The sequence below is a fragment of the Macaca nemestrina genome, unplaced genomic scaffold, assembly GCF_043159975.1.
Source record: "Macaca nemestrina isolate mMacNem1 unplaced genomic scaffold, mMacNem.hap1 Scaffold_139, whole genome shotgun sequence".
NCBI classification, from domain to species: Eukaryota; Metazoa; Chordata; class Mammalia; order Primates; family Cercopithecidae; genus Macaca; species Macaca nemestrina.
The window spans coordinates 1-144,179 of record NW_027257622.1 but is presented as its reverse complement, the minus strand read 5'-3'; the positions used below and the strand labels follow the sequence as shown (position 1 = coordinate 144,179).

General features: G+C 38.8%; 1 long non-coding RNA gene and 1 pseudogene across 1 annotated transcript; both read left to right on the top strand.

Annotated features, from left to right (window-relative positions):
- The first annotated feature begins 4,318 nt into the window (after positions 1-4,318).
- LOC139361293 (uncharacterized) lies at positions 4,319-16,441 on the top strand. Its single transcript, XR_011618837.1, has 3 exons — positions 4,319-5,964; positions 6,464-6,552; positions 14,814-16,441. It is a non-coding gene; the product is annotated as an uncharacterized lncRNA (long non-coding RNA).
- Positions 16,442-90,538: 74,097 nt separating this feature from the next.
- Positions 90,539-137,076, top strand: LOC139361292 (uncharacterized; annotated as a pseudogene).
- Positions 137,077-144,179: the final 7,103 nt, after the last annotated feature.

Sequence of the window (144,179 nt, the reverse complement as noted above, 5' to 3'; positions counted from 1 at the left end):
GACCAACTGTGTCAGTAGAGGAGAATATCACGGGTCGGCATCAGCCCTCCCTGGCACTGACCTGCCCTGGAGGCTCACTTGTATCCTACCTCCCGCAGCTCTCACTCTTGAATTTATGGGGATTTAAAGGGATTGACAACTTCTCCAAAGTTGTTGGCTCTGGGAGGTTTAACTGGTGGCTTTATTAGTTTGAGGATAAGGCATGTAGCTCAAAAAATTTACCTCCTTCCTTCCCTCCATTGTACTAAGTAGAATGGGTTGACAAGCACCTCTTTTAAAATGGGAATATCTCTCGAGGGTAATTGTTAAACTTAGAAATAAGTTACCCTTTATTATGAATTACTATAACCAAGTAATTTCCTATCTGCCATCAACAACATTAAGGGAAGAGCAATAATGTTGGATGGGGGTGGATGCCAGAAAGAACAACAGGATGATTTTGTAGAGTAAGGAACTTACTGCACGCTTAGGGGGAGAGTGGGGGGTCCTGAATGGAGCCAAGAAGTCAAAGGGCTTTATGCAGAGGGGAAGAATGTTAAAGAGAAGGCAGCAGGAGGAGGGATACAGGTCACAAAGTGAAACAGAATGGTCCCAGTTGAAGTCTTCTTGACTATGGAACTAAGCCAATAGCGGATAGAAAAAACTACCTGAACGTAATTGCAAATAATCTCCTGGGATGCTTTAGCATTTATGGCATAAACAGATAATGCTTTGTTTGCTGAATAAACTCAAGGTATCTCATTGGAGACCCATAGCCCTCCCCAGTTGAGTGGAGCCAAACTTTATGCTTACCCTCCCTCCTTCACTTCCCTGAATGAGCTTTCCGCTCCAGTCAGAATGTTCTACCTCCACCCTGTGGGCAGGAGTGCTCTACTCCTTCCTCTTTGCCCAGTTACACCTGCTTACTTCAAGCCCAGCAAAAGTTCTGTCTCCCATAAAGTCATTCCTAATGCTCGGCCACAGTGAACTTCCTTCCAATATTCTTGCTTATTTATTGGAACTGGGTGGTTTTTTTGTTTTGTTTTGTTTTGTTTGTCATTTACTGCCTTACTCATTTACATTTATGTTTTGAAAGAGAGTGCTCTTTTACATTAAAAATTAATATATGCTCTGCTAATCGCAGAAAATTTGGAAAATACAAAAAGCCAGAAAGCAGAAATTAAATCACTCAGGAACCATTAAATTCTAGTATTCTTCCTTCCATCTATTTTTCTCTTTATGCATTTCTTCTTCACTTAGTTAATATTATGGACATATATAATATGCTCTGGTTTTTGTATAAATAACATTTATTTTTAATGATTATAAAAGATGGTCTTTTGAAAACACAGAAAAGTGGGGGGAAAAAAACCTCAAATCTCCCAGATTTCCAATATCTAGAAATAATTGCTTCATACATTTTGATATATTTCTTTGTAGTCTTTTTCTCATGTATTTTTACATACTTAAGGTCATATTGTGGAGATCATACTGCATGTATTTTAAATTCTACTTAACCCAAAAGTGTTAACAGATCCCGATGCTATGAAGAAAGATCTAGTGAAAGGTAATATTTGTCCCTGGATGGTTTACTAAATTTTCCAAATTGAAAGACTCTGTGATGATTTAAAATAAGTTTTGAAGATGCAAAATATCATTATTCAAGTTGCTCAGCCATAAAAGTGTCCATTATGTTGTTCTGTGTAATTCTGCTTTTATAAAGGGAAAAAAAGACTTTTTGTTAAGTATTTCTTCTGGCATAGTGTTCCAATCAAGTGAAAACTTAGCCATTGTTAGCAAGTCCTGGAAGAACAACAGTAGTTATTGTTTTAAACAGCCATCAAACAAGTCAAGACATTCCATCTGATTTGTTGGGTGGAGACTGGTTCAAGAAACATGTACCCTTATACCGAGAAAGGGAGAAAGGAATATGACTAGTTAATTAAAATGACACAAGGTCAAACTTTGTCCCGAGACCTCAGGATCTATCTGGAAATACATAATTCAAAGAGATTCCTGAAGTTGGGGTGCAAACTGAGTAAGAATAGATCTTATCCTTTTGAACTACAATTTTCCCTTTCTTGCTATACCAACTTTCATTAATCTTTGATTTGGTTAGAGTATCTTCAAATAATTTTTTTCCCAAAAAATCTACAGTAGAGGTTTCTCTTATGAGTAGTTGAGCATCCATTCATTCAAAATATTTATTGAAGTCACTGTATGGTGACCTTATCTTTACTCCTTCAACCTGAGAATACTTAAAGGGTGCAATACTACTTTTAGGCAATATATGCTCCAACTTAACATGGAATGTGGAAGCAAGAGGCCTCAAAATAACCCAATTATTTTTCTTTTTGAGAAAGGTCTCACTCTGTCACCCAGGCTGGAGTGCAGTGGCACAATCATGGTTCACTGCAGCCTCAAACTCCCAGGCTTGGGTGATCCTCCCACCGCAGCCTTTTGAGTAGCTGGAACTACAGGCATGTGCCACCAAGCCCGGCTAATTTTTTGGTATTTTTTGTAGAGATGAGATTTTGCCATGGTCTCCAGACTGACTTCTAACTCCTGGGCTCAAGCAATCTGCCCGCCTTGGCCTCCCAAAGTGCTGAGATTATAGGCGTGAGCCACTGTGCCCAGCCCCAATCTTTTTATTTTATTAATATTATTTTTAATCCATAACAGTAAAAACAGAGACATAAAGAGCTTGTATTAGTCAAGGTTTTTCAGAGAAACAGAAGCCCCCCTCTCTCTCTCTGTCTCTCTCTCTATATATATACACACACACACACACGCACACACACACACTATATAGTATATATATACACTATATATATACTATATACTATATATATACTATATATATAGAATATTAACAGATCCTGATGTTATGAAGAAAGATTTAGAGAAAAGTAATATTTGTCACTGGATGGTATACTAAATTTTCCCAATTTAAGGACTCTATGATCATTTAATGTATGTTTTGAAGATGCAAAATATCATTATTCAGAGAGAGAGAGAGAGTGCGCGATTGTTATGAAAGATTGGCTCCTGAGATAATGGAGGCTATGAAGCCCAATAATCTGCCATCTACAAACTGGAGGCCCAAGAAAGTCAGTGGTGTCATTTGTAGTTTGAGTCAAAACCTGAAAGGATAAGGATCAGGTGAGCAAATAGTATAAATCTTGGTTCAAGTCTGAAGGCCTGAGAACCAGGAGCACCAACGTCCGAGAGCAGGAGAAGATGGATATCCCAGCTCGAGCAGAGAGCGAAGTTACCTTTCTGTCATACTTGGGTCCTCAATGGATGGGATGATGCCCACTTGTGTTGGTAAGGGAGATCTTCTTTATTCAGTCTAAAGATCCAAATGCCAGTCTTTTCTGGAAACACCCTCACAGATATGCCCAGAAATGTTCTACCAGCTATCTGGGCATCCCTAGCCCACTCAAATGAACACACACAATTAACCATCCCAGATATATTCTGCACCAGCCTTTGTTGCTGTCTTCTGGGGCCGAGTTCAAGCTCCAAAGTGTCTCTCTAGACAGATTTTGTCTCATTCAAACTTAAGGAGGACTAGGGCTAGAGCCTGGTTCCCAACTGCCTCAAAAAGCTTTTTAGGCTTACGCCATGGTAAATGAATCCCTCTGTCAGGATTCAGGACTAATATTACTTTCAGTTGAGAGCCCTGGGTCACAATTTGTACGGATGTTTGCCTATTTGATTGGACTACACTTGTGGATTTCTTTGTCAGACTATATGGATTGGACTTTTTTTTTTTTTTTTTTTTTTGAGACAGGATCTCATTCTGTTGCCCAGGCTGGAGTGCAGTAACACTGTCTTGGCTCACTACAGCCTCAACCTCCCGGACTCAAGCGATGCGCCCACCTCAGCCTCCAGATTAGCTGGGACTACAGGTGTATACGATAACGTCTGGCTAATTTTTGTATTATTATTTTGTAGAGATGGGGTCTTTTCATGTTGCCCAGGCTAGCCTTGAACTCCTGAACTCAAGCCATCTGCCCACCTTAGCCTTCTAAAGTGCCAACATTACAGGCGTGCGTCACTGAGCCTGATTGGACATTGTAAAATATCAGCCCAGTGAAGGGGCACAGATGCCAAATGAACACCCAGATTTTTTTTGCTACTGCAAAAGCTATAACGTTACACTCCTAGGAGTTACCTGGTTTTACTGTGCTAGAAAAGATTTTTCTGTTGAAGTAGAATTACATACCTGGAGAGGTTAAATGTAGGCAGAGATTAAATGCCCATTATCTACCAATTCAACAGTCCAGTTTGGCTGGTCAAAAAAGCTGGAGGTAGGGACTGGGCTTGATGCCTGACTGTGGATAACAATGACTAATAAAGAGGTGGTTGTATAATAGTTACTGTACTGATTGAAGCTACTATTTACACTTGGTATGTTACTCTAGGTCTGCTATTGCCTCTTCTTCCTTATTCTTTAAGAAGTAGATAAAGAGCTCTTTGCTTTTACTTAATATGACATGTAGTACCTCTTTTATTCTGTTGCAGGGATATTTGAGCTCACTAGAAATAGGGTCTTGATCCCTAGCACAATGAGAACAGCTCATTGAGATTCAAGTATTTTATTAAATTTATGACATCTTAATCATGGCTCCAACTAAGAAAGTGACTTTTACTGTCCTGAATAGCATACAGAAAATGCTATTCACAGTCAGCTGGACCTTGAATCAGAAGACAGTCAACAGCCCCACTTCCCAAATGTCTTTCTTGAAGGGTACTTGGGCAGCAGTCCAAAGAGCTACTTTACAACAGCCAAAGACACGTTGCTAACCTTATAGCTATAAGCTACAAAGAAAGAGCCCTAACGCCTAGTTTGCCTCTTTGGATACAGTGAATCACACATACACATTTTATTAAAGCACTTGTGATACTTCATTGGACAACCAGGCCGATTTAAACACCTCCTCCACCCCACCCTGTAGTAAAATGCCTTGAAAGCTGCCTAGGGTGCATTAACACAATCTCTGGCCTTAAGCCCCTTATCCCCTTCAGACCCTGAGAAGTTACATGTGTTCATGACTGATTGCCTTGGTTCATTCTGTCCTGCTGCAACAGAATACTTAAGACTGGGTAATTTATAAAGAAAGGAAATGTATTGGCTTACAGTTGTGGAGGTTGGAAAGTCCAAGATTGAGGGGCTAACATCTAGTGAGGGCTTTCTTGCTGCATCATCACACAGAGGAAGGTGAGAGGGCGAGAGGGGTCAAGAGATCGAGAGAGAGAAGAGAACTGAACTCTTTCTTTTGTAACAAGCCTAGTCCTTCAATAACAAACTCACTTCCATGATAACAGCATTAATCCATCCATGAGGGCAGAGCCCTCATGGCCTACTAACCCCTCATTAGGCTTCAACTCCTAAAAATATTGCATAAGGGTTAAGTTTGCAACACATGCTTTTTGGAAAACATATTTAAACCACAGCACTGATCTTATAGATTATTGAAATTTTTGGCAATGAGATTCTGCTAGTATTTTTTTATCTTTAAGTTTTTGCACTTTGAGACTTCCTTCCATTGCTAAATATTTCAACCCTGTTTCTGAGCTCTAACAGGGAGAGACTGTCTCGCTAAAGAAAAAATGTGACACTCTAACCTGATAACCCATCTCATTCTCTCTGAACCAAAGACCTTTGAGGTGGGAAAATGTCAAGAAAACTCCTATGAAATGGAAATGGTACATCCAATTGCAGGCCAAATCTGGCTTTCAAGTCCTGAGCAAAATTCATGAGCAAGTGGCTGTTCACATCTGGTGGCTTGTAGGAAGAATCCATTGAGTGTGTTAGGACCCTTGTGTCTCTATCCCTAACCACTTTCCTTCTTTTTTCATCCCCACCTTGACTCCAGTAGGTGGCTGGGAAGGTTAACCTGGGTTGGGAACAACTTCATGGACATAAATTTGGATGATTTCTGCCCTGTGAAGTCATTTCATGGTAATTGCCACAAGGTAGGTGACTGACATTTGTGTGTGTGTTGACTTTTCTATGCTTCCTGCATGTTCTTCTATGATGGGGACGTGGTTGTGGCATTAGGCCTATGTAGCAGGTTCCCTCTTCTCTATAGTAGGTCCTCCTTGATCTGTGAAGGTAGCCTGGTGGCCTTTGGTGGTAGAATGATGACTTCCTCTCTGTACATAGCTTTTGCTGAGGGAAAAGGTGGGATGGTCTGGATCAACCCAGAGTTGTATTGGGTGTGGGTGGAGCTGAAGGTATGAATTACCTTTCTTCCATTCCATTCCAGATATAGGTAGAGAATAAAGAACAGCTTTCTTTGGGTGACTCAGGCAATGGCCTGTTATGTGAACTTAGAGTCACCCTTAACTTGAACTGGAGGGGTTTTATTAATATTCTGCTCTCTTAGACAATGGTACAGGAGTAGCTGTCGTCTAGCAATGGTACAACTACTTCCCTTGGTTCCATACAACCATATTCCTATCTTCTGCCCAGATGATGCCACTGGCAACTTGATACAGAAAGTCACCTTAAACCAGACTCAGACTGGCACCATGTGACCCCAGGACTGATTTTTCTGCGAGGTAAGCAGGCCCTCCCTTGCTTTTTCCTTGGACCTAAAACTGCCTGTTCCCTGGGAGTTATACATGACCTTTGACAATGACCCAAGCCCTGATAGCAGCAGCAACATCTTAGCCTCTAGTGCCAATCCCTGTATTCCCCAGTCCCTGAAAATATTCATATAATAAATTCCCCTAACTATTCAACTCTACGATTCAGAAAAATCTTGTTCCAAAAGCACATGGAATATCTGTGCCCCGGAGTGAAAGAATTATGGCATGTCCATATTAATTCACTGTGACTCAATTGAATATCATGTAGGATTATGTTCTGTTTAGGCAGCTCATTTAAACTTGTTCAACTTTTAGAGAGCTGGCTTAACTTCTGTTCCTCAGTCAGGAGTAGTTCTAAGTTCTATTTCAATGCTGGTTATTCCAGAGCTGTCAGAAAATTAGACGTTTTATGGTCTAAAAATAAATATAATAAGTTTCCTTCTTCAAAAATGGCAGAACAGATTTTATACAACTGTTCCACCAAATTTACTGCATGACACTGGGTTTGGAAAGTCTCAGAAACCAGAATAAAACCATGGAAACTTTGGGGTTGGAAAACAAGGGCAAGAATGGAAAGTACTTCATTTCCTTCCTTGTGCGAAGAAAGATAACATTAGCTCGGTGTGCTGGCCAAGAGGTGTGCAAATGTATGGAGTGTTTCTGGAATCCACATTGGACCACCACCACCACCACCACCACCACCACCATAAACAACAAAACCCCAAAACAAAAACAAAAAAACCCCACAACCCTCAGGAATGCAAAGACAATTTGTTTGCAAAGTTTTCCTTGGCGTTTCCCCAAATTTATCAAGAATGACCTCTATTAGCAGCCAGACTCTATTACTTATTATCACCATCTAAATCATTAGACTGGTGTTTCCTAAAGGACATTCCAGGAATTACTAGCTCTTAAAGATAGGTATTACTGGCCAGGCACAGTGGCTCACGCCTGTAATCCCAACACTTTGGGAGGTCACGGCGGGTAGATCATTTGAAGCCAGGAGATGGAGAGCAGCCGAACTAATATGGCAAAACCGTGTCTCTACTAAAATTACAAAAAGTAGCTGGGCATGGTCACATGCGCCTGTAGTCCCAGCTACTTGGGAGGCTGAGGCGGGAAAATCACTTGAACCTGGGAGGCAGAGGTTGCAGTAAGCTGAGATTGCGCCACTGCACTCCAGCCTGGGCAATAGAGCTAGACTCTGTCACACACGCACGCAAAAAAGATAGATATTATTTAAAGAAACGCTTTCAAGGTAAAAGAAGTTCAAGAAATACTGTCTTAAACATGACTTTACAGGTTTGTTGATTTCAGGACCTCCCAATGTGCTGCTATGCAATGCAAATATCTAAGTGTGAGATATGGAATGTAGTCTGGGGACTCCTTTTTCCAGCAACACAGTGAACCAGCATCCTAAAAAGAAAATTATCTTCACAAAACACCTCAGAAACTCTGGACAAAATACAGAATTGTATATACGTGCTTGAGCAAAAGTAGAGGAATCTTCATGGGAAAAAACAAAGAAGAAAAAAACTGGACCAGTAAGCTAGTTATGTGTCTGCCTGTCTAGTGGCAGGCAGGGTAAATAGGTCTAATCTCTCTGATTTGCAAGCCCACATTTTTCAAGAAGAAGGTTATAATACTAAACTATATATGTGTAGTGCTTTTTAAATTTACAAAGTACTTATCACTAACATTAGGAAAGTGGCAATCGGGACATGACTTAACCTGGAATGCAGATGTCCTGCCCCCAGTCCCTCACACGATGTTATTTATGTATGCAAAACATACAGAAATGTAAGTGGCACAGGAGAAGAATAAATATCTACTGGTTTTGCCAGGCCAGCATTTGTTTTTTCTTCCTTCTGTTAAAACCTCCCGGTTTTGCTCTGGGGAGCTGTCCTTTTGAATATAGTGTTGTTGGAATGGTCAATCATAGTGCTGAGGGGCAGTCATAGGAGCCAAGTAGAGCCTCTTACCATGGGTTTGAATCTTGGGAGCAGGATCTCAAAGTGGGGTAAGGCAACATCTTTAAGCTGTTGCATCCTTGATTCTTATGGACACCTTGGTTCTTATCTTTTCTGAGGCTACTGCATTTCATTGAATTCTGTGATCCAATCCATATGCTTTCATTAGTTTTATTTCCTCAACTTAGCCAGAGTTTGTTTCTGTTGCTTGCAATCAAAGATCTCTAACAGGTTAAAGTTATATCTATACAAATGTAGAGGATGATTATTATTATACATTCATGTGAACCACTGAATTTTTTCCTAATTGTCCTACATTTTGCAGAATGGTAGTATGTGAAAAACTTCTCCCAGGGTCAGGATTAGGGTGAGTCAGGGTGGTGTCTAGGGTGCAAAACTGAAGGAGGTGGGTACTCTCGGATTCTTGCAAGAGTGGAAGAGGTACTTAGGGGCAGTTATTTCTTAAGGGCCCGAGAGAAGCACTTACCTCTGCATTAAAGTGAGCCAACCCTACAATGTACGCATCATAAGCAAATAAAAGGTTTGGAAATCCCCCATGAAGTACATGAAGTATCCTTACCTCCATTGCCTGTTCAGAGATTGCCCCTTGGAGAGGGAGGAGCAGACATTATTCCAAAGAGATTTTTGATATGAGGGTCTTGCGAATTTCTTTTTAAAGTTTCATACATTTATTGAGAATTATTTTAAGGGGAGTGGTTCTCAACTCTGGCCACCCAGTAGAGTCATCCAAAGAAATCTTACAAAACATCCAAAGCTTTGGTCCCACCCTCCAGAAAATTGAATCCGTGTGATCTGGGGAGGACCCGGTGGATCAGCTCCCCAGGTGATGATCTCACGTCCAGATGGAGTTGAGAACCAGTGCTGTGAGTACACTGCATCATCTACATTCCCTGGAAGCTCTGAACTAGGCCCATAGCAGAAGCCTGGAGCCATAGGGACGGGGCAGCTGAAGAGTTACTTCCATATCATAGGATAGAATTAAAAATCTAATTCCTCTCTTACTAGATGTATGACTTGAGCCAATTACTTAGATTCCTTTTCTGTACAATAAGGATAATGATGTTTCCAAAACTAACAGTATTGGCTGGGCATGGTGGATCACGCCTATAATCCCAATACTTTCAGAGGCCAAGGTGGGAGGACAGCTTGAGGCCATGAGTTTGAGAACTGCCTGGAAAACATAGTGAGACCCCATCTCTATAAAAAAGTTAGCCATGTGTGGTGGCACATGTCTGTAGTCCCAGCTACTTGGGAGGCTAATGTGGGAGGATCACTTGAGCTTCGAAGGTACAGGGTGCAGTGAGCCACTCCATTCTAACCTGAGTGACAGAGCGAGGCCCTGCCTCAACAAACTAAACAAAACAAAACCAAAACCAGAAACCTTACAGATACGCTGTCCCAAAAAACAAACAAACAAAAAACCCAAAAACATACAGTATTGTTGTAGGGATTAAGTGAAGTGACATGTGTGAAGCACTTAGTGCAGTGTCCAGCATGTTAAAAAATGCTAGCCTTCAATTTCATCCCAGGTACCCCAGGATTAAGTTAGGCTAGGTACCCACTCCCTGACAAGGCACAGAGGTTCTCATGTGTTTCTGGGCACTTATGAAGTAAAGGGTGTTCCTTTAACCGGGTACCACTGAGATGTGCAGCACTCTGTGGCTGCAGACCCTGAGTGTCAGTGTGCATCATTTCCTGATAGGTACGAAGGCTTTTCCTGGGGTAGCAGTCCCAAAAGCACAGTAGCTTCTGACCTGGGAGTCTGGCACAGTTCCAGCCAAGCAGCTCTGTAGAGCTGAGGAAGCGAGGGCCAGTGGGACTACTTACGTTTCTTTCTAGCTGCTCCCTGGGCTGTAGGGCAGCCTTCCTCCCTTGGTTTCACTTTCTTAATTTCAGTCTCTAAGGCTCAGCCTTGAAACTCCAAAGCTGATGCAGGTCGCCCTCTCTAACCCCTGTCGGAAATTTTGCACAGGGGAAGGGAACTGAGGAAGTCACAGAAATTCATGGGGGTGCCAGGCCCACACATACCTGCCTGTGGGCTGAGTGGATTGGCAATGACAATGGTGACAGCTGACATTTACTGATGCTGTGTTCCAGATGCTACGTCTCCATTTCTCAGATGAAGAATCTAAGTCTCAGGGCCTCATCCAAAACCATACAGCTGATAAGCAGTAGAGTTGGGATCTAAGCTGAGGGAATTTTACTCTAGAACTCACAGTATTAACCACAGTCCTCTCTTGGCTTATATTTCTAAGGCGCATGCTGTAACCTTTTTTTTTTTTTTTTTTTTTTTTGAGATGGGGTCTCACTCTGACACCCAGGCTGGAGTGCAGTGGGGCGATCTTGGCTTACTGCATCCTCTGCCTCAGAGATTCAAAGGATTCTTCTGCCTCAACCTCCCGAGTAGCTGGGATTACAGACACATGCCACCATGCCCGGATAATTTTTTGTATTTTTAGTAGAGACGGGGTTTCACCATGTTGCCCAGGCTGATCTGGAACTCCTGACCTTAGGTGATCTGCCTGCCTTGGCCTCCCAAAGTGCTGGAATTACAGGTGTGAGCCACCGTGCTCTATCTATAACCATTCTTTTTTAGGGAGGTGTGGTATATGGCACTACACTGGATCCGTAGTCAGGATTTGAAGAGGGGAGAACAGACCAGTATAATTCTTCAGTATTTGCTTGTGAAGGCACCATGCATTGTGCTCAGTAGTGGTGACTGGAGAGAGAGCTGGGAGGGGCACAGGCAGCAAGGTCCCTGCTTAAAGACAGTTATCTAGTTTGGAGAAACTTAGCTGGATAGTCAATTCTTACATGCATTTGGCAAGCACTTACATACACTGTAAAGACGTAATGCGTCTAGCTCGTTAGAGGATGGGCTCTGGAGTCAGACTCCTGGCTTTGAACCCCAACTTTCTTGCCATTTTCAAATGACACTGGAGAAGTCGCAAAACCTATTTCTGTCTCAGATTCCTCCCCAGTAAAAGTTGGATATTAATAGTACCTCCTTTGGCTTGATATGAAAATTCAATGAGTTGATACATGCAGAACATCTTAGAACAGTGACTAGCTTAGAGTAAATCTTCAGTAATTGTAAACTATGATTATACTATGTTTTTGGCACTGAAGCCACGTCGTGGTGAGTAAGACAGTGCCTGACCTCAAGAAGCTCAGAGTCTAGTAATGGAGACAGGTAAACAAATACTTGCAAAGTGTGTGGTGCAAGAGAGGTGTGATAGGTGGGCAGGAGCCTGCAGCAGGCACATCTGACCCATCCTAGGTGTGTATGGTGCAGAGAAGTTAGCTTAGGCTTTCTAGGGGCACTGATGTCTGGGCTGACTCTTGCAGGGCAGGGAGCTATCAGGGGGAGCTGCAGCGATCCAGCTGGGGGCTGAGCAGGAGCTGAAAGTGAGCAGCTCACATCTGTAGGATTGCCAGATTTAGCAACGGAAAGTACAGGATGCCCTATTAAATGTGAATTTCAGATAAAATAATGAATAACTTTTAAGAATAAGTATGTGTCATGCAATATTTTTAGTATAAGTATGTCCCAAGTATTATATAACCACACAAATTATTCGTTGTTTATCTGAAATTCAAATTTCACTGGGCATCCTATGAAAAGCCTGGCAATTTTCTCTGTCCACATTTAGGAAGGTGCAGTGTGTTTCAGAGTAGCTGGAGTGACACAAGGAGGAAAGGCAGAGTGGGCCGGATGGGACTGAGAGGCACGCAGGAGGCACTTCATAAAAGACCTATGCTATGTTAAGGGATTTGGATTTTATCCTGAAATTAGTGATGAGCCCTTAGAGAGCTTTAACCACAGGGACGTGAAACCACGGAGACAGCAGTGTCAGGCATGATGAAATGAGTGTCAGTTTCTATGGCTGAATAGCAAATTACTCCAAATTTAGAGTCTTAAACAGTAAACATTTATTATCTCCCAGTTTCTGTGGCTCAGGAAATCAGAGGCAACTTGGCTGGGTGGTTCTGGCTGAGGTTTCTCATGAGGTTGTAGACAAGATGGTGACCAGAGTGGCAGTTATCTAAAGGATGCACTGGAGCTGGAGAATGTGCTTCTAAGGTGACTCACTCTAATGGTTGGGAAGACACTGCTGGCTGTCAGCAGGAGAGCTCAGTTCCTTGCCACAGGGACCCACCACAGGACAACTTGAGCCTCCTCACAACATGACAACTGGCTTAGTGATCCGAGACAGCAAAGTGACCTTAACTTTGGAAGTCACATGCCGCCTTGTCATTCCCATATATCCCAGTGCGAACACAGTTCAGCCCTGCTCAATGCAGGAGGGTCCTACACAAGGATGTACATACAAGGAGGCGGGGATAATGAGGTCATCTTGGAGGCTGGTTATCTGGGATAGGAGGCTTACATGGTGATGCCTGTGATCTTGGAGTTGGAGGAAAATGATGGGTGTACAGAGGAGTGAAGAAAGGCTAGGAGGAATAGAGATGTGGGAGAGGAGGGGAGGCAAAGGAAAAAGAAAGGAGGAAGGGATGTTGGAGCTGATTGTCATCTGTCCGCAGCAAAGGACATCACCAAAGTCACTCCAGGAGGAACTAGATCCACCTCCTTCTCTCCTGGGCATGCTCCAAAGATGGTTGTGGCCTCCAGAGAGGACCCCAAAAGAAAGCACAAAAACTAGACAGTGGGAGGGCAGTACCCAAAAGCCCTGAGTTTCTGAGCAAAATGTTGAAAGTTTCTATGGTGAAATAGGACATTAACACGCTTAAGGAGAAAACAGTGGTAATGATTCAAGGAAACATAATCACACACGATTTCAGTTTTAATGGACATGGGAGGAGCCATAAAAGTAACCTGTCATCTATCAATTATCTATCTATCTATCTATATCAACTGCCTATCATCTATGTATCTATCCATCTATCAATCTTCTATCATCTATCAATTACCTATCTATATCAACTATCTATCATCAATATATCTACCTATCAATCATCGATTATCTATCCATTATCTATCTGTATCAACTATCATCTATATATCTATCCATCTATCATCTATCATCTATCAATTATCTATATCAACTATCATCTATCTATCCATCTATCAACCATCTAATTATCTAATTATCTATCATCTATTAATTATCTATCTATATCAACTGTCATCTATATATCTATCCATATATCAATCATCTAATTATCTATTATCTATCAATTATCTATCTATGTCAACGATCATCTATCATCTCTCATCTATCATATCTATCATCTATCTGTATCATCTCTCATCTATCTATCAATCAATCAATCATCTATCTAATCTGTCATCTATTTTTTGAAACGGTCGTAAACTTGTTAACATATATATATACTGGCATTTTAACAAGTGTTTTCCTTGGAGAAGTGAGGATAGAAACTAACCTGTAGGAAGAGTGCCCTCTGCTGCCACTTGTTCAAAATAGCTCTTCTGCCTGGCCATACCAAGGAAAACCTCCTAAAAGGTTCTTAGCCTACTGGCTGCTGTCCATAACAAAAAATAAATAAGTAGCATCTTTGCCTCTTAAAATATCTTTAAGATTTCTTTTCTGTTTTGTAGAGAGCCATGTTGCTACATTTTTCCATTTGGTTTTATTCTCTCCATGGTAACTGTAAAGCAAACATAATTAAGAAACACAATTGGATACTTATGCAGTACACAGAAAGCATTTCTTCCAAACTCTTAACTAAATAAACTCAATCCTTTCTAGGTGCACAAATCCATAGGTCAGAGTCAAGATTACCCCACCAGGAATAGCTCATCATTGTAGGCAGGAGGAAATGGCTTTATTTACTCCAGAGCACCCAGGAAAAGGTTCTGACCTTTACGACCAGCTCTGCTTGCTATTCCAGGGGAAAGCGGGAAGGGAGGGGCGGAAGGACAGACCCATAAATGTTCTATGACAATTACTTGGCAGCACTGTTTCAAAGAAACAAGGGAAGTCTTTACTCGGCATTCTGTACTAAGCAGTGCATTGAAATGGGTTGGTTCCAGCTCTGGACTGCCCACCCACACCTGGCCCCTCTGGGCATACTAAACACACACAGGAGTGACACCACTACCCCAGGTGTTAGCCTGGAAACTTCCCTCCCTTCCATGCATCATCCCTGCTTTCATCTCCGTAGTTGACAGATTCTCACGGTCTGTTGTGTGGATTCTGGGATCAGCTTCTGAGCTCTTGCCTTTCTCTGAAACATCACTGTTGGCTCTTAACTCAGGACTCTGCAGGGCTCTTGATTCTGAAATACTTGCAACTTCAGGGAGAAGACACTCCCTTGGCCAGCTTCATCCCAGCGTCTAGTTGAGGAAAGAAGATTGGACATGCTACATTTTTGGGCAAGATATTTATCGTTTCCAAACCTATTTCCTGATCTATAAAATGGGAATGATAAAAGAACTCACATCGTCAAGCTTTTGTGAGAATTGCAACTGATAAATGATAAATGTTATTATGACATAGCAATAAATGTCGATTGTTATAAAATAGTAATAAAATAGGTATTATGGAATATTATTAAAGTTTTATTTTATTTTATTTATTTATTTTTTTGAGACAGAGTTTCGCTCTTGTTGCTCAGGCTATAGTGCAATGGCGTGATCTCAGCTCCCTGCAACCTCCGCCTCCCAGGTTCAAGCCATTCTCCTGCCTCGGCCTCCCAAGTAGCTGGAATTACAGGCGGCTGCCACCACACCCAGCTGAGATTTTGTATTTTTAGTATGGATGGGGTTTCACCATGTTGGCCAGGCTGGTCTTGAGCTCCTGACTTCAGGTGATCTGCCCACCTTGGCCTCCCAAATTGCTGGGGTTACAGGCGTGAGCCACTGTGCCCGGCCCTGGACAGAGGACAAATATTAATATATACATATCTAGTGGCTGCGACCAGGCCAGAGAAAGGAAGGTTAAAAAAATCAAGGGAAGGAGTTTTGTCCTAAAGTTAAGTTTAAAAATACAGAATGTTAACTCTGGAGATAAATAGATCAAATACTAACAATGGTTATCTTTGGCTTTTTTGTTTTATTTTCAGCTTTAAGTTTTTCTTTTTATTTTTTGTGGATACATAACAAGTGAATATATTTATGGGCTACATGAGATATTTTCATACAGGCATGCAGTGTGTAATAATCACATCAAGGTAAATAGGACATCCATCACCTAAAGTGTTTATCCTTTGTCTTACAAACAGTTCAATTATACCCTTTTATTTTAAAATGTACAATTAAATTATTTTTTACTATAGCCACCCTGTTGTGCTATCAAATATTAGGTCTTATTCATTATCACTTTTTTTTTTTTTTGAGATAGCCTCACTCTCTCACCCAGGCTGGAGTGCAATGGTTTGATCTCGGTTCACTGCAACCTCCGCCTCTGGGGCTCAGATGATTTTCCTGCCTTAGTATCCCAAGTAGCTGGGATTACAGGCACATGCCGGCATTCCCGGCTAATTTTTGTATTTTTAGTAGAGACGGGGTTTCACCACGTTGGTCAGGCTGGTCTCGAACTCCTGGCTTCAAGTGATCCTCCTGCCTCGGCCTCCCAAAGTGCTGGGATTACAGGTGTGAGCCACGGCAGCTGGCACTATTTTTTGTACCCATTAACCATACCCACTTCCCCCAATCCCCAACTACCCTTGCCAGCCTGTGGTAACCACCATTCTACTCTCTGTCTCTGTGAGTTCAGTTGTTTTAATTTTTAGCTCCCACAAAAAAATGAGAACACACAGTTTTTCTTTCTGTGCTTGGCTTATTTCACTTAACATAATAAACTCCAATTCCACGACAATGGTTATCTTTGAGTGGGGAATTTATAGGTGATTACTTTTTTTTCTTTTCCTGTTTTTCAAATTTTCTGTAATGAGTACTTTTTAAATAGTTTTTAAATAAAAAATATGAAATTTTGTTGTTAAAAAGCCATCATTTGTTCTTTCTTTTCACTAACTTATACAATTAATACACGATTGTATTCTCAATCTAAAGCTTACAAGCCAGAGGTGAGGCTCAAACCCCTCATGGACACACACACAAACATGACCGCTGCCACACCAAACGCAGTCACTTCCCAGAGGTAGTCATGATATTAATTTTGTGAGGATCCTTCTACATATTTTTCTGTCCACTTATGTGTTACTGGCTAATTGATCAAGGACAATTTGCGGCATGATTAAACACGCTTTATTTTTCTTCCCATCATCTCTTCAGAACTTGTCGAGTGGGGGGTAATCATCTCTTGCCACTAGATGAACAATAGGGCCATTCTAGAGGCTCTCTGGCCAGTCATAGGTGATGGACACTTCCACGTTTTCTTCCTTGTAAGACAGAGGGTCCATCTGGAAATTTTGAATATCCAGTGTAAGGTACACAACAAACCATCCTATGCCAGAGGGGAAAAAACTGAGCCTAAATATGATCAAAACAATCAGTGGTTTTCAATGTTGGTTGCATACTGGGATGATCTGAGGTAGTTTAACAAATTCCTGTGTCTCAGTTTCCCCCCCGAGTCTCTGATGTAATTGCTCTTGGATTTGCCTGGGCTTCAGGGATTTTTAATGTATGTATTTATTTATTTTATTTTTTTGAGACCCAGTCTCACTCTGTTGCCCAGGCTGGAGTACAGAGGCGTGATCTCAGCTCACTGCAACCTCTGCCTTCCGAGTTCAAATGATTCTCTTGACTCAGCCTCCTGAGTAGCTGGGACTACAGGCACCCACCAACACACCTGGCTAATTTTTGTGTTTTTAGTAGAGTCAGGGTTTCACCATGTTGGCCAGGCTGGTCTCAAACTCCTGACCTCAGGTGATCCGCCAGCCTCGGCCTCCCGAAGTGCTGGGATTACAGGTGTGAGCCACCGTGCCTGGCCAGCTACAGGGTTTTTAAGAGCTCCCCAGATAATTGTAGTGAGCTACCTTTGAGAATCACTGCTCTGGATTTAACATCCAATTTATAGAAAATACAGGGGAAAGGATAGAACAGCATGGAGTGCAATAAGCAATAGCCACACTGGAACACGCTATAGGACAAAAACACGCAGTTTCTTTCCTTTCTTTCTTTTTTTTTTTTTTTTTTTTTTTTTTTTGAGACAGAGTCTCGCTCTGCTCTGTCACCCAGGCTGGAGTGCAGTGGCGCTACCTTCGCTCACTGCAAGCTCCGCCTCCTGGGTTCAGGCCATTCTCCTGCCTCAGCCTCCAGAGTAGCTGGGACTACAGGTGCCCGCCACCATGCCAGGCTAATTTTTTGCATTTTTAGTAGAGACTGGGTTTCACCTTGTTAGCCAGCATGGTCTCAATCTCCTGACCTCGTGATCCGCCCACCTCTGCCTCCCAAAGTGCTGGGATTACAGGTTTGAGCCACCGCACCTAGCAACACTCAGTTTCTTTACAAAAAGTTGTAAGAATAAAAGGTGAGGAGGAGAGAGGAACCTACAGGTTAAAAGCGACTAAATTGCTAATTGCAATGTGTAAAGAGATCTTTTTGGATCTTCAGGTGAACAAAGAAAACATATGAAAAGTTTTACACATCAAACAGGAATATTCGAACATTCAGTAGATATTTGATATTAACGGATTGTTTTTAATTTTGAGGTTATAATAACGTGGGGTTTTTTTATTTTTATTTTTTAAACTTTTATTTTAGGTTCATGGGTACATGTGCAGGTTTGTTACACAGGTAAACTCATATTATGGAGGTTTGTTGTACAGACTGTTTTATCACCCAGGTACTAACCTAGTACTCAATAGTTATTTTTTTCTGCTCCTCTCTCTCCTCCCTACCAAAGGCTTTGGGTAGGCCTCAGTGTCTGTTGTTTTATTTTTAAAACAGTTTCTATGTTTCAGAGACATGTTGAAATAACTGAATGAAGTATCTCCAGATTATATATCTGAGATTTACGTGAAAAGAAGCCTATGAGAGGGAGGAGTGGGTGAGGGTGTAGATTAAAAAAATGATTGGCCATGAGTTGATAATTGTTGAAGCTGGGCAATGGGTACACAGGGAACTTGTTATTCTGTTTCCTCTCTTTTTGTATGCTTAAACATTTCCAAAATAAGAAGTTTTTTTTTGAATGCTTAGTCCAAGATATTAACAATTTAGTGCTTATTTAAGGATAGAACATTTTTTTCCCATTACAGCGTGCAGTTCTTGGCTTCTTTTTTTCCCACTACACTGTGCAGTTCTTCTTTTGGGGAGACAGGTGTGACCAACTGTCCTGTTCCTTGCCCACCCCCACCGCCTCTCTCTTGCTGACCGTTGCTTCCCAAGGCCAAGGCCAGAGGGCGGAGTAGACATGAGGGCATTAAACCATTAGACAGCTCTCATTTACCGAGTGGTCTTGGGCTCCCACCCTGACTGGTTTTACAGCTGGCTTTTCCTGGGTTTGGTCACTTTGCTTGTGTTATGGATCAATTTTGTTCTCCCAAAAAACTTTTTTTTTTTTTTTTTTGAGAGTCTCGCTCTGTCGCCCAGGCTGGAGTGCAGTAGCATGATCTCAGCTCACTGCAGCTTCTGTCTCCCAGGTTCAAGCAATTGTTCTGCCTCAGCCTCCTGAGTAGCTGGAATTACAGGCGCCCGCCACCATGCCTGGATAATTTTTTGTATTTTTATTAGAGACGCGGTTCACCATGTCGGCCAGGCTGGTCTCGAAACTCCTGACCTCAGGTGATCCACCCGCCTTGGCCTCTCAAATGCTGGGATTATAGGCGTGAGCCACTGTGCGCAGCCCCAAAAGACATGTTGAACTCCTAACCCCAGTACCTGTGAATGTGCCTTTATTTAGAGACGAGGTCTTTGCAGATGTAATCAAATTAAGATGAGGTCAGACTGGGTGCTGTGGCTCATACCTGTAATCTCATCACTTTGGGAGGCCAAGGTGGGCAGATCATTTGAGGTCAGGAGTTTGAGACCAGCCAGACCAACATGGTGAAACTCCATCTCTACTAAAAATTCAAAAATTACCTGGTGTGATGGTGCAAGCCTGTAATCCCGGCTACTCGGGAGGCTGAGGCAGGAGAATCGCTTGAACCTGAGAGGTGGAGGTTGCAGTGAGCCGAGATGGTGCCACTGCACTCGAATGAGGTCATACTGGATTACGATGGGCCCTAAATCCTATGACTGGTGTCCTTACAAGGAAAGAAATTTGAAAACACAGAGGAGGCACAGGTGAAATAAGGCCATGTGAAGACAGAGGCAGGGCTTGCATAAGCCAAGGAATGCCAAGGTTGGCAACCAAAGGAGTTAGAAGCAAGGAAAGATTATTCCCTAGAGACTTTAAAGGGAGCATGGCTCTGCTGATACCTTGATTTTAAACTTTGAGTCTGTAGAACTGTGAGACAAGTTTCTGTTGTTTTAAACCACCCAGTTTGTGGTACTTTCTTACAGTAGCCCTAAGAAACGAATACACCCGATCCAGACCTTCCCAGCTCTGGGGATGCCTCTTCTGCTGCATGCTGTGTATTTGGTCCCCGGGGATGCCAGCTCCAACTCTGGCTCCCAGGAGCCCAAGCAACACATACTCCTGCAATTGGGGTCCCTCACCTTTGCCGCTGGGTCCACTTGGGCAGGACTTGCATTCTTCTGCCCTAAGTGGTTCAAAGAGCTTGAGTGGGTACACTCTGGTACTAGAGAAAATCTGAAGCAATTCACCAAGTTGGATGAAAAAGGACTTACGTACCCTTGATTTATTAAAATTCATTGTTTTATGTACATTTCTCTTTAATAAAACTCTGAAATGAACATTTGTTTATGCAGTATGATATGATTTAACAATTTATATGACAAGCTTAATAAGGCTGACATTCAATGAACAGAAAAGTAATTTATCGTTTAGTAATCAGAAAAACTTTCAATCCATTTTTATTTTATTTTTAAGTGTCTGTTATTAAAGCTTGTGATTTTTTTATTAATGTAAACAAGCCAAAGGGTGATTGTTTTTGACACACGGCATTGTACCATAGTGTAATGGGTAGTTTCCTTCTCAGTTAACCTTCAATACTCTGTACACACTATTCTGAAATACTGTGGTGAAGTAAGGCCTCGCATCTTTGAGCAGGACGCTACATAAGGGAGGGTTGGCTGCATTGGAAGGGTCTTCCACATCCCAGATTTCAAGCATACTGCAACCAGGCCTGAGAAAAGATAGACATATATATCCATATCAGAAATGTATTCCTGTCTAGAGAAAATAGATACATAACACAACATCTAGATTTTCAAAGACAAATTTATTAAATATTTTAAAGCGTCATTTCAAAAAACATAATTTCAGTGTTTAGAAATTTAAAAAATAGAATGAAATTAAGTATGTTGCATTTTCACATCTCATTTAACCGAATGAAAGACATATCCTACAATAAAGCTTCAATATACATTCATAAATATATATTTAAAAGCTCACTTTCAAGATGAAACAAACACAAATGTACTTTCCCAGTACCATCACCATCTAAACATAAGGCCCATTTGTAGTAAAATAAGACAACTTAAAACCTAATTGAATTCCTGATGAATTTCATATTTTTTAGCATAAACTATCTTGGATTAGCATGAAATCATCCAAGGCAGGGACAGGAGACTCTCATGGCAGTTTGTTTTCTTCAGTGCTTTCCCGTTTTGGGCGGCTGTATGACTGGGCTACACGAGACACTGTTCCTCCCCGGAGAGTAACCCTGCATGGCAGTCATTAAAGGGAAGGAGTCAGGCAAAATTGATGTCTAATTTTTTAACATCTATATTGAAGTATAAGTTACACACAATAAAATTCACCTACTTTATGGGTAAAGTTTGGCAAGTATGGGCAAATGTGTATAGATGTGCGAGCACTACCACAATCATAATACAGAAAATTTCCATCACCCCGACAAGTTCCCTGTGCCCTTTTGCAATCTACCTCCTTCCCCAAACATGGCCTCAGGCAACTACTGTGCTTTCTGCACTATAGTTTTGCTTTTTCTAGGATTTCATATAAATATATTATTAGTCTTTTCACTTTTGGCTTCTTTACCATAGCATGTTTTTGATATTCATATCTGAGCTGTAGTTCCTACAACTTCTGTTGAGGTTCAGTAGTTCCTTCCTTTTTGTTGCTAAATAATATTTCATTGTATACAGAGAGCACAATTTGTTTATCCATTTGCAAGTTAATGAACATTTGAGATGTTTTGAGTTTTTGGTGACCATGAACAATGCCGCTATAAACATTCATGGACAAGGTTTTTTGTGGACGTGTGTTATCATTTCTCTTAGGGAAACACCTAGAAGTGGAATTGCTGGGTTGCATGGTTATGTTTGATTAAGTGTGGATTTATCTTTATAAGCAAGTTCAAAACTGTTTTCCAGAGTAGATGCACCATTTTCCATTTCCACCATCAATGCATGAGAGTTTGAGTTGTATCAGTTTTTGTAATTTTAATCATTATAGTATGGTTATGGATGATTCAGAATATCTTCTTTGGTGGAATGTCTATTTAAATATTTTGCCAAATTTTGTGTTCTTATTGAGGTGTGAGAGCTCCTTGTATATTCTGGGTAAACGTCTGCCAGATTTTTTAGCAGATGTATTAAGGCATAATTGCTCAATAATTACTCAATAAGCTGCACATATTTAGTATCCACTTTGATACATATTAACATGTGTATACAACTGTAAAACAGCAGCCACAATAAAAGTCATGAACATATCCATCTCTCCCAAAAGTTTACTTCCGCCCTTTTGTAATCCTAATTATTGCATGCTTTCTTTTTTGACTGGATTCTTGTCCTCAGTAGAATTATTTTGAGATCCATCCATATTGCTGTATCAATAGTTCGTTCATTTTTATTAGTATTTACATTGTCTGGATATTCTAATAGTGTGTTTATATATTCATCTGTTGATAAATAAGCAGGTCGTTTCCAGTTTGGGGCTATTACAGAAAATAAGGTGCTATGAACATTTGTGTACAATTACTGGGATGGATATATGCTTTCTTTTATGTTAATAAATATAGTAGTTATATGTTTAACTTTTAATATAATTGCTACACTGTCTTGCAGAGTGGTTGTACCCTATTACTTTAGCACCACTGGTGTATGAGAGTTCTAAGTCCTCCATAGTGTCAGCAACACTTGGCATCATCAGGTTTTCTTTTTTTTTTTTTTTTCAATTATAGCTATTTAGCTATTTTATTGTTTAGTGATATCTCACTGTAATTTGCATTTGCATTTCACAAATCACGAGTAACATCAAGCATCTTTGTGTGTGATTATTTGCTATCTGTCCTTTTGTCCTTTTTTTAAAAAATTTTTTTATTTTTGAAACAAGGTCTTGCTCTGTCACCCAGTGGAGTGCAGTGGCACAATCTCGGCTCACTGCAACCTCCGCCTCCTGGGTTTAAGCGATTATCCAGCTTCAGCCTCCCGAGTAGCTGGGATTATATGCGCCCACCATCACGCCTGGCTAACTTTTTGTATTTTTCCAGGCTGATCTCCAACTCCTGACCTCAGGTGATCCACCCACCTCTGCCTCCCAAAATCCTGGAATTACAGGTGTGAGCCACCCACTGTGCCCAGCCTCTTTTGTCCATTTTTAATTGGATTGTTTTCTTACTATTGGGTTTTGAGAGTTCTTTATACATCTAGAGAAAGTCCTTTATCAGACATAAGCTTTGAAAATATTTCCTCCCAGACTGTGGTTTATCTTTTAATTCTTCCTAATACTGTTTATGAAAAAGCAGAGGTTTACAGTTTTAATGAAGTCCTATTTATCAATGTGTTCTTTTGTGAATCATGATGATGTTACTGTATCTGAGAAATCTTAGCCTAATCCAAGGTTACAATAATTTTCTTCCATATTTTCTTCTAGAAATTTTATATTCTTAGATTCTTAGTAGCAAGTTACCTTCTACTCCTAGTTTGCTGAGAGTTTTTAATCAGTTGTGGATACTGAATTATGTCAAATACTTTTTCCTGAATGTACTGAGAGGATGATGGGGTCTTTCTTTTTCAGTTTGTTACTATGGTGAATTCACCTAATTGGTTTTCAAATAGTGAGATAACTTTGCATTCCTGGGATAAACTCCACTGGTACATTGTGTATTGTCTTTCTTTAATATATTGCTGATTCATTTGTTGCAATTTTACTTAAAAATTTCACATATGTGTTCATGATACATTTTGATTGGTTGTTTCCTTTTATTGTAATGTTTCTCTCATGTTGGTTTCAGGATAATGCTGACCTCATAGAACCAGCTGGGAAGTAATCCTTCCTTTTGAATTTTCTGGAATAGTTTGTAGAATTGGAATTATTTCCAGTGAAGATATCTGTCTTAATGTTTTCTTTGTGACAATTCTTTTTACTACAAATATAATTTTATTAATAGATATAAGGTCATTCATAATAAGGTAATAGATACAAGATTTTCTATGTCTTAAGTGAGCTTTGGTTTTGCATCTTTCAGGGAACTTCTCCATTTTATCTATTTTGTCCTACTTAGTGGAGTAAAGTTGTTCCTAAAACTCCCTCATTATCCTTTTCATTCTTCAGATCTTGTAGTGATAAAATCTTTCTTATTCATGATATTAGTAATTTCTGTCTTCAATCTTTTAGTTTGGGTAGAAGTTAATCAGTTTTATTAATCTTCTCAAGAATCAGTGTTTGGTTTTATTGACTTTTCCCCGTTTTGAGGGGAAATTCACACTGATTTTGATTCTAATTTTTATGCTTTCTTTTCTTCTCCTTAATTTGGAGTTTACTTGTTCTTTTCTTCTAGTTCCTTAAGGTGAAGCCGAGTGACTGATATGAGGCCTTTCTTCTTTTTCTATTATAGGCATTCAACATAAAAACAAATCTCTCTACTGCTGTATCTGCATCCCACAAATAGTGGGATGGTGTTCTCATTTTCCCTTAAGTCAAAATACATTGAAACTAACCCTCCTTTTGTTTCTTCTTGACCATGGATTATCTGGAAGTGTATTACTTAGTTTCTAAACATTTGAGGGAATTTCCACATAGAATTCTGTTACTGATTTCTTACTTAATTTCATTGTAGTCAGAGATTGTACTTTACATGATCTAAAGTATTTTAAATGTGTCAATACTTGTTTTGTGGCCTAGAAACTGGTTTTTTTTGATAAATAGTCTGTGTGTGCTTGAATGTCTATTTTGCTGTTCTAGGGTGGTGTGTACTATAAATGTCAATTAGGTCATATTGGTTGATGGCGTTATTCAAATCTTCTGTATTCTTGCTAAATTTCTTTTTATTCTACAAATTATTTAGAGAAGACTATTAAAATTTCTAACTATTCTGTAGATTAGTCTATTTTTTCCTAAAGTTCTATCAGTTGTGCTTCATATATTTGAAGCTCTGTTATCTGAGTGCATAAATGTTCAGGGTTGCTACATTCTCTTGAAATATAAATCCCTTCATTTAAAAATCCTTGTTTAATCTTGATAATATTCTTAGCATTCAAATGTACTTTGATGTTATTACAGCCACACCAGTTTTCACTGACTAGTAGTAGCATCGCATGTCCTCTTCCTATCTGTTAACTTTTAACCTCTTCGTTTCTTTATATTTAAATAAATTTCTTGAAAGTAGCCTATAGTAGGGTCTTGCTTTGCTATGCAATCTGACAATTCTTGCTTTTCATTTGTGGTGTTTAGAACTATATTAGTTTCCTATTGCTGCTATAACAAATTACCACAAACAGTTGCTTAAAGCAACATGTATTTATTCTCTTTCAAATTTTGGAGCTCATAAGTCTAAAATCACGGTATTGGCAGGACTCCAATCCTTCAGGAGGTTCGAGAAGAAAATCCACTTCCTTGCTTTTCCAGCTCCTAGAAGCTGGCCTCATTCCTTGGCTTGTGGTCTTATATCACTCCAACTTCTGCTTCTACCATCATATCACCTTTTTGATCTCTTACTCTTTTACCTCCTCCTTATACTTTGTGATTACATTTGTCCTACCTGGATAATAAGGATAATCTCCACATCTCATGAGCATTAATTTAATCACATTTGCAAATTTCCTTTTTCCATGTAACGTAATTCACAATTTCTGGGAATTAGGACATGGCCATCGTGGGGGGCTCATTATTCAGCCTACCACAAGTCCATTTACACTTAATGTGATAATTGATATGGTTAGATTTAAGTTTATACTCTCAGTGCTTTCTCTTTGTTCCGTCTGATCTTTGTCTCCCTTTCCCACTTCTTCTGCCTTATTTTGGATTGAGTGATTTTTATAATTCCATTTTAATCTTGTTTGTTGCCTTTTGGGTTCTGTCAATTTTTGCTCTACATATTTTGAAATTCTCTTTTAAGTTCATATGCACTCAAATTATTACATCTTTCTCCTGTACTGAACTATTTTGCATTATAAAACATAGTCGTTTCTAGTAATATTCTTTGTCTTAACATCTATCTTATCTGATATTTATATATTTTTCACTTCAGCTTTCTAATGTTTACTCACGTGGTATCTTTTCCATTCTTTTTCCTTCAGCCAATATACATATTTGTATTTAAAGTGCACCTCTGCAGGCAGCCCATAGATAGGTTTTGCTCTTGTATTCAGTTTGCCAATCTCCGCCTTTTATTTGGAAGAATTTAGTTCTCCTTCACTTTGAAATTACTGATATGGTTTGATATAGGCTTGCTATTGTGCTCTTTTGTTTTTTTAAAAAAACTTTATTTCAAGACATTTGGAGATCCACATTAAGTGAGAGATAATACAAGTAGTTCTTGTATAGACTTTAAACAGCGTCCCCGGCCATGGTAACATCTTGCATATTTGCATAATATCACAGCCAGATAATTCACATTGATAGAATGGCGATAGAGAGCATTTCCATCACCACGGAGATCCCTTGTATGGCCACACATACTATACTTTCCTCACATTCCCACCCCACCCTAGCCCCTCGCAACCACAAATCATTATCTACATCTATAATTTTGTCATTTGAAGACAGTTACATAAACGGAATTATACAGTAGGTAACCTATGGGGATTGTCTTTTCTTCATTCAAACAATTCTCTGGAGATTCATCCAGGATTTTGAGTGTATCAATAGTTTGATCCTATTGCTGAGCGGTATTCCATGGTATGAATAGATCACTATTATTTAACCATTCATCTTGTGAAAAACACCTGGGTTGTTTCAGGTTTAGGCTATTACAAATAAAGCTGCTATAGACATTTTTCTATAGAATTTTGTGTGAACACAACTTTTCATCTGTCTGCGAAAAAATGCCCAGTACAATTGCTGGGTCTTAAGCTGGTTGTATGTTTAGGCTTTTTCCCCTTTTATTTTTAGTTGACAAGTAATACTTGTACATATTTATGGAGTATAGAGTGATATTTCAATGCATAATTACGAAGTGTAATGATAAATCAGGGTAAGGATATCAATCAGTTCAAATGTTTACCATTTGTTTGTGCTGGGAACATTCAGAATCCTGTTCTTTCTTGACATATACGATAAGTTACTGTTAACTAATATTCACTCTAAAGTGGCAGAGAACACTAGAACTTATTCCTTCTATTTACCTCTAATTTTGTATCTCTTAACCAACCTCTCCTTATTTTCTTCTCCTCCTTACCCTTCCCACTCAGACTCTAACTACCACAATTCTACTCTACTTCTATGAGCTACTTCTTTTAGCTTCCACATGAGTGACAACATGCACTATTCATCTTACTGTGGCTGACTGATTTCACTTAATGTATCCAGGTTCATCCATGTCTAGGCTTGCCATTATGCTCTTTTTTCCCCTACTGTTTTATTTTTTGAGTGGTTTTGCTAGGGATGACAACAAGCATCTTTAACATATCATGATTTACTTACCATTTAAATTGGGTTATTTCTAGTAAATCATACATTTCCATTTACTCAATTTTTGTGCTACCGTCATGTATATTTAATTTCTGTCATGAAGTAAAAAATATAATGGTATCACCTTTGCCTTAAATAAAGTCTTCTAAAGATTTTCAGAGAAGAAAATGTGTAGTGATTAATATCCACATATTTACCATTTCCAGCGCATTTCGGTATTTCTTGTATATCTGAGTTACCATCTGGCACCATTTCTCATCAGCTGATAGAACTTCTTGTCCATCTTGAAGTATAAATCTGTTATCAACAAATTATATTAGATTTTTTGATCTGAAAAATGTATTTTTGGCCTCCATTTTTAAAAGATAATTTCATTAAATATAGAATTCTTGATTTTTCTTCTTCAGCACTTTGAATTACCATTCCAGTGTCTGATAATTTCCACTATTTATGTTGAGACGTCAGATGTTTATATAGCATATCATTTTTTCTCTTATTTTCAAGATTTTCTCTTTATCTTTGATTTTACCATTTTGACTATAATGTGCCTTGCTTTGGTTTTCTTTGGGCTTAACCCAGTTGGATTTGTTGAGCTTAGCAGATCTCTAAGCTAGTAGCTCTTATCAAACTTGAGAAATTTTTGGCCAACATTTCTTCAATATTTTTTCTGTCATGTTCTTTTTTTCATTACACCTAATATTAAAATTATGCATGTGTTGAACTACTTAATGTTACACAGGTCTGTGACGTTGGTTATTTTTCAATCTTTTTGGTTCCTGTTCTTTTGATTAACTATTCTCTCTTATCTTCAAATTCACTGAATTTTCTGTTCAAATATTCTGTTTTCATCTCAAAACTGTTGAGTACATTTAAATAACTTTCATTTCATTTACTATACTTTTCAGTTCTAGAATTCCCATGGGGGCTGGAGTATTTCTATTTCTCTGCTGAGATTCCATATCTCTTCACTCATGGATACCATGTTTTCTTTTAATTTATTGAATATATTTTTCTTAAGCCTTTGAATGTGTTTGTAATAGTGGCTTTGCAGTCTTTGGCTGCTAAATCCAACATCTGGACCTACTTGAATTGGTTTCTATTAACTTATTTTTTTTTTCAGGGTGTTGATCATACTTTCTCATTTTAGTTGGCATCTCTGAAACCTTTTGAACATTGTAAATGATATATTGAAGTGACTGTAGAACCTGTTTTGTTCTTCTGATTGCCAATGTGTTGTTCTAGGAGACAATTAATGTGCCTGAATTTCCTGTCATGTGCAGGAGCTAATATCTCTGCTTAGGAGCCTAAACAAAGGCCTCAAAAGATCCATTACACATCTTAGAATTTTATGATTTTTAGAGATTCAAAATTCAGAAATTAAAAAATTTTAATTTTTTTTATTATGTTTTTCTTAGGATGTTTTTCTTATTATGGCATTTTGGGTTTTATCACTTTTCTTTTAAGTCTTACAAATCCAACTCAGCTATGGTACTGGGTGCTAATATCTCACTGTGTTTTAAATTCAAATCCATATTTCAGATATCTAATAAAAATTTTCATATTTCAAAAATTATGAAAAAAGCTAAGTAGAAGATGTTAAATTGAAAAATCAGGATGTTAAAATATACTATAATGTTTGGAATTAAATTCTACTTCATTGATAGTATAATTTTACTTCTCTAGATGAAATAATTTAAACTAAGATACCAGGATAATATTTTAATGAATTTAAACTAAAATCTCTTAAAAAATCAGGACTATTGTAATAAAGTGAAACATTTGTTGCTTAAAAATATACCATATCAGAGAGCATAGGGTTAATACTCACTTAGTTCTCACAACACACCATGCCTCTTCTAAAACATAGTAATTCACATGTAACTCCAACAATTTATCTCTTACTTCTTTGGCAGATTTTCGACTATATGTAGAATAAACTATTTTTGTCTGGGCCCTTTAAATTTAAACAATAGTTTAAAAGATTTTAAAATGAATGATAATAGAGTAGACTAAAAAAATTGAAATCTCAATACTCACTGGGTGGAACACTGATATACATGACTCAGAACAGCATCAACTATTTTGGGGATGGCAGTTTCCACATTCCTACTTATATTTTGAATGTAATAAAACTTATAGCAATTTTAATTCTGCATATACTGCTTATTAGTGTTTAAAATAGTCTAAAGTTGTACTGGGTAGCAGAGAGCAGCTTAGGATATGACATTTTCTTCTCATAATTCACAAAGTTTTCAGAGAATATATTCTGACAGAGACTGAATGTAGTGAAAACATATCTTTAAATGCTTAATTTCATCTAAAGAAGCTCTGACAAACACATGAATTGAAACTGAGTGTATCAAGTAGAACACTTAGACAATGGGCATCCAGGGTGTCAGAACAGGTAGGAAAAGCACCTTCACAGAATCTTGAGAAATGGGGATGGTCACCAAAATATGGTACAATAGGTGATTTGACCATAGTGGAAGTTCTTACAATATCCTGACAGACTATCACTTATGCATTGGATGTTGCTTAGAATTTCAAGCATATGGGATGCTCAGTCACCACAGTGGTTTCCATGTCAGTTCACCACAGTAGAATAGAGACAGCATCAGGTACATTTCTAAGGTGTCTGACTCCAAGCCCTGGCTCCTAGACAGCAGACCTAAAACTTTTAAATAATTTAAACAATTGCCTCTAACAACAGGCCAAAAATCCACTTTTAAAAAAGATTATACTGACAACTACTAGAATAACCAAAATAATTTTTTAAACCAGCCATTTAAGGAAAGCAAAACTTTTAGACATCAATGGAAACTAGAGTTCTCATAATCAGCTAGCAAAAATTTTCATGAAAGCATGTAATATATAATAGCAACTTTCATGTACTTTTTCAACCTGTCACAAAAGGCTAGTCATTGGCCACCACTAAGATCTAGAAGTCATTTCTTAAATCAGAGTGAGGCTTGTGATGTAGAGCAGGGGTTGGCAAACCATGGCTGTGAGTAAAATCCATCCTATCTCCTGTTCCAACTACCTAGGAGTTTTACTGGAATACACACACACATCATAAATATGTGACACATTTGTCACTTTGGGAAAAACTGGCTTTTGCATTTTTCAGTTTTCAGAGGTCTGCTTGCTCCAGAGGCGACAGGTATATATTGTCATTTCTGGATGGTTATTGTCATTTTTTTTTTAACTTCCAGCATGAAAATGCGGATGAGTTTGTGTGTGTGTGTGTAAAAATTTTCCCAATTCCTAAGAATTGGGAGTCACCAAGTGAGTCTTGATGAAATATTCATCGGTCTGCCATCTTTGTAATGTGGATGATCCACAATGGGATGAAGTGTAGACAGCTTGACGCCATTGTAGGCATGGCACCTGCGAAGATGGCATCTGAAAAAAAAAAAAAGGCTATATTCTTCAATAAAATGTTTTAAAGAAAATCAGAAGTTAAACTTACCTCTAATATGTGAACCCAGATTAAGAAGGATGATGCCTATTTACATGACGGTGGACCTCATTCTTTTTATTGACTCAATAGCTACTCACTGTCTACTATAATAATAGCTGACTTTTGTTAAATGCTATCTTGGTGCTAGAAACTGTGCTCTATATTTTAGTAAGAATTAAATAACTTAATTTGCACATTCTAAGAGGTGGGTCCTCTGTTCTTACTTTGTAGAATCTACAAACTGAGCATGTGTGGGGTCTGGGTTGCACACTCATTAGAATCTAATGCCTGATGATCTGAGGTGGAACAATTTCATCCAGAAACCACCCCATATCCCCCAGTTCTGTGGGAAAAAATGGTCTTCCATGAAACCAGTCCCTGGTGCCAAAAAGCTGGGGACTGCTGTTGTAGATGATGAAGAGACAGAGCCAAGTTAAGTGACTTGCCCAAGACTGCACAGCCAGGAAGTTCCAGAGCCTGCCCTCTTAGCTGCTTCACTAAAGCTTCCTGCCATGCTAGACCACCATGCGAACAGCAGGACTACAGACACACATGAAACAAAAAGAATGTAAAATGTCACATCTGTTCCAATAATGTGAAATGCCAGGAACTGAGAGACTGCTGTGAAGGGCAAGGCTCATGGGACATTTTTTCAAATGACTTTTGTGGCTTGTGAACTATGGTCCTGTGGATGTGCCATAAAAAGAGAAAAGCATTGTTTTCTTCCCTCAGATAATCTTTAATTAAGTTCTCAGAGTTACCATTTGACTTGACACCATTTATACATGCCATGAAATCATTTCATTATTTGCTGCTAGTACTTTTTGGAGTAATGACATGTATAAATTTGGTCATAACAAGAGATACATCAAAATCTACTATCTGGCTTCCATTTCATCTCTTGAAGCACCAGAAGACCAAATGCTTACTTCCCGATACTTTGGTATAAAAAACAATTATATACTTGTGAAGGTTATAATTTTTAATCAGTACAATAAAATCGGTAATAAAGACAGGACATATTATTCAGATCTACTGTAAAAAAAACTATGTTGGAGAGGAGGTGGAGCATGATGACCAAGTAGAAGCCTCCACCGTTCATCTTCCCCTCAGGAACACCAAATGTGATAACGATCTACACAAAAAGCACCTTCATAAGAACCAAAAATCGCTTAGGTACCAGGTTGGCCACAGTGGGGAGGAGCATCAAGCAGGCTCTTGTGGTCCCCGATTCCAGGTCTTGGCTCTTGGGTGGCATTTCTGGACCTGCCCTGGGCTGGAAGAGAGCCCGCTGCCCTGAAGGGTGAGTCCCAGGCCTGGCAGCACTTACCACAAGCTGACTGAAGAGCCCTTGGGCTTTAAGTGAATGCTGGCAGTAGCCAGGGTGTACCTCCCATGGGCCTGTGGTAGTGGTGGAAATGGAGAGAGACCCCTCTGCCTGGGGAAAGGGGAAGGAAGGGTGGGAAGGACTTTGTCTGGTGGTTTCAGCACCAGCTCAGCTGCGGTAGAATAGAGCATCAAGTAGATTTCTAAGGTGTCTGACTCCAGGCCCTGGCTCCTGGACAGCAGCATCTCTGGACCTGACTCTGACCTGGGGGATCTTGCCACCCTGAAGGGAAGGTCACCAGCCTGGTTTGCTTTGATACTTGCTGACTGTAGAGCCCTACACCTTGGGCAAACATAGGTGGTAGCCAGGCAGTAGTTACAATGAGCTTTGGGCAAGACCCAGTGCTGTGCTAGCTTCAGGTCTGACCCAACACATTCCCAGTAGTGGTGGCCACAGAGGTGCTTATGTCACCCCATCCCCAGCTCCAGGCAGCTTAGCACATAGAAAGAGAGACAGAGACTCCATATGGGAGACAGTAAGGGAAGAGAAACAAGAACTTCTGCCTGCTAATCCTGAGAATTCTGGATTTTATCCAAGACCACCAAGGTAGTACCTCTAAGAGTCTGTAATAGCTTCAGCATTACTGGGCATGGGGTGCCTCCTAGTGCAGATACAGCTGCAGCGACCAGAAACTTAGATCACAACACCAAAGTCCCTTTGAATACTTGGAAAGCCTTTCCAACAAGGATGGGTACAAACAAGCCCAGACTGCAAAAACTACAATAAATACCTAACTCTTCAATGCCCAGACACTGACAAACATCCACAAGCATCAAGACCATCCAGGAAAACATGACCTCACCAAACAAACTAAATAAGGCACTAGGGGCCCAATCCTGGAGAGACAGAGATATGCAGCCTTTCAGACAGAGAATTCAAAATAGCTGTGCTGAGGAAACTCAAATAAATTCAAGATAACACAGAGAAGGAATTGGTAATCCTATCAGATAAAGTCAACAAATACATTGAAATAATTAAAAAGAATCAAGCAGAAATTCTGGAGCTGAAAAATGCAACTGACATATTGAAGAATGTACAAGTCTCTTAATAAGCAGAACTGATCAAGCAGAAGAAAGAAATAGTGAGCTTGAAGACAAGGAGTTAGAAAGAGAGACAGCAGTAGGAAGTTTATTCAAAAGTATAACAGAGAACTTCTCAAAGCTAGAGAAAATATCGATATTCAAGCACAAGAAGGTTCTAGAACACCAAGCAGATTTAACCCAAAGGCTAACTCAAGTCATTTAATATCAAACTCCCAAAGTTCAAGGATAAAGAAGGGATCCTAAAAGCAGCAAGAGAAAAGAAACAAATAACATACAATGGAGCTCTAATACATATCTGGCAGCAGACTCTTCAGTGGAAACCTTACAGGCCAGGACAGCATGTCATGACATATTTAAAGTGAAGGAAAAAAACCTTTTACCTGAGAGTAGTGTATCCAGAGAAAATGTCCTTCAAACCTAAAGGAGAAGACTTTCTCAGTCAAACAAAAGCTGTGAAATTTCATTAACACCAGACCTATCCTATAAGAAATGCTAAAGGAAGTTCTTCAATCTGAAAGAAAAGGACATTAATGAGGAAGAAATAATCAGAAGGTACAAAACTCACTGGTAATAGTAAGTACACAGAGAAACACAGAATATTATAGCAGTGTAATTATGGTATATAAACAACTTATGTAAGTAGAAAGACAAAAAGATGAACCAATAAAAAATAACTACAATAATTTTTCAAGAGACAGTGCAATAAGATATAAATAGAAACAACAAAAAGGTAAAAAGTGGGGAGATGAAGTTATAGTTTAGAATTTTTATTAGCTTTCCTTTGGCTTGTTTGTTTATGCAATCAGGGCTGTCATCAGTTTAAAATAATGGGTTATATTATTTGCAAGGCTCATGGTAACCTCAAGTTTAAAAACATACAATGGATATACAAAAAATAAAAAGCAGTAAGTTAAAACACACCACCAGAGAAAAATCACCTTCAATGAAAGAAAGAGAGGAAGGAAGAGAAGACCACAAAACAATGAGAAAACAAGTAACGAAATGGCAGGGTAAGTCCATATCAATAATAACACTGAATGTAAATTGATTAAACTCTCCAATCAAAAGACAAAGAGTGGCTGAATAAGAAAACAAAACCCTAAGAATCTGTTACCTACATGAAACACACTTTACTTGTAAAGGCAAATATAGACTGAAAACAAAGGGATGGAAAATTATATTCCATGCTGATGGAAACCATAAAAGAACAGGAATAGCCATACTTATATCAGACACAATAGAGTACAAGACAAAAACTATAAAAAGAGACAAAGAAGGTCATTATATAATGATAAAAGGGTTAATTCAGCAAGAGTATACAACAATTATAAATATATATACACCCAATACTGGAGCACCCAGATACATAAAGCAAATATTATCAGAGCTAAAGAGAGAGACAGAGAAAGACAGATCCCAATACAATAATAGCCTGAGACTTCAACACCCCACCTTCAGCAGTGGACAGATCATCTAGACAGAAAATCAACAAAGAAACACTGAACTTAATCTGCACTATAGATCAAAAGGACCTAATAGATACTTACAGAACATTTCGTCCAACAGCTACAAAATACACATCCTTCTCAGCATCTGGATCATTCCTTGAGGACAGACCACAAAACAAGGATAGGCCACAAAACAAGTCTTAAAACATTTTTTAAAAATTGAAACAATATCATGTATCTTCTCTGACCACAATGGAAAAAAACTAGAAATCAGTAGTAAAAGGAATTTTGGAAACTCTACAAACATAGAAATTAAAGAATATGCTCCTGAATGACCAGTGGGTTAACAAAGAAATTAAGAAGGAAATTGAAAATTTTCTTGAACCAAATGATAATGAAAACACAACATATCAAAATCTATGGGATACAGCGAAAGCAGTATTAAGAGGGAAGTCTATAGCTATAAATGCCTACATCAAAATAGAAGAAAACCCTCAAATCGACAACTCAATGATGCATCTTAAAAAACTGGAAAAGGGCAAACAAAACCCAAAGTTAGTAGGAGAAATGAAATAATAAAGATCGGAGCAGAAATAAATGAAATTGCAATGAAGAAAACAATATAAAAGATCAACTGGTTTTGTGAAAAGATAAAATAAACAAATCTTTAGCCAGACTAAGAAAGAGAGAAGGTCCAAATAAATAAAATTAGAGATTAAAAAAAGGAGACATTACAACCAATATTGCAGAAATTAAAGGATCATTAGAGACTACCATGAGCAACTATATGCCGATCAATTAGAAAACCTAGAAATGGGTAAATCCCTAGATATGTAAAACCTACCAAGACTGAACTACATAGAAATCCAAAACCTGAACAGATCAATCACAAGTAATGAGATCAAATCTCTAATGAAAAGTCTCCCAGCAAAGAAAAGCCCAGGACCTGATGGTTTCACTGCTGAATTTTATCAAACATTTAAAGAAGAACTAATATCAATCCTACTCTAATGATTCTAGGAAACAGAGGAGGAGGGAACACTTCCAAACCTGTTGTATGAAATCAATATCACTTTAATACCAAAACCATACGAAGACCCATCAAAAAAAAAAACAACTACGGGCCAGTATCTCTGATTAATGTTAATGCAAAAATCCTCAACAAAAAACTAGCAAACTGAATTCAATAACACATTAAAAAGATTATTCATCATGACCAAATAGGATTTATCTCAGGGACACAAAGATGGTTCAACACAGCAAATCAATGTGATACGTAATATCAACACAATGAAGGGGGAAAAAATCATATGATCATCTCATCTCCATAGATGCAGAAAAATCATTTGATAAAATTCAACATCCTTTCAGGATAAAAACCTTCCAAAAAAACTTGGGTATAGAAGGAACATTAATCAACATAATAGAAGCTATATGCGGCAAACGCACAGCTAGTATCATACTGAGTGAGGAAACACTGAAAACCTTTCTTCTAAGATCTGGGACATGACAAGGATGCTCACTTTTTACCACATTATTCAACATAGTAATGGAAATCCTAGCTAGAGCAATCAGACAAGAGAAAGAAATAAAGGGCATCCAAATTTGAAAGGAAGAGGTCAAATTATCATTTTTTTGCAGATGACATGATCTTATATTTAGAAAAACCTAAAATCTCCACCAAAAAAAACTATTAGAACTGATAAATTCAGTAATGTTGTAGGATACAATATCATACAAAAATCATTAACATTTCTATATGCCAACAGAGAACAACCTGAAAAAGAAAATTTAAAAAGTAATTCCATTTACAGTAGCTGCACATAAAATTAAATACCTAGAAATTAACCAAAGAAATGAAAGATCTCTAGAATGAAAGCGATGCAAAACTGGAGAAAGAAATTGAAGAAGACACAAAAAAATGGAAAGCTATTCCATGTTCAAGCATTGCAAGAATCAGTATTGCTAAAATGTCCATACTATTCAAAGCAATCTACAGATTCAATGCAGTTTCCATCAAACAACTAATGATATTCCTCACAGAAACAGAAAACAAAAATCTTTATTTATATATAAAAACAGAAAAGACCTAGAATAACCAAAGCTATCCTGAGCAAGAAAAAAACTGAAGGAATCACAATATCTGACTTCAAATTATACTACAGAAGTATAGTAATCAAAACATCATGGTACTGCCATAAAAACAGACACACAAACCAGTGAAACAGAAGGAGAACCCAGAAAGAAATCCATACATCTACTGTAAAGTTATTTTTTACAGCAATCCCAAAAATATACACTGGGGAAAGGGTAAATCTCTTCAATAAATGGTGCTGGGAAAACTGGATATCCATATGCGGAAGAATGAATCTACACGCCTATCTCTTGCCACATACAAAAATCAAATCCAAATGGATTAAAGACTTAAATCTAAGACCTCAAACTCTGAAATTACTACAAGAAAACTTTGGGGACACTCTCCAGAACTCTGGATTGAGCAAAGATTTCTTGAGTAAATACCCGGGAAGCACAGGCAACCAAAGCAAAAAAGAACAAATGGGATCACATCAAGTGTAAAAGCTTCAGCACAGCAAAGGAAACAATCAGCAAAGTGAAGAGACAACAGAAAGAATGGGCGAAAATATTTGCAAACTACCAATCTGACAAGGAATTAATAACCAGAATATATAAGGGACTCAAACAACTCTGTGGGGAAATATATATATATATATATCTACTTTAAAAATGGGCAAAAGATCTGAATAGACACTTCTCAAAAGAAAACATACAAGTGGCAAACAGGTACATGAAAAGGTGCTCAACATTACTGATCATCAGAGAAATGCAAATCAAAACTACAGGGAAATAGAATCTCACTCCAGTTAAAATGGCTATTATTCAAAAGACAGGCAATAACAAATGGCGGTTATCCATAAAACAGGAAAAGATGTGGAGAAAAGGGAACTCTCGTACACTTTTGGTGAAAATGTAAATTAGTACAACCACTATATAGAAGAGTTTGGAGGTTCCTCAAAAAACTAAAAATAGAGTTACCAAATGATCCAGCAATCCTACTCTTAGATATATACCCCAAAGAAAGGAAATAAATGTTCAGAAGAGGTATCTGCACTCCCATGTTTATTGCAGCACTTCTCACAATAGCCTAGATTTGGAAGCAACCTAAGTGTCCATCAACAGGTGAATGGATAAAGAAAATGTGGTACACTGACACAACACAATGCTACTCAGCCATAAAAAAGAATGAGATCCTGTCATAAAAAAAAGAATGAGATGCTATCCATAACATGGATGGAACTGGAGTCCTTTACATTAATTGAAATAAGCCAGGTACAGAAAGACAAACTTTGCATGTTCTTACTTACTTGTGGGAGCCAAAAATTAAAAGAGCTGAACTCATGGAGATCAAGAATAGAATGATGGTTACCAGAGGCTGGGAAGGATAGCGAGGGGGTGGAGGGGAAGTGGGGATGGTTAATGTGCACAAACAAAATAGAAAGAAAGGATAAGATGTAGTGTTTGGTAACACTATAGTCAACAAAATTTAATTGTACATTTAAAAACAACTGAGAGAGTATTACTGGATTGTTTGTAACACAAAGGATCAATGCTTCAGGTGATGGATACTCCATTTACCCTGATGTGATTATTATACATTGTATGCCTGTATCAAAATATCCCATCTACCCCATAAATATACACACCTGCTATGTACCCACATAAATTAAAAACTTTGAGAACCCTGAGTGTTTCCTTTCCAATATAACTAAGCATTCTAAATGCAACTCTGAATGAAAATTTCTTTATATGCCTCAAACTTGAAAATATGTAAACCAGTCAAAGAATGTGTATTTATTATTGGAGACTCAATAATTAATGATGACAAGCTGTTAAGCTAGAGAAGTGGTTCTCAAGCAGGTATGATTTTGCTCCCTAGGAGCACTGTCAACTCTGGAGACATTTTTGGATGTCACGCTATGGGGAGGAGGGAGGAGATGCTGTTGGCATCTTGTAGATAGAGGCCAAGGATTTCTTGTAATTCATAGGACAGCCTCAATGTCAACAGTGCTAAGGTTGGGAAATGCTGGGCAAGAAGAACTGAAAGCCCAGGGCCAGGGTCTTCCAGAAAAAACTAGGCACACCTGTCCAGCAAGAGCTGGACCCACTGAGTTGTCGTCTATGGCAGACAGAGAGGAAGAAATACCCTCCCCCTCCACCTTCTGTTTTTTTGGCTGTGAAGTAAATGAGCATAACAAGGAAAAATCAGGTATTTTCCTATCACTGTATGGAAGTCTCCATTTAGCCTACACACAGATTAGAAAAAGGTATTCCCCTGACTTGACAGAGCCCCATTTGTACATGGCTTGCTGAGTGGACCACAAGCTGGATTTAAGCTTTCACTTATCCTCTCAATTGGTCACCTTTGTGCAGTGCACAAACTATACAGCCTTACATGGCAGGCCTCAATATAAGCACGAGTCCCACTAATACTACAAAACTTCATACAGCTTTTAATATGTGGTAGCCATGAGAAAACTCATAATAAGAGTAATTAAAAGGAGAGTAAGACAGATTGAAAAGAAGATCAAAGAAGAGGCATCTAAAAGTGAGACAGGGGTTTGTAGCAGTTATCTTAGAAGGATAAGTTGCCAAACGTAGGCTCTCTGTCAGGAATGTAATACAAACACCAGAACAAAGAAAGACACAAGAAAATATTAAAAGGGCAGCTACCTTTAAAAGCTTGGGAAAAATAGCTATAACTGGGGAGGGGTAAGGGAGAGTAAAGAAAGGGAGTGACTATCTTGATCTCCTATGTGGAAAAAGTCAGTTGGGGATTACTTTTAAAATTCGAATTAAACTAGCTAGGCAGTTTAATGAGGCGCTGTCACCTACACCCTTTGAAAACTATAGACCAAATATCTTAGTTAATGTCTATAAAGATTTACCTTAATGATGGTTAATTAGTAAAAAAGTGGCTATCAAATAAGAAATAAGAGGAAACAAGCTCAGGAGTCATAAGAAAATTTAAATAAACCACAGTGAAGACCTCGTACCAGAGAAAGTTTCTAAATATCAAAAATAATCTTAGATTTACAAATTTAGTTACAGAAAATGTTATAGGATATACTTATTCTCTGGAAAGGTATTTAAAAATATCTATCTGCTTGAGGTAGTTCTGAATAAAGACAGGAAGAAAAGAAGGTAAGCTAAAAAGAAAATTTTGGAGTATTTAAAAGTAGGGTGTATACTATCTCTGTGAGATGATTTCGTGAAGAAAATAGAATATCCAAGACTTTAACTCTTCTGCCGATGACCTGTTTACAGAATTAGAGGAGATGGCACTGATTGGAGTGACAGAAGCGGTGCCAGTTCTCCCCACCATCAAGAGTATCTTCTGCTGCGCCTGGCACAAGGTGTGAAATTTCATTTTTAAAGATTTACTTCTTTGATTTGTCATTGTTATGGTTAAAATGCTATAGTGCTCTCTGAGAGTTAAAGGACATAACTTGTGAAAAATCATTAATTTCCTGGTGCTAATTTAAATTATTTGATAATTATCTGGGAGGGGCTTAAAGGGGGCACAAAATTGCCTTTTGAAAGGGTTTAATTGATTGACATTACAATAGTCTGCTCAAAGTCTGTGAGAGTATGAATGCCTATGTAAATCTGTCATACACACACGAAAACATATATCAGAAATGACAATTATATAGCACACACAAATGTGTTTGTATGTTTGTGTAAAACTATGCATATAACCAAATACTTATACACCTGGTGTGGTATTGTATTTGATCCACTGTAAAAGTTCTTCCTGAGGCAAATTATTAAATTATCCTATTATGCTCCATTGATTATGGAGGTTTGCATAACCTTGTATTGACATCACTGTTAGAATGCCAAAGATAACATTCTCAAAACGAACTCTGCAAAAAAGCCAGCCAAAGAGCTGACGACATAAACCATTTATTTATAGTTCTTATATGAAGAGTACTGCAGGGTCAACAATAAATTCTCACCTTGTTACTCAAACCAATGTGAATTACCCTTTGATATCAGCACATATATATACAGAATTACCATCTCTGGTTGTTTCCAAAGCAACGAATATGTTGGCATTACAGGGCCCAGGTGAAAACGGAACTTTCTCTCCCCTGGGAAGAATTAAGGAAGCAATGCCTGATCCTTCTAGTACTAATTTACTACCAAGGATTAAAATAAACAAATCACAACTGTGAAACATCTTAGAACTAAATCCTTTCATCCTTGGCTGCCTTTTGTGGACATCGTTAGTAGACAGGGAAGTCCTATTAGCTTGACATATATAGATTCTTCTCAGGAAAACAGGCATTATGGTATTTTAAGTCTATACACTCATAATCAAAACTAAGTAAGGTGTTTGTAGAAGTACCTGAGGCCTAATATTCTAGCTAATTTATCTACTTCTTTTGTATGTTAGATACAGTGATAGAACCCCAGAATTTCTTATAGATTCTTTGAGCCAAATGGGACCATACTAGAGCAATTACTCTGCATCTGCTCTGGTATTGGATGAGCACTTCAGGGTACTTTTTTTTTTTTTTTTGAGACAGAGTGTCACTCTGTCTCCCAGGCTGGAGTGCAGTGGTGCGACCTCAGCTCACTTCGACCTCTGCTTCCCGGGTTTAAGCAATTTTCCTGCCCCAGCGTCCTGAGTAGCTGGGATTACAGGCACACACCACCATGCCCGGCTAATTTTTGTATTTTAGTAGAGACGGGGTTTCACCATGTTGGCCGGGTAGGTCTCGAACTCTTGACCTCAAGTGATCTGCCCACCTCGGCCTTCCAAAGTGCTGGGATTTCAGGTGTGAGGCATCATGCCCGGCCACCAGGAAACTTTTTTTTTTCTTTCTTTTTTTTTGAGACAGAGTCTCACTCTGTCACCCTGGTTAGAGTGATGTGGTGCGATCTTGGCTGACTGTAGCCTCTGCCTCCCAGGTTCAAGTGATTCGCCTGCCTCAGCCTCCCAAGTAGCTGGAATTACAGGCACGTGCCACCATGCCTGACTAATTTTTGTATTTTTAGTAGAGATGGGGTTTTACCATGTCAGCCAAGCTGGTCTCGGAACTCCTGGCCTCAAGTGATCTGCTCGCCTTGGCCTCCCAAAGTGTTGTGATTACAGGTGTGAGCCACTGTGCCAGGCACTCTTACACAGACCTGAACTCCGAAAGGTTATGTTCATAGACAGGATATTAACAGGGGAAATATTTGCCTAATCACTTGTTATAGAAATATCAATTTAAAATCTAGAAATACTTTTCAAAGCCACTTGAAATTGCTTTTCTTGCTTATAGTGAATCATGAAGTAATATTTTAAATCATTTAAATTAGTTAAAAACACTTAGTGTGTTTGTATTTTGAATTAGTCAGCAAAGCTGCGGTAACTTTAAGTGTAGTTACTATAGTTTTTATGGTATTGTTATACAAGAATGAATCCCTTACCTGTCGAGAGCATATCAAGGAAGCCATAACACACACGTGTGGTGTCAAAAACAGCTTTAGCCTCATAATTAAAATGCCAAGGGCAGTAAACACTAACAACTGCAATGTGTGAAAAGTCAGCTACAAAAACACAAATAAGACAAAATCACATTTTTGCTTTTCATATTTTTAAATTAATGAAGTATATTAAAACTATATTATTCATTAAGACAAGGATCTTCTAACTTAGTAATGAGCCTATTAGTATTCATTCATTCAGCAACAATTTATCGAATGCTGACTATGTTCCAGGTCCTCTTCTGGGTGCTTCAGATACAACAGTGAGCAATTTCTGCCCTTGTATTGTATTTAAGTACATTTAGTAACGAAAGACAGACAATACATAGACATAGCAAATAAATAAATCCATTACATAGTCTACTGTAAAGCAATAAGTGCAGCCGGCAAGAAAATGGAGCAGGCAGAGGAGCCAGGGAGAGCAGGAGGTGGTGCGAGGAGGCGGAGGACCAACACAGCGGGCCTCACTGTAGAGTGACAAAGTTACCAATGCATCCCTGATGCAAACATCTGAAATCTACAATGCTCCGAAATCTGAAACTTTTGAGTACCAATATGATGTTCAAAGGTTATGCTAAAACAAATGCTCATTGAAGCATTTTGGATTTTGGATTTTCAGATTAGGGATCTCAACTAGTAACTACAGTGTAAATATTCCAAAATTCAATAAAATCTGAAATCTGAAACACCTCTAGTCCTAAGCATTTTGGATAAGGGATACTCAACATGTGTCATAAACTATCCCTATTAAGTTCAAATTCAGTTACCCACTCCTGTAAATTTGACATTTACCTCAATACCCACTTAAAGTTCTATCAAATAGGAAATATCTCTAGTCCATATTGATCTTTTCCTTTTTATGCTACAAAATGATTTTGCACCATATAAAATGTTGTCTTGTTTCCTTTGTAAACTTACACATACTGAAGAGCAGGAACATTACTTTAGTATCTTTTGTGTCCTTCAACATTTCTGAGCTTGTCACTGACTGACCAGCAAATCTACGTGGTGGCAGATGGCCACCAGTCACAGGGCCAAGGGCGCCTGCCCTAATGGACTGTAGCTGATTAGCTCAGCAGGTTAGAAACCAAATGCTTGTTATTGTTAAATGAATGCAATTTAATTTAATTCTGTACTATAGTAATAAATCAGCCTTCTAGCTTTTAAATCCTTATTACTATTCAAAAGTGAGAGCAGATGAAAGAGCGAGAAGGATCAGCAGAAATGTATCACCAATGCTGACAACTCACGACTGATGGTGCGTCAGCAGCAGGTTATACCTTTGTCAATTATCCTCAAACTAGAATGTAATACACAAGTCTACTAGAGATTAAAATGAAAGCTTTACCTCACCGTGTTCAAGGAGCTTTTTTATAGAATAAAACAAAAATATTATCTATTTACTGAATGTCTTTTATACTATAAAGGTATAAAAATAAGCTTCGTTTGTTTGATCTTAAAAATCTGAGTATCTCTAAACTACTTAGGAACATACATAAAAATAAAAATATCAGATAATACTACAAAAATTACAACAATTTAAAAGTCATAATTTATAGTCATCATATTCAAGATATGTCAAAAATTTGTTCTTTGGTTAAGACAAAATAGATCTTACAGATCCCTGGAGATTGTACCTCTCATGAATAAATGAATAGGATGACCTTCTATTAAACCTATATATACAGTGTATACAATACTTTAGATGACCACTGTTAAACTTTTGAGTTGTTTTCATTTTTCACAATTACAAATAACATAGACACTCGTGCATAAAACTTTGTAAGCATCTCTGAATATTTCCTTAGCATAAATTTCCAGAAGAAAAATTACTGGGCAAAACATAAATATTTTTAGTTTCAGAAAAGTTGTCCCTTTATAAAATACTTATAGTACACCTACTGTATTCTAGGCAGTATGCAATGAAATGAATACCACAGTCCCTGCTTATCCTCCGATCCTCACTTTCCACAGTTTCAGTTACCTGTGGTCAACTGCAGTCCAAAAATATTAAACGAAAAGTTCCAGGAAATAAACAATTCCTAGGTTTTAAATTGTGCACCATACTGAATAGTGAAATCTCAAGTCACCCTGCTTCATCCTACCTGGGATGTGACTCACCCCTTTGTCCAGCATATCCATGCTGTATATGTCACCGGCCTGTTAGTCACATAGTTACCATCTCAGTTATCAGATGGACTCTGGTGGTATCTCAGTGCTTATTTTCAAGTAACCCTTTTCTGACTTAATAATGGTCCCAAAGTGCAAGAGCAGTGATGCTGGCAGTTGAGATATGCCAAAGAGAAGCTGTAAAGTGCTTTCTTTTAAGAGAAAAGGTGAAAGTTCTCAAAAGAAAAAACATCATATGCTGAGGTGGCTAAGATCTATGGTAAGAACAAATCTATCCATGAAATTGTGAAGAAGAAAAAATTAATGCTAGTTTTGCTGTTGCATCTAAAACTGCAAAAGTTATGGCCACAGTCCATGGTAGGTGCTTCGTTAAGATGGAAAAGGCATCAAAATTGTGGGTGGAAGATGTGAACAGAAATATGTTCCGATGATGGCAATCCGGTGTGTTACTCTCTGCAGTTTCAAGCATCCACTGGGGGTCTTGGGATGCATCGCCCTGCAGATAAGGGCAACTGCTGTGCAGCATGAACAGTATGGACACAACACTTACCTTCATGGAGTTTCTATTAGAGTAAGACAAGAGGTAGGAGGCTGCCTATTTTATTCTTCTCTTGAAAAGACTGGGTATTTTACTTTTATGAAAGGTTTTATAGCCTGCAGGGGCTATAAATATGGATTCTGGGGGTGAAGAGAGAAATAAGTGTAGAAACTAAATTCAGGGGTACAGAGACCCACAGGTTTTTTAAAAGAGAAGTCAGGGGAAGGTCTCTTAAGGTAGTAGTGGAGCCCAAATTATTCTATCTCCCTTGTAGCTCCTACCCTTTGTATGCAGTAGTTTTTTAAAAATAGAAGACAGGGGAAGGTTTCTTAAGGTAATAGTGGAGACCAAATTATTCTACCTCCCTTGTAGCTCCTTCCCTGTGTATGCAGTTAACGGACTGCGGTTTCCCCACTTGTCCCAAAATCTTCTAGGCACAACAAATTCCTGTAGTGAGCTGCATGCAAGGAAGAAGCCTGGTAGGTGAGTAATTATTATAATCACCAAGAACCCTGAAAGTGACTACTGATACTTTATTTAAATCAAGTAGCTAATTAAAAATGTGAATATACAACCAAATCCCAAGACAGAAATAGCATGAAAAGGAAACACCAAAATGAGTAAAAAACTTGACCTCTCGGCCGGGCGCGGTGGCTCAAGCCTGTAATCCCAGCACTTTGGGAGGCCGAGACGGGCGGATCACGAGGCCAGGAGATCGAGACCATCCTGGCTAACACAGTGAAACCCCGTCTCTACTAAAAAAATACAAAAAACTAGCCGGGCGAGGTGGCGGGCGCCTATAGTCCCAGCTACTCGGGAGGCTGAGGCAGGAGAATGACGTAAACCCGAGAGGCGGAGCTTGCAGTGAGCTGAGATCCGGCCACTGTACTCCAGCCCGGGCTACAGAGTGAGGCTCCGTCTCAGAAAAAAAAAAAAAAAAAAAACTTGACCTCTCATGAAACAGCTAATGCAAATGAAAACTCCAGTTATTATTTTCACAGAAGTTTAAGAGGATAAGGCATCCATATAATTAAAATAAGCTCCAGTGAAAAGGAGTTTTCAGAAATTCTAAGAAAAATATATTTGCCTAATTTAAAGCCTCAAAAGAAGGTTGAAGAGCAACATGTACACAGCTGAAGTTGACAGTATTAAAGACTCAGTGATGATATTCTCTAAGAACATAGAAAGAGAAGAAATAGATATGATAAAAGCAGTAACAGAAATTCAAGAAAGAGAGGCTAAAGTGAAAGAATAAGAGAACAGGCCGGGCGCGGTGGCTCAAGCCTGTAATCCCAGCACTTTGGGAGGCCGAGGCGGGCGGATCACAAGGTCAGGAGATCGAGACCACAGTGAAACCCCGTCTCTACTAAAAATACAAAAAATTAGCCGGGCGCGGTGGCGGGCGCCTGTAGTCCCAGCTACTCAGGAGGCTGAGGCAGGAGAATGGCGGGAACCCGGGAGGCGGAGCTTGCAGTGAGCCGAGATTGCGCCACTGCACTCCAGCCTGGGCAACAGCGTGAGACTCCGTCTCAAAAAAAAAAAAAAAAAAAAAGAATAAGAGAACAACAAAGCACACCCATCACCCCTCCAAACCTTATAAATTTCCAGAGAGAAAAACTATATAGAAATTTTCATCTGTAATGCTCAATGCTAGAACACAAAGAAGTAATGTCAACAAAATGTTGAATGAAACCCACAAATATCTATTAACCAATCTATCCATCAAATATGAGGGCAAAATAAAGCCATTTTTCAGGTAACAAAGCACCCAGAAAGCATGCCAACTTCTACATGTCAAGGAAAAATAAATTAGTAAAATTTGAAGTCAAGTCCAAAGATTGCTGATGTCTTTAATGTAAATGTTTAGAGATTTCTTAAAACATAAGAGATAAGACAACAATCTAGAAGTAAATTTCAGCATAACCTGGAAGGAGAGGGTGCGTAGGCAGGGACAAGTAACAATATTCCGACAGCTCAGTGCTGAAGCAAGCAGGTCTCTAAATACAGAGCCTGAGTATGAATTCTGCCTCCACTACTCACTAGCTGTGTGCCTTTTGGAAAATTACTTACCTTCTTACTGGTTTCCTCATCTGTAAATAATGAGAATAACTGACTCCCTTCTTACAAGGTGGTTGTGAGGATTTATTGAGTTAATACTGGTAAGAAGCTTAAAATACTGTCAGACATACAGGAAATAATAACTATTAGCTATTACCATTGGTAGTAACAGGTTTTAGATGCTGATGAATTCTTGGTATCAAGATGAATATATTTGCTAATAATTTAAGAAAAACCATCAGGAAATATAGAAATGGAATACAGCTAACAATTCAGCAAGTATCAAGAAAATAATTTTTGAAAAGCACGATGAATAGAAAACATAAAATCAGATGGCAGGAAGAAGTATAAACACACCAGTTATCACAGTTAATATGAAAATGGGTTAGATTCACCAATTAGAAAATGAGTATCAGAGGAATTTAAATAGAAAAAAAAATCTAACAGTAAGAAATATACCAAAACCAAAATGTCACAAAAATGTTAAAAAAGAATAAAGCGTAAATACAGGTAAACCAGGCAAATCTATAAAAAAGCAGATGTGGCAATACTAATTTTCTACAAAGAAAAATTTACAGCAAAAATCACTAAGTAAAGCAACGAATATCCTTTATAATAATCAAAAGTACAATCCTATAATAATCATGCAATGAACAACAGCACTATCTATATAAAGCAAACACTATTCATTTTTAATGTTGTATGTGAAGATAGCATTCTAAGAAAACATAAAAAGTAGAAAAATAAGTTGGTGTACTAGACCATTTAGAATAGCACATTAATAACATGATATAACATGTAACTTTGAACTTCCCCCAAATAAGAAATGAACATTTAAAAAATCCTCAGAGCATTTACTAAAACTGAACATCTATCTCAATAAATAGCAAGTTAATTTATTTAAACTTATTTATTTATTTTTATTATACTTTAAGTTCTAGGGTACATGTGCACAACACTCAGGTTTGTTACATATGTATACTTGTGCCATGTTGGTGTGCTGCACCCATTAACTCGTCATTTACATTAGGTATATCTCCTAATGCTATTCCTCCCCTCTTCCCCCACCCCACGACAGGCCCTGGTGTGTGATGTTCCTCTTCCTGTGTCCAAGTGTTCTCACTGCTCAATTCCCACCTAGGAATGAGAACATGCATTGTTTGGTGTTTTGTTCTTGTGATAGTTTGTTGAGAATGATGGTTTCCAGCTGCATCCATGTCCCTACAAAGGACGCAAACTCATCCTTTTTTATGGCTGCATAGTATTCCATGGTGTATATGTGCCACATTTTCTTAATCCAGTCTGTCATTGATGGACATATGGGTTGGTTCCAAGTCCTTGCTATTGTGAATAGTGCCACAATAAACATACGTGTGCATGTGTCTTTATAGCAGCATGATTTATAATCCTTTGGGTATATACCCAGTAATGGGATAGCTGGGTCAAATGGTATTTCTAGTTCTAGATCCTTGAGGAATCATCACACTGTTTTCCACAATGGTTGAACTAGTTTACAGTCCCACCAACAGTGTAAAAGTGTTCCTATTTCTCCACATCCTCTCCAGCAGCTGTTTCCTGACTTTATAATGACTGCCATTCCAACTGGTGTGAGATGGTATCTCATTGTGGTTTTGATTTGCATTTCTCTGATGGCCAGTGATGATGAGCATTTTTTCATGTGTCTGTTGGGCTGTATAAATGTCTTCTTTTGAGAAGTGTCTGTTCATATCCTTTGCCCACTTTTTGATGGGGTTGTTTTTTTCTTGTAAATTTGTTTGAGTTCTTTGTAGGTTCTGGATATTAGCCCTTTGTCAGATGAGTAGCTTGCAAAAATTTTCTCCCATTCTGTAGGTTGCCTGTTCACTCTGATGGTAGTTTCTTTTGCTGTGCAGAAGCTCTTTAGTTTAATTAGATCCCATTTGTCAATTGTGGCTTTTGTTGCCATTGCTTTTGGTGTTTTAGACATGAAGTCCTTGCCCATGCCTATGTCCTGAATGGTATTACCTAGGTTTTCTTCTAGGGTTTTTATAATTTTAGGTCTAACATTTAAGTCTCTAATCCATCTTCAATTAATTTTCATATAAGGAGTAAGGAAAGGATCCAGTTTCAGCTTTCTACTTATGGCTACCCAATTTTCCCAGCACCATTTATTAAACAGGGAATCCTTTCCCCATTTCTTGTTTTTCTCAGGTTTGTCAAAGATCAGATGGCTATAGATGTGTGGTATTATTTCTGAGGGCTCTGTTCTGTTCCATTGGTCTATATCTCTGTTTTGGTACTAGTACCATGCTGTTTTGGTTACTGTAGCCTTGTAGTATAGTTTGAAGTCAGGTAGCGTGATGCTTTTAGCTTTGTTCTTTTGGCTTAGGATTGTCTATGCAAATCAATAAACGTAATCCAGCATATAAACAGAACCAGAGACAAAAACCACCTGATTATCTCAATAGATGCAGAAAAGGCCTTTGACAAAATTCAACAGCCCTTCATGCTAAAAACTCTCAATAAATTCCTTGGAACATATCTCAAAATAATAAGAGCTATTTATGACAAACCCACAGTCAATATCATACTGAATGGGCAAAAACTGAAAGCATTCCCTTTGAAAACTGGCACAAGACAGGGATGCCCTCTCTCACCACTCCTATTCAACATAGTGTTGGAAGTTCTGGCTAGGGCAATCAGGCAAGAGAAAGAAATAAAGGGTATTCAGTTAGGAAAAGAAGATGTCAAATTGTCCCTGTTTGCAGATGACATGATTGTATATTTAGAAAACTCCATTGTCTCAGCCCAAAATCTCCTTAAGCTGATAAGCAACTTCAGCAAAGTCTCAGGATACAAAACCAATGTGCAAAAATCACAAGCATTCTTATACACCAATAACAGACAAACAGAGAGCCAAATCATGAATGAACTCCCATTCACAATTGCTTCAAAGAGAATAAAATACCTAGGAATCCAACTTACAAGGGATGTGAAGGACCTCTTCAAGGAGAACTACAAACCACCGCTCAGTGAAATAAAAGAGGACAGAAACAAATGGAAGAACATACCATGCTCATGGATAGGAAGAATCAATATCGTGAAAATGGCCATACTGCCCAAGGTAATTTATAGATTCAATGCCATCCCCATTAAGCTACCAATGACTTTCTTCACAGAATTGGAAAAAACTGCTTTAAAGTTCATATGGAACCAAAAAAGAGCCCGCGTTGCCAAGACAATCTTTTTATTTATTTATTTATTTTGATACAGAGTCTCACTCTGTCGCCCAGGCTGGAGTGCACTGGTGCCATCTCAGCTCACTGCAATCTCTGCCTCCAGGATTCAAGCAATTCTCCTGTCTCAGCCTCCTACTCAGATTGGGACTACAGGCATGCACCAACATGCCTGGCTAATTTTTGTATTTTTAGTAGAGATGGGGTTACCACTAGTTGGTCAGGCTGGTCTCAAACTCCTGACCTCACGTGATCCACCTGCCTCAGTCTCCAAATGTGCTGGGATTACAGGGATGAACCACCACGCCCAGGCTATATTTTAAAGCTTTATTGCATGAACTTTTTAAAAAGAATAATACCTTGCATTTGCATAATTTAAAATGAATTTTTATATGTTCATTAAAACTCATCAGTAGCATACCTTTCTTGGTAACACCTTGTTAAAAATGTTGTAATATTTGGGGTGTTAACTGTAATAAAACTGAATTTCTTAAAAACAGAAACAAGAATTGAGACTTTTTTCCTGAATGGTCGCATATTTCCAAGTGGCCTAGATTATTGAAAGTAATTGAAAATAATAGTAATTATTATGGGTCATATAGTATGTTAAACACTCTTCTCAGATTATCTCATTTACCCATCATCAATAACTCTATAAGATATGAGGCTGGTTTTTTTTTTAATTTTACAGACAAAAAAACAAGTGAGGAAGGTGGATTAGCAGTTACAGTAAAAAAATATAAAATAAGTTGACTGTTTCTAAGTAAAAATTTTGACTTTCAGATAAAAAAAAAAAACTAGAGCAAAAACTCATATTAGTAGAGAAGGAAAAAAACATTCATACCGCTTTTTCCATGAAGTCAAATTTGGGAGCACAGGTGTATATTAAAGTATCAAAATCTGTATACCTTAATATTCTGGCTGCTGTAAGACCACCCAGGCGAATCTGGGAGAAAATAAAGTAAAATGAATTAAAATTACACAAATGACTATAGCCTATAGCCAGTAATACTTTATTGATGTAAGAAAAACAAAGTTTATAGAGCAGATAAATCCAATGTATTTAGACATCTTCCTAAGAAAATAAAAAACTACAGTGAACCAAATATACAATGTGCTGACTTCTCAAGATAACTGAAAATAAAGAGAAATATCATGAAAAATGAAAAGTAGAAAGAAGTCAGAAAAAAATAAAGAGAAGATGATAAAGAGTGAGCTAAAATCAGTATCTGCTGAGAAGAAACCACCATGTAGTATATTTTATAATAAGACAACTTATGATGAAAAACTATTTTACTTAACCTCTTTCAACATACATTGTAGCTCATAAGCTTTCTGTGCATTGTCACTTTCACAAAGCCTCACAGACTGATTACAATATTTGGTACTTCTTGATGTTTTACAGACATATATTCAAACCACTGAATATGAGATCTGATCCTCATAAGAATTACAACAATTACACATACCACTTTGATTTTTGACTTAGCTATTTGATCTCCAAGACTAAAAATAGATACCAACAACCAAATCCAATGCAGAACTTCTATTTTTCTACTGATTATTTACAACCTGCTCTTGGTGAGACAATTATTCTTCCACAGCATCCTCAGAAGGCCAGAAAAAGAAAATATTTGGCAAGTAAACTCTTAATTCAAATTATTTTATAAGGATGGAAATTATCTTATAATAAGTTTGATGACTATAAGCGGTTTTCATTCAATTATTTTTCCTAATCTACCAGTACTCAAGGATAATCTAGAGTTGCACTTTATTTTTCTAATTTAGAGTAGGCCTGGTGACTAACAGTAATGTAACCAAACCACTATAATTTCAGGTCTTCCTCATAACTGTCACATAAAGGAAGTCACTCAGGACTACCAAGGAAGCGTGTGTGGTTTTTTTTGTGTTTTTTTTTTTAAGATTTGTAGGGCAGACATGGTGGTTCACACCTGTAATCCCATCACTTTGGGAGGCCAAGGCAGGTGGATTACTTGAGGTCAGGAGTTTGAGACCAGGCTGGCCAACATGCTGGAACCCCATCTCTACTAATAATACAAAAATTAGCCGGGTGTGTTGGCGCCTGCCTATAATCTCAGCTACTCAGTAAGCTGAGGCACAAGAATTGCTTGAACTCAGGAGTTGGAGGCTGCAGTGACCCAAGATTGGCCACTGCACTCCAGCCTGGGTGACAGAGTGAGACTGTGTTTCAAAAAAAAAAAGATTTGTAAAGAGTTGGGGGTCAATGTGAAGTAAGGCAAGAAACATAATCATGAACAAACTTAACAGATAAATAAATAACTTAAAAGGTCTAAATAAAGTTTATCATAAGACATACATAATAAAGTTAAAAACAATAAAAAGGAAAGGAGAATGGGGAAATGTGTCAGACACACCAGAGAACAGCAGCAACAAATAAACTAATAAACCACCATGCAAAGCCAGCAATAAATGGCAAATAAATGCTTACACTTAGAAATTGTATTTAATATAAACATGTTGCATGTTATATTGCATAGAGATAGCATTTGACTTTTTAGAGAAGTAATACTATAATCCCTTGCCAAAGTACATAATTTCAGCATCAAACAGGGCCCTAATTGGATAGTATTAAATGAGGTAAATTTCAAAATTGATTATTGTATGATATACTCATGTATGCTTATTTCTAAACAGAAAGTGCTAGAAATAAAAAGTAGATTCATGCATTGTTTTCTATTCCCTAAACCAGTTAGTTAAGCAGGGACTTAGGCCTTGAAGAGGGCTACTCTTTAAGACATTAACAAACAGAAATACCACATGAGAGATAAATGCTCTTCATGTATTTCCTAGAAAATAAAAAGATCAAAATTTTTTAACATTTTATTTTTATATAACAAGAAAGGCCTTAAAACATCATACATTGATTTTAGTCCATAGTTATAAATAAATAAAACAATACTGAGATTTTAAGAGTTCTGTATTTTCAAAGCTGAGGACGGCCTCCCACATATATGTTAACATCTGCAATAAATGGATAACTTATGATGTAAACAACTAATTATTTGCATTTTAACTGAAATATAAACAAATAACTACTTAACAAACTTGTTTAAAGTTAGTTAAAAAAAAAAAAAAGGATTTTTTCCTAAAAGGCTAAGTCAGCATTCACGAATATTCTTTCTTTTTAGTGGGTTGCAATGATCACTGACCTGCAAGACTTTATGATTGACTCTGCCAATAACTTGTCTAGAGACCTTAAAGAAGGCACTTAGCCTCTGTAAAATGAAGAGATAAGAATAGATGGTTTCAAAGTTTTCATTCAGCTACATATTTATAAAAACTTTTATGTTTTAACTAAAACGTACTTACGTGGTCTGAAACACCCAAGATTTTAGATGTCAGAAATTTCAAAATGATTGTTCCAAACCACCAGGCACTACCTTGAATTAGCTAGAAAATAAAATAGAAGTCCAGTATTTAAAACTACAAATCACCCAGTTAAAGTATTCAATTATATCCATAAATGACATAGAAAAATTTTAATTATGTGAGGTATAAATGGTGAGGTTTTTTTAAAAAGTTCCTTTAGAAAATCTTGTTTAAAAGCAAAGAATTAAAACTGACGACACTGGTATAAAATATATAGCAACACTAGAATTCTACATCTCCTAAATCTTTTGTTGTTGTTGTTGTTGTTTTGTCTTAAGGAGTGAAAAGGTTAATAGAAAAGAAAGAAAGAAGGAAGAAGAAAACAGCTCCCCATACAGAGACAGAGGGAGGGGGGATTTGAACAAAGAGAAAACTCTGGGTGCGTCAGAAAAGTGGCTGCTTATATATATCCTAATCTAAAGGAAGTTTTAAAAGCTTACTTCTTTTTGATTTCTGTTAAGGAGTGTTTATGTGTTTGTTTCCAAATATTATTTCTCAGCTGAAAATCCATTTTTCAAAACACTACCTTAAAAGTTCTTCTACCACTCCTGTGGAAATATATGAGCCCATCTTCAAGAAATAACAGTTTGAAATGTGAAAATTTAAGCTTTCCTTTAAGAAAGAGGAATATGAACTAGAACTGGCAATGAGGCTTCTATTTTGTTGTTGTTGTTGTTTATTTTTTGACTAGCCTTGATTAAAAAGGGAACAACTGTGTACTTCTGGTTAGCCTGGGGAAAGTTACAGCAGCCTAAATTAAAATCTCTGCATATATCAACCAACAAGTAGAACAACACAACCACATATATAGAAAAAAGGTAACAGCACAAACTTCAAATCACCTATGAATCAAAAAGGAAGCAACGAATATATAGAGTTATACCTCAAGTCCCTGATCTAAGCCTTTGCAGAGAATAAGGGGAGACCCACAAAAGGATAAAGAAGAAAAGGAAAGACAGGGGTCAAAATTGGAATTAAAATAACCCAAGAAAGAGAAAAGTCCACCCTATGTGTAAAAAGAGCCCTGGGAAATTGGTAAATGGGAGTACAGAGCAGGGACTAAGAATGAGTAGGGACAAAAACACCAATGTCAGAAAGGCATCATTTCTGGAAAAAAAGGAGAATAAAAAGGGGAGTGCAAGAAGGAAAAAGTATCCAGCAGGAAAAATGAGAAGCCAAACCAAAAGACTATCCATCGCTACTGCCATCATGCACAAAAAAAGAAAAAAGTTATTCGTTGAAAAAAATCACACTATGCTACATTCTCAGAAGAGGTTTGCACTTGGACTAGAAAACACAAAATAATAGACGAAAAAATGCCTATATAAATATCCAGAGCTTCTTTAAGAAGATAACAAACATGAAAGTCAAATATTTCAGCTAATGAAATCCACACCACTGAACGATAAAATCTCACAAAGCAGAAGAAAATTATGCAGAATTAAAAGTTGATATTAGGTCTAACATTTAAGTCTCTAATCCATCTTGAATTAATTTTCGTATAAGGAGTAAGGAAAGGATCCAGTTTCAGCTTTCTACTTATGGCTAGCCAATTTTCCCAGCACCATTTATTAAATAGGGAATCCTTTCCCCATTTCTTGTTTCTCTCAGGTTTGTCAAAGATCAGATGGCTGTAGATGTGTGGTATTATTTCTGAGGACTCTGTTCTGTTCCATTGGTCTATATCTCTGTTTTGGTACCAGTACCATGCTGTTTTGGTTACTGTAGCCTTGTAGTATAGTTTGAAGTCAGGTAGCGTGATGCCTCCAGCTTTGTTCTTTTGACTTAGGATTGTCTTGGAGATGCGGGCTCTTTTTTGGTTCCATATGAACTTTAAAGCAGTTTTTTAATCCTAGAGGAAAACCTAGGTAGTACCATTCAGGACATAGGCATGGGCAAAGACTTCATGTCTAAAACACCAAAAGCAACGGCAGCAAAAGCCAAAATTGACAAATGGGATCTCATTAAACTAAAGAGCTTCTGCACAGCAAAAGAAACTACCATCAGAGTGAACAGGCAACCTACAGAATGGGAGAAAATTTTTGCAATCTACTCATCTGACAAAGGGCTAATATCCAGAACCTACAAAGAACTCAAACAAATTTACAAGAAAAAAACAAACAACCCCATCAAAAAGTGGGCAAAGGATATGAACAGACATTTCTCAAAAGAAGACATTCATACAGCCAACAGACACATGAAAAAATGCTCATCATCACTGGCCATCAGAGAAATGCAAATCAAAACCACAATGAGATACCATCTCACACCAGTTAGAATGGCCATCATTAAAAAGTCAGGAAACAACAGGTGCTGCAGAGGATGTGGAGAAATAGGAACACTTTTACACTGTTGGTGGGATTGTAAACTAGTTCAACCATTATGGAAAACAGTACGGCGATTCCTCAAGGATCTAGAACTAGATGTACCATATGACCCAGCCATCCCATTACTGGGTATATACCCAAAGGATTATAAATTATGCTGCTATAAAGACACATGCACTCGTATGTTTATTGCAGCACTATTCACAATAGCAAAGACTTGGAATCAACCCAAATGTCCATTAGTGACAGATTGGATTAAGAAAATGTGGCACATATACACCATGGAATACTATGCAGCCATCAAAAGGGATGAGTTTGTGTCCTTTGTAGGGACATGGATGCAGCTGGAAACCATCATTCTTAGCAATCTATCACAAGAACAGAAAACAAAACACCGCATGTTCTCACTCATAGGTGGGAACTGAATAATGAGATCACTTGGACTCAGGAAGGGGAACATCACACACAGGGGCCTGTCATGGGGAGGGGGGAGGGGGGAGGGATTGCATTGGGAGTTATACCTGATGTAAATGACAAGTTGATGGGTGCAGCACACCAACATGGCACAAGTATACATATGTAACAAACCTGCACGTTATGCACATGTACCCTACAACTTAAAGTATAATAATAATAAATAAATTTTAAAAAAAAAGAAAAAAGAAAAAAAAAAGTTGAATTAAATATCCTCAAATGAGCATTCAGAAATATTAAAAAAGCAATTTAAGCAAGAAATTCAAAAACCAAGAACAGAAATGGGGAAAAAATCAGAACGAAATAAAGAGTTATTAGACATAGAAAGGGAATGGAAAAAAATGAGAACATTATCAAAAAATAAGAACGAAATCACAAGATGATTAAAAGAAAAAAAATTCAAATAAGTTAATGAAGGAATTGAAGTAAAGGCACTAAAACAATGATGAAGAATGAAAATGATACCAGAGAAAGAAGTGAGAAGTATCAAAGTGGCAGAAATGGAAGAAAGGCACATACTTAAAACTGGAGCGCCTGAAAAAAAACCCCACAGCAATGAACCAAAACTAGTGTTTAAATTATAATCCAAGAAAACTTTCCAGAAATAAAAGAAGACCTGAATCGGGTCTTCTTTGGAAAGGATCCAGGGGGTACTGGAAAAAATTAATCTGGTATGGTAAACTAACTCAAGACATCTTTCAGTAGAACTATGAAAAATGAAGAAAAATTCCTCCAGGCACAGAAGTCACATAATTTATAAGGGGCAGAAGAATTTGATTAGCATCAGACTTGTTAAAAGAAACATACAAACCAAAGCAGTGGTGTAGATGCATTTTTAAGACACTTTAAAAAGAGAGAACCAAGTATTTTATATCTAGCCAATCTGTCATTCAAGTATAGAAGTTATAAAAAAAAGTTTCATATATGCAATAATAGAGGAAATAATAGCAAATACAAAATACAAAACTAAGTTCCTAAATACAAAAAGTTTAAAAGAGAATCATATACAGAAACAAAGCAAATATAGTCAAATACACATAAAACTTAAAAGTTTTCACATTATCTCACAAAGCAAAGAGAGACTCAACTTATGCTACACAGAGAAGACAAAAACAGATTTAGAAAGGTGAAAAATAGAATGATGGCAGCAGCATGGCAGGCAAATACCATTTCCATATGGAAACTAAGGAAGACATTTAAAGCAAGGATAAGAAGCAAATTCATGGCCTCAAAAGCTTTATCAATAAGAATGAAAGAGTGAAAATAAATGAATTAAATCCTTGACTTAAAAATCTAAATAAAGAATAACAAAATAAAGCGAAAAAAGTACAGGAGAGGAAATACTCATGAGAATAGTCTATTATATCTACCCCTCTGTGTTATCTATTTTTCTGTTTTATATTTCTTCCCTATATTCTAGGATTCCTTCTTTCATTTCCTTTTTGTTTTCAGAACTTTTTAAATTTTATGTTCAGGGGTACATGTGAAGGATGTGCATGTTTGCTACATAGGTAAACATGTGCCATGGTGGTTTGCTGCACCTATCACCCATTACCTAGGTATTAAGCCCAGCATGCATTAGCTATTTTTCCTGATGTTCTCCCTCCCCCTCCCCTTCCCTGACAAGCCCCAGTGTGTGTTGTTCCCCTCCCTGTGTCCATGTGTTCTCACTGTTCAGCTCCCACTTGTAAGTGAGAACATGCAGTGTTTGGTTTTCTGTTTGTGCATTAGTTTGCTGAGCATAATGACTTCCAGCTCCATCCATGTCCTCACCAAGGACATGATCTCATTTCTTCTTATGACTGCATAATATTCCATGGTGTACATGTACCACATTTTCTTTAGCCAGTCCATCATTCATGGGCATTTGGGTTGATTCCACGCTATCAAAAAAGAGCTCACATAGCCAAGGCAATCCTAAGCAAAAAGAACAAAGCTGGAGGCCTCAGGCTACCAGACTTCAAACTATATTACAAGGCTACAATAACCAAAACAGCATGGTCCTGGTACAGGCACATAAACCAATGCAACAGAATAATAAAACCACATATCTACAACCATCTGGTCTTCAACAAATCTGACAAAAGAACTTCAATTAACCATTCTTTAAGGTTTTCTGCTAGCCACAAATTATCTTAATTTTCCTTGATTGGAGAATGTCTATTTCCCCTTCATTCCTAAAGGAAACATCCACTGGATAGGTAATTCATCTTGACAAATGCTCTGCCACAACCTTCTGGCCTCCTTAGTTTCACATGACAAGTCTGCTACAATTCAAGTCAGTTTTGCCCTGTAGGTGATGTGTCATTTCTCCGTAACTGTTTTCAAGATTTTTTTCTTTTAGTTTTAAAAGTTAACTTATAATGTATCTTGGCATGGATTTATCTGGGTTTGTCTTACTTGGGAATCACTCAGTGTCTTCACTCTGCAGGTGTGTCTTTCACCAAATTTGGGGAACTTTTAGCAATTACTTCTTAAAATACTATTCAGCCCCACTCTCTTTTTCCATTCCTTCTGAAATTTTGATGATACAAATATTAGATCTTTTGTTACTATACCATAGGTCCTGGAGGCTCTGTCCTTTCTCCTGTGATTTCTCTCTCAATTTAGATTGGGAGATTTCTATTGTTCTATCTTCAAGAACACTGACTGCTTCCTCTGTAATATTCACTCCGCTACCAAGTCCATTTACTAAATTTTAATGTCAGTTATTGTATTTTTCAGTTCTATAATCACCAAATTCTTCTTTAAAAACACAAAAACAATTCTTTGGTGAGATTTTATAGCCTTTTTCATTTGTTTCCAGAGTATTTAAAACTGCTCACTGAAGTGTTTTTATGATGACTGCTTTAAAACTCTTGTCAGATAATCACCACATCCTATTCATCTCAGTGTTGACATCTGTTGATTGTCTTTTCTCATTCAAGTTGTATTTTCTTCATTCTTGCCAAGATGAATGGTTTTTCTCTTGTGTGCAGTACATTTTTTAATATTATGTTAGAGACCGTGGATCCTATTTTAAATTTCTATTTCAGCAGACAGTCACTTTGTTTTTAGGTTTATCATGCAAGTCCTGGCCTACTTCTGTGTGCTATAGTTACAATGACAGTTTACTTTTCAGAGCCTTTGCAGTGCTAGTGCTATTCTGGTCATCTTGATTCATCTGGTGCCCTGGTACTCTGTCTCTGCCCCAAATCATGCTGCCGATGCAGGAAGAATGTACTTCCCAAGTCCTGTTGCCATGAGGTGGAGGGTGAGAGACACCAGTATTGTGGGGTAGGGGGTCAGCAGAGGGCAGAGGGCTCTTTCTTGGGCTGCCTAGTCCTAGCAGGGCACCTGTTAGATCCCTGCTGCTGCTACCTGCATGGGCAGCCTTCCTGGAGGGAATAGTAGATACCAGACCCACAGGATGGAAAGCATTTCCCTGGACCCTCTTTCTGAGTATCTTCTCCCACTGGATAGAGTTTCAGGAGATGGCAGCCTGTGGTGTTTTTCTGTGAGTTCTGAGGTACCTAACTAGTCTGCCTTTCTATAGCATTGGGCTGGGATTGGAGCTATAGTTATGAAATCATGATTTCATACACACACATGTGCACATACATGCAGTGAAAGGGCCTAGAAACAAGGACACACTGGTAGTAACGAGTGCACATACCACTCAGGTCTTGGTTTCCAAATACCATTCTCCCCTAAAAGGAACCAGGGCTCCTTGGAAAAATGGCTGATTCCAAGGCTAGCACAAGGAAAATCAAGAAAAGCCTGGAGCATTATAAAGTTATAAAGACATGTCAAAAAGACATCCAGCTTAGGGACATTCAAAATGGCTAGGCCTGGAACTGATATTTGTGTATAACATATGGTTTTTCTCATATAGATAGACTATTCCAGCATCATTTAGTGAAAAGTGACCTGCAAGACAATCTTGCTGAAATTTCTTTGAATCCGAACATCAACTGGGGAGAACTGCATTACATGAACCTTCATACACATAAATGGGTTTTCTCTATTTATGTCTTAGAATTTTTAAAATAAATTTCCATACAAATACTATATGTATTTTGTTAGATTCATTCAGATCCTATGCATTTTTCTTCCTAATATATAAGGCATATTTTTTAAAAATATGTTTTCTGTTTGTTGCCAAAGAATAGAAATGCAATTGATTTTTGAATATTAAACTTAAATCTAGCCATGGTATTGAATTCTTCTAATTCCTAATAATTTGTCAATTATTTTATTCTTTCTAGGTAAATATTGATACTATAATAAATTTTCCTTCTTTCTGTTCCTTTCCTTTTCCTATTATTTACTTTTCTTGCATTACTAGGCTAGTTTGGACTTTAATAAAATGTGAAAAAGCACATTTATCTTTATGTTGATTTTAAGTAGAACACTCTAAGTACCTTATTATCGGTAAGGCTAATGACTGCTGAAGAATTTTACTGGGTTGAGAAAACTGTTATTTCTACTGTGTTACGTTTTCATTATAAATGGGTGTTCAATTTTATCAATTTTATTTTCTGCATCTAATGGGATGAACATAAGATATTTTTCTCTTTTAATCTGTTAGTATGATAACTTACATTTTTGGATCTTCCAGAAACATCTTTGGATTCCTAGAATAAGCCAGTTTTATCACAAACGGATTATCTTTATCATATCGATGGCTGTTCTTGAGTTACTAATCTTCTATACTTTTGTGTGTAAGGAATGTTTTTAATCGAGGTGAAATTTTGAATCTATGCTCACGAGTAAGAATATCCTTTCTCATACTATTCTTATCTGGCCTTAGTACTGAGCTTTAGATTATCTTGGAGGTTCCATTTCCCTTCTTGTAATGATTCTCATGCCTCATGGCACACACAAAGTTCCCCTTTGTAAATTTCAGCATGAGCTCAATTCAATAATTACCTTGCCACCAAAAACTGGAGTCTCCCATTAAACAATGAATTTGCTTCTATTGACATTAAACTCTAAAATGAATCACTTAGATCTAAAAATACCTTGTTCAGGTTGTATGTAATAAATACTTATCTTTGCCAAAGATATACAGAGCTAAAAACAGAAAATAATACCTAGGGAGGCTTAAAAAACATGTAAGCTGAACATTTGGTTAAATCTCAACTCTTTCCCTACTTAGATTTTTTGTTTCTTTGATATTCCTGAATTTAAAACTTAGTCAATTCATGTTCTTTCCAGTCTACTACTGAAAATGTGGTTGAAAAATGAAGACAGTAAATTTTCCTTTGAGTGCAGCCTTGGCAGAATTTTTTTGATGTTTATGGACACTCTTCTATTTATTGTTATTTTTCAGTAGTTTGCAACTGAAATTCTGACCTCCTTTTGAGTTACTAAATTGCTCAATTTTTCTGAAGTGAAAGAATTATATATTACAAGTGTAATGTCGATATGTGAATTTCTACAAAGCCTGCATGCCTAAGACAGGTGGCCTGGGTAAAGAGTCAAATTGGTAGAACCAATAAAGAATAATAAAAAGACAAAAAAAGCATCATGTCATCCATTCAACAACTTAGTGGACAAATCTTTCTATATTTTCACCATAAAGGATGGGAGAATGCCTCCAACAAGGAGAAAATAGCAACTCCTTCCATTTTGTTCTCTTGTACTGTGGATAGGAAACTACCTCCCCAACTTGTAACATTTCCAGACTTATCCTCTCAATATATAACATGTAAACATAACAGTTCATTTCTTCTGTCACCCAGCGTGGAGTGCAGTGGGGTGATCATGGCTCACTGTAACCATCCTGGGCTCAAGCAATCCTCCCACCTCAGCCTCCTGAGTAGTTGGGATCACAGGCTCATGCCACCATGCCCAACTAGTTTTTCTATTTTTTGTAGAGACGGGGTTTTGCCATGTTGCCCAGGCTGGTCTCAAACTCCTGGGCTGAAGCTCTCTGTCCGTGTTGGCCTCGCAAAGTGCTGTGATTACAGGCGTGAGCCACTGTGTGTGGCCCAGGGTTTATTTTTTAATGGAAGTACATCACAGACCAGCGAAAAAGAATATCGTCTGTCTCATATTAAGAGAATTTAGGAGTTGCACTACCTGCCTAATAACTTATTTTACTAGGAAACCATGGAAGTAACGTGAGCCATCCATCTGCATATTTGGGAAGAAGCCAAACAAAAATTAGGTAGTGGCTGAGCTCAAATTAGAAGGGGCTGGGAGACTGTAAGGAAAATGTTAAAAGGACAAAAGTAATAGAGTCTAAAGTTGGAAGCAGAAGGAAAGAGAGATAGATGATGGATAGATGCAGAGGAAAGAAAAGGAGAAAGCTGGAAAGAAACTACGAACTTGAGTTATTTTGAAGGGAAGGTTAACTGAAGCTAAAGAGAGAAACTCAAGACAAACAAATGTTAAAAAGCAAGGCTGTGTGGATACAGCAGGATGAAACATAAAGGAAGAGTGGCCTGGAAGTGAGTTGTGAAATACGTGTGCTGACTTCTTGAAAATGATTTCTAGTCTTTGCTAAGGACTATTTCCTTACATATCTATCTACCTTAGATAGTAGCTATTTTAAAGACAGTAGTTATTTATTAACTGTAAATCATTAGCATTTTAAAGCATATTAACTGTGTTCAATTTATAGAAATCAAAAGTAGAATTTAAATAAACTACATTAAAAACATTGAATCTTACCCAAAAGTTGAGTTCAGATACTCCCAGTTTTTAAATTTTCTTTCTCTTTAGAATTATTGCCTAAAATGCACATAAGGGAAAATAATTCAATTAACATTTATATTTTGTATAAATTGTACATTTCAAAAATTACATAGCCACCCTGTTCCATCTCAGCTATCATCAGCCATTTTCCTCCATAACTGTTTATTTTTCAAATTTTGGACATGGCAATTTTCCTTAAGGTGAGAGTTAAGTTGTTTGTGTGTCAAAAAGCTGCCTCTTGAATCAAGTTATTTCCTCACGTAGATACCCTGGCCGTTTTCTGCAGGATAATTCCTCTACAAAGGTAAATGGTATATAAGCATATGACAGCATCCATGCAAGTCTGTATGTGAGTTATCCAGCAACATTAATGAACTAAACTAACATGAAAATCCTTCCTCTCCAAACTGCCAAATAAAATATTTAAACATGTTTAAAAAACGTATACTCATGTGAAAGAGAAGGAACTTGTGATGCTAGAAAAAAGGTGAATTTTAAAAAATACAATATTAATTAGCAGATAACCACCACCCCTGGCAGTCTTTATAAAGGCCTGTAGATTAAAGTTACAACTATAGGCTTGTATTGTAAGGGGAGGGCAGCAGAAGAGGCCTTGGGTCTATGAAAGGTAAGAAGTTGGAATTGAGACTAATACATAAAGCTAGGGTCCTCAAAAACTATACCTGCAGTGCTATGGACTGAGAATTTGTGTCCACCTCAAATTCACAGACTGAATCTTTAATCCCCCATGTGATGGTGTTTGGAGGGTGGGCCTCTGGGAAGTAATTGAGTCATGAGGGTGAAACCCTCCTAAATGGGATTAGGGTGCCCGTATTACAAGAGACTAGAGAGTTGATGTCTCTCTCTACCGTGTGAGGACACAGCAAAAAGGCTTCTGTTTGCAAACTACCAAAAGGGCTTTCACCAAGAACCAAATCAGCTGGCACCTCGATTTTGAACTGCTCAGCCTCCAGAACCGTGAGAAATAAATTCCTGTTGTTTAAGCCATCCTGTCTGTGGTACTTTTGTTTTAACAGCCCAAACTGACTAAGACATACAGTGCCTAAGAATACTTCACCTATCATCTCTACAAGTTGATAGGCTATTTGTTTATTCCCAGGTTTGGGGTGAAAACAGTGCTCTCATGAGAAATTGAATTCTTGGACTTGCATATTATTTAGATTTGGATTCGAATTTTGTATCATTTAGTTGGTGTAGAAATTCCCAAAGTGAGCCAGGATTACTAAACTTCCAATAGGAAAATATAAATGTATCAGATTATTCATTGCAACATTGTTTGTAAATGCAAAATTTAGGAAACAACCTAAATGCCAGACATAGGAGAGTGACTGAACGACAGTAAATCCACAGTAGAATACTAGGAAACCACCAGAAAGAATGAGGAAAATCTCTAAGAACTGATATCCAGGATAGGTTGTTAAATGAAAAAAAAAGTACAAAAGATTATCTTTAATATAAGAAGAGGAGATGTAAAAAATATACATGTAACAGTTAGTAGTACTCAAAAAAGCCCAACTAAATGGCTCAACCAGAAAACTAATGAGATTTCTTACCTACAGGGAATAGGCAGTAACAGGGTGAAAAGTAAGGTGGAGAGTATGGGCTGGAAGGAATAATGGGGAATATTTTCTGGTATAATTTTATATACATATATATTTCTTCCTCATTGAAACATGGTAATGTTTCACCCAAAGTAACTAAAATCAATCAGAATGAAACTTCCCGTCCAAGTTTGTATAACAGGAACCACATTTACTTTCTCACCCTAAAAAACTAAAATACCAAGCAAACTAGATTATAGAGACAACTGTGAACAATTATATGCCAACAAATTAGATAACTTATAAGAAATAAATTTCTACAAACATACAACCTACCAAGAGTAACTTATGAAAACACAAAAAAACTCAACAGACCTATAACTAATAAAGAGAGTAAATCAGTAATAAAATTTTTTTCAACAAAGGAAAACCTCGAACCAGATGGCTTCACTGGAGAATTCTATGAAACATTTAAATAAGAATTCACACCAATCCTTCTCAAGCTCTTCCAAAAAACTGAAGAGAACACTTCTATACACATTGTATGAGGCCAGTATTACTCTGATACCAATCCAGAAAAACATTCTACAAGAAAACTACAGGCCAGTATTTCTGATGCATATAGAAAAAAACCCAAATATTTCTATTAAAAATGAGCAAATGACTTAAATAAACATTTCCCCAAAGAATAAATACAGATGCCCAACAGGTATTTAAAATGATGTTCAACATCACTAATCATCAGGGAAATGTAAATCAAAACTACAATGAGATACCACCTCAAACCTGTTAGGATGGCCATTATAAGACAAACCAAACCAAAACAAAACCAGAAGTAACAAGTTTTGGCAAAAATGTAGAAAAATTGGAATGCTTATGCATTGTTGGTGGGAATATAAAATGGTGCAGCCAAAGGGCACATCAGGTAGTCTACATGGAAGAGTTTGCTTCCGAGTGCAGCAATATTAGCCATAAACTAACCAATACTTTAATTCCAGCTAACAAATCTTAAAAGCAAGGCCCGAAAACATCAGCCTGTGTTCAAGCAATTTAACTGCATCACAGAAAAAAGCTCAAGAATATTTATAGGAATAAGAAAATATCCAGCAGCTAACAAGGTAAAATTCACAAAGCCTGGCATCCAAGTAAACATTGCCAAGCATGCAGACACTCAAGAAAACACAACCCCGATATGAGGAGAAGAAACAATTAATTGAAACTGACACAGATGACAGAATTAGCAGGTGGAGGCACTGAGGCAGTTACTATAACTGTATTACACATGGTGAAGAAGTGGTAACAGAGACAGAACATGTTAATTAGAGACACAAAGTACTTCAAAGATCCAAAATGAACTTTTAGATATGAAAACTACAATGACTTGAATGAGAAACACACTGGATGTGATTAACAACAGGTTAGATACTGCAGAAAAGCAACCAGTGAACTCTTGAAGACACAGCAATAGTAACTCTCCAAAATTAAATAAAGAACAAAAATAAACATAGGCTCCATGAACCACTGAACAATTTCAAGCAGCCCAATATGCATGTAGTGAGAGTCCCTAAATGAAAGTGAGGTGGGGAGGCAGAAAAATATTTGAAGAAACAATGGCCAAAATTTTTCCAAATTTGATAAAAATTATAAACCTAAAGATCTAAGAATTTCAATGAATCCTAAATACAAGAAACATAAAGAAAGCTATAGTAAGGCACATTATATAAACAAACTGCTCAAAATCAGTGGTAAAGAGAAAATCTTATCTCTAGCTGGGAACAGTTAGAAAAGTAACATATTATTTACAGACGAAAGCACAGGGATGTCAACAGATTTCATAAGAAAAAAATGCAAACAAGACAAGTCAAGCAGCATCTTTTAAATTCTTAAAGAAAATTGCTGTTAACCTGCAATTCTACATCCAGGAAACATACCTTTCAAAAATGAAGGCAAAATAAAGACTTCATGACCAGCTGATTTGCACTAAAAGAAAAGTTAAAGGAGGTCTTTCAGACAGCAGGAATACAGTAGGTCAATCTGGCTGTACACAAGTAAAAGGCAGCGAAAATGGTAACTACAGGGTAAATATATAACATTTAAAAAATTTCAAATACTTTTGAAAGGTAATTTACTGTTTAAACAAAAACAATAATTTATTGAGATTTCTATATCATATGTTTAAGTAAAATGTATGACAATAACATGAAATAAATTTAAAAATGCACTTTATCAAAATATGTGGGATGCTGATAAAGCAGTGCTTGGAGAAAAGTTTATAGCACTAAACACCTGTGTTTTAAAAAAAAGAAAAAAACAAGAAAGGTCTCAAGTCAATGACCTTGCTTTATAACTTAAAAAAAAAAAAAAAAAAAAAAAACCTAGAAAAAAAGGAGAGCAAAACCCAAAGTAAGCAGAAGAAATGAGGTAATAAAGATCAAGTAGAAATCAATGAAACAGAAAACAAAAACAGTAGAGCAAATCAATGAAACCAAAAGCTGGTTCCTTGAGAAAATTAATAAAATTGATATACCTCTAACCAGACTGATAAGAGAAAAAAAAAAAATAGAACACAAACATCTAATACCAGGAATGAAAGAGGAACTATCACTACAGATACTATAGATACATGAAAGAAAGAAAACATTATGCCTTTGTCTATAAATTTGACATCATAAATAAAATTTAAAAATTCCTTGAAAGATACAACCAAAGTTCACTCAAGAGGAAATGGATAACACGAATAGCCTTATATCTTATTAATGAAATGGAACTTGTAGTTAAAAAACATTCCTACAAAGAAAGTTCTAGATGGTTTCACTGGTAAATTCTACCAAATATTTAGGGAAGAAATCATGATTTTACACAAATTCTTCAGAAAACTGGAGAAGAAAGAACAACTTCATAACGCATTTTATGAGGCCAGCATTGCCATGTAACCAAAAAAGACAAAGATGTCGTAAGAAAACTATGAACCAATTATTGTCATGAACTTAGGTGCAAAAATTATAAACACAATTTTAGAAAGCTATATCCAACAAAAAATAATACAGCATGACCAAAGTAAGGTCTATTCAAGGAATGCAAAGATGCTATAACATTTGAAAATCAACCTATACAATGCAGCACATTAACAAAACAGAAAAGAGAAACTATATGATTATATCATATCTTCAAAATTCATTTTTGACAAAACTCAGCAAACTGAACAGAAGGGAACTTCTTCAACCTGATAAAGGGCTTCTCTGAAAAATCCTGTAGCTAACACCATTACTTAAGGATGAAAGACTGAATAATTAAACAAAATTTATATTTCAAAATGAGCCATTTAAGACATTTAAAACTACTAAAATATGTGAAAGAATGACACAAATCAAAATTAGAAAAACTGAGAAATGAGCTGACAGAAATCAAAGAATTTGAAATAAAACAATAATTTCAGACATAAAAATTCAAGCAGAGGAAATATGAGGAAATGAACATAATAATAATGCCTTAAGAGGTATAAAAGGTGAAGAGAAGAAACTTTTAGAAATAAAAAAAGAAATAAGATAAAAAGTATTCAAAAGAGAGTGATACGTTTATAACGTATCAAAACTTGTAACACTTTTAACGGCAACCCTTTTGGACAGAAGTAAAACAAGTACTCAACGCAAAAAATAAAAGAGACGGCCAGGTGCGGTGGCTCACACCTGTAATCCCAGCACTTTGGGAGGCAGAGGAGGGCGGATCATCTGAGGTCAGGAGTTCGAGACCAGCCTGGCCAACATGGTGAAACCCTGTCTCTACTAAAAATACAAAAATTAGCTGAGTGTGGTGGTGGGCGCCTGTAATCCCAGACACTCCGGAGGCTGAGGCAAGAGACTCGCTTGAACCCAGGAGTTGGAGGTTGCAGTGAGCCAAGATGGCACCATTGCACTCCAGCCTGGGCAACAAGAGCGAAACTCTGTCTCAAAAAAAAAAAAAAAAAAAAGAAAGAAAGAAAGAAAAAAGAAGTGAAAAAGAAAAGAAAGAAAAAGTAAAAACAAAAGAGACAAGAATTTTACATAGAGCCAACTTCACTTTCAAGTAAAAGGTGACAAAACAAACTGACAAACACATCAGAATTGAATGAATTCTCTTGTAGAACAAGACTAAAATAACCAAGGTAAGTAGGAGATAACGACATAAAGACTGCTGATAAATAAATGTGTATTTGTTCACATAAAAACACAAAATAAGGTTTATAAGGCAGAAAGTACAGTATGCAATACTCTACGTTCTGACAATATAGATACAGAATTAGTAAAAAAAAAAAAAAAAAAAAAAAAAAAAAAAAAAAAAAAAAAAAAACGGGTTAAGAGAATGAGAGAAGGATATGCAAAAAAATCTTTATTTCTCATAATCATATGCATGGTGCAGTACAGCAATTCTCATGCATACACTTTGGGAGAAGGCAAATGGATATGTGATATTCTATCATCCATAGGCTTCTTGAGACCCAAGAGAAACAAAAATACAAATACAGGATAGAAGGAGTTAAGTAAAACCTCATATTCTTGAATTTGATTTGGAAATTCAGAACTTGTGAGCTAGTTTACCATAAATGCATGCACACACACACACACACACACACACACACACACACACATTTTCATGGTAGATTTTTAATGAGAGAGAGCCTGCACCCTATGATATTTCCTACCTCTGTCCACTAAGAAGGCCTAGAAACAATGACCTACTCAGTAGCAGTGAGTATCCTTGGGTCCCAGACTGCGGTCTTAAAACACCGTTTCCCCGGTAAAGGCAAGGAGGGTGTCTTGCAGGAATGGCTTCCTCCAGGGTTTGGACAGGAGTCCACAAGAGAGACCTGGAAGAACTTGTCATACATGACACAAGTGTGCTATCAGACGACCAGGGTCGCGTCAGAGAACTCAGGAGAACCCTAAAGAGGCTTCCCCGGTCAACAAAGAAACAATCTGAGAATGAGTAAAGATAATAATTTCAATTAACTTGAAATACATCAAAAATGTTTAAATCCCTATGTTCCTAATGAAACTTAAACACACACATACACAGCCCAAAGAGCCCACATTTGGAAGATGACAGGGAACCAGTTCATTATTTGTAAAACTTGCAAATAAAGAGGTAAATCAACACTTACTTAACTTTTCCTAAATGAACTCTAGATGACGGATTAGAATGTGACCACTTTGCAATCCCTATTGAATTAACAGATCCATCATAAGGCACTGAGGGCTAGTACCATAAAGAGAGACATTATGTGCCTTTTGATGGAAGAACAATACTATAGATTTGCCAAAGTGATCAAGCCTGAAGCAATCCAAGTTTCAGATCCAGTTTCTAATATATTAAGCTATACCATGAGACAAAGGAACATGCTTAGCTACACCACAAGAACTCAAAAAGCAAAATCTGGACCATGAAATCCTCCACATGTTCTATGACTCCAGTTCTTCAACAAATAAATTTCATGAGGATAAAACCAGGCAGATACGCAGGAAACTTGTAGCTAAAAAGAGAAACTTAAGTAACGAAACTATAAAGGAATGCTGGAAAGTTACTATCATAGCAATCAAGACAGCCATTATTGTTTTAGGGCAGTACAAGGGAGTGCTTTGGGACGGGTCACATGAAGGGCTTCTACACTCATTTAGAAAATTATAATTTTGATATAATGGTAGTTTAAGAATGTTTGCCACGTAATACATAACACAGTCAGCCCTCCACATCCATGGGTTCCAATTGCTGCAGATTCAACCAACAGCAGATAGAAAATATTTGAAATAATAATAATAATACAACAGTTTAAAAAGTACAAATGAAAATACAGTATACAACTATTTGCATAGTATTTACATTGCATTAGATGTTATAAGTAATCCAGAGATGATTTAAAGTGTATAGGAAGACGTGCATAGATTATATGCAAATAACACACCATTTTACATAAGAAACTTCAACATCTGCAGATTTTAGTATCCACAGGGGTTGGGGGTGTCCTGGAATCAATCCTTGCAGACACTGAGGGGAGACTGTACTCATCAGTATTAGCCAGCACTAAGTCAGCACACAAAACATTTGCTTTATGCAGTTTTTATCTGTACTATATTTCAAAATAAAAAAGTTTTCATTAAAAGAGGTAGATGAGCACACTATTAGGAGTTCTCTACTCTGTAATGGTGAAATAGTTTGGCAAAATGTTGGAAAGAAAGAGCATTTTCTGGGGGGAGAGAAAGAGGAGGGATTAACTACTATGAAGGAAAAAGGATATGGAAGGCAAAAATGTTAAAACATAAGGGCAATCCCAAAAGATTAAATCACTGCACCATACATGGAAAAGTGCTGTATTTTGGCATTACTGTAGTTGGTACCATTTCTGACCAGTGTGGAGATGGGAGGTAGAGGAGAATATTCTAGGTTCTGGCTTATAGATATCAGAAAGTTGGTATCATTTCTGATCAGTGTGGCGATGGGAGGTAGAGGAGAATATTCTAGGTTCTGGCTTATAGACATCAGATATATGACTACAGTGTAATAGAACTGATTCACTAAACCACCCTTCCAAACACATATCCAAATGAGTGTCATTCCATGTAGTTCCTGTGAGCAGACTACACACTTATTCTAATTGTCTTGCTATTGCTCAAAGTAGTTTGGAACTACACTTTCTAAACTGCCTTCAGAAATAATTTAGTTATAGGTGCAAAATAATTGGTCTTATGACTTTACTGTCACACCATCGTTTGAGCAAGATCTGTATTTCCCAGCCCAATTACACAAAATATTCACAAAATTTTGGTCATTTCCAAAAATCAAATCCACTCTGGAAAGGCAAAGATTTGCCACCAGTGAAGACATTCTAAAGAATGTGCCGTATCTGTGAAGGAAACTCAGAGGAGTTCCAAAAATGTTTTGGGCAGTGGCAGTGTCACTGCAATGAGTACTTAACCTCCTCCAGTGACTTAGGAGAAAGAAGTCGTATTTATCATAAAATGGGATATGTTTAAAGTATGTATAAAGTCTTATTACTTTATAATAATTTTCCAATATTTACTTGGGCACTGTCTTAAAAAGAAAAACTTCATACTGTAATATTTTTCAAGGATAAGACAGGTTTGCTTGGGAAGAACTGTGTCATGTTGAATGATAATCAGGAAAGGGTCTATTTATTCTGTTATAACTGTTTTAGACAGGAAAACATGCTATTTGGTAGGTTAAAAAAACCAACTTTATGAACTAAACACCCACATCATTAACAAAGATGAAGAATAAAAAGAAGATAAGTACATTAAATTTCCAAACATCAAAATGAAACTAATGATAACTGAAATCTGAAAAAAAAGTGGAAAAAATACATTTTATGGTTATTACATTTATTGGCATAATGCATACTTTGTAGGTATATAGCCATTTCTAATGCAAATTTATTTGCATAAAGATGAATGACTCTTGGCCAAATGATAATAGACTTTCAAGTCACTGCTAGATTCTAAGTATTAAAATTCAAGACTATAAACTCTATCTGGCAGAATTTAACTTTTTCTCCATCTGCTGCTTGGAACAATGAAAAATAAGTCTATGATTTCTATTGTTTTATCAATGGAGTAACATAACAAGAAAGATTTAGTTGTAAATACCAGTTTTATTAATCTTATTTTTGTTAGACTTCTGGACTTCTATTATTTATGAAGCTTTACTAACTTTTTATGTTTTTAAGGAAGCTATGTTTGGGACCTAAGCCAAAAACAAAATTGCAAGAATATAAAATTTCAGTTAGAGTGTCATTCAGGCAAAATGCTAAAAATCTCATGTCTGAGAAAGAAAAGGAAGTTTTAAAGTAGTAATAATAATAAATAAAACATAAAAATAAAAGTTTTAGAGAGTAAAGCACATACACAGTCTACCTGAAAGTATAATCTATTATAATACGACATCTATAATATACATTTCCAGTTTTCCTTCTGGATATCACCAATAGCATATGTATTAAATATTACCAAAGAGGAGGTACCCTATAAAACAGAATCACTTCGATTTTATAAACTCTGAGGACCTATCTTAATATTTGACTTATATATATTAAAAATGTTACCATGTTCACATAAATGATCTACTGAAATTTGCTTGGTTTAATGCATCCCACAACATACATGGGAAATAATGACGCTATCTGAAATAATATAAAAAAGCAAAAGTGATAAAAAGTATAGAAAACTAACACTTTACTATTCACAGGCAAAGTAAATATAAGAGGAGGGCTACATTTCTAATAATGGTAAGTAAAGGAATTTGAACCAACCTTCCTTCCCACTAAGAACCAGAATGGCTAGGAAAAATATAAATATATAAATATTTTTAAAATATGTATGAAAGCCATAGATTATTAACAAAGCAAATGAGGAATTAAAAAGATAGATGGCAATCTATAGTGGTGAGCATGACGTTTTGGGCCACTTTTCTCCCAGAGGTATCTGCCAATTTCAACAGAGGCAGATGCCTGCCAGCTGAGAGGCAGTTGGGAGACCAGCAAGCTGAGCAGGCATTTCAGCAGATTCAGCAATCAGAGTGCACCAAGAATGGTGCTTTAGTTTGGAGTTTCAAAAGGCCATACTATAATAGTGAACCAGAAATCAAGCAGCCCTCAGAAAGACTGAAACCCATCTATGGATCATCTCAATCTGATTGCATGAAGGTGGTTCAAGATTTATTAGTGCTTTTTACTTGCCTCTCCAATTTTTCATGTATAATGTCCAGCACCAAATCAAAAATAACCCAGAATAGATGGAGATAAGACACTATCGCTAACACAATAGAAATAGATCCACAAAAGATTTAGATCAGGGACCAGCACATTTGCTATATAAAAGGCCAGATAATAAATATGTTACGCTTTGTTGGTCACATACAGTCTCTTGTATATTCTTTTTCTATTTTTGTTCTATAACCCTTTAAATATATAAAAACTATTCTTAGCTTGGAGATCACTCAAACATTTGTCTGGCATAATCAGATATGTCTTTAGTTTTGCTTCAAATGTTCAAGGAAATAACTGATAGGATTGAAAATTCCAGGAGAGCACAGAAGTCATTAAAAAAAAAAAAATTTTGCCAGGCATGGTGGCTCATGCCTATAATCCCAGCACTTTGGGAGGCCAAGATAGGAGGACTGCTTGAGCCCAGGAGTTCAAGAGCAGCCTGAGCAAAATGTTGATACCTCATCTCTACAAAAAACTAAAAAATTACCCAGGTGTGGTGGCACAATAAACTAATTTTAACCTTAATCTATAAAAAACACAATTAAGAATAAAATCTTAACGTACTCCCAGAAAATAACAAATAATATTGAATTATCCCTCTGTAAGCATGAAATGCACACATACAAACAAAACTATATACATTAGTAAAGAAAAATAACAGCCTAGTATATATCCAGAGAACGGCTAGAAAATCATTACAGCAATACCAAACTTACCCAATAGCTTCTTCTTTTTCTTTGTTTTGTTTTTGAAACTGAGTCTGGCTCTGTCACCCAGGCTGGAGTGCAGTGGCGTGATCTTGGTTCACTGCAACCTCTGCCTCCTCCGAGGTTCAAGCAATTCTCTGCCTCAGCCTTCCAAGTAGCTGAGATTACAGGCGCCCAGCTAATTTTTTTGTATTTTTAGTAGAGATAGGGTTTCACCATCTTGGCCAGGCTGGTCTTGAACTCCTGACCTCGTGATCCACCCGCCTCAGCCTCCCAAAGTGTAAGAATTACAGGTGTGAGCCATCGTGCCCGACCCAAAGAGCTTCTTAGTTGCATCATTACCACTGGATTAATAAATGGGCTTGCAATGAAGTGATGCTCATTAAAAATCTATTCTACTCTGTTGGCATGTGCAAATAATGAAAACCATAGAATAATGTCTGTGTTATAACGTGAAAGGGGCCAACTATTATGAAGTAAAGCAGAGGGAATACTTTAAACATGCAGCACCAATTGAGCTGGGGTTATAATTTCATTCTTTGTAGGCTACTGGCAGCATGAGACTTCTTAGCAGAATTTCTCACTTCCAATATAGAATATTATTATTATCATCAGTATTTGTTATGCAGGAAGGAACACTGATGGAAAATCTTAGTATCATGAAATTTCATCAAAATTCTCCATTTACTCTCTGCTTTCCCAATTCAGTTTCTTGGTACTAGTTACGTAGCTGCTTTGGAAATAGGATATGGGCTCAGCTCACTTAAGCAATGATGAGCTTTATGATTAAAGCTCGCAGAAATGCTGCCAGGTAAAATTCTGCTCCACAGTCAAAACAGTCAACATTTAGCTGGATTAGAAGCAGAATGTCCTGCTGTGAAGAGTAGGATTGGCCCTTAGCATGCTGTGTAGCTTGGCACCCAGAATGATCACCAGGACAAAAGGAAAATCTATAGGTAGATATATACAGATACTATCTCAAACACCAAAAATAACATTTGTGAATAAATATAATAGAAAAACTCTTTCACATGTTGAGCCTTAAAATCTGTCAAACTAATCAACACAGTAAAATAATGTGAAATTATATTATTTCATAAAAATCATACCTTTAAGTAAACTTTATTCCCCATTTTGAAAATCTTTTAGGGCATAAATGTCACCATATTTAAAATTTTCTATGGAAACAACCAAGTACATCTTGCATTCAACTTAATTAATATACACAAAGGAATATAAATCATTGTATTGCAAAGACACATGCACCCATGTGTTCACTGCAGCACTGTTCACAATAGCAAAGACATGGAATTAACCCAAATGCCCATCAGTGACAGACTGGATGAAGAAATGTGGTACATATACACCATGGAATACTACACAGCCATAAAAAGGAATGAGATCAGGTCCTTTGCAGGGACATGGATGGAGCTGGAGGCCATTATCCTCAGCAACAGGAACAGAAAACCAAACACCACATTTTCTCACTTATAAGCGGTTGCTGAACAATGAGAATACATGGACACAGGGAGGGCAACAACACACACTGGGGCCTGCTGGGGGATGGGGTGGGGAGAGCATTAGGAAAAATAGCTAATGCATGCTGGGCTTAATACCTAGGTAATAGGTTGATAGGTGCAAAAACCACCATGGCATACATTTACCTATGTAACAAACCTGTACATCCTGCACATGTACTCCAGAACTTAAAATAAAAATAAAAATTAATTTTAAAAATCTTCTTACCTGTGTAAAAAGAATAAACTGAGCAAATTGCCAGGGAAGCATAAAAGCCACATTGGAAAGACAGAGTGCAACGAAGGGGCTTCTATCATTGCTCGAGGTCCTTAATAGAGAGAATTGATACCAATAAGTTTCACCCTGAAAATAGTCTGTCCCTAAAAAGAAAGACTAATTGCAAAATGATAAAATCTAACTTATTACATTGCCTTTACTATAATACAACAAAATATATAGTTAACTTTTTAAAGTATACTAAAAATAAATTGAAATACTACAGGGCTTGCATGAAGCAATCAAAATTAGAGTTATAAAAATAACGTTGTAATTTACCATTAAATATTTTAAATACAAAAGCTCATCTTCCTCTACATCTGCATGACATTAGAAATTTAATACTCCAGCAAGGAGGTCAGAAAATAGGACGCGGCGCTGCCCCTGCACACCTCAACATGCTTCTCCTGTATGTGCAGCAACAACTTTTACATACCACCACTTTTATGTTTCAAAAAACATTGAAGAGAAATGTAAGTGCTAACAAAGTAATAAGTTTACAACTATGGAAAAATTTAAGCAAAAAGAATCTTAAAATATTAAAAAGTCATTCTAGAATTTAGCTGAAGCAAGTGGAAGTTTAAATGGTCCATTCTGCATTACTGAGATGTATTAGGAACCAATAACTTTTACCATACAGAATTACAGTAACTTTTAGATATGAAAAAAGAAACACAAATATTTTACCTAAACAATAGAACTGTAACTGTTCCTTTTATAAATGCTGTATTGGATTTTGATGAATCTTTGTACAACCGTATATAAATTTTCAAAAACAAAATTCTAAATGTTCATATTGTTTACTAATGTTACCATAAAATACTCATTATGTACTTTGTAGTCTTATATTTTTCAAACAAAAATTACTTTTGACTAAGATACAGAGTATAGCACATGCCCTCAATGATACAACCCCAAATGTTCTAATTAAAGCATTTTATTCCATGAAACCCCTGACTGACCAGAATGATATCACTTCAAAAAAATATAACCCACCTTCCTAGGAATTAAACTGGGAACGAATAGCAAGGGGTGATGAAGAATGGGCAGCTTCCATCACCTAATCTCTGAGAGAAGGCAAAGTGTAGAGCAAAGATATAGAGATCTGAATGAGAAGGAGGTTCCTAAATCCAAATTCAACCCCAGAATATACTCGTCAGGTTGGTAAGAAATCAGAAGTTAGCCTGCTCCATTCTCAAGGTTTGTGCCACCCCAGTACACTACTATTTACCACTCTTCAATTAGCTTTATCTGAGTGCCACAAATATTTGCATGGACGTGTGCAGTGTTCCGTGGTTAAAGAGATAAATATGGCATGGTCCCTGTTTCCAGTAGTACTTTTAAATACATATAATTAGCCAGGTACAGCAGCTCACGCCTGTAATCCCAGCACTTTGGGAGGCTGAAGCGGGCGGATCACTTGAGGTCAGGAGTTCGAGACCAGCTTAGACAACACGGCAAAATCCTGCCTCTACCAAAAATACAAAAATTAGCTGGAGGTGGTGGTGTGCACCTGTAATCCCAGCTACCTGGGAGGCTGAGGCAGGAGAATCGCTTGAACCCGGGAAGCAGAGGGTGCAATGAGCCTGGGTGACAGAGCAAGACTTCATCTCTAAAGAAAGAAATAAAAATTTGTGTATGTGTGGATGATTCATAAATTTACTGTTTTAAAAAACAAGGAAGACAAACAAATGATTTTTATATAAGGCAGAATCTGCCAGGGATAGCAGGTGAAGAATGGGGTCCTTTGGGAGTTTGGAGGAGATAGTGATCATTATTTCATTCAGTGAGAGTTCTCATTAGTATTCTATCAAACTTATTTCTCTGAAAGGCTATTTATAGTATTCTACCACATATGGGTTTTTTTTTTTTGTTCATTTCTCAGACCTCTTAAATATCTGAAATGCTTATAAACGTAATCCCTACAAAAAAAAGTATCCAAAAAATAAAGTTTGAAATGAAACTGGTTGTCCTATTAGAAACATTAGTTGTTCAGAAATGCTTCATAAATATGCAAATATATGTACTCCTTATCCATCTAACTCCGCATTTCCCAAATTCGTTTGCACACAGAACACTTTTCATGGCACAGTCATCAAAACCACAGGTTAGAAAACAATGTCAAAGTACCTCAACTTTGAAGAGAAAATGTAATTGTTTCTCAAAAACTTTTGAATCTTGGCAAACTATATACAAACACATACCTTTTGGTTTATTAAAACATAATGTAGTTATCTAAAACCTGTAGCCTACACTCTTAAATGGACAGCCATTTTTACATAGCAATTTTGAATTATTTTCTTAACTCTATACTCAATTTACTTTTAAAATAACTAAAAAATGGTCTAAATTTGGTAATTACAACTTCATAGGTTGAAGTATATATATATATATTATATGTATATATAAAATATATATTTATGTATTTTTTTTAGAGGGAGTCTCGCTCTGTTGCCCAGGCTGGAGTGTAGTGGCACAATTTCGGCTCACTGCAACCTCTGCCTCCCAGGTTCAAGCAATTCTCCTGCCTCAGCCTCCAAAGTAGCTGGGATTACAGGTGCACACCACCATGCCTGGCTAATTTTTGTATTTTAGTAGAGATGAGGCTTCAGCATGTTGGCCAGGCTGGTCTTGAACTCCTGACCTCAAGTGATCCACCTACCTCAGCCTCCCAAAGTGCTGAATTGAAGCATATTTTAAGAAACTTAAATTATAATTTATTGGCCTTTGTTTTATGAATCAAAGTTACCTGAGAATCAAAGTTAAAATATACATCTGAAGTACAAGGAATGGATAGGAAAAACTTTCACGGAGAGGTGGTGTCCAGACCACACAGGTGGCCTGAAATCAACAAAATGCCCACTTTACATCATGTTTACTACAACAAACATATTTAAAAACCAGGGGTGAGTCTGTTTTAGTAATTTTAACACTAGGTTCACTATATCCCATTTCTGAGTGTCCGGCATGGCTTCTCAGTTTTTGAAGCTCTCTTAACGCATGAGGCCATTAAGTAGAGAGCAATTAACTACCATGTCCAGAAATCAGCAACAGATATATCAGACCCAGCAAAAGGAAACCCAAGGGACAAACAAGATTGTACATATAAAAGTTGTGAGAATTCTGTGACTGACCAACTAGATCCACAGTCCAGCTCTCAAGGTATGATCCTGGCATATGATCCTGGCATCCCAGGCTTTGGGATATATGCATGCCAAGACAAATACCTAAACAAATGTCACCTAGATCACTCGCAAGCACCAAGAGAGTTTCTACATAACAAGGATATTCGAATGAATATAAATACACACTTCGAATAGCGAAGATTGCCTCAGAATTTGTAAAATGTACCTTAAAAAAGGTTAAGTATATATTTTAAAAACAACGAGAAGTATTTGTGAACTACAAATGCGATGCATGTAATGAAAGTATTAAAGTTTCATACAAACTTTAAAATGACTTCTAAGACATATAGGTCAGAGTATTAGAAAAATTTTCCATCAACAATTCTGAAATTCTAGAAAGAATGTGAACTCTTATTACTTTGCAAGAGTCTTAAAAGTTATTGCTCCTCTTCCAAGATACCAAAATTGTAAATGTTGGAAGAAGAATTATGATACATATAAGAAAGTCAACTTATACCAACCGTTTCCTGGCACACTAAAAGAAAAAGCTTTGTCATTATATCAGCACATTGTTGAATGACAATGCATTTGTTTGCTTTAAAATAATATATATGGCTTTCATGTGTAATTTTTATGATTCCTTTATCTAACTGATTTTTAAAAATTAACGCAACAGCAATGGATGAAAGTACTTCTACCCTGGCCGGGTGCGGTGGCTCACGCCTGTAATCCCCAGTACTCTGGTAGGCCAAGGCAGGTGAATCACAAGGTCAGGGTTTCGAGACCAGCCTGGCCAACATGGTGAAACCCCATCTCTACTAAAAATACAAAAATTTAGCTGGGCGTTGTGGCACATGCCTGTAATCCCAGCTACTCAGGAGGCTGAGGCAGGAGAATTGCTTGAACCCAGGAGGCAGAGGTTGCAGTGAGCCAAGATCGCGCCATGGCACTCCAGCCCAGGCGACAGAGCAAGACTCCACGTTGAAAAAAAAAAAAAGTACTTCTACCCTATGTAACCTGTGTCATAACATATTAAATATTTTGTTCCCAAGAGCTAGTAGTCAGAATCTCTCTCTTTTTCATTGCCATATCCTCAGCATCTAACAGAGCATGGACGTGGTATGTACTCAATATTTTGTTGAATGAATCCATCGTATTTGAAATAAGCTTCTATGAGCTCTTTTTTAGGCGGACTGTGTTTCATTGGGCTGAATTAGTAAGTTTCAGCATTTTGCATTACTGAACAGACAGCATGACGTAACAGAAAGAAGTGAGGGAGCAGGAGGCAGTGTCTTAACTGTGTCCCTGCTGTCAGGCTTGAGGCCTCTTTCATTGTTGTTACGGGGAGTGCAATGCATACAAAGTTTCACTTAGGCAAGATGAGTAAGTTCTAGAGATCTGCTATACAATATTGTGTTAATACCGTATTGTACACTTAAAAATCTGTTAAGAGGGCAGATCTCATGTTACTTATTCTTACCACAATAAAAAAGTTGAATATATATGTTATATATATAAAATATGTTTTTATAAAATATAACTATAATTTTATCATTTATAAAATATAAATTAATATACATATGTGAGGTTTTAGAGGCAGACAGACATGGAATGGGAAATCCAGCTTCATAATGCAGCAAATGTGGAATGCGGATAAATAACTTAACCTTCTCTAAATTTAAATTTCATAACTTGTATGATGAGGCTGCCACCACCCACAAAAAAAGTTTACTGGGAATACATCAGATAATGTGCATGACGTGATTCAACTCAACAAGTACAGTATTTCCTTTTCTCTACAGAATATATGTATATGTATATATTTACTAAAAGTAAGGCAAGAGATTTCACGTTTGAAATTCTAGCTATTTAAACATTTCAATCAGTGTGATTAAAGTATCAACTTATAACACAAGGGTCTCTAAAATATTGTGAAGTCATAAGTAGTATACAATTACATATTGTTTTGACGAGTATATTTCCTTGTTCCTCTATAACCCCTTCTACTTCTTAAAAATTGCTTTCTAGAAAACAAACCTCTCCATGATTGAAAAAGAAGCACAGTACTGTAATAAGACCTCCTAGTTGAGTACCACTGTAAAAAAAAAAATAAGAGTATACAATCAAAATTCATGGAAAATATAGTGAGCTTTTCACAAAATTACCTCAGAATTTAAAATCATAGTTTAAATCATATTTAAAACATAATAGTACTAAACCATACCCATGTAGTTGATGTTTAAATCCTGAATGTACAATTCTAAAAAGTGTACATATAAATTAATCTCAATTTTATAATTTATTATAGCTAAAACACTTTCTAAATAAAATACATAGGGTCATAGGGTGTGAACATAAAATACTTTTCTTTTTGTTTTTTTGAGACGGGGTCTTGCTCTGTTGCCCAGACTGGAGTGCAGTGGTGAAATCTCAGCTCACTGCAACCTCCACCTCCTGGGTTCCAACAATTCTCCTGTCTCAGGTTCCTGAGTAGCTGGGATTACAAGCGCATGCCACCATGCCCGGCTAATTTTTTCACTTTTAGTAGAGACGGGGTTTCACCATGTTGGCCAAGCTGGTCTCAAACTCCTGACCTCAGAATCCACCCACCTTGGCCTCCCAAAATGCTGGGATTAGAGGTGTGAGCCACCGCGCACCACCACATAAAATAATTTTTTAAGAAACAGACTAGCACTTTAGAGTCTAGATCACATCCTTTGAATACTCTGAATAAAGGTAAATTTTTATCTTTTGAAATTGGATTTAAGGGATTGAGAGATGAAGATTCTAACAGTTTCATGTACCATTAACTTATAACTGTCTAAACTACTGCAAATATTCTTTACTTGAGTCCCAGAGAAGCAATAATGCAGAATACAAAAATCAGATGAAAGATAAAAACCATTTCTTTTGATACTGTTGTTTTGTTTTTTTGTTTGTTTGTTTGAGAAAGAGTCTCGCTGTATCACCCAGGCTGGAGTGCAGTGGCGTGATCGTGGCTCACAGCAACCTCCGCCTCCATGGTTCAAGCCGATTCTTCTGCCTCAGCCTCCCGAGTAGCTGGGATTACAGGTGCCCACCACAATGCCTGGCTAATTTTTTTTGTATTTTTAGTAGAGACGGGGTTTCACCATGTTAGCCAGGATGGTCTCAATCTCCTGACCTCATGATCCGCCCGCCTCGGCCTCCCAGGGATTACAGGTGTGAGCCACTGTGCCTGGCACAAAAACAGAACTTTTTAAAAAAAAAAATAGAACATTTTTAAACCTGCCCAAACAATCTCAAAGCAATTCTTTTCCCTCACAATAACAAGCTTACATTTTTCTATATGGCATATAGAAAAGTGCATAAAATTTCTAGCTTATACAACTATATAAAGGGAACATCCATGTAGTCACCACATAATTAATTGAAATAGAGAAACGATTATACTGAGTCTCTACTTGCCAGCCTCCAAGATAAGAATCAGCTACTGACCTGATTTTTGAGATTATCAACATAACTCTTTCTATATACATATCAAACTATGATTTACTTTAATCTGTTTTTAAACAATAAACAAATGGAAGAATGCAGTATTTTTAAAAATTCTGTACCTGGATTCACTCATTCAAAATTATATCTGTAAGAATCAACCATGTTGTGTGTAGCCGTATAGTTCATTCATTCTCATTATTGTATACTGTTCCACCATGTTAATAAACCAAAATGTATTCATTTCTCTGTTAATGGATATTTGGGTTGTTTCCAGTTTGAAGCTTTTGCAAATGATGCTACTATATTATTGTATGTACTTCCTAGTACACATGTGCAAGACTTTTTTGGGAATATATACTTTAAACTAGAATTGCTGAGTTACAAGGTATCTATACCTTCAACTTTACCAGATAATGTACACTGTTCACCAAAATAGTTGTACCAATTTATGTGTCCACCTGTGGTGGATGAAAGCTCCTTTATCAATCTATTAGATGTGAGTTGGTATTTCACTGTGGTTTGAATGTGTATTTTCTTCATGACTAATGATGGTGGTCAACTTTACATATGTTTATTGACCATTTGGTGTTCTTCTGGGAAATACCAGTTCATAAACATTTTGTCCATTTTTCTATCAGGTTGTCTTTCTTCTTTGTCTTCATCTTCCCACTCTAATATAAACTTCACAGGGACAGAGATTTCTGTTCTGTATTCCAAGCACCCAGAACAGTGCTCCAAGTCACAACAGGCTTTCAATAAATATTTATCAAGTTAATTAATGGAATTTCTGGATAGTAGGTGGGGTAAATACTTTGTAAATATCTTCACTCACTTGGAGGTTTTTTTTTTTTTTTTATCCTATAGTTCTTTTGAGGAACTGAAGTTCTTTTCATCCAATTTATCAGTTTTTCTTCATGGCTGGATTTTTGTGTCTTGTTTAAGAAATCATTTCTTATTCCAAGTGACTTCTGTATTATACGCTGAACACTTGATAAAAAATTTGTCTTTCGGCCGGGCGCGGTGGCTCAAGCCTGTAATCCCAGCACTTTGGGAGGCCGAGACGGGCGGATCACGAGGTCAGGAGATCGAGACCATCCTGGCTAACACGGTGAAACCCTGTCTCTACTGAAAAATACAAAAAAAAACCTAGCCGGGCGAGGTGGCAGGCGCCTGTAGTCCCAGCTACTCGGGAGGCTGAGGCAGGAGAATGGCGTGAACCCGGGAGGCAGAGCTTGCAGTGAGCCGAGATCCGGTCACTGCACTCCAGCCTGGGCCACAGCGCAAGACTCCATCTCAAAAAAAAAAAAAAAAAAAAAAATTTGTCTTTCATATTTGAGTGTTTAATCCAGCTTGGATTTATTATTTATATAGTTCCAATTTCTCCTTGTTCCATATGATCTCCCAATTATTCCAGCACTATTTATTAAAATGCCTGTCCTTACCCACCAATCTGCGATACCCACTCTTCCATATATCGAATGCCTTTAAATGTACATTTCTGCTTCTGGGCTGTACTCTATTTCAGTTACCCATTTGTCTATTCCTGTGCCAATATCATAGTGTCTTTTACATTAGCTTTATAATATAGCAACAATTGATAGTGCAAATCCTTCTTTTTCAAGAATACCTTGACTGCATTTGGCCCTTTGCATTTCTGAAAACTTTTAAATCAGCTCATCAAAGTCAACAAAAAATATGTTGGAATTTTGACTGGTAGAGCATTGAATCTATAAATCTTTTTAATATCAAGTCTTCAATCAATGAATATGGAATATCTCTCCACTTGAATTTTCCCAGACATATCTCAGGAATGTTTTAATCATTTTCCCACAGGTGTCATATATATCTTTTGTTGGTTTTATTCTGAGGAACGTCATGCTTTTAATGCTATTCTAAACAGCATCCTTTCAAAATTTCATTTTCTATTTGATCCTAAAGTATAAAATTTATAATTTTGAATTTTAATATTAATGTTTACATCTAGTAACATTGTAAATTTTCTTATTATTGCAAACATTGTATCAATCAACTTTTAAAATTTTTCTAGATATATGATGTAATCTACTTTTAAGAACACTTTTTTTTTTTCTTCAAGTTTTCCAATCCTTATACTTATCACTACTCTTCTTTTTATGTACTGTGCTGGATAGTATCCCTGGTACAACACTGACTTATGTTAATAGTTTTCGTTGATTCTATGCTAGTGTTTTTTATGCTGAAAACTTCCTAAAACAAAAAGTGTGTATATTTACTGAACTCTAAATTGACATAAGCCTATGAAAACTCAACAAATATTTGTTCAAAGAGTAAAGCTATTAATTAACTTTAATTTTAAATGTTTTACACAACAAGAATAACCTTGTAAAGAAATCTGATGATTCAGCTAGGAAAATGTTCCACTGAAAGAAACAGAAAACCTAACAAAAGTGGCTCACACAATATGGATGTTGTTTATTATATCATTCAACAAGAAAATGAAAGATAAGTATCTGTTGGCATTGGTTCAGTAGCAGAAGCATGGTAGGCCAGATAGATCTCCTATGTTTATGGCCTTTCCCTTATGGTCACAAGATGACTGCTGCAGCTCTGGGCATGACATCCTAGTGTAATCAAAGCAGGAAGAAACAGAGAAGGGGCAGCTAAGTCTGTCCTTTTGTGAGAAAGGCAGATACTTTCCTAGATGTAACCAAAACCGACTTCACCTTAGTTTTCATTGACAAAAAGTAGCTGATATGGTTATCTCAGGGAGCAATTAAGTGTGGGAGCAAAACACACGACCATTGAAATTAATTTCAACTTATCACCTGAGACAGGTCTCACTGCTGCTTCATTGTGGTACTCTTATCAAGATAGGCTAGCAGATGTAAGTGCCCGCCACATGTGATACACAGTTTTTCCTACTGCTTTCTTAATTTCACCCTTAGAGAATACAATTAGAAATAAGCTGCTGTTATTGCTAATGAAAGATCTCCTCCAATGTTTTATTAATTTTACACATGAACTAGGAGATATTCCATTAAAGCCTTTGTTAGGAAATCTTAATTAGTTAAAAAAAAAAAAAAAAAAAACCCTTACAGGATAAAAGGGATGCCTTTGAGATAGAATTTTAGTGACATCTCCAGTTTCTGGTTACATGATATTGGTTAAGCTTCTGAAAAAAATCAAACAAATCCACAAACTTTCCTGATATGAATCTAATCTCGTTAATTTTCCTTTTCATTTAATCAACAAATATCAGCCAGTCTGTATAAGCCCACTGAAAGGTCTCTTAATTCAGTAGTAGTCTTATCTCAGGTATGCTCCATACGTGAAGAACAATCCCATCATTAGTCCATTTAAAATAAAGATTACACCAACATAATAGCAAGCAGGATCTCCCAATCCTTTGAAAAGATACAGATAATCAGTGTTTAATGAATATACGACTCTAAAGCAATTGGGCATAATTATCTCGGTGCTTTGCAATCAAGAGCTCATGAATTTGCTGAAAGCATTTGCTTTCCAGATTGCTGCTGTGTTTAATTCTTTACCCTTATAAGAGTTTGTGTGTGTGTGTGTGTATGCAGACACATATATATGTATGTGTGTATATATATGTGTGTATATCTACACATACACATATGTAAGCTCACCCTTATTGAGGTATAATATAGTTACACTTATACTTAACACTTTTTATAACTGCATTTGTACTTTCCTCTAAAGAATTACTATTACACTGTAATGATTTGTTGGGGATTCACATTTATTAGCTGATGCTGCTAGTGGTTAAGTGTCTGGAACTGTCTGTAGAACCACTTAATGAATACAAAAGAAAATCCATTGCATTATTTTTATCTGTTGCTAGGCTCTAGGAAGAGTTAAGGTATGGTTTTGACTTCAGGATACAGCTTTAGTCTATACGAAATGATCCAGTCATTTGATCCATTATCATGTATAGCTAGAATCTTAGTATATTCCATACAGAAGATCGTGCGTGTGGCAATACGTACTTTACGATCATCCCACATTTTTCTCAGAACAAGTTTATGACATTAGCAGATATAAAAATACTTTTCTTATGATTGAGAAAACAGAACATAGAATACTCAACTTGTCAGAGGTTATTTCACTTTAACTGGCTGGAGCCAAGGTCTGAAGGCTGGCCTTCTGATTCCCCCTGCCTCTGATCACTCCTCTGAGTCAGTTCCAGTAACTTCTCTTGTTTTATTTACCACTCTTCGACACTGGACCACCTTAGGTTCTGTCGTATGCCCCCTTCATTTCTCCATCTGCATATTCTCCATAAAGAAATTCTTCCACATCCATGGCTCCAATGATCTATATACAGATGACTCCAACTCTACATTTAATCCAGAACTTTCTCCTTATTCTCATACCCAGATAGCCACTTCATGTCCCCACTCTGAGGTGTCTTAAGTACCTCAAATTAATGCATACACAATGAAACATAACAATACAAACCTGCTGCTGTTCAAATGCTTCTTACCATTCAAAGGAGCTCAGTTACTTAAGCTAGAAACCCAACTGTGTTTCACATGACTCTTCACTCACCTTCCCCTCCCTTACCAAACAATTACCAAGTCTCCATTCTACTTCCAAAATCTCTCTCACACCCAGGCATTTCCACATTATCTTTCCTGCAGTCACTTGCTGAGAATAGAGGAAGTCTCCTGCCTGGTCTCCCTGAACCTACTTTTGTCCCTTTTCTAATATTCTTTCCATACCATTGACTAAATAATGTTTTAAAATGAAAATCTGTTAAAATTCTTCAATGGATAAAGTATAAAATCCTTCGCCAGTGCACGCCTTTCATGATCTGATCCTTCCTTATATTCCCAGCACCATTTCACATCATTTTCTTCTCCATTGCTTCCAGGAATTCTAGCCTTCTTTCAGTTCTCTCTTGCTTCAGGATATTTGAATATGCTATTCCCTATTCTTAAAATACTTACCCTCTCTTACTCCTAATGTCGGGAACCTTATTTTCTTATTTGTAATATCCATCACAGTTGTAACTGCTAACAGCCCCCTTACAGCATAAACTCAATGAGGGTAAGGCTCCACGCCTAGCTGGTTCATCTCGGTGTGCCAAGTGCCAAACACGAACCTATCACTTATCGGGAATGTAACTAACACCATACTTAGGTGATCATTTTCACCACTCAGACAGGGTCACACCTTCTAGCTGACTGAATCATTGCTAAGCCTCTCATTTTATGAGGCAGTTTCTCCAATCCTTTACATTGTACACAAAAAAGTATAATTGCCCCTCAAACATCCTCATCAATTCTATTTTTACTGAGGGAATTAGTACAAAATGTAATGAAAATAGATTTGGTTCATATTCCAAGAGCTGATTGTTGTTACAAACAAGTCTAAAAATTTATTCATAAAATATAGTAAGTCATGTTCTTAAGAATTTGAAGAAATAAAGAAAAAAGGCCGGGCGCGGTGGCTCACGCCTGTAATCCCTGCACTTTGGGAGGCCGAGGCGGGCGGATCACGAGGTCAGGAGATCGAGACCATCCTGGCTAACACGGTGAAACCCCGTCTCTACTAAAATACAAAAAATTAGCCGGGCGCGGTGGCGGGCGCCTGTAGTCCCAGCTACTCGGGAGGCTGAGGCAGGAGAATGGCGCGAACCTGGGAGGCGGAGCTTGCAGTGAGCCGAGATGGTGCCACTGCACTCCAGCCTGGGCGACAGAGTGAAGACTCCGCCTCAAAAAAAAAAAAAAAAAAAAAAAAAAGAAATAAAGAAAAAAACAACAGTATTAGTGTTATGAAAAGAGATACATGTGGCTCTGAATGAGAGTCTCAAGGGACAGCACCGTACTTGAATTGTAAAAGTGCTGAAATGCAAACATCTTAAATGGAAGTGACCACTATGTATCCTGGAAAGCTGTTAGATGATTCCAAAAGCGGTTCTTTGACAAAGAAATCAATGTAGAATATAAATAGGAAGAGTTTTATTAATACTACTCATGAACTATGAGCATATATAAAAAAGTAGTATTTCTAAATCTATTATTGCATATTTATGCAATTTTAAATTTTTAAAATATGTATGCATAATTAAATTTATATTAGTTATTACAAATAGATATTTGACTACTTAATCTACCCTCAAAATTTATATATTGAAACTACTCCAAGACACATCTTTCTGTATCTTTGCATTCTGAAATAAAAGACTAACTTATAGTCAAAATTGCATTACAATGGGATATGTTAATACTCAAATTCCAAACTTTATACTCAAATTTGTAAGTACACAGCCTTCTCAAAAAACTACTTTAAAATGTAAAATACTCATTGAGGTGAGTCACTTCTAATTTTTTTAAGTGAACAACAGTATTTTACAATAATTTTTAAAAGTGAATCATATTATTAAATGTTGATGAATGTTTACAAATGACAGCATGTTTGGAAGAAACATGCCTTCACAGCTTTGAACTTCATTAAGAGGTTCTATTCTGGTGACATTCCAGCAGGTCTTAGTCTCTAGTCCAAATAAATTCATTATTCCCATTAATGTGCAATACCAGGAGCCTATGACTACCTTTAAAAAGACTAAAAAAAAAGAGATAATGGAGGAAAATACATTCTCTTCATAATGATCTTTCCAAAGTACCATTTTGTGATGGTTGCCTTAGACATTATAAACTCTGACAATTTAGATCATTTCACTTGTGAATCAGTCACTTCAAAATTATACATTATGCTTCTATATAGAAAAATATTACATATGTGGTAACCAATTCTGTAATATAAATAATAGTAACTGTTAAGTCAATATAAAAGTATATAATTAAAATATGGTGATTAATAGAAAAATACAAAGATTTATAGAAACATTTCAAAATTCATTTCATTTAGATCCTTGAATTTATTCCTTCATAAAATATATAAAATATATTATAAAAACTGGAACATAATGGAATAATAGCACCCGTATGCATTACCACTTTAACCAAGCAGAAGATTTAATTAACCAGTTGTTTCCAATCTGCAAGCTATTTGTAACATATTCAAAGAGAAAGGAAAAATAACCACAAAAAAATTTCTAACAGAATGTTTATGTCTCAGAGGTTTTTAAAAAATAACATTATACATTCTGGAAAACTAATGTGAGATCACTGGGGGAAAAATAAAAAAATAAAGAGTTGAAAAAGGAAAGTAAGCACCTCTAAGAGCTAACCATTTTTAATATTTTGGTGATTGGCCAGGCGCCGTGGCTCATGCCTGTAATCCCACCACTTTGGGAGGCCAACGCGGGCAGATCACGAGGTCAGGAGTTCGAGAACAGCCTGGCCAACTGGTGAAACCCCATCTCTACTAAAAATACAAAAATTAGCTGGGCATGGTGGCAGGCGCCTGTGATGCCAGCTACTCAGGAGGCTGAGGCAGGAGAATCACTTGAAATCAGAAGGCAGAGGCTGCAATGAGCCAAGATCACACCACTGCACTCCAGCCTGGGCAACAAGAGTGAAACTCCAACTCAAAAAAACAAAAAAAATGTTGGTGATTATCTTTCCAGTCCTCCCCCTAGGCATTTAAAACATGAAATTAAGAGTTACTCAATACTACCTAATGAGATCACATTATCAATGTTAATGTAATATATATCACTAAACATCGTAAACATCTTTCCACGTCTCACAAATGTAGATTTATTATGCAGCTTGATATAGTAGGAAAAGTATAGCTTTGATGTCAGAATTGAACTGAAATTCTGACTCTGCAAGTTATAGTTTCTATGGTTTCAAGAAATCCTTCAACAGCTGTCAATCATTTCATCTCTCAAATGAGTTTAATAATAACTATTCTACAAGAGAAGTGAGATAAGAGCTCACATATATAGTCATGTATGTCCTAAGTATAGTGCTGGCATATAGTATGCAATGAATGCTTTTACCTTTTTAAAACATTCTGTTCTAAACTCACATTTTTATTTGTAAATGAGAAATTAATCTCCTGTGAAATTAATCTCGCAGGGGGAGCAAGGCGACGGTTGCCGGGAAGCGCGCGCCACCCCTCCCTCCCATTCTTCGTCCTCCCCTCGCGCGCCACCCGTTTTTCCCTCTTTCTCCGTTAATAACAGCTGGGTGGCTGGGGGAGGAGGGAAGGTGGCCCCGGCGGAGTCTGGGCGGGCGCCTCCCGCTCAGCCGCCAGCCGCCTTGGGAGCCAGAGGATAGCGGCGCTAGCAGCTGCCGCCCGAGAGGAGGCTGTGCCGAGGCTCGGGGCGCCGAGCGCAGCAGCAGAGAGCACCAGCGACCCGTTGTGGCGCACCAGAAGCAAAACCAGCGGCAGCCGCACGGCCAACTGAGCCGCCCCTTCCTGCTGGAGCCAGCGAGGGGTGCGCGCAGCCGGGACCCCTTCCTCTGCGCGTCTCCTCGTTTCCCCCGCCCGCGTCAAGCCGCCAGCCTCGCCCGCCGCCCAGAGAAGGGGGCGCCGGGCGGCGGCCCTGTACGCGCGGGGGCCTCTCTGGACCGGCCGCGGCGCCTGGGCCCTGCTCTCTAGCTCCCGCGCTCACTCCTGCCCTCTGGGCTCTCCGGGCGCAGCGCGCGGGCCGGGCCGGACCCTGCCCGGGCCAGGACGGACATGAGCGCCAAGCAGAGCGGCCCGACAGCAGTTAACAGTCGCACGCGCGCGTGCTCGGGCTCAGATCTACTTTCCAGTAGCGGCGGAGGCGCTCTGACCGCCGCTGCGCGGGCGCGGAGGTTCCCGGCTCAGGTGCCCAATGCGCACCAGCTCAGCGCTGCGGGCGGCGCCGCGGTGGCTTCGGCAGTCCCGCGCAGCCGCTGCCTCTGCGGGGCCGTGGGGAGCGTGGCGTCGGCGGCCCGTGCGGCGCAGTCCTCCTTCAGCATCCCGAACAGCAGCGGCGGCCCCTACGGCTCGCAGGACTCGGTGCACAGCAGCCCTGAAGACGGCGGCGGCGGCGGCCGGGAGCACCGGGGTACTGCGCCCGGTGATTGGCTCCTTACCAGCTCTCCTCTCGCCGCACATGTTTGGAGGTACGGACCCCTCTCCGCGGGCCCGCGCTCGGTCCTCCCGCGGCTGCACGTGGGTTTTGGCCGCCGGCTATTTTTAGCCTTCTTTTCTCCTTCGCCCGGGGCGCCGGGGGCTGCTTCCAGGCCCAGCCCCCGCAGGTCTCCATCCTGGGAAGAAACCCCCGGCACTTAACTGCTGCGGTGCGGCTGTCGCGTAGACGCGTCGTTTGGTTTTTAAACATCGTGAGCACCCTCACCTCAGCGGCTCCCCGGTAGAGAAAGTCTCTTTTTCAGAGAGATGACTGGAGCAAATGTTGTTTTACAACAAACCGACGAAACAGCCCTTATGGTTGTGGCTTTTAGTACCGGGAAGTCAGGAGGAGACCTGTTGCTAAATGTAGTTCTATCTGGGGACTCAGTGGGGAACAGTTTTTAAAGGGCAAAGGTCAAAGGGTCTCGAATGAACGCTGAGTTACCATCTTTGGACCGACCTTTAATAAAAAGCTGTAATCCTTAAATCTGTGTCAGTCCCACTTACTATGTCACTTTAATTGGAGGAAAGCGTTAATGAAAAGTTTGTTTTTAAACCCCACTGAACCGCTACTTAAGGTCACAGTTAATGTGAGTCCTGCTTAATTTAGAAAGCATTTAAAAAGTGGAAAAGTTTCCTAAGGAAGTAAAAATTTTGCAACTCTGCCTACAAGGTACAGTAATTGGCTAGGTTCTTTTGAGGAGCAGTGTTGACTAGAGTTAAGAAAAAGTCAGTTGTGGAAAATGGACATTTTTAATAGCAAAATGATGTGCTTTACTATAGAAACAGGAGGAAGGGTGCGTTGTCCTGGGAAAAGTGAATTCTTCTTCAGTTATGTTTTATGCTGATCTACTTTATTGCAAAACGCTAATAGTAAATGAATCAAGACCACCTCCCCTCCCCGATTTATGAAAATAAATACAAATATAGAAGATAAGCATTCCCATTTCATCGCATTATGCATCCAATATTAGAAGAATTCGCAGCTGAGCGCAGATGAACAGCGAAAACAGCTTCCCCTACATTTTTGTGCCTCTTTTACTCATGTGTTTGTAAACGTAGGAACTTTGAGTGGAGACTTAGTAAAGTGGAATACGTAGTAATTTATCTGTTCTGATGTTCTGTACTATCAGCATACACGCCAGCATAAATTAAAAATAAGAATGTCATGTTTAATTTTTCCCATCTTTTTAGTAACGCTTTGCACATTCAATATGGAATGACGCTTGACTTTTAATTAGCTACCTTGTTTTAAATTAATTTTTGCTTCTTAAAAATATTCATCCCTCTTAAAATTGGGCCATTTTTAAAAGTCATTTGCTTTTGAGTAAAAGAACTCTCCTGGTGTCCTTAAAGTGATTTGATCACAACTAAACAGTTGAAGTTGCTGTAGTCCACATTGAAGAATATAAAAGGCAGATTCTGAGAATTGGTGATTAGTGTGAGATTGAAGGGCAAACTGGTTTTTAATATTTATCTTTATCTTTTTAAAGTGAAAACTTGCATTTAGCAGTTATCAAAAGATGAATAAGTTCGCTAAAGAAGGGTGAATAGGAAAAGCCTTGTCAAGTTAATAGCTAATATTTAATATGCTGATTTTTAAAAATTCATTTTCTAAGAGCTGATAATTCCCTTTGAGAAACATATTTCTATGGGTTTACTTTGTTAAGTAAATGCATTCCATTCAGAGCACGGGACAGTTGAGCCCCATGTTATTCCTAGTAAATGAGTAAGTCAAAATACCTAGTTGCTTAAAGTTGGAGATAAAGCATTTCTCTTTTTTCTTATCTAAGTTGTAGATTTGTGCAGTCACTATAGTTCTTTTAGTGCTGTTGGGGTTGAGTGACTGGGACCTAGTAGTACAGAGACAGTTTCTGAGGAACTTATAGCAGCCTTTCTCAACCGGCTTTGTGGAGACGATTGTGCTGTAGTGTGCAATGCATTTTAACTTTTAGCTCCAGTGCATTTAGGACAGTTTTAGTTATGTATCATTCTTGGAACAGTTGAGAAAACAGTCACTGAAAAAATTGCCTGTGTTTAGTGATTCAGATGAGGAACCTCAGTTGAGAATTGCTGGAAAAGGATCAGAGAAATTACCTGTTCTTACTGTATGACAGGATCAAATGAAAGTGCCACATCCTGAAATTTTTGTTGAGACAGGGAGATGGAATACACTTATGTAAAACCCCATCTTAGTGGCATGCCTTACTGAGATTTTTACCTATATTTTAGTGGACGGGTTATTAGGAAAATAATAGAAGTGTGTTTCTCATCATCATGAGATTTAGGGAGCTAGATCTTATAATTTAAAAAATTAGACTTGACTATACTTCACATTTACTTGATTTTTTAGTATCTATTATAGCATTATTGTGTTTATTCAGTTACAAATTTTATAAATGGTTATATACAAATAACCCATCTTAAAATTGATAAAAGGATTATTTCAGAATTAATGGAAAGTTCATATTGTTTTTTTGTAAAGCTGTTGTTTTAATTGTTGTTTAGATTATTCACGTCTCCTAATAAGAAAATATGGTACCAATAAGATTCAGAATTATTCTCTTGTGAGCTGTCATGTAATTTATAGAAAATGAAAAACAGTCCCCCCTTTTTATTTTTAACACTTAAGAGTCTAGCAAGTGGAATTTTTAGTAGTTCCCTCACAATGAATTGCCACATTGAACGAGGAAGTTTTCTGTGTTGGTTTTATGTTTTGCTGTCTTTTGGACATCTATTTTGGCTATATACGCTCTTATTCTCTCTAGAGACTGGAAGAAAAATGCCTAATCCAGATATTTCAGTTTGTAGAAATTTCCTAGAATTGAGTTGCCGGACATCAGAATATGATTATATTTATATAGGAGTTTTTAGGTGAAGTAAATCTTGTCTTTGTTATTCTTTTCAGACTGGGGAGTGTTAAAGTGAACAGACGCTTTCTCGACTACTGCTAGTATTGTCCATCACCTTTGTTTTAAAACGGGTCTTAAGGGTATTTCCTAACGTTTAAAAGTCTTGATGGTATCTTAGAGGGGTTTGTCTGGCTTTAATTTATATCTACGTTTTTTTTCCCACTGTCAAGTAGCTATTGTTCATAAGAGCATAACATGAGTGGTAAAATAGCCTTTTAATGATGCGGCAAGAATGGGGTAGATGAATTGAGCTATAGAAATATACCAATAAATGGAGATTATTTCCAGAGAAATTGTGTGGACTTCTAAATGTGTCCTTGAGTCCGGAAGTGAAAATGTAAAATGACTTAATCTCAGACAACCAGTGGTGTGGGGTTGCTTTTGGCCTTCTGATTTTCTTGAGCTTTCTTGGGTGTGACTTGCTCTTGAGTATTTCAGTAGTCTGATTGTCATTCAGGTGCCTTGTTACTTGTGAAACATGTTTTCTTATATTGAAGGAGTGCGGGTTATCTCTTAAAACTGAATATGTTGAAGAAGACCTGTATTTCTAGGAAGATTTCTCTTAATTTGTAAAGCAGATGTGAAGTTTTATGGTGTTAGGTTATCTTCATCAATTAACCATTATTGAATTGGTCTCAGTTATCACTTCTTACCAATATCAAGTGCCAAAATGTTTGAATTTGGGATATTGTAATTTATTTCCCATTCTTGAATGTTATTTTGTGCCATCGAAGGCTTTTACGGGGAGTGGCAGAAGAGGAATGTTTGCCTCTTTCTAAGAAAAATGAGCCTTCTAACCACAACCCCTGCCACTCCTGAAGTAACAAGAATTTTGGTGGTTATTGTTTCTCACTTGTAATTTCATACCTTCATATTATATGCTTTGCTGTGTGTAAGTGTGGCCTGTGTCGTGGAAGTTTCTGCTTTGGGAATTTTTCGGAACTATTCTTGACTGCAAGGTGGGGAGGATTGGTGAGTTGCACAAGGCATCACCTGATCTGAGAGCAGCATGACCTGAGAACCTGGTATTTTGATGCTTTGCTGGCTGGTGCAGTGCCTGAGGGGGTAAGAGCCCTGTTGTAAGATAGTGTCTTACTCCCTCAGGCACATCTCCAGCAAGTCCCTTGCTGTCCTCCAATTTGATTGCTTTGCCTGATGACTAGTAAGTAAGTTCTTCTGACTACCAAATATCGTTAATTAGATATCAACTTTTAAACTATTTATTATTGTTTGGGCTGTAAGGAGAATTGCCCTAATGTTACACTTATTACGTCTACTAAGTATTATGTAAAATTGGGTATATTGGCAAATGTGTTAAAAGAGAGTGTAGGAACTGCTTTATGTAGCAAATTACTTCCTAAGTTTTACGTTATGTAAATATTCTTAAGAACTATTGTTAATTTGAAATGTTAGTCTGTGTTTTAATTTTGCATGTACATGACATTTACTTGTTTAGAAATTGGACAAAACGTAGGCCTTTTTGTGAAAAAAGAGTTCAGAAATGCCTTAGGTTCTGATTTTATTCGTTTTCTAAGCTGCTTATTAACAAATGACTACAAATTTAGCGGTTCTAAGCAACACATTTACTACCTCGCAATTTCTATGGTTCAAGAGGCTGGGCACAACTTAGCTGTGTCCTCTGTAAGACTGCAGTCAAAGTGTTGGCCAGGGCTGGGTGGTTATCTAGAGACTCAACTGGGGAAAGGTCTGCCCCCAGACTTCCTTGGGTTATTGGCTGAATTTCTTTCTTTGTGTCTGTTAGGTTCAGAGCAGCTTGCTTCTTCAAAGTCAGCACAGGAAGAGAGTCTAGCAAAGGTGAACTGGTGCTATGTTCTTACATAATCACGTACATGTAATCACATACAACCCATTGCCTTTGCTGTATTTCATTGATTAGAAGCAAGCCATAGGTCTAGTTCATGTGCAAGGGGAGGGAATTATACAAAGGTTTAAACCCCAGGAAGTGTAGGAATCAAGAACAGTCACATCAGTTCTGTCTGCCACATGGATTATAGACTTAGATTGACAGTTGAACATGTAACTTTTTTGTTAAACTCATTTTTTATTTACTTTTAAAAAGTTGTCCTAATGCATATGGTAAGTATAGTATTAATAAACATGAATCGAGCCCCTTTTAAGGGCTGCGCATTGTAGTTACTGAGAGTTCAAATATGGGGCTTCTTTATGCACTGCTCAACTCTCCACTGAATTTGGGAGATGGGTATATGTGATTATTATACGGTGCAACAAATTCTGTAAATGAACTGTTAGCAAAATGCTTAGTGAAGTATCTTTGTCTAGGCTAGTCAAAAAATGCTTCCCAGAGGAGGGTACATTTGAACTGTAGTTTGAAGGATTTAGAAGTTTTACGGAGAGAGGGCACTATAGACTAAAGAGAAATCCACAGAAGCGTGGGTTTTGATAGGGCATACTGAAAAGTTAAATATGTCTGGACTGCAGGGTGCATAGAGGAATGATGAGAACCTGAAGCTAGAAAAATAGAAAGTGGAGCCAGTTGAAGGATTTTATAGTGCTATAGGTTTGTTTTATCTCATGAAGTTTGAAAGCAGGGGGAGTATCATGATTAGGCCATTGGGCACAATTAACAATTGTAGTTTACGTGGATGGCAACCTTCTCTAGTGGTGCAGACTTCAGGCTGTATGCAGCAACCCTTATCAGGATTCAGTTCTTAAGGAGGAGAGTGTGATAGCAGGAGGGTAAGTTAGGATTCGAATTTTAGAATATAACTGATAGAAGATGCCTATGTTGAAAACATGGCATTGGTGAGGGAGAAGAAAAGTTAGATTTGATTGAGATTTCTAAGGTAGAACTGATAGAATTGAGAACCAGGGTACATAGTGATGTCTTTAACCAGTATTAAAGATGAAAAGAACAAGTTTTAGGAAATGATAATGAGTTCCTTTTAGGCCTGTTAAATTTGAGTGGCTGTAGGATTTCCACCTGGATAGAAGTATCCTTTAAGTGGTTGGAAACATGAGTCTCTAATTCAGGATATTACAAAAAATTGAGAAATCAATTTTCAGGTTATAAATGAATCCAGAAAGTGGGTAAGATTCCTAAGGAATAAATATAAGTTGATGAAGGACAAGGATGGAATCCAGAGAAGTATTTTAAGAGACAGGCAGAGGAAGAGGCCAGCAATTAGAATTCAACCACAGGGAAAGGATGTTTTTTAAAACCTTTTTTTTTTTTTTTTAATTATAAAAATAATATCTGTTCACTAGAGAAAAACTAACATACAGAAAAGCAGTGGCTCACGCCTGTAATCCCAGCACTTTGGGAGGCTGAGGTGGGCGGATCACGAGGTCAGGAGATCGAGACCATCCTGGCTAACATGGTGAAACCCCGTCTCTACTAAAAATACAAAAAATTAGCTGGGCATGGTGGCGGGCACCTGTAGTCCCATCTACTCGGGAGGCTGAGGCAGGAGAACGACGTGAACCCGCGAGGCAGGGCTTGCAGTGAGCCGAGATCGTGCCACTTCACTCTGGCCTGGGCAAAACAGTGAGACTCCATCACACACACACACACAAAAGCAAATTGCTGGTAATCTTACCACCAGAAATAACCAGAAAAAAGTGTTAATGTCTTTTATATATGTATTTGTTTTAGACACAAAGTTTGTTTGGAACATTCATTTTTATATTGTTTTGATTTTAACCTTTCTGATGTTCTCATACAAAGTTTAAAGCTACAAATTTTCCTCTAAGAATTGCTTTACCTGAATCCCACTGATTTTGAAGTGTTCTTGTTAACATTCAGTGAAAAATGCATTTCAATTTCCCATATGATTTCTTCTTGATCCATGGGTTACATATTCTTTGATTACGTGCTCTTTCCCTTTCCACTAGTTTCTAACATTGTATTAAAATTTTTTATAACGTGATTTTTAATTATCACCCAGTATTCCAAAAATCACTCAAATATTTAACGAGGACCCGCTCTTCTGGACACTATTCTGGGGATACAGCAGTGAAGAAATAAGACAAAAATCCCTGCTTTTAGGGGCCTTATTATTCTATTTGGGAGAGAGAGTAAACAAACAAGTAAAATACATAGCGTGTTAGGGCATTCAGTGTAATGGGAAAAAATGGAGTGCAAAGGCTGATAGAGATTCTGGGATGGAGCCCTGTCTATAGTTGCTATTTTAAATAGGGTTTTAAGGATGACCTCACTGACAAGGTGACAATTTAAGCAGAAAGTGAAGGAGCAAGCCATGAGGATCTCTGGGGGAAAAACATTTTCAGGCACAGGGAACAGTAACTGTAAAGGCCCTGAGGCATGAGTGTACCTGATATGTAGATTTACTGCAGCTGGAGTGCAGAGGGCTGTAGAAGATGAGAGCATAGTGGGGTGGCGTGAGGTTGGGACAGAATCATAAACTGCCTGGTAACCACTGACCTGTGGTTTCTGGCTTTTGTTTGAAAGAGGGATGGGGAGACACTGGAGTATTTTTGTGCAGAGGATTGACATAATCTGACTTGGGTTTTAAAGGATTACTCTGGCTATTGTGTGAGGTGGCAAGAGTCAGCAAGGAGGCAAAAATCCAGATGAAAGATAACAGTAGCTTGGAGTAGGGTGGCAGTGCTGGAGGTGCTAAGCAGTGGCCATATTCTGGATATCCAGTGTTTTGAAGATAGAGCCACCTGGATTAGATGTGGAGGTATGAGAGAAAATGAAGAGTCAAGGATTTATTTGGTTGTTCCTTATGGTTGAGTTTGTTTGGTACAGTTATAATAAAATACTGTTGCTGTGAACACCCTGGTAAGCAAATTTGCAAATTTTTACAGGTTTTTAAAAAAAATTTTTTGGATGGAGTCTCCCTCTGTCACCCAGGCTAGAGTGCAGTAGTGCAATCTTGGTTCACTGCAACCTCTGCCTCCCAGGTTCAAGCGATTCTTGTGCCTCAGCCTCCCAAGTAGCTGGGATTACAGGTATGCACCACCATGCCTGTCTAATTTTTGTATTTTTAGTAGAGACTGGATTTCACCATGTTGGCCACGCTAGTCTCAAACTCTTGGCCTCAAGAGATTCACCCACCTCGGTCTCCCAAAGTGGTGGGATTACAGGCCTGAGCGCCCAGCCAGTTCTTAGAAATTTATCAGCGACATGGGATTGCCAGAAACAAAGATATACTTTTGTTCAAGGCATTTGATCTTTATTGCCAAATTGCTCGTTAGAAATGGAAACAGCTTCTAGCAAGGTATAATCTTTAGGACTATGTAAAATTTTTTTTTTTTTTGAGATGGAGTCTCGCTCTGTCACCCAGGCTGGAGTGCAGTGGCCGGATCTCAGCTCACTGCAAGCTCCGCCTCCCAGGTTCACGCCATTCTCCTGCCTTAGCCTCCCGAGTAGCTGGGACTACAGGCGCCCACCACCTCGCCCGGCTAGTTTTTTTTTGTTTTTTTGTTTTTGTATTTTTTAGTAGAGACGGGGTTTCACCGTGTTAGCCAGGATGGTCTTGATCTCCTGACCTCGTGATCTGCCCGTCTTGGCCTCCCAAAGTGCTGGGATTACAGGCTTGAGCCACCGCGCCCGGCCAAAATGGTTTTTGATATTTATAAGTACAGATTGGTAGATTTATTTCAAGTAATATCACCTATCAGGTCTTTATTTCATTCAGGGCTCTTTTTTTTTTAGCAACAAAAATATTTAGTGTGTCAGAAAATTATAGGTGTATTCAGTCATTTGAATTTCATAAGTTCTGACCATGTGGAATATCCTAATTTTTGCTTAAATTGTGATTAGTGTGTAATAGTTCTTTAATTTACCTATTTATATATGAGCTGAGGAAAAAAAAACAAAGAAGACATATATACATAATGGGTTATTTATTATGTGTAATATGTTTCAGAGAGCCAGTGCTCAATTTGAACAATAAATTTTGCTATTTTTTTGGTTTTTAATTTTTTTCTACTGTTACCTCTATTCTGTTCTTTCTCATTTTGTAAAGCTAATTTTGTTCTTTCACCTAGCTTCTTAGTTCTTTATTTTTTATTTATAATTTTTTAATGATAAAAGCGTTTAAGGCTGTGTTTACTTCTCGTTACATATAGTCACTTCCCATAGCTTTGGATACTTACCATTTTCATTATCATTGAGTACACATTTTTTTTTTCTTTTAAAAGTCAGTTCTATCGAGGAATAATCATGTTAACTGCATTTTGATATTTTCTTTTACTTGGAAGTTATTTTAAAGTGTGGCTTTATTGTGGTTGTCCTTACTACTACCCTTCTATTACTTCTGGTGTTAATTTAGAAATATTGAACCGTGACTGGGCATGGTGCCTTACGCCTGTAATCCCAGCACTTTGGGAGGCCGAGGTGGGTGGATCATCTGAGGTCAGGGGTTCGAGGCCAGCCTGGCCAACATGGTGAAAGCCCATCTCTACTAAAAAAAAAAATACAAAAATCAGCTGGGCTTGGTGGCAGGTGCCTGTAATCCCAGCTTACCAGGGGGTGCTAAGGCAGGAGAATTGCTTGAACCTGGGAGGTGGAGGTTGCAGTAAGCCGAAATCGCGCCACTGTACTCCAGCCTGGGTGACAGAGCAAGACCCCGTCTCAAACAAACAAACAAAAAACAACAACAACAAAAAAAGGTATTGCACCATGGTCAGAGAATCTTAGGTCTTTCAGTTGTAAAGGATAGAAGCATAACTCAAAATAGCATTAAGTGGAAAAACTATATATTGTTTCAAATTTTTGAAAGGATCCTAGGGTAACTTAGAGAATTGAAGGAACAAATGGAGGAACCAAGGCCTCTGGAGCTGAAATTTAGAGAGAGAGAGGGAGAGGGAGAGGGAAAGAGAGAGAGAGAGAGAGAGAGAGTGTGTGTGTGTGTGTGTGTGTGTGTGTGTGTGTCTTTGTGTCTGTGTGTGTCTGGGATTACAGGTGTCAGTCACCGCCCCCAGGTAATATGGGCCTTCTTTAAGCTGGGGCTTTGAGACTCTCTGTATTTCCAACTACATGCAATTTTACAGGCCTGAAGGGAGTACCTTTCTCTACCTCCAGCAGAAAGGACTCAGATTAACTCAGTTTGAGTTCTGTGTCTGTCCATAAATTACAAAAGCAGAGATGGGATGCACTTTATGTCCATTCTGTTATTGTGGGGAAGAGTTTAAGTCTTCAAGTCATGTTTCTTGGGCTGACCTTAAGCAAGTTTCTTAGTTCCTCTGTACCTCTGTTTTCTCATCTCTAGAATCAGGCCAGGTGCAGTGGCTTGCACCTGTAACCCCAGCACTCTGGGAGGCCGAGGGGGGCAATCGCTAGAGCTCAGGAGTTCGAGGCCAGCCTGGGCAACATGGTGAAACGCCGGTTCTACCAAAAATACAAATATTAGCCAGGTGTGGTGGTGTCTACTCCAGAGGCTGAAGCAGGAGGATCGCTTGAACCCAGGAGGCTGAGGTTGCGGTGAGCCAAGATTGCACCACTGCACTCCAGCCTGAGCGATGGAACGAGGCTTTGTCTCAGAACAAAACAAAAACCTGCTTTTGTAGTATTGTGAGGGTTAAAGTAGTTCACATACTTCATGCCTTTATACTTTTAACTATTGAACGAACCTCTTCAATGAATGAAAAAATTAAAACATCCAAGATTTATGCCCCACTTCCAGTCTCACCCTCCTCAAAAGACCGTGTGCTTTACTCTGATACCATATTCCTTTCTCTTCCCAACTGCTCAGATTTTGTAAAAACAATCCAGTTTGCATTATTTTTATAATGTATCTTCCTTATATTTACAGAATTCTCCCCTGAACATTTGAATTGAGTTTTTCAGCACATTTACCCTGCTAAACACATGGTAAAAACTTTGTAAATGTTGAATGTTTCCCAAAATGTATTTGATAACTACTTTATTATGTTTTAAGATAAGATTATTATCAGAATTTTTGCTGTGTTTAAATTATGTATAAAAATGTATTGCTCTAGAAAGAAGTGGTGGGCTATGTTTTTATTTGTACAGTGTAAATACAGATAAATTAATTTTTGAACCAAATAGGTATAATGTAGATTATATAAATGGAGGCAGTTATAAAATAGCCTTAGAAGTAAAATTATACTGTGCTTAGCTCTTTTATAACCATTTGAAGGTGTTACAAAGTGTTATCAATGTGAGTGTGTTTTGTGGGCCGTCGAAGATGGTTGGAAGGATGGTTGATAAGGTAGGTCAGTGTTTTCATTAAGTGTGTGCTGCTGCTTCAGGGCAGAGGCTGAAAAACTTAGATTTTTTTTTAGTTCCATGATTTACTGCATCTCAGGCAACCTGGATGACATGGCATTTACTAAAGCAATTCGCTGCTTTGCTGGTGCTTCAGCACCCTTCAGTCCGAGAGTCCTGAAGTCTTGATTTGTAATTCTCCAGGTTTCCTGTCTATCATAGCACTTCTTCACAAACAGCAAATCTAGTCACCCTGAAATGTCAGTTCCTTAATAACTCCTTTTGTCCACTCTTCCTACCAGCTTATCATACACAGAGTTCTTTGGAGGATTGCCATTAGTTTCTTTAAAACAAAATAACTAAAATTAAGAATATTTAATGTTATTGGCCACTTTAAGTGTCTTTATAAATACTGAACTAATACAGTCACTTTCATATAGTAATTTATGTGTTAGGAAAGTTACTTCATAAGCACTATCTCTTTTGAGTCTATGTCATAATAAATGGATGGTAAAGTAGATAATTTCTTTATTATTTGGAGCTGAGACTCAGAAGTTAGATCAACCACTTGTAGTATTTTAAGTGTGAGTTATTCTATATTTTAGTTGTGAAGTGTACAGAATCTAATTAACTTTTAATAATTCAGAGTCCTTTTCACAGTTGGCTGCTTTTCTTTTCCTGTACAATCTTGTGTTTTCTCTTTTGTCTTTTAAAAATTTGTTAATTAAAAAAATTGTTCAGTTACAACCCTTCCTCATTTGTATAAATCTTCTCTCAGATTATTCATATAATGAGTATTGCCTGAATGTCATTTTCTTGTTAAAGTCTCTTCTGGGACCCTCTGACCTACCGTGTTCTGAACTGATTATCCTGAGATCGCTTTTTGTTCATCATCATCTTGGAAATTGCATTTACCTGCCTCTCTCTTATGTTCAGTTTCCTGGTTCCTTGAATTTATATGTCTTCTTTCTTGATGTTCTCCATTGTTTTTAGTTGATGTAATCTCGTAGTTCCTACTGAGAAAGAATATGTGTAAGGTAAAAAAGTTTTGAGGCTTCCGTTTCTGAAAATACTTTATTTCTGCCCTCATTTTTGATTAGTACTCTGACTTGATATAGAATTCTAGGTTGAAGTTATTTTCCCTGAGAATTTTAAATGTGTTGCTTTGTTGCCTGCTGGCTTCTAGTGTTGCTGTCGAGCACATAGATGTCATTATGGTTTTTGATCCTTTGTATGAAAATTTCATTATTACAATGCCTTGGGAGGGAACTGTTTTCATTCATTGTGCAGCATATTTGGTAGGCTCTTCGAGTTGGCTGCTTTCTGTGATTTTTTTTTTTTTTTTGCCATTTTTTTCTTTCATGATTTAGATGTTGTACACCTAGAGTAATCCTTTGCTTTTTCTTTTTTCTCTTCTTTTTTTATGTCTTTGCTTTTTGTTCTTTTTTTCTTTTGGGGGATTTATTTATTTATTTAAAGACAAGGTCTCGAGACTCTGTCACCTTGGTTGGAGTGTAGTCGTGTGATCCTAGCTCACAACAGCCTTGAACTCCTGGGCTCAAGTGATCCTCCTGCCTCAGCCTCTTGAGTAGTTGGGACTACAGGTGCATGCCACCATGCCCAGATAGGGACTTTAAAAAATGTGATCTTATAACTCTTTTGTCAATTTTTATTTGTTTCTCTAATTTTAATTTTTAACGTTTTTTTTTAAATTTCTGAGGTCTTTAGAAAAGAGTGTTTTTTCATATATTCCATTTTTGTTTTGTGGGTACAATATCTTTTTCTAAGAATATTACTGATGTGTATTTACTTGTGCATCTGTTTGTGTATATGTGTATATGTGTATGTGTACATTTGTATATGTATGTGTATGCTTTGTTCCGTTTCCTGATTACTCAGTTTCTTCCCACTTGCTTTTTCTGTTTGTTTGGTTTCATTCTTTTGTTAGATATTTTCCTTAAATGTTTGGTGATCTTTGGCTAACTCCTGATACTGTTAAAGTGGGAGATCACTAAAAAGCAAATTGGAAGCTCTCTGTGCATGTAGTGTGCTCTATCTGCGCCATTTTCTCGGGAGTATTACTGTCTTTTCTCTTGGGCTGGTCATATTTTGCAGAAATGGCTTTTCTTGCCTGGAAGACGCAATCGTTTATGCTAGTGATCTAAGAGCAGAGTGAGAAGAAGATTGAGAGTCCTAATACTCAAAATGATGCTTTCATTTAATCTCCATATTTAGTATCAATACAGGACCTCTGCCTTCAGCTATTCCTGTTGTATGCAAGTCTAGAAACTTTTCCCTCTCCAAATAACAAACTTCTAGTGTAGTGCCAGGGTTGGAGTTGCTTAGCTGCTGCAAGTCAGGGAGGACAACTGGGAGATCTCACAGCTTCTTACAGAGACTGGCAATGAATCTTTCTTTTTGAGGCCTGCCTTCACCCCTGCTTCCAGGGATATCTTGTGCTTGCCAATTCTGGTGCCTGCTGTCCATCAGTTTGCTTCTCTGCTTTCCTAGTTCTGCAGTGAAAATTATTACTCATTAATTTTCTTTCCAGAGCCTAAAGGTACTGCTTTTTATTTCATTTTCCTGATTTCTTTCTAGGCGTATTCCCTTTAAAAATTACATTTTTATCATTTTAGTAGGATGTTTGGACTGAGCAGAAACTAATGAATGTGTACAACTAGTTATCTTTACTTAGAGGTTTTCCTTTTTTAATTGCAGAGGAAATAAGAATTCACTCCTATAAAAATTTAGATGATGTAGCTGGGCGTGGTGGCTCACGCCTGTAATCCCAGCACTTTGGGAGGCTAAGGGAGGTGAATCACCTGAGGTCAGGAGTTCGAGACCAGCCGGACTAACATGGTGATACCCTGTCTTTACAAAAATTAGCCGGGTGTAGTGGCACATGCCTGTAATCCCAGCGAGTCAGGAGGCTGAGGCAGGAGAATTGCTTGAACCCGGGAGGCGGAGGTTGCAGTGAGCTGAGATCGCACCATTGCACTCCAGCTGAGGCAACAAGAGCGAAACTATGTCCCCCACCCCCCCAAAAAAAAGAAAAAGAAAATTCAGATGATGCAAAAAAAGTGAAAGTCGCTTTCAGTCCTCTGGTATGAACATGTTCAACTAGTCCTCTAATGGTTTTCAAACTTTTTTTTTCTTTTTTTTTTTTTTTTTTTCTTTTGAGACATAGAGTCTCATTCTGTCGCCCAGGCAGGAGTGCAGTGGCACCATCTCAGCTCACTGCAGCTTGTCTCCTGGGTTCAAGCAATTCTCCTGTCTCAGCCCCCCAGGTAGCTGAGATTACAGGTGTGTACCACCATGCCTGGCTAATTTTTGTATTTTTAGTAGAGGTGGGGTTTCACTATGTTGGCCAGGCTGGTCTCAAACTCCTGACCTCAGGTGATCTGCCTCGCTCAGCCTCCCAATGTGCTGGAATAAAGGAACTGTGTATTAACATGTTAACAATTCATAACTGCACTTCTTTTTAATTATACTTTATGTTCTAGGGTACATGTGCCCAATGTGCAGATTTGTTACATATGTATACACGTGCTACGTTGGTGTGCTGCTGACCATTAACTCGTCATTTACATTAGGTATATCTCCTAATGCTATCCCTCCCCCCTCCCCCTACCCCACAACAGGCCCCGGTGTGTGGTGTTCCCCTTCCTGTGTCCAGGTGTTCTCCTTGTTCAATTCCCACCTATGAGTGAGAACGTGCGGTGTTTGGTTTTCTGTTCTTGCGATAGTTTGCTGAGAATGACGGTTTCCAGCTGCATCCATGTCCCTACAAAGGACATGAACTCATCCTTTTTTATGGCTGCATAGTATTCCGTGGTGTATATGTGCCACATTTTCTTAATCCAGTCTGTCATTGATGGACATTTGGGTTGGTTCAAAGTCTTTGCTATTGTGAATAGTGCCACAATAAACATACGTGTGCATGTGTCTTTATAGCAGCATGATTTATAATCCTTTGGGTATATACCCAGTAATGGGATGGCTGGGTCAAATGGTATTTCTAGTTCTAGATCCGTGAGGAATCGTCACACTGTCTTCCACAATGGTTGAACTAGTTTACAGTCCCACCAACAGTGTAAAAGTGTTCCTATTTCTCCACATCCTCTCTAGCACCTGTTGTTTCCTGACTTTTTAATGATTGCCATTCTAACTAGTGTGAGATGGTATCTCATTGTGGTTTTTTTTTTTTTTTTTTTTTTTGAGACGGAGTCTCGCTCTGTCGCCCAGGCTGGAGTGCAGTGGCGCTATCTCGGCTCACTGCAAGCTCCGCCTCCCGGGTTTACGCCATTCTCCTGCCTCAGCCTCCCGCTCATTGTGGTTTTGATTTGCATTTCTCTGATGGCTAGTGATGATGAACATTTTTTCATGTGTCTATTGACTGCATAAATGTCTTCTTTTGAGAAGTGTCTGTTCATATCCTTTACCCACTTTTTGATGGGGTTGCATAACTGCACTTTTTATGACATTTTGAAAATCTATTTATAGTTAGAGAACAATGGGTTTTGTTAAACTGTATCACATTTATACTTGCAGAAGTTTATTTCATCGTTACTAGTAGGAATTTTATTGGTTCAATAAAATTGGCAAAACTGAAAAAAAAAAAACAACAGAAATGTATGTCTCCCAATTCTGGAGTCTAAGAATTCTGGAGTCCAAGAATTCTGGAGTCCAAGGAAGTCCAAGATCAAGGTGCCAGCAGATTTGATGTCTGGTGAGGGCTGCTCTCCGCTTCCAAGATGGTGCCTTGATGTTGCATCTTCTGAAGGAGAGGAACCCTGTGTCCTCACATGGCCGACAGGAGGAGAATAAGAGAGTTTTAATCTCACTCATGAGGGGGGAGTCCTCATGGCCTAATCACCCCTTACAGGTCCCATCTCTTAATACTATCACATTGGCCATTAAGTTTCAACACCTGAATTTTGGAGGGGACATATTCAAACCATAGTATTGCCCTTTGGCATTTCTGGATTGCCAGCCTCTTTAACTCCAAATCTGAGAAAATGAGGCACAAAGAGAGCCCATGGAACTCATAACCCTGTTGTTCTTTGGGTCTCAAGTCTGTCTTCTCTCTACTTTTCAGAGTCTTTTTATGTTTGATTTGTATGTAACTCAAAGGGTTTTCAGTTGTACTTTAAGGGAGTAATCAGGAAAAGTACAGCCACTCCATCTTCCCAATAGCAAACATTTGTATTACTTAAGTATTTATATATTGTATAGGCAAGAGAGAAGGCAGTGCTGTGAGGGAAATGTATGGCACTAAAATGAATACATTAGAAAAGAGGAAAAAAATCAATTATCTAAGCTTCCAGTTAGGAACCTAGGAAAAAAAGAGCAAAATAAACTGAAAGCCAGTAGAATGAAGGAAATAATAAGGGTAGAAATCAATGAAATTGAAAATAGAAAAACAATAGAGAAAGCTGTATTAGTCTGTTTTACATTGCTATAAAAAAAACCTGAGGACTGGGTAGTTTAGAAAGAAGGAGGTTTATTTTTTGCTCATGGTTCTGCAGACTATACAAGAAGCATGCATGGTACCAGCATCTGCTTCTGGTGAAGACCTTAGAAAGCTTATAATCATGTTGGAAGGCTAAGGGGAGCAAACAAGAGAGAGAAAGGTTCCAGCAGGGAGGGGGCAGGTCAAGACAGAGGGAGCAAGAGAGAGACGAGTGAGGTCCCAGATTCTCTTTAACAATCAGATCTCACATAAACTTACAGAGGAAGAACTCCCTTATTACTGTGGGGTGGGAACCACATCATTCATGAGGGTTCCACCGCCATGACCCAAACACCTCCCACTAGATCCCACCTCCAACACTAGAGATCACTTTTCAACATGAGATTTGGAGGGAACAGATATCTAACTATATCAAAAGCCAATGGGAAAAAAGGAGCTGGTTCTCCAAAAAGGTCAGTAAAGTTGACAAACCTCTAGCAAGACTGACAAAACAAAAAGAGAAGACACAAATTATCCATATCCATATCAATGAAACAGGGGCTATCTGTAGACTCTGCATCAAAAAGATAATACGGGAATACTGTAAACAACTCTACACACTTAAATTTGTCAATTTAGATGAAATATACCAATTCCTTGAAAAGCTCAAACTATTGCTATAAATAAAATCAATATAAAATAGATCATTTAAACATTTCTATAACTATGAAGAACTTGAATTCAAATGTAAAAATTCTTCAAAAAGAAATCTCTAGACCCAGGTATTTTCACTAGAGACTTCTGCTAAAGGTTTAAGAAAGCATTAACATCAATTCTATGCAATCTCTTCCAGAAAAGAGAAGAGGAAACACTTCCCAATTCTTTACCTCAAGCTAGTATTACCTTGATACTAAAACCAACAAAGTACCAACAGTATCAAAACAAAGTAAACTTCAGACTAATATCCCTTGCAAATATAAACACACAATTCCCAAACCAAATTGCAAAAATAGATTTCAATAATATATTAAAATAATTATATGCCATCACTAAATGAGGTTTTCCTCTAGGGATACAAGACTGTTTCAATATTCAAATCATATTACATGTTAACAGGCAAAATAAGAAAAATCACATAATCATATCAATTGCTACAGAAAAAAAAATTTGAAAGAATTCAATACCCATTCATGGTGAGAACTCTCAGGAAGAAAAAGAAGAAATAAAACGGAAATTTTCTCAAGTGTGTAAAAATCACGTGCAAAGAACTTGTGGCTAACATTATACTTAATGATTAAATACTGATGCTTTCTCCTAAGGCTGACAACAAGGCATGTATGTTCACGTTCACCACTTATTAAACACAGTACTAAACATTTTAGTGCAATAAGGCAAATAATGGAAATAAGCATACAGATTAAAAAGTAAGAAATAAAACTGTCCCTATTTGCACATGCCATAACTGTAAAAAAAATCCCAACAAATCTAAAACAACAAAAAAAAAGATAACCACAACAAAACTCCTAGAACAAGTGAGTTCAGCAAAGTTGCGTGATAAAAGATTAAAAAAAATGTATTTTATGTACTAATGATGGACAACAAAATTAAAAGTATAATTCTATGACATGAAAAACTTAAATGTATATCTAGCAAAATACATATAAGGCTTAGATCGAAACTATACAATGCTGATGAAAGAAATCAAAGGTGATCTGAATAAATGAAGAGACATACCATGTTCATAAACTGGAAGACTGAGTAAAGATGTCAGTTCTTCCAAAATTGATTTACGAGTTTAATGCAATTCTTATCAAAGTCCCAAAAAGATTTTTGTAGATACAGCATGTTGTAAAATATATATGAAAAGGCAAAAAAAAAAAAAAAAAAAGAACCTAGCCAAACCAATTTTGGAAAAGAATAAAGTAGGAGGTATCAGGCTACTTGATTCTAAAACTTACTACATAGATGCATTAATTAAGACTATTGGCCAGACACAGTGGTTCACACCTGTAATCCCAGCACTTTGAGAGGCTGATGTGGGCGGATCACTTGAGGCCAGATGTTCAAGACCACATTGGCCAACATGGTGAAACCCAATTTCTACTAAAAATAAAAAATTAGCTGGGTGTGGTGGCATGTGCCTGTAATCCCAGCTACTCAGGTGGCTGAGGCATGAGAATTGTTTGAACCCAGGAGCAGAGGCTGCAGTGTGTTGAGATCATGCCACTGCACTCTAGCCTGGGCAACAGAGTGAGACTCTAAAATACAACAACAACAACAACAACAAAGACTATGTGGTATTGGCAGAGGGGTAGATGCGTAAATCAGTGGAAAAGAACAGAGAACCCAGAAATAGACCCATACAAAATATGTCCAATTGACATACTTAACAGGCACAAAAGCAATTCAGTGAAGAAAGGAAAGATCCACTTTCAACAAATGGTGGTGGAGTAATGAACATCCATATGCAAACAAACAGAATTCTTGACCTAAATTTCATTCAAAATGGATCAGTTAGATATAAAACACAAAACTCTTAACCTTTTGCAAAAAATACAGGAGAAAATCTTTATCTCTAGGGCTAGGCAAAGAATCCTTAGACTTGACACCCGAAGCACAATCAATAGGAGAAAAATGGACACGCTGGACTTCATAAAAATTTAAAAATTTTTCTATGCAAAAGACCCTGTTTAAGAGAATGAAAAGGCAAACTGGGAAAATATATTTGCAAGCCATATATATGAAAAGTAATTAGCATCTATAATACGTAAAGAACACCCTAAGATCCAAAATTCATAAAACAAACAATTCAAATAGAAATGGAGCAAAATACATAAAGACACGTTTCACATATGGATGGCAAATAAGCACAAAAAGATGTGCATCATCATTAGCCAATAGGGAAATGTAAGTTAAAACCATAATGATATATCACTACGTATGTGTAAGAATGAGTAAAATAAAAAATAGTGACAATACCAAATGCAGATGAGGATACAGATAAACCTAATTTTGGTTGTGCTCAGGTTGTATCCATTGACTACTGAGTATGTAGCACAAGGAAATTTGCATAGTTTCATTCATGCAACAAATATGATACTGAATCAACTCCATATTCCAGGAAGTAGGCACCTAGGATACAGCTAGGAAATACATAATGGGCACGGGAAAACAGTAGAAAACAAGGTCATTAGCTGAGAATGAAAGGGGGAGAGGAGGTTTGGGATAACTGGAGAGAGAAGATATGAAACAGGCATCAAGGGGTTAGCAAAAATAAGGCTCAGGGACCAAATCAGGATCTGCGGCCTGTTTTTGTACCAGTAATGTGAAAAGGACAGTGTTTGTTACCTTTCCCCCAGCATTTAAGACAAGAGAGGTTAAGACTTATAGGGGAGATAAGGAAGAGGGGGTTGGGTGGGTTTCTTGCCTTTCTCTAAGTGGCTCCTGTTCTCCCAGGCTTTACCATGGAGGATGCTTTCTGAGCACTCTTGCTAATCTTTTGTCAGCACCCTATGAGATCTGTGTAAAAATGTCTGTAAGCAATTGCAAATTCCCTTGCTAACCCACACTGGGCATTTACCAACTGGTGAACAATTTGAGCTGAATTCTTTACCATCATGTCTAGTGGTATGACCCGTGTAATTAAATGCTTGTTTCTGTTCTCCTTGCAGGTGCTTTTTCTTTTTAATTTATTTTGGGTTATTTGATTGCCCTGTGATCTCAGCTCCCTGACTGCTTCAGGAAAAGTTGTAAATTTGAAGACTGTCTGGCTTTTGTTGTTTTTGCTGCTGACATTGCTGGAAGGCCACGAGCAATGTTCTTTTTGGCTTTCTACATCCAAGGGAAAGCTGACCCAACATGATTAAATCCAACTCTCCATTTTCTCCGTTTTCATACTTGGGAATCTGAGTATAGCTGGAGAAACACAATTCTGTTGGCTGGTTTTGTTCTCAGGTCAACACCATCAACCTCAAATGAAGCCCTTGGTGCTGCCCAAGAAACTCACATTATATCCCTGGTCTGTTCATTCTCTTGGATAAGAGGTCAGCAAGCTTTTCCTATAAAGAGCCAGACGATAAGTATTTTAGGCTTTGTAAGATAGTCTCTGTCTCATACTCTTTAATGTGTTTACATTTACCCCTAGGTTTGTATACGCATGTTTGGTTTATCTATTCATTCATACATTTGTTTGGTATTTATCCTTTTTGGTGTTCTCTGTGTTTCTTGGATCTGTGGTTTGGTATCTGTCACTAATTTTGGAAAATTCTCAGTCATTTATTTTTCAAATATTTATTCTTCCTCATCCTTTCCTCTCCCACTGGGATTCTAATTACGCATATATTAGAATATTTGATATGGTGTCACAACTCTTAGATGCTCTATTGTTTCCTTCCTCCACTTTTTTTTCTCTTTGCATTCCTATTGACCTATCTTCAAACTCACTGATTATTTCTTCTGCTGTTGTGTCTGCTGATGAGCCCATCTAAGGGATTTTTTACTACTTTTTTTTTATTTCTAGCATTTCCCTTTGATTCTTAAAGTGTCCAACTCTCTGCTAAAATTATCTATCTGATCTTGCATATCATCTGTCTATTTGGGTCTTTAAAATATTAATCATAGTGACTTAAATCTGTCCAGTTGTTCCAGTATCTGTATCTTCTTTGGGTCTGATGATTGCTCTGTCTGTCCAGACTTTGCTTTTTCTTACCTTTAGGTATGCCTCATAATTTTTGCTGAAAGTTAAGACATGTATAAAACAGTAGACATAGAGGTCAGTATTTTTATGCTTGAAAATAAGAACATCTTTCTTACTGTTAAGTCTTTATTCTAGGGATTTGTGTTAATCTAGTTAGGGTGGGCTGGATTTGAAGTTTGTAATTGCTGTAGTTACCAAAGCCGGAGTTTGTTGCTGCTGTGGACACTAGCAATTTCAAATTCCTGTAGTGGTACCTTGTTTTGAGCTTGGTTTTGGGTTTTCCTTTGTGCTGCTCCCTAGAAAGAAAATGCCTTGCAAAACTCATTCAGTCACATCCCACTGAGATTTTTACCAAAGGCTTGTTAATGTAATGGGGGAAGAGTAACAGGTTTTCTGACGTTCCAATTAAGCCTCAGTCTTAGGCAGGTACTGTGAATTTGGGGCTTGGGCTGTACCCTTTGTAAGTGTTCCCTCTTCAAGGAATATGACTGTTTTTTTTAACATTTAGGGTTTCTTTTTTTTTTTTCCTGCCTGTTCTCTTTCACCAGCTTCACTGGATACCCACCAGTGTCCTCAGACAATGGGTTTGATACCGTTCTCCCTGCAGATCATGGCTGTCTTTTCCTTAGGAGAGATTTCACAACATGGGTGTGAGCAGAGTCAACAATGATTGCTTTTCCTGTCCTGTAGCCATAGTGAAAGCTTTCTCTAAATACTTCCCCAATCTTCCCTGAGAGACCCTGCTCACCTTCACATTTCATGCCAGCTCACACTTAAGTCTTTAGCAGTTCATTAAAAAATTTCTGGTTTAATCTTTGTACCAGCTTATATGGCATTCAAAAGCATCTATCTCAGTCAAGCAGTTCCTATTCCAGAATGTTCAGTTCCTATTGCTTTCTGCAGGCACCTGTCCTCCTTGAAATTTTGCGTTGGTTGTCCTCTGACCTCAGTTTCCTGAAGGGTTCAAGAAAAGGTGTTATCTTGCAGTTTGTCCAGCTATTTTCCTTGTAGGAATAAGAGTGTCATCATTCCAGCTCTCTTCATCACCAAACTGACACCTGAAGCCTCCAGAAGCTAAATATATAAAGAATTAAGAGTTCTTTATATGTGAGGTGTATTAACCCTTTCTCTGTGAGGTATATTACAAATATTTTCTCCTGGCCGGGCATGGTGGCTCACGCCTGTAATCCCAGCACTTTGGGAGGCCGAGGCGGGAGAATCACTGGAGGCCAGGAGTTTGAGACCAGCCTGGCTAACATGGTGAAACCCCATTTCTACTAAAAATACAAAAATGAGCCAGGTGTGGTGGCGCGCATCTGTAATCCCAGCTATTCGGAGGCTGAGGCTGGAGAATCGCTTGAACCCAGGAGGTGGAGGCTACAGGGAGCCAAGATCACGCCACTGCACTTCAACCTGAGCAATGAAGTGAGACTCTGTCTCAAAACAAACAAAAAGAAACCAAACAAATATCTTCTCCCAGTTTGTCAACTGTCTTTCGATTTTACTTCTTTTCTTTTTTAAACTCTGCCCAGTTTTGCCTTTCCCATAGAAACCCCAATAAAAGCGATGGCTTAGGCTTTACCCTCAGTACTGCTTCTGCCTGACCAAACTGTATCTCTCCTGTGGCTCTGTGTGATGTGACTTGTCCTCTTCTCCAAGGAAGTATTAATCATAAATTCTTCTTTCAGTGGCACTGATCTATCTATGTCATCACTCAGTCAATCGCATAAATTAAGACCTGGGCACAGAACAACTCTGTTTCTATTTCTATAAAATTCTAGAAAATGCAAACTAAACCATAATGACAAAGAGAATATCAGTGGTTTCCTAGGGATGGGATGTGGGCAAAGAGAGATGAAGGAAGGAGGGATTACCAAGGAGCACAGGGCAACTTCGGGATGAGGGATGTGCCAATTGTTTTGATTGTGGTGATGGTTTTACAGGTGGGCCAAAACTAATCAAATTTTACACTTCATCTATATGACCAGCTATCATATGTCAATTATACCTCAGTAAAGCTGTTTTAAAAACATTTAGGGTATATCTACTGGAAAATAAAACTGCTTTTAATTACAGACTGTATCATCATTTGCATAGAAAAATCCAAAGGATTCTACAAACAAGCTACTAGAACCGCTGACTTCATCAAGATGCAGGTACAAGTTAATATTCAAAATCAACTATATTTCTATACAAAAGCAACAAAAAATGGAAAAATAAAAAATTTTAAAATAATACCATTTATAATAAAAGAGTACTGAGGAAGACTGTACATTGAAAAATACAAAACATTGCTGAGACAAATTAAAAATAATCAGTAAAATGGAGATCTATTCCATGATCGTGGATTAGAAAATGCAATATTGTTAAGATGTCAGTTCTTCCCAAATACATGTACAAATCCAACATAATCCCAACCAAAATCCCAGCAGGTTTTTTTTTTTTTTTTGAGAAATTAATAAGCTGACCCTAACATTTAGATAGAAATGCAGTTTTAAAAAGGAAAAACAAAGTTGGAGAACTATCTACTTTCAAGATTTATTGTAAAGCTACAGTAATCAAGACAGTGTGGTACTGGCATAATTATAGATCAAGAGAAGAATAGAGTCCAGAAACAGATTCACACATAATGTGGTCAATCAGTTTTCAACAAACGTACCGAGAAAATTAATTCAATCAGGGAAAAGACAGTTACCACAATGGAGCATTTTTTGGCATTCTGAAAATGTTTTGTAACTCAATTGTGGTGATGGATACATAGCTTCATACATTTGTCAAAACTCAAGAGAATGGTACACTCAAAATTGGCACATTTTATTACATGTAAGTCATACCTCAAAAAAGCTGATTTGGTGACCAAGATTTATATATGTCATTGATAGAAGAACAAATCCAAATGCTTATTAAACATGGAAATATATTTATCCTCATAAATAATAAGGGAAGTACAAATTTAAAAAGTATATCACAGCCATCATAACAGGTCTGACAATTCAAAATCTAATAAGTATATGAGAAAATTCTAGACAGCAGTGTGAACTGCTACATTTGCGTCAGACAGCAATTTAGCAATATTTGGTAAAGCTGAAAAAGCACACACTCTATAACAGCAAGTCCACTTCTAGGTATATATCCTAGACAAAATACTGCACATATACAGAAGAAAATCACACAGAAGTGCACATTTGAGATTACATTGCTTGTAATAAAAAAATTGGAAATAATATATTAAGATGGGGAAATACATAAACTTTACAATTCATAAAATGGTTAAAATTAAAGAAATATATATATACATGAAGTTTAAAAATATAATTTTGAAGAAAAAAATCCTACAGTGACACATTCAGTATGAGATCATTTATGTGGACTTAAAGCACATAATAAAACAATCTCTGAAAACAGAGATTGGATGGTTACACACACCAAATTTTAATAAAGGTATAAGTTGGACTAGAAGCAGAACAAAGGTGATTTTAACTGTATTTATAAATTTTAATTATTTTTAAATAGCTGATGCAAAAATGACAAAGATTTGCATTTATTCTAGATGGTTGATCACACATATTTGAATACTATTTTCTAAGTCTGTAGTCTTAAGCATTTCAAAATCTAAATAGTAATTTTTAAAAGCTATAAAAATATGAATAAAGGACTAGAAAGCAGAAACTTTTAATTAATATGCTGGATTCTGAGACAACTTTAAACTCAACAGTAGTATTTACCATGGTGTCAAATTTAGCATTTATCTTGAATTCAAAAACTGAGTTCACTAATTTTGTCTCCATTTTTCAAATTTCTAGCATTTACAGACTACTATAACAACCATACTTTTTTAGGCTAAGTGTTGGAAGATAGTAATAGATTTCTGGCTGTGTGACTAAAGAAATCTTACCGTACTAACTCCAAGATCACTATTCAAGCTCATCACTCTCACTGTCCCTTTGCGTGGTCATCGTGCCCACCTATGAGGTGTCCAAAGCCAAAAGCCCATGCCCATTTAGAACCTTTTTGGCTCCCATGACTGTCTTTTTCATTTGGCTTGTCTATTACCCTGGCCATTATTTACACACTAAGGTTCATTCTTTGAGTTCATGCGAGAACAGTTTCTGGGGTCTTTACATTTTACGAGAGGAGCTTATGATATTCTGCTCAACTGTAAGGATACACACAATTAATACACCTGAAAGCTCCCTCCCTTTCTTAACAAGATTGTGCTATTTTTATCTGATAAAAAGGATCACTCTACAAATATGATTTGTCTCAAATGATGACTCACCTCTGGATAAAGATGGAAGCGTTTTACTGTATTAATTACAAGAGTATTATTCAGTAAGCCTGTCATTCGTAATCATCCACAGTCTTTCCAAAAATGAAGGTGCTTCAATAATGGTCTTGAAGTAGGAATAATAAAGTCCTTTTTTTTTTTAAAAAAAAAAGGCATATATTGTCAATGTAATTAAAACTTTAAAATATTTATTTTTATCATTTTAGAACTTTTTTTCTGAAAAAAAAAAGTAATAAGATTTGCTAATTACTCCTCGCTATTTTGCATTCTTGGACTTTAAAAAGCATGTATTTTCAAGTGATCACTGTACTATTCTTTCAAATTGTCTATAGGTTTTCAAACTAAAGAGTTGGAGGGATGGTCCAACAATTTAAAGAGTTTCTCTAATAATGTCTTAAAATGTGTAGACAGTGTATGTTTAATTTTACCAAATCTGGTTTTATCCCCCACATTTGAGATGCTTGAAGGTTGACATCTGATTAATTCTATCATAAACAGGGATGCCTTCATGCCTCTGTATAACTTTGCATATAGAAAATTACTTCTTTTTTTCCATGCTCTTAGGAAATAAAATATAATGACCATAAGCATCATGAGCAAGGAATCCAATGCTTCTGGCCTACTTCATAGCTCCATCAAATCCTCTGTGCAAAGTGAAAGCTCAATGTCGATTGACTATTGTTGCTCACAAATGTTATATACTAAAAAGCACATTATTTTAGTGTCTTACACTTCAGCATATAAAATAAAGTCTTCATTAGGATAGTAAAAGTGCTGTTGAGTTAAAATTCATGGATTAACAACAGCATGTTGTGTCTTATTTCCCCTTCAATTTCTTGTTTTCACTCCTAAAATCTAAAAGCAAAAAAGGGCCACATTGTTTAAAATGCACTGTCTCTAAAAAATGCGATATGCTATATTCATATCTGCCTCATCCAACACGAGTAACTACTAAATTAAAGGTCTGTTTTAGCTGCTGTCTGAAAGGCCATTACCTCATAGTTGATTGGCAAAATATGAGTTCATAAAGAATTTTCCTTTCTGCTTAGGAGGATAAAGCAATACAGTAATTAAAGGATATCTAATATGCAAAAGTCTATATTTAGGGAAATATTAAATATATAAATAAGTTGCTAATAACAGTTACTGTTTTGTGTTAAGTATTCTGCTATGTGTTGCCATTCATTATCCCCCTTCATTTTCCCTAAACCGCTCTAAGGTTGGCATTGTTTCTATTGAGCAGATGAGATTACTGAAAATCTGAGAGGTTACCTGACTAGCCATCATACAGTAAAGCACAGAACTGCTATTAGAATCCAGCAGTCTGTCACCAAAGTCCAGACTCTGCCACAGTTACACTCTTTATTTAATAATATTTTATATTCTGTCTTTGGAAATACCTTTAAAATGTTCAAATGTCATACATATGTTAATGTATCCAATGCTTTGAAACTTTATAGGGGCAATATAGGGATGAAAATAAAAAAGCAGTGACTGTGGGGCCTAGCATAGGCAAATTCATAGAGACAGAAAATAGAGTTGGGTGTGATTAGTGTTTAGTGGGTAGAGTTTCTGTTTGGGATAGCAAAAAGTTCTGGATGTGGACAGTGGTAATAGTTGCAAGACAACATGAATGTACTTAATGTCACTGAGATGTACGCTGAAATGATAAACATATTGAAATTTTTTTATTACAAATTTAAATCTAAATTTTACCACAATTTAAACAAAAAGCAATGGCCAGAGTGAGGAGAGCCAGTTTCAATGCTTCACTCGGCCCCCAACCAGCTGTGAGGAGATCTGGAAGATGGACGGTTGTGGTGTCTTCTAAATGTAAAACTGCAGTTTTGGCATTCACTATCCCACTTACTCACAATAATTATGTGAGATGTGTACAGCAGGAAACTCCATTTTAAAAATTAAGTATCGAAAAGCAAAATTATTTAAAAATTATATCAAACTTCATCTCTTAAAAGAGATTATCCTGAAATCAAAAGAGAGCCAAATAATCATCATCATTAAAAGACCCAGGTGAAACATGGGATCTCCCAACTGTAGCCAAAGAGAAAGCAATTTCTGATAACATCTCATTTCATTCCCCTTTATCACTTCCTCAGTGCTTCCTTTGTTCTCCTTTCTCAGCTATTATAATTCATCTTTATTATCTTAAAAAGCAGTCTGCATTAGGAAAGGGTGAGAGATAATGAAATGAGTAACAGAAGAATAATCTCAAATAGTTTACTATTTAAATAATAAACCTGGGTTATAGCTTATGAAACAGTGCAGTTCACCAAAAGCTGGTTTCAATTCCTAATACATTTCTACCTCATAGTCTCACTATTCTTAAACTACAGATTAATTCGTTAGAAGAAGAAATCTAATCATTTCAGTGTGAAAAGTCATCTCCTGTTCCAAGGATGAGGTGAGAGATATGATGATCATTTTCAAAAAGTGTTACTAAATGTAACCTAGAAAAAAAATGAAGTATCATATTACAATAAGAACAAGTTTCAAAACCAACACTAAAATAAGCGATAAGCAAAGAAAGCCATAAAAAAGAAAATAAGTTGTTATAATACTAATTTTATAATTTGCTTACTAACTTGTATGTTTTTAGGCATTTATAATCCAGTATGGCACACACCTGAAATTCCTTAACCAGTGGTTTTTAAACTTCATTGTGGCTGGGTGCATTGGCTCACACCTGTAATCCCAGCACTTTGGGAGCCCAAGGCAGGCAGATCACTTGAGGTGAGGAGTTCAAGACCAGCCTGGTCAACATAGTTAAACCCCGTCTCTACTAAAAATACAAAAATTAGCCAGCCATGGTAGTGCATGTCTGTAATCTTGACTGCTTGGGAGGCTGAGGCAGGAAAATTGCTTGAACCCAGGGGACGGAGGTCGCAGTGAGCAGATAATATCATGCCACTGCACTCCAGCCTGGGCAACAGAGTGAGACTGTCTCAAAAAAAAACAAACCTTAATTATATACCTGAAATTCTTGTGGCTTTTTTCACCCTTCCTTCCATCCCAGGTCTCTAAATCAGAAAATCAGAACAGAGGCAGGTTATTGTTTGTTTTTTAAGTTTCAAATGATTCTAATGTAGCAGCCTTGGGAAATACCTCCATAACTGTTGAAAAGGGTTCAGAATATAATTTTAAATAAAATTGCTTTAGATCAAAGCAGACTTACAATAAGTATAATATCACATAAGGTATCAAATTTCAAGTGCCAGAGAACACAGGTGTGTGCTTGAAGACATTTTAGTAGTGAAACTCAACAGCTGTAGGCAGTGAAGAAAGGAGCATATGTGATAAACAAAATGAGCTGTGGTCGACAATTATGCTATAGCTAACTTAGGTAGTCAGTACTTTCCAGTGAAGTTGAAAATAAAGCTCCATATATTAACCCTGTTTTCCACTAACCCGTCTTTACATGTAGGCCATATGCCAGGGTACCAAAAACTGCAGGAATATTCCCTACCATTGCAGCCTCAGTTCTAACATCAAAATCTCCCTGCAGACTAAATATCTAGAGCAGCACTGTGTCAAAAGAACATAGGGGCAAATCTCATACCTCCCAAGGGTAGAAATCGCTGAGCACAGGTAAAAATAAAATATTCCAGAGGGAAATATTATTTTACAAATTTTTATAAACACTTTTGTAAAATAATATACACAGGCTTGCACACTGAAAGACTCAAAGCCATTTAACTCTGTATAACCACTGCGGAATCTTTATCTTCTTTTTTACCTGATTTCCAATTGGCAGGTGTTACTAAAACTTTATCACCAAAGTTATTTCACTGGCTGGGTGTGGTGGCTCATGCCTGTAATCCCAACACTTTGGGAGGCTGAGGCAGGTGAGGCCAGGAGTTTGACACCAGCCTGGCCAACATGGTGAAACCTCGTCTCCACTAAAAATACAACAAATTGGCTGGGTGTGGTGGCGCACACCTGTAATCCCAGCTACTCGGAAGGCTGAGGCATGAGAATCACTTGAGCCTGGGAGGCAGAGGTTGCAGTGAGTCAAGATCGCGCCACTACACTCCAACCTGGGAGACAGAGCAAGACTGTTTCAAAAAAAAAAAAAGTTATTTCACTAACAACATATAATTACCATAAAATAAAGGAGGGTTTTAAATGAACTACACATGCAAAATACACTAGAAAAGCTACATATTTAAAGAAGCATGTAGTGAATTATTTGATAAAGCAAAATTATTTTAATTCATAAGTTACTATTCCCTTAATGCATCTGTTGTATAAATGCTGCTTCACATATGAGGTTTGTAAAAAAGCAAAATATACGTATAAATTGGTGCACATAAAGATGTTCTACAAATATAGCCAGAAGTATGCAACGAGTGATGGCAATTTTTAATTCAAATATTTTTAAATATTTCAAATTGAAACTAAATCTTATCAGTGTAAAATTGCCACAAAGACAGCTGGAAAAAAGAAAAAAGGAAAGTTATTAAAAGCTGCTTTAATTATAAAATATCGTTAAAACAAGTATTTCAAATGTATTATTTTACATGTCTAGAAAGATAGCACACAAAGCAAGATGGCCAGCTAATCCTGTCTCTATGAGTATAGGAAAAATCCAGGACACAAAGTAAATTCTGAACAGAGCTTACCGGTCTGCAGCGGGGCTTGACAAGCAAAAGGAGAGACTTGAGAGAGTTTTTTTACTTCAGGTAATTGGTAGGAGGGATGGAATTACGGATAATTGTGACCTTTTTTGTTTTTTTCAGTATTATTTTCTATTCCTTTATATGACATTTTTGAAAGAAGTAAATATATACAGTATGCTTCAGCTAGTTCTAACCAGGAGGAGCCACTCTAGATCAGTTTCCCTAGCATTCATCAGAAGACGATTAAATGCAGGCAATCACTTCCTCAGCAGCACATCTAAAAGCCTCATTGTGCAACTCAACCCTTGATGAATCACAAGCTCTTTGCAAGCACCCAGACCTAGGAGCTGCTAGATGGCCTAGGAGACTAATCTGGAGTCACCTGTGCCAGCGCCCCATGTATACGTAAGACTTCACCCGGGAGCTGGGAGACACTGCTCTGGGTATGGAGCTTTTACAGGAGCTGCAAACGCAGCCTGTGCCCCAGTTTCGTTGGGGGATTGCTTGTTTTCAAGAGTAGCATGGAGCTGGGGAGAGAAGAGTGGGGAATAGGACAAGTTAAAGCACCACAAACATTGCTGTTCTTATAGAGGTTCAGCAGCTTTTCTTGAATTAATGTCCTTTAGATTGTTGTAAACCTTTGGTTAATTTCCAGAGTTTTGAAGAAAATGATTTTGATAATTTTCCAAGTATTTTCATTGTCGTCGCGGAGGAGTGCATTTCCTTGGCTATTCCAGAAGTCCTACCTCCCCTCTGAGATTTTATAATGGTATTTCTTATGGTGATCCCAAATATACTTGGCAAGTCATCTTATAAACCACCAATAGTAGCCTCTTAAAAATTCTAAAATTACTCCACTTGGCTAACAAAATAAATGTAAATTCATTCAATAATTATTGAAGAAATTAAATTTTAAAAAATTTAAAAATTGTAATGTTGAAATTCTCAACCATGTTTATCCAGATCTTTTCCTATATTACTAACTGTTCTGGGCTTATCTTAAATACTTCTCAGAAGATTTACTTGTTTTATATCAGGATAGGCAAAGTATGGCCCATGGTGTGTTTTTGGACTGTCCGCAAGCACGGTTGCTATAATTTTTAAAAGGTTGAAAAATTTAGAAGGTTGTAAAGATGCTCATTAACTGTTTATTAGGCTTCATTAATTTTAAAATGTACAGAGGCTATCTTATTCAGCTATATTTATATCCTATTTCTAATTATTGTAAAACTATATACACTGGCAAAAACTCTTCAGATGATATATAAGGAAAAGGTCAAATATGCTACCAAATACATCCAGCTTTCCAAAGATGCTCAGAATCTTTCTGTGTCTCTCACTCCCTCCCTTAACCCACATACCACATTTAAAAAAAAAAAAAAGAAATGATACAGTGTAGTGATGCCAGTATTCTAAATGCTTGAAGGGCTTATCACATGCCCTTTCCAAGCTGTGACAGAAGCATGTCCCCTGGACCCGGGCATCCTATCAATCTCACCTCTGAAGGTGACCCAGCCTCATACTTCACTGAAACAGACCATTAGACGCCAGCACTCCCAACTTCTTTTATCTCCACTTTAACATTTCTCCACATAGTAATCCTCGCTTTTCTACTCCCTGCCATCTCAGAAAAGGAATTCTCTCTCCTCTTTTCCACAGTTAGCTTCTCAAATTTGTGTCTTTAATTCTACCCTCCCAAATATTCCAAGACTTGCTCCACTAATTATTTCCTGTCTTGGAATCTCAATCTCATCCTCTTCCCTTGATCCTTCCCCTCAGCCTTTAAAACTCCTACACCTTAAAACACTCTCTGCGGTCTGACAGCCCGTCAAACCAATGTACTCCCCATCTCTTTCCGCTGGTTCAATGACAAGATCTTTGGCCAACTTCTTTTTACTAGGTTCTCATAAGTTTTTTTTTAAATGATCAATGACCTTTTAGTTATCACAATTCTTTTGCATCTTTCTGTAGCATTTGGTCAGATTCTTGGATCTCTTCCCCTCTCATCTTTCATCACACCACCTTTCCCAGTTCTTCTATTTCTGTGACTACTCTGATTTTATCTGGTTTTTCCTTTTCCTCTCATCTCTTAAAACGAGAAGTTTTCCCCAAGTATTTGTCCTTTGCTCACTTTTCTCTCTTGGCAATTTCACTCATTCTTAAAGTTTCAGTGCTCACATCTACAGAGATAACTCCCAAATCCAAAACCTTCATTCCTGAACTTTCTCCCTGCTCAGCCTCCTTTTCTACCAGGCCACCCATCCACTCCTGTCGGTCTATCTCCATCAGGTCTCACCTGTCTTCTCCATGTCTGCTGTGGCTACCCTTGTGAAGACTATTACTGCCTGGATTCTAGTGCTAGTTTTCCAATTATTCTTTCTGCTCCCTTTCTCAGTCTCTGTTACACACTGCTGCCGAGTTAATCTCTGAAGCTCACTTCTGATCATGTCACTATTTAAAAATCGCTTGGTGTCAATATTGGGAATGTACTATATGCCACTAAACTGTTCACTTTAAAACGATTAATTTTATGTTATGTGATTTCATCTCATTAAAACAATTTTTTTAAAGAAAAGAATTAATCAACGCCTTCCTACAGGATGAAGTTCAAATGCCTTACACCTAACCTTGAATTAGACTCTCCAAGGCTGGTCCCAATCAACCTTCTCAATTTATTTCCTATTACTTCTTTTTCGTGCCTTTCATTTCAGCCTACTTGGCTTTCATGTTTTCTCCCTCCTATGACTTTGATCATGCTGTTCTATCAGCCTCTGACACTTGTTGATCTCAGCTCCACATATCCAAATAGTAGCCTTTTGTCACAATTCGAATCTCACCTTTTCCTAAAAGTCTTCCCTGATCTCATTTCCCACTTCCCATCCTAAAGCATTTGTTCACATTTCTGAACTCCTGTAACACTCATGATAGTCACGCATTATTTTACCCAACCCTAGGGTTCCTTCAGTGCACCAGACCTCGGTCCTCCATCATTCCTCAAGTACTGTTAACACTTCAAGTGTGGGGACACATTCTACTTTGACATCAACAGTCAACTTACAGTGAGAAAAGTACAATAATTGACATTAAGAGACATTTATCTGACAGTTTGTATCAGCAGTCAGTCTGACTTAGGGCTAGGCTCAAAACTGATTCTATACCAACAGCAACTACATTTAAGCTCCCTCTTATGCTACAGAAAATGAAGGGAATGAAGGGAAGGGAATGGGGGAAGAAAAAACCCTTCAGGTGCATAAATAAGGAAATCTCCCAATTGTAGGCACTGAAGCTCCACAGCAAGATGGAAGTCAATTGGGCAATATATATCTACTTTGACCCTATTTCCATTATAAATGTTCTCAACTAATTTTTTTAAACTCCATTTTATTCTGCTTTCAGGTGCTGAGAAACAATCTCTGTTACCCAAGAGCCAGCTAATCCTTTTTACCAACTATGATAATTGGCTGCCCTGATTCAGATAACATTTCTTTTTTGTGACATAGGGGTGACCACTGTTAGAAAACCCTGAAAATGTTTTAAAACAAGAACTAATGGGGCTTGGCGATTCTTGCCACGCTTTTCCAGAGCTCGGACCTTGCTATTACTTGCTCCTAGGCACCCACAAACCCTTGCTTGTTAAACTGATCTCCTTCAAAATCCAAGAAAAGCGGCATGGGGCTCCCTCCTAGGGCCCTCCTGCCCTCTCCTCACAGATGCCGACAGTGGTCCTGGTGGAGAACCGATGGGCCTGCAGGTCCTGCACCTTATCCTGGAGCTGCGCCAGGAAATTATGGATCAACCGGAAGCAGCCCAGAAGAAGGGTCTTGGCTGATCACTTCCAACTATTTAGCCGTCTCAGATTGCGGACCTCTGCGCACCCCCTGCCAAGTTCCCTCCGCCTAGGGTGGAAAGTTGCAGAGGCCACCCCACTCTTCCATCTCAGGCTCCTGGGCTTGGGATGCTCTGCACCGCAGCTTCGTCTGGCTGGGGCGGGAAGATTGAAAAGGCTCTGGAGCCTCCGCTTTTGAGCTTACTCCTCGATTGCTGGACTGCTTTCTCATAGTCCCTGTTTTGGTCAATTTCCGGTGCAGGCCAGCCTAGTTGGGTGAGGTCTGGAAAGGCCTGACTCGCCTGGTAGCCTCAAGGACTTGTACCCACCGCAGTTGTGGACCTCTGGGTCGTCATGGCAACTGTGAAATGTGGTTCTGGGGGACGTGCAGTTGAAGCCATTCGCGAGGGCAGTCCCTCCCTGTCCCCTCACGTGCTCCCCACTGCGCGCAGTACTCCGGCCTCCGTGCTTCTGAAAGCAGCCCAGAAGAAGGGTGTTAGCGATCACCTCCAGCTGTAAGCCGTTTGGCCTCTCAGATTGCAGACCTACACCCGCCCCCTGGCAGGTTCCCTCCGCCTAGTGTCGAAAGCCGCAGAGGCAGCCCCGACTCTTCCGCCACTTCCTCCCTCTTCAGCTCCAGGCTTGGGAGGCCCGCGCGCCACCGCTTTGACTGGCTGGGGCAGGAAGATTGAAACGGCTCAGGAGACTCCGCTTTTGAGCTTATTCCTCGTTTGCCCGACTATTTTTAATAGTCCCTGTACCGGTCAATTTCTGGCACAGCCCAGCTGAGTAGGGTGAGGTCTGTAAAGGCCTGACTCGCCTCTCAGCCTCAACGACTTGTACCCGCCGCCATTGCGGACTTCCGGGTCATCATGGCGATTGTGAAATGTGGGGTAGGGGGAATGCGGTTGAAACCATTTGCGCGGGCAGTGCCTTCGTGTCCCCACGTGTTCCGCAGCGAGCAGAGCACCTCCGCCTCTGCGCTTACTGGAGCATGCTGCCTTTGGTGAGGGCAGCCCCCCACACCCTCCCCAGCGTCTGCAGCCTTCCGTGCGCACAGTCCCCAAACCCGCACAGTCCCCAAGCCCGCACGTGCAGTCCCCACCTTGCCAGCAGGTCCACATACAGCCCCCCACACGCTTCCAGCCCCACTGATGCAGAACCCATCACTGCTCGCCCTTCACACACTTCAGTGGGTGTGCAGTCCCCCGAGCACGCAGCTCCACACAGCCTCCCCACATGCTCCCCAGCGCCTGCAGCCTTCTCTTAACTTCTTTTGCCAGGCCCATACATACCTGCCTGTAGGCAACGACAGGTATGGCAACCTGTCGTATGCCAGTGGATTGGCAACGACAATGGTGACAGCTGACATTTATTGAATACATCCTATGTTCCAGATGCTGCATCTCCATTTCTCAGATGAAGAATCTAAGTCTCAGGGCCTCATCCAAAACCATACAGGTAATAAGCAGTAGAGCTGGGATCTAAGCTGAGGGAATTTTACTCTAGAACTCACAGTATTAACCACAGTGCTCTCTTGGCTTGTATTTCTAAGGTACATGCTGTAACCACTTTTATTTTTTAATTTTTATTTATTTTTTTATTTTGAGATGGGGTCTCACTCTGACACCCAGGCTGGAGTGCAGTGGTGCGATTTCGGCTGATTGCAACCTTCGCCTCCCAGATTCAAGGGATTCCCTTGCCTCAGCGTCCTGAGTAGGTGGGATTACAGGCACGTGCCACCATGCCCAGCTAATTTTTTGTATTTTTAGTAGAGATGGGGATTTGCCATGTTGCCCAGGCTGGTCTTAAATTCCTGACCTCAGGAGATCTGCCAGCCTCGGCTTACCAAAGTGGTGGGATTACAGGCGTGAGCTGCCACACCCTGCCTATAACCATTCCTTTTTTAGGGAGGTGTGGTATATGGTGCTACCCTGGATCTATAGTCAGGATTTGAAGAAGAGAGAAGGTATTTGCTTTTGAAGAAGGCACCCATGCATTGTGCTGGGAAGTGGCGACTGGAGAGAGAGCTGGGAGGGGCACAGGCAGCAAGGTCCATGCTTAAAGGCAGTTATCTAGTTTGGAGAAACTTAGCTGGATAGTCAGTCCTTACATGCATTTGGCAAGCACTTATCATACACTGTAAAGACGCAATTTGTCTAGCTTGTTAGAGGGTTGGCTCTGGAGTCAGACTCCTGGCTTTGAACCCCAACTTCCCTGCCATTTTCAAATGACACTGGAGAAGTCGCAAAACCTATTTCTGTCTCAGATTCCTCCCCAGTAAAAGTTGGATATTAATAGTACCTCCTTTGGCTTGATATGAAAATTCGATGAGTTGATATATGCAGAACATCTTAGAACAGCAACTAGCTTAGAGTAAATCTTCAGTAATTGTAAACTGTGGTTATACTATGTTTTTGGCACTGAAGTCACGTTGTGGTGAATAAGATAGTGCCTGACCTCAAGAAACTCAGAGTCTAGTAATGGAGACAGGTAAACAAATACTTGCAAAGTGTGTGGCATGAGAGAGGTGTGACAGGTGGGTGGGAACCTGCAGCAGGCACATCTGACCCATCCTAGGTGTGTATGGTGCAGAGAAGTTAGCTTAGGCTTTCTAGGGGCACTGATGTCTGGGCCAAGTCTTGTAGGGCAGGGAGCTATGGGGCACATGTAGTGATCCAGCTGGGGGCTGAGCAGGAGCTGAAAGTGAGCAGCTCACATCTGTAGGATTGCCAGATTTAGCAACGGAAAGTACAGGATGCCCTATTAAATGTGAATTTCAGATAAAATAATAACTTTTAAGAATAAGTATGTGTCATGCAATATTTTTAGTATAAGTATGTCCCAAATATTGTATAGCCACACAAATTATTCATTGTTTATCTGAAATTCAGATTTCACTGGGCATCCTATGAAAAGTCTGGCAATTTTATCTGTCCACATTTAGGAAGGTGCAGTGTGTTTCAGAGTAGCTGGAGTGATGCAAGGAGGAAAGGCAGAGTGGGCCGGATGGGACTGAGAGGCACGCAGGAGGCACTTCATAAAAGACCTATGCTATGTTAAGGGATTTGGATTTTATCCTGAAATTAATGATTAGCCCTTAGAGAGCTTTAACCACAGGGACGTGAAACCACGGAGACAGCAGTGTCAGGCATGATGAAATCAGTGTCAGTTTCTATGGCTGAATAGCAAATTACTCCAAATTTAGAGTCTTAAACAGTAAACATTTATTATCTCCCAGTTTCTGTGGCTCAGGAATTCAGAGGCAACTTAGCTGAGTGGTTCTGGCTGAGGTTTCTCATGAGGTTGTAGACAAGATGGTGACCAGAGTGGCAGTTATCTAAAGGATGCACTGGAGCTGGAGAATGTGCTTCTAAGGTGACTTACTCTAATGGTTGGGAAGGCACTGCTGGTTGTCAGCAGGAGAGCTCAGTTCCTTGTCACAGGGACCCACCACAGGACAACTTGAGCCTCCTCACTATATGACAACTGGCTTAGTGATCCGAGACAGCAAAGTGACCTTAACTTTGGAAGTCACATGCTGCCTTGTCATTCCCATATATCCCAGTGTGAACACAGTTCAGCCCTGCTCAACCGGACATACAAAATTTAGACAGACACCAAACAGGACAATAGACACTGGGCAAGGACTTCTTCAGGGTCCTTAGTACAGATTTTCTATCTCAGGAGGTCAAATCTCTCATCAGTCGTTTGGGCTGGCCATCCCAGTCCTGCCTTTTCTGTCAGAAGCAAATCAGGTGTTGTTACGGGGAGGGGTGTGGAAGACATTCGCCCATTTGGGATTTCTGGTACCATAAAGATTGCTGGTGTTTAGATCGCCATACTCCATGCCCCAATGACTGGACCATCTTCTCCTTAGACCAGTGGTGGATTCAAAATAGCCACCCTGCAGACCTCCTTGCTCACCTTTTCTGTCATCCTGTAACTTCCCATGCCCTTAGATAAGGCACTGTGCAGAGAAACCTACACCCGTAGTGCTCTACTCCATCCGTCTGGATTCTTATTCTATCCCTCCGTGGCTACTGTCCTACTTTAGGAAAGATCCGAGCGGCCCCTTTCCTCCTCATCCCCATCCCTTGCCCCGCACATCTCGTTTTCCTGTGTCACTGCAAGTCCAGCCCTTCAATACTTGACTCTGCTCTCCCTCCTAGAACCCTTAAAAGAAAGGGCCGAGTTTGAACTTTCTGCCTTTGAGTCGTGGAGACACCACAGATAATTTGGGCTATAAGTTAAGGGGTGAGGGGGTCCTTGAGGAGGTAGATCTTATGTGACAAGAAGCATTAGCTACAGCTGTTTTCCTGCTTCTTCTAGCTATAATACTTCTGATACTAAGAGGTGACAATGTGCTAGCAGCCGTAGCGCTCAGCGCCTCCTCGGCCTCAGCCACTCTGGCGGCGCTTGAGGAGCCCTTCAGCCTGCCGTGGCACCGTGGGAACCCCGCTCTGGGCTGGCTGAGGCCGAAGCCATCTCCCTCTGCTTGCAGGGAGGTGTGAAGGGAGAAGTGCGGGCAGGAACTGGGGCTTCGTGCAGCGCTCACCGGCCAGTGCGAGTTCTGGCGGGCCGGGCACGGGCTTGGTGGGCCCCGCACACGGAGCGGCCGGCTGGCGGGGTCATCCGGTGCTGCTGGCCCAGGGCAATGAGGGGCTTAGCATCCAGGCCGGCAGCTGCAGAGGGTGCACCAGGTCCCCTGGCAGTGCCGGCCTGCCAGTGCTGTGCTCGAATTCTTGTGGAGCCTCAGCTGCCTCCCCGCGGGGCAGGGCTTGGGACCTGGAGCCCACCATGTCCGAGCCCCCCTCCACCATGGTCTCCCACGCGGCCCGAGCTTCCCTGTCAGGCTCTGCCCCCTGCTCCGTGGCACTTGGTCCCATCAACCACCCAAGGGCTGAGGCGTGGCAGGCGCAACTCAGGACTGGCAGGCAGCTCTGCCTGCAGCCCCGGTGCAGGATCCACTAGGTGAAGCCAGCTGGGCTCCCGAACCCGATGGGGACTTGGAGAACTTTTATATCTAGCCAGAGGATTGTGTGTGCACCAGTCAGCACTCTGTATCTAGCTAATCTGGTGGGGACTTGGAGAATTTTTATGTCTAGCTAGAGGATCGTAAATACACCAGTCAGCACTCTGTGTCTAGCTCAGGGTTTGTAAATACACCAATCAGTACTCCGTGTCTAGCTCAAGGTTTGTAAATACACCAATTGGTACTGTGTATCTAGCTAACCTAGTGGGGACTTGGAGAACTTTTCTGTCTAGCACTCTGTGTCTAGCTCAAGGATTGTAAACGCACCAATCAGCACTCTGTCAAAACGGACCAATCAGCTCTCTGTAAAATGGACCAATCAACTCTCTGTAAAATGAACCAATCAGCTCTCTGTAAACTGGACCAATCAGCAAGATGTGGGTGGGGTCAGATAAGGTAATAAAAGCAGGCTGCTGGAACCAGTAGTGGCAACCTTAGGGGTCCCCCTCAACGCTGTGGAAGTCTTGTTCTTTCACTCTTTATAATAAATCTTGGTGCTGCTCACTCTTTGGGTCCACGCCGCCTTTAAGAGCTGTAACACTCACCACAAAGGTCTGCAGCTTCACTCCTGTCAGCGAGGCCACAAACCCACCAAAAGGAAGAAACTCCAGACACATTTGAATATCTGAAGGAACAAACTCCAGACACACACTGTCTTTAAGAACTGTAACACTCACCGCGATGGTCCGTGGATTCATTCTTGAAATCCGCGAGACCAAGAACCTACCAATTCCGGACACAATACTACAGCCCCCAGGCCGTGAATATCTCTGTGCTGCGTTTAATAATTCTGCTGAAATTTTGTTAATTGCCTCCATAATGGAAAACTCTTCTTTCCAGCCCCATAGAGATTGGAGCCCTCTCCAGTGTATGTTACAGTATTTCTCTGGGCTTCTCAGAGGATTATGGAGTTCACCTTAAAAAAGGCAAATTCCGGACACTGTGAAGTAGATTGTTCACAGTTTGGAACCGGGTGGCCTCCAGAAGGGTCACTGAACCCCACAACTGTCCAGGCTGTGTGATGGGTCGTCGCTGAAACTCCTGGACACCCCAGTTTCCCTACATTGATCAATGGCTAGAGTTGGTCCGGAGCCCTCCTCCATGGCTTCGCTCATGTGCCATTCATGATCCCACCTACAAGATCCTTTAGAGCCAGACTGCACTTTTGCCCAAACCCTCGGCTCCTCTCGTACTGCCTCCTTCTGAAGAAGGAAAGTTTTTCTCATCCAGGTCCACCACCCTGTAACCCTCCTGCTCCCCGAGAATCTTCCCTTGTCTCCTTGACTACATCCCCTGGGGCCTCTCCACCTATAGTCACCTGATCATGGCCTTGGCCGGAGACGGTGGCCCCACTCTTCTCGTTGAGAGATGCCCAAATCCCTCTGGACAGTGAGTGCGCTGCTCCATTTTTAGTTTATGTCCCCTTCTCTGCTTCTGACCTGTACAATTGGAAGGCTCATAATCCCCCCTTCTCTGAAAAGCACCAGGTCTTGACCTCACTGATGGAGTCTGTGCTCCAGACTCACTGACCCACCTGGGATGACTGTTAGCAACTCCTTTTAGCCCTTTTCACCTTTGAAGAGAGGGACCGTATCCGAAGAGAGGCCAGAAAGTATTTCCTCACATCAGCCGGTAGCCCAGGGGAGGAAGCCCAGGACCTCCTTGAGGTTTTCCCCTCTACCTGGCCTGATTGAGATCCAAACTCCTTGGGTGGGAAGAGAGCTTTGTATGGTTTTCACTGGTATTTCTTCAAAGGTATCAAGGGAGCCGCTGGAAAATCCATGAATCTATCCAAGACAACTGAAGTTGTCCAGGGGCTTGATGAGTCACCAGGAGCATTTCTAGAATGCTTCCTGGAGGCCTATCGGACTTAACACCGCTTTCAACCCAGTGGCTCCCAAGAATAGCTGTGCTATTGATTTGGCATTTGTGACTCTGGCAGCCCCTGATACTAAAAGAAAATTACAAAAGCTGGAAAGATTTGCTGGAATGAGTATCAGCCAACTTTTAGAAATAGCCCAGAAAGTTTATGACAATCGAGTTTGAAAAGCAAAAACAGGCAGCTTAGGCAGCTGAAAGAGCTGCTGATAAAGCATCAAAAAGGCAAAAATCTTAGTAGCCGCCATCCAGAGAGCCAAGAAGGAAGGACCCCCATCACAAAACACTGGCCAGGGGACCCTGGGTCCCTGCCAGGAAGGCCAAAAAGGTGAGCGGGCTCCCCTACAAAGAAACCAATGCACATATTGCAAACAGATTGGACACTGGAAAAAGGAATGCCCATTAAAACCAGAAGAAAAACCAGAAAAGAAAAAGGTCCTCATCCTCCCCGCTACGGAGGAATCTGACGATTGACAGGGCTGGGGCACCCTCTCCGTTGGTCCCCAGGAGCCCATGGTGACCGCCACAGTGGGGGACCAGCTTTACGCTTCCTAATTGACACAGGGGTGGAACACTCGTCCTGCAAACACCCTTGGGCAGTGTCTCTAATAAAAAGGTGGCTGTGCAAGGGGCTACTGGAACTATTCAGGAATATCCAGTCACCCACTCACGAGAGGTGAGTTTGGGACAGGAAAGAGTAACCCACTCGTTTCTCGTGGTCCAAGAGTGCCCCTTCCCCCTCCTTGGATGAGACCTGCTTCATAAGTTGCAGGCATCCATCTCCTTCTCGGCCCAACAAGCTCACCTCACCGTTAGGGGACCCAGCACCCGCTACCGCCCAGCTCCTGCTAACTACCCCTCCGTTGGAGAAGTATCTCTTAGTTTCGTCCTCACAACCACTGGAGAATAAAACTAATCCTCTCCTACTGGATTTACAGACTCCGTTTCCTCGAGTCTGGGCCGAGTCAAACTGCCCACGACTGGCAAAGTACCATCTGCCGGTAGTTGTAGAACTGTTGGCCACCACCCTGCCAGTTCAGGTAAAACAATATCCTATGAGTCAGCAGACTAGAGAGGGAATCAATCCCCATATTCATCGACTATTACCAGCTGGTATACTCACACTGTGTCAGTCTGCCTGGAATACTCCATTTTTGCCAGTCCGGAAACCTGGGACAAATGATTACCAGCCGGTACAGGACTTGCGGGAAGTTAACAAGCAGACAGTCACCGTCCATCTAACTGTCCGTAACCCTTATACTTTACTCAGCCTGCTTCTGCCAGAACATATAGTATACACTGTCCGTGACTTAAAGGATGCTTTATTTGCTATTCTTCTGGCCCCCAAAAGCTAACCTATCTTTGCTTTTGAATGGACAGATCCTGGCTCAGGAGACACCACCCAATTAACCTGGACTCGGTTACCCCAGGGTTTTAAAAATTCCCCCACCCTTGTTGGGGAAGTCCTCCAACAAGATCTTATACCATTCTGAGCCAGTCACCCTAACTGCACTCTTCTCCAGTACATGGACGACCTGTTACTGCCTATCAAAACTACTGACAGCTGCCTGCAACACACTAGGGACCTACTTTACCTCCTTCAGGAACTTGGGTGTCAGGTCTCAGCCAAGAGGGCCCAGCTTTGTCTTCCCAGAGTTTCCTACTTAGGGTATGAGATAAACAAATGAAAAGGGACACTCACTAGTGCTCAGAAGGAAACCATCCTGCAGATCCCTACTCCCACCACCAAGAGACAGGTACGTGAATTCCTGGGGGCCATGGGATACTGTCGTTTACGGATATTGGCGTTCGCAGAAATCGCCAAGCCCCTGTACTCTGCTACCGGAGGAAATGGCCCGCTAGTTTGGACTGACAAAGAAGAGCAGGCTTTTCACAGTCTAAAGAAGGCATTAACTGAGGCCCCTGCTCTTGCCCTCCCAAATATCTCAAAACCATTTCATCTTTTTGTGCATGAGAGCGAGGGATTTGCTAAAGGGGTACTTACTCAGACTTTGGGACCATGGCGACGTCCGGTGGCCTATTTGTCTAAGAGACTGAACCCTGTGGCCTCCGGGTGGCCAAGTTGTCTGTGAGCCATAGTGGCAACAGCAAGCCTGGTCCAGGAGGCTGATAAACTGACTGGGCCAGAATTTAACCCTTACAGCTCCTCATGCCATAGAGACTTTGCTATGAAGTGCTTCTGGCAAATGGATGTTGAGCGCTCGCATCCTACAATATCAGAGTTTACTGTTAGATCAGCCTCGTTTAACTTTCTCTCCCACAAGGTGTTTAAATCCAGTTACCTTGCTCCCTGATCCAGACCTTACCACACCTGTCCTTTACTGCGAAGAACTGTTAGAGACTACAGAAACTGGCCGACCTGATCTCCAAGATGTGCCTCTAAAGGAGGTGGACGCCACTGTCTACAGAGAGTAGCAGCTTCCTTGAACAGGGAGTATGAAAGGCTGGTGCAGTCGTTACTACGGAGACAGATGTACTGTGGGCCCAGTCACTGCTGGCAGGTACCTTGGCACAGAAGGCTGAATTGGTCGTCCTCACTCAGGCTCTCCGATGGGGTAAGGATAAACATATTAACATCTGCACTGACAGCAGGTATGCTTCTGCTACTGTACATGTACACGGAGCCATCTATCAAGAGTGAGGGCTACTCACCTCAATAGGAAAGACTGTTAAAAACAAAGAAATTTTGACCCTGCTTGAAGCTGTTTGGCTTCTTCGGCAGGTGGCTGTAATTCACTGCAAGGGATATCAAAGAGAAGACTCGGCCGTTGCCCGTGGTAACCAAAGAACAGACTCTGTAGCCGGAGAGGCAGCTCGGCTCCCAGTCACGCCTTTGACCCTGCTGCCCACTGTGTTCTTTCCGCAACCTGACTTACCAAATCACCCAGAATACTCCCCAGAGGAAGAAAAACAAGCTTTGGATCTTCAAGCCAGTAAAAATCAGGAAGGTTGGTGGATTCTTCCTGATTCCAGAATCTTCATGCCCCGAGCCCTCGGGAAAACTTTAATCAGTCGTCTGCATTGTACCACCCATTTGGGAGGAGTAAAACTGGCCCAGCTTTGTAGGAGCCATTTCAAGATCCCCCACCTTCAGGACTTAAGTAACCAAGCAGCTCTCCGTTGTATGGCTTGTACTCAGGTAAACGCCAAACAAGATCCCAAGCCCAACCCAGGCCACCGCCTCTGGGGAGGCTCGCCAGGAGAAAGGTGGGAAGTTGAATTTACAGAAATAAAACCGCACTGGGCAGGGTATAAATACCTCCTAGTGCTAATAGACACCTTTTCCGGATGGACTGAGGCATTTGCCACCAAAAACGAAACTGCCACCATGGTAGTTAGGCTTTTACTCAATGAAATCATCCCTCCACATGGGCTGCCTCTTGCCATAGGGTCTGATAATGGACCAGCCTTCACCTGGACCATAGCTCAGTTGGTCAGCAAGGCATTAAACATTCAATGGAAACTCCATTGTGCCTATTGACCCCAGAGCTCTGGACAGGTAGAATGCATGAACCACACCCTAAAAGGTGTTCTTACTAAGTTAATCCTAGAGACTGGTGAGAATTGGGTAAAGCTCCTTCCTTTAGCCCTTCTTAGAGTAAGATGCACCTCTTACCGGGCTGGGTTTTCACCTTTTGAAATCATGTATGGAAGGGCTCCGCCTATCTTGCCTAAGCTAAGGGATACCCATTTAGCAGAAATCTCACAAGCTAATTTGTTACAGTACTTCAGTCTTCTCCAACAGGTGCGAGACATCATCCAGCCGCTTGTCCGGGGAGCGCACTCCAATCCAGTTCCTGACCGGAGTGACCTGGTGTATGTTAAAAAGTTCCAGAGAAAAGGATTCACTCTTGCCTGGAAAGGACCTCATACTGTCATCCTCACCACACCGATGGCTCTGAAGGTGGACGGCGTTCCTGCTTGGATTCATCACTCTCACATCAAAAAGGCCAACAGAGCCCAGCAGGAAACATAGGTCCCCAAGCCTGGGCCAGGCCCTTTAAAACTGCACCTAAGTCGAGTGAAGCCATCAAATTAATTCTTTTTATTTATCTCTTTTGTTTGTTTTCGCCTATTATGCCCTCTGCTCCGTCCTACTCTTTTCTCCTCACTTCTTTCGTGACAGGACGTGTGTTTGCAAACACTGCTTGGAAGACAGGAACCTCCAAGGAAGTCTCTCTTACAGTCGATTTATGTGCTTTGTTCCCAGAGCCTGTCCGCACCCACGAAGAACAACGCAACCTGCCGGTCATGGGAGCAGGACACGTTGACCTGGCTGCAGGACGCGGACACACAGGAAGCCGGACTGGATGTGGGAGTTCTGGAGGTGCAGAAAAAGGACTCCAGAGCGTTGACTTTTACCTCTGTCCTGGAAATCACCCTGACACTAGCTGTCGAGATTCTTACCAGTTTTTCTGCCCTCACTGGTCATGTGTAACCCTAGCCACTTTCCCTGGAGGATCAACCTGGTCCTCAACCCTCTCCATAACTCGCACTTCCCGTCCTAGACCACATACTATGGGAAATTGTAACCCTCTTATTGTAACTGTCCGTAACCCTGGTTCAGCTCAATGGTATTGTGGCATGTCATGGGGATTAAGGCTTTGTATCTCGGGATTTGATGTTGGAACTGTGTTCACCATTTAGGAAAAGGTCCTGGTCCCATGGAGCCCTCCTAAGCCAATTGGACCTTTAATGATTTTGGTGACCCTATGTTCCAAAGACACCAAGACAGGGTCGATTTAACTATCCCGCCACCACTCCTTGTTCCCAGATCTCAGTTACAACGACAACATCTCCAACCCAGCCTGATGTCCATTCTGGACGGGGTGCATCGCCTCCTTAATCTCACCCAGCCTAAATTAGCCCAGGATTGTTGGTTGTGCCTAAACGCCAAACCCCCATATTATGTTGGATTAGGAGTAGAAGCCATGATTAAAATTGACTCTCTTTCTTGTCGTACTTGGCCCCATGCCGTTACACTAGGAGACGTGTCAGGGAACGCCTCCTGTGTAATTAGCACCGGCTATAACTTATCTGCTTCTCCCTTTCAGGCTACCTGTAATCAGTCTCTACTTACTTCCTTAAACACCTCAGTCTCTAACCAGGCAACCAACAATACCTGGCTGGCCTGCACTTCAGGCCTCACTCGTTGCATCAATGGGACTGAACCTGGACCTCTCCTGTGCGTGTTAGTTCACGTACTGCCCCAAGTTTACGTGTACAGCGGGCCAGAAAGGCAACTTCTCATCGCTCCCCTTGAATTACATTCCAGGTTTTGCAGAGCTGCCCCACTCCTCGTACCCCTTCTGGCCGGCCTTAGCATAGCTGGATCAGCATCCATTGGCATGGCTGCCCTTGTTCAGGGAGAAACTGGACTAATGTCCCTGTCTTAGCAAGTAGATGCTGATTTAAGCAATCTCCAGTCAGCCATAAATATGCTACATACCTAGGTAGAGTCTCTAGCTGAAGTAGTACTTCAAAACTGCCAAGGCCTAGATCTGCTATTTCTCTCCCAGGGAGGGTTACGTGCAACTCTAGGAGAGAGTTGTTTCTGTGCCAATCAGTCTGGGGTCATAAAGGATACTCTCCAAAAAGTTCGAGAAAATCTAGATCGATGTCAACAGGAATGGGAAAATAACATCCCCTGGTACCAAAACATGTTTAACTGGAATCCATGGCTGACTGATCACTGGACCGGGGGGACCCCTTCTCCTCCTCTTGTTAGGTTTAGTCTTCGAGCCTTGTATATTGAATTGGTTTCTTAACTTTATAAAGCAGCGCATAGCTTCTATCAAACTTATGTGTCTTAAAACCCAATAAAACCCGCTTGTTATTACTGAAGAATCAATGATTTGATTCTCCAAAACATGAGTAGGGAATGTGATACCCTACCCTGTTTTAACCTGAGTGACTCTCTTAGCTGAGGGAGCCGGAGAGACTCCATTTTAGCTTCTTCACTTGCAGCCCCCTTATCCCCCTCCCTTAAGGGAATAACTAGTGCAAGTTGACTCCAAACACATCCAGGAATGCACTTACTGATAAGATATTGAGGCAAGCTGTACCAGCAGCTCCTGGGGACTTGCTCAGTGGATGGTACCCAAGCCCCTGCATTTATCTCTTTGTGATAGTTTAAGCCCCTGCACCTAGAACTTTTTTTTTTTTCTGTATCTCTGTAAGCATTTTTTTTTTTTTTTAACATTTTGCCTGTTCCGCTTCTGTAAAAATTGCTTCAGCTAGGCTCTCCCTTCCCTAGTTAGACCACGGTATAAAAAGAAATCTAGCCCCTTCTTCCAGGCCGAGAGAATTTTGAGCTCTAGCCATCTCTCGGTCGCCAGCAATAAAAGGACTCCTGAATTAGTCTCAGAGTGTGGCGTTTCTCTATAACTCCCTTGGTTACAACGTATCATCTATATATCTATCAATCATCTATCAATTACCTGTCTGTATCAACTATCATCAATATATCCATCTATCAATCATCTATTATCTATCAATTATATCAACTATCATCTATATATCCCTCTATCAATCATCTAATTGCCTATCAATGATCTATATCAACTATCATCTATATATCCATCTATCAACCATCTATCATCGATTATCTATATAAACTGTCATCTATATATCCATATATCATCTATCAATTATGTCAACTATCATCTGTCATCTCTCATCATATCTATTATCTATCTGTATCATCTCTCTTCTATCCATCAATCATCTATCTAATCATCTATTTTTTGAAAGGCCTGTAAACTTGTTAACATATATATACACAGGCATTTTAACAAGTGTTTTCCTTGGAGAAGCGAGGATAGAAACTAACCTGTAGGAAGAGTGCCCTCTGCTGCCACTTGTTCAAAATAGCTCTTCTGCCTGGCCGTACCGAGGAAAACCTCCTAAAAGTTTCTTAGCCTTCTGGCTGCTGTCCATAACAAAAAATAAATAAGTAGCATCTTTGCCTCTTAAAATATCTTTAAGATTTCTTTTCTGTTTTGTAGACAGCCATGTTGCTACATTTTTCCATTTGGTTTTATTCTTTCCATGGCAACCATAAAGCAAACATAACTAAGAAACAGACTGGATAATTATGCAGTACACAGAAAGCATTTCTTCCAAACTCTTAATAAACTCAATCCTTTTCTAGGTGCACAAATCCATAGGTCAGAGTCAAGATTACCCCACCAGGAATAGCTCATCATTGTAGGCAGGAGGAAATGGCTTTATTTACTCCAGAGCACCCAGGAAAAAGTTCTGACCTTTACGACCAGCTCTGCTTGCTATTCCAGGGGAAAGCAGGAAGTGAGGGGCGGAAGGACAGATCCATAAATGTTCTATGACAATTACTTGGCAGCACTGTTTCAAAGAAACAAGGGAAGTCTTTACTTGGCATTCTGTACTAAGCAGTGCATTGAAATGGGTTGGTTCCAGCTCTGGACTGCCCACCCACACCTGGCCCCTCTGGGCATACTAAACACACACAGGAGTGACACCACTACCCCAGGTGTTAACCTGGAAACTTCCCTCCCTTCCATGCATCATCCCTGCTTTCATCTCCGTAGTTGACAGATTCTCAGGGTCTGTTGTGTGGATTCTGGGATCAGCTTCTGAGCTCTTGCCCTTCTCTGAAACATCACTGTTGGCTCTCTTTTAACTCAGGACTCTGCAGGGCTCTTGATTCTGAAATACTTGCAACTTCAGGGAGAAGACATTCCCTTGGCCAGCTTCATCCCAGCATCTAGTTGGGGAAAGAAGATTGGACATGCTACATTTTTGGGCAAGATGTTTATCTTTTCCAAACCTATTTCCTGATCTATAAAATGGGAATGATAAAAGAACTCACATCATCAAGCTTTTGTGAGAATTACAACTGATAAAGGATAAATGTCGATTATCATAATATAGTAATAAAATAAGTATTATGGAATATTATTGAAGCCTGCCTGCCTTTCTTTCTCTCTCTCTCTCTCTCTTTCTTTTCTTTCCTTCCTTCCTTCTTTCTTTCCTCCTTTCTTTCTATCTTTCCTTCCTTCCTTCCTTTTTTTTTTTTTTTTTTCGAGACAGAGTTCCACTCTTGTTGCTCAGGCTGTAGTGCAATGGCACGATCTCAGCTTCCTGCAACCTCCACCTCCTCGGTTCAAGTCATTCTCCTGCCTCAGCCTCCTGAGTAGCTGGGATTACAGGCGGCTGCCACCACACCCAGCCGAGATTTTGTATTTTTAGTAGAGATGGGGTTTCACCATGTTAGCCAGGCTGGTCTTGAGCTCCTGACCTCAGGTGATCTGCCCACCTTGGCCTCCCAAAGTGCTGGGATTACAGGTGTGAGCCACCGTGCCTGGCCCTGGACAGAGGGCAAATATTAATATACGGGTATCTAGTGGCTGCGACCAGGCCGGAGAGAGGAAGGTTAAAAAATCAAGGGAAGGAGTTTTGTCCCTAAGTTTAAAAATACATAACATTGAGACTGGAGATAAATAGACCAAATACAAACAATGGTTAGCTTTAGCTTTTTGTTTTATTTTCAGCTTTAAGGTTTTTTTTTTTTTGTGGATACATAATGGGGGAATATATTTATGGGTTACATGAGATATTTTCATACAGGCATGCAATGTATAATAATCACATCAAGGAAAATAGGACATCTGTCACCTGAAGTATTTATCCTTTGTCTTACAAACAATTCAATTCTACTGTTTTATTTTAAAATGTAAAATTAAATTATTTTTTACTGTAGTCACCCTGTTGTGCTATCAAATGTTAGGTCTTATTCATTATTTCTAACTTTTTTTTTTTGAGACAGCTTCGCCCTGTTACCCAGGCTGGAGTGCAGTAGCGTGATCTCGGCTCACTGCAACCTCTGCCTCCTGGGCTCAAGTGATTATCCTGCCTTAGTATCCCAAACAGCTGGGATTACAGGCACATTCTAGCATGCCTAGCTAATTTTTGTATTTTTAGTAGAGACAGGGGTTTCACCACATTGGCCAGGCTGGTCTCGAACTCCTGGCTTCAAGTGAGCCACTTGCCTCAGCCTCCCAAAGTGCTGGGATTACAGGTGTGAGCCACCGCAGCTGGCACTATTTTTTATACCCATTAACCAGGCCCACTTCCCCCAATCCCCAACTACCCTTCCCAGCCTGTAGTAACAACCATTCTACTCTCTGTCTCTGTGAGTTCAGTTGTTTTAATTTTTAACTCCCACAAAAAAATGAGAACACACAGTTTTTCTTTCTGTGCTTGGCTTATTTCACTTAACATAATAAACTCCAATTCCACGACAATGGTTATCTTTGAGTGGGGAATTTATAGGTGATTACTTTTTTTTCTTCTCCTATTTTTCAAATTTTCTGTAATGAGTACTTTTTAAATACTTTTTAAATAGAAAATATGAAATTTTGTTGTTAAAAAGGCATCATTTTTTCTTTCTTTTCACTGACTTACACGATTAATACATGATCATATTCTCAATCTAAAGCTTACAAGCCAGAGGTAAGGCTCAAACCCCTCATGGACACACACACAAACACGACCGCTGCCACACCAAACACAGTCACTTCCCAGAGGTAGTCTCTTCAGAACTTGTCGAGTGGGGAGTAATCATCTCTTGCCACTAGATGAACAATAGGGCCATTCTAGAGGCTCTCTGGTCAGTCATAGGTGATGGACACTTCCACATTTTCCTCCTTGTAAGACAGAGGGTCCATCTGGAAATTTTGAATACCCAGTGTAAGGTACACAGCAAACCGTCCTGTGCCAGAGGGGAAAAAACTGAGCCTGATTCTGATCAAAACTGTAGATCAGTGGTTTTCAATATTGGTTGCATACTGGGATCATCTGAGGTAGTTTAAAAAATTCCTGTGTCTCAGTTTCCCCCCCTCCCCCCGAGTCTCTGGTATAATTGCTCTTGGACTTGCCTGGGCTTTAGGGATATTTATTTATTTATGTATTTATTATTATTATTATTATTATTATTTTTTTGAGACCCAGTCTCACTCTGTTGCCCAGGCTGGAGTGCAGAGGCGTGATCTTAGCTCACTACAACCTCTGCCTCCCGGGTTCAAATGATTCTCCTGCTTTAGCCTCCTGAAGAGCTGGGACTACAGGCACCCACCAACACACCTGGCTAATGTTTGTGTTTTTAGTAGAGTTGGGGTTTCACGATGTTGGCCAAGCTGGTCTCGAACTCCTGAACTCAGGTGATCCACCTGCCTCGGCCTCCCGAAGTGCTGGGATTACAGGTGTGAGCCACCGTGCCCGGCCAGCTTCAGGGTTTTTAAGAGCTCCCCAGATAATTGTAGTGAGCTACCTTTGAGAATCATTGCTCCAGATTTAACATCCAATTTATAGAAAATACAGTGGTAAGGATAGAAGAACAGCATGGAGTGCAATAAGCAATAGCCACACTGGGACATGCTATAGGACAAACACTCAGTTTTTTTAGTTTTCTTTTCTTTTTTTTGAGACGGAGTCTCCATCTGTCGCCCAGGCTGGGGTGCAGTGGCGCTATCTCGGCTCACTGCAAGCTCTGCCTCCCGGGTTCAGGCCATTCTGCCTCAGCCTCCAGAGTAGCTGGGACTACAGGTGCCCGCCACCACGCCCAGCTAATTTTTTGCATTTTTAGTAGAGACTGGGTTTCACCGTGTTAGCCAGCATGGTCTCAATCTCCTGACCTTGTGATCCGCCCACCTCTGCCTCCCAAAGTGCTGGGATTACAGGTGTGAGCCACCGCACCCAGCAACACTCAGTTTCTTTACAAAAAGTTGTAAGAGTAAAAGGTGAGGAGGAGAGAGGAACCTACAGGTTGAAAGCGACTAAATTACTAATTGCAATGTGTAAAGAGATCTTTTTGGATCTTCAGGTGAACAAAGAAAACATGAAAAGTTTTACACATCAAACAGGAATATTTGAACATTCAGTAGATATTTGATATTAAGGGATTGTTTTTAATTTTGAGGTTATAATAATGTGGGTTTTTTTTATTTTTATTTTTTAAACTTTTATTTTAGGTTCATGGGTACATGTGCAGGTTTGTTACACAGGTAAATTCATATTATGGAGGTTTGTTGTACAGACTGCTTTATCACCCAGGTACTAAGCCTAGTACCCAATAGTTATTTTTTTCTGCTCCTCTCCCTCCTCCCTACCTGAGGCCTGGGGTAGGCCTCAGTGTCTGTTGTTGTTTTACTTTTAAAACAGTTTTTATCTTTCAGAGACATGTTGAAATAACTGAATGAAGTATCTCCAGATTATATATCTGAGATTTACGTGAAAAGAAGCCTATGAGAGGGAGGAGTGGGTGAGGGTGTTGATTTAAAAAAAATGATTGGCCATGAGTTGATAATTGTTGAAGCTGGGCAATGGGTACATAGGAACTCGGTATTCTGTTTCATCTATTTTTGTATGCTTAAACATTTCCAAAATAAGAAGTTTTTTTTAGAATGCTCAGTCCAAGATATTAATTAACAATTTAGTTCTTATTTATAGATAGAACATCTTTTTCCCACTACAGCGTGCAGTTCTTGGCTGTCTTCTTTTGGGGAGACAGGTGTGACCATCTGTCCTGCTCCTTGCCCATCCCCACCGCCTCTCCCCTGCTGACTGTTGCTTCCCAAGGCCAAGGCCAGAGGGTGGAGTAGACATGAGGGCATTAGACCATTAGACAGCTCTCATTTACTGAGT